Source organism: Schistocerca nitens, chromosome 7 (genome assembly GCF_023898315.1).
Source record: "Schistocerca nitens isolate TAMUIC-IGC-003100 chromosome 7, iqSchNite1.1, whole genome shotgun sequence".
NCBI classification, from domain to species: Eukaryota; Metazoa; Arthropoda; class Insecta; order Orthoptera; family Acrididae; genus Schistocerca; species Schistocerca nitens.
The window spans coordinates 449,909,923-450,054,101 of NC_064620.1; the positions used below are offsets into that span (position 1 = coordinate 449,909,923).

The following is a 144,179-nucleotide window of genomic DNA, read 5'->3' on the forward strand; positions in this document are numbered from 1 at the left end:
CTCTTTACCTTGAATTCCATAAGCAGTGAGGTGGAAGTTGAACTGATCGGCCCACTCAGTCCAGCTTTCGGTTGTGGCCTCAAAGGGCCTAAATGGCGGTGCGACAGCGTTGTGTGGCTGCGGTAGCGATGAAGCGGCGGGTGCCGCATCGGTTTGCAGCGCACGTTGACCCTGGACGAGCTGTCCAAGGGCTTCCAATAACGCCTGCGTCTGCTGATTCTGCAAGCGAAAAAATTCGGACAGTACATCTGGAGAATGCGGCGAAGCCATGACACAAGCAAATTAGAGCAAGTATAACACAAAGACTGCAACGTGGGCGCGGCATCCCATCCTCGTCGCCAAAATATTGTTGTGTCGATTCCCTAAGGTCTCGACACAATGAGTGGCTAGGTGCACGCGAAACTAACGCAGACGGGCGTAAATTCTGAAACAGGAGACTGGATGAAAAACTATAAAGAAAAGAACGTATTGGGTAGATTACTTAACTTTTAATGATGTTCTTCTTGTTGAAATACATCTCTTGCATAGTAGTAAGCAATTAGCAATGATACACATGGCGCCTTGCTAGGTAGTAGCGATGGACTAGCTGAAGGCTATTTAATCTGTCTCTCGGCAAATGAGAGGAATACTAGGTAGGTCTAGTCGCAAGCTATGTCGTCCGTACAACTGGGGCGAGGTCAAGTCCGTGTCTTGTGACCTGCCCTGTGGTGGCGCTACGTTTGCGAATACACAGTGGCGACACGCGGGTCCGACATGTACTACAGGACCGCGGCCGATTTAAGTTACCACCTAGCAAGTGTGGTGTCTAGCGGTGACACCACAGCTTCCCCCTACATTTACCTCCCGAGGAGATCACGAACGTAAAATCAGAGAGACTCGAGTGCGCACGGAGGCTTTCCGGCAGTCGTTCTTCCCGCGAACTATACGCGACTGGATCAGGAAAGGGAGGTAGTGACAGTGACACGTAAAGTGCCCTCCGCCACACACCGTTGGTTGGCTTGCGGAGTATAAATGTAGATGTAGGTGTAGAATTGTTCGGAACACCATTGATTTTAGGGATTCAGTTCCTCTGCTTTTCACGCATATCACTGTAGGCTAATGTGAAGAGGGTCTCTTCAGAAACGCAGATGCTGTTTTCCAGCCCAAACCCTCTCCTCCGTCTCTAATGCTGCCGTCGATAGGATGTAAACCCCAATTTTTCCTCTTCTTCCTTGTGAGCGGCACGCGCCGCGTGCATGTTTAAATGCTGTCCATGAATCCTTGTTTGCTTTTCCTTTATATGCATGAGGCGGTGGCCTGACTTGTTTCTGTGCTTAGCGATTCATCTCCTTGTGTTGGAGACATACTCAAAGGGCTACAAAGGCGTAGTTCACTTTCAGAGTAAAACAACCTCAATACCCCGAAGTGTCTACACCTGGTGGTTATAATTATACTACCGCGCGGGCTGTATACAACGCAGGACGCTGAAACATCGTAGGCTGCGCTCGTAGAGCATGGTGAAAAAATAATGCTTTCACTCTCTGCTAATAGGTAAAAATATGGTGCTGTAGGCAGTCACAGTGTGAAGTGGGTGTAGGAAAAAGGGGAGGAACAATTAAATACATGAGAGCGGGAGTTCTGGAACGTTTATTAGGATATTGTCACAATTTTCAACATGTGTTCAGTATAGTCTACCGACTCAGCAACGTGCTGCATCTGCAACATGGCATGGTCAGTTGTTGCTCGCAGCATATCCTGTGTAATCAGAGCAATATGTCGTCGTATACTATCCACCAGATCAGGAAGATTCCGGGTACATCCCGATAGACATGATCTTTCAATCGTCACAACCAGAAGTCGCACGGATTTAGGTCGGTGGAAGACCATATATCTTGAAATTGTTTAGGTGTGATGCGCTCGGTACCGAAAGGGTGTCGAAGCTAATCTTTCACCTGGCAAGCGACATGTGGTATCACCCTATCTTGGATTAATATAGTGTTGTGGATACCGTTGCGTTCTTGCAAAGTTGGAAATACGTGTTGCTCAAGGAGGTCCTTATAACGTGTAGATGGCCACTGTACACCAAATAGGCGCGCGAGATGTCATCTCCTCGGCGAAAAACGCACCGAGAATGAAGAAGTTTGTGAAATCACACCACACAATCATATAATGTGAATGCAGTGGATATTCGTCCACAACATGTGAGGCAGTGGAACCGCATATGCGACAGTTCTGTGGATTCACGGCACCCGGCAGAGTAAAATGTGCCTCCTCCGTCCAAAGAATATTCCCTGGCCACATGTCATCCATTTCCGAGCACGCCAAAAGGCTAAGGACGAAGGCAGTGCTTGGTAGCCTATCCTGGAGTTCATTTGGTGCATATTCTGAATCTTGTAGGGATACTAGTGTAAAATGCACCGCGATACCTTTTGAACTGCTGACCGGGGGAGAGAATTCGCGTGACACTGGTCGAACACTGGTTACAGAATTTTAGGCATGTGTTGCACAGTCGGCTATAGCTACAGCAACTCCATCAACAACTGCACCACCTAATTAACCAGTTCCATCGAATTTCTTATTCGTATTTTCTAGTCCACTTATTGACATGGGGGCATGTTGCAGCTATTCCTGTTGACGGTATTTCCGCAATGCAGCGCAGCTATTGCTGCCGTTCTGATAAAACAATTTTACCGTCAGTGCACGGTCTTTCTTCTCAATAGCCATTGCGTTTCGTACGGAAAACCTCAACCTTCTTAACCATTTAGACCAACAGTCACTTCGCGAAAGGAATCTACTCACGCCACCGAGCGATAAACAACATAAACGACGTCAAACCAGGAAACATTTCATATTCTGACTTCTTACATGGGAATATTTTTACCTGGTTGTGGAAAGTAGAACTATTACTATTTTAGAACTATTATTATTTCAGCATACTCCGCGAGCACACCGATTAATGAACATACCTACGACGTTTCAGCGTCCTGCAGTGTATACAGCCCGCACTGTAACACTCGGAACAGCGCGTTTCATTACAACAGCCCATACTTAGCCGATCGGGTCGTGACGTCATACGACACCTTCCATAGATCGCAGAGTCGCGCCGACGTGCGTTATGGAGGTTGGAAGTAGGTGGTACTGTTTTGTTTAGCACTGAAGGCCACAACTTTCCTGTTCAAGTAACTTTCGTGTTTTTCAGTATCTAGGCCTATGTCAGTTGCTTGGTTTCATATAAAAAGTTTGGCTTACTGAGACTGTTTATTTCTGTAATTTAACTATATCTGTATAGTCTCTGATAATGTCGAAAACATTAGGAGCCGAAACGTTAAGCGCAGACCGTCAAACAGAAATCGAAAAAATATGTGCATACGGCAGCGAAAGCCTATGTTGTATAACCGTCCATGAATTTGCACAGGGTCATAAACTAAGTACGTTCGCACAGACAGCGTTATCCTTATAGCAGCAACTCGTTGCAGCTGTTCCAAGTACCGATCGTCAGCCTCGCTGCATCCCATTACAGCATAATCCGCTAACAGAACTGACGTCTATATATGGACCCATTGCTAAAGATATTGTTTATGACAACATTGTTTGTAACTGCTGCTGCACCAGAATTCTCCATGCTGCATTCTTCGAAGTGTGCATTTGACGAACGAATTGATGAATCTTCTCCCACACGATCTAACATCATCTCATATTCTGCAAGTAGTTAAAAAAAAAGTTTAGGATTTTGCTTTTTATGTTGTAAGTAAACAGAGTGGTTTAGAAAGGTGACTGACATTTCCAAAAATAAAAAAATAGAAGTGCCAGCGTAGTCGGTGTCTGGCTGAATAGCCCAATGCCATTAAAAAACTAAATAAATGGAAATATACTTCGCCTACTTCTGACAAGATTTATAGTAAACATACAGAGTCTGTTATATTCTTAAAATATCTAGGACTTTTTTCTCTTTTTTTTAATTTGCTGGATTTCGGGACGTGCCCATATAGCCACAAAAGGTAAAGAAATTTTCGGAAAAAGGTAAAAGTGGAAACGAAACTGCCAGCCGAGGTGTCGCTGAATTTTTAACGTATAGTGTCCAAAAATAACTTCGGGTGACTCATAAGGAAGTACAATATGCCCACATACTTTCTCAATATACCTAAGGAATTGTTCAAATTTTATCATATTTTTGCTGAAAATTTCTTGTCTTCGGGAAAGAATCATCGCCGAATGACGGGAAGGAATTTTTGAACGGCTTGAACATTATTTTCATTTGTTGTAAGGAATGGTAGCTCCCTTTGAATAAAAAATGCAAGCTAGTGCTTAAATCAAAATGAAAGAACTCGATAGCTGTCTTCTGACGAGATCTATGATAAACATCCGGAGTCTATCGTATTCTTCAGAGATCTATGATTTTTTATTTCTTTTATTTTTTTACGTTACTGGCTTTGGGGACGTGCCCATATAGTAATCTCAACAGTATAATGTCATTTATGGCGATACGACACAAAAGCCAGTCCCCGAGGGGAAAAGATGTTGCGAATGGAAACGGAAGGCCCTCATTTGGACAATTTTGGGAATGTACAGAGCACTTTTAAAGGAGAACGTACAGCATTCAGAGACGCCGCTGCTGTGACAGTAAAAGCCAGTAAGCTGCTTACTTTCCAATACGGTAACTTAATTCCACAGTCCGCAGTTGCTTCCAGGATAATGCTATGTAAAGGTCGCTAACACGCACAAAATTCTTATTTAAAACGTAGCGGAAGTTAACAACAAGTAATGAAATCTTGCACGATTCACAAAGTCCACTACTTTCACAAAATCTGTTTGAAACGTGAAGTAAAATCTGATTAAACACGATTACCTACGAAACTTTCTCGCATGTGTTAAGCAATAAATTAACTGTTAAGACTGCACTGTTACCCTGAATCTTTCATGGAATGAAGAGAGAAAATTCTCAGCGAAAGGCTATTTTTTCCCCTTATTTTTGGATATACGTTTATTATACTGTAGAGTCCACCATTTACGCTGCGTGCTATCCCAGGCTCACGCTTTGCTTGTTCGTGTGACCCATCGTAATGCAATATATGATCCGAATCACCCAAGTTCTCTGAGGTATCTGCAAATATTGTGTCTGCACCACTGAAGATCGTCCTGTCCGACTTTCGCCCTCTTCCCTGGCGTTTCCGTGTGCCAGTGCCTTTCATCCTTTAACAAGCACTTGCTATTGCTGCATTTTACAGGTATCTGGAAGCAGTTGCAGGAGTAATGTGGCGGATCCCCTTTAACATGACAAGGCAGACTGGCGTGTAGGCGGACAGCTGCCTATCTTGTAGCGTTCCACATTAAAGTAAGGGTATTGGGGGCGGCAACCTGTGATGTTATCGGGGTCCAACATCGTTTGCAACCCCCCCCCCCCTCCCTTTCCCCCCCGACAGCCGGCACAACCGCTATAGAAATAATTAGACAGGGGGAAATCCTGACCTATTGTACGTACGTATAAGAGAATCCCTATTCCGGGGACGAACCACTACTCTAGCCAGTCGGTTCTGATGCTCTAGTGGTAAAATGCGCACCGGGAAACAGAAAAGTCGCAGAGCTGAACCTCGGTTGGAACACGAAATACGTAAGTCCGTTTAGCTTAACCTTCACCGCTCAAAGATATAAAGATTCTGCTGTCATAGGTCATTGAGTCTTGAATGAACTGTGACAGGAGTTCGAACAACAGGAGAGTGACGTACTAGGACACACTGTGTTGCTGAGTAAGTCTTTGCACATAATTTGAGTAACCTGAATCTCACAGTATGCAAAAGATTTTAAAAGCGTAAAATGCTATTGATTAAAATTAAATTTTATCACAAATGAAATGTTCGTACTACAGTTTTGGCAGTTCGACTCCCTAGGAAAGTCTTTTTATTTGACGCCACACGCGCATCGATAATGATGAAATGATGATGAGGACACACACACCGGAGAAAATTCCCGACCCGGTCGAGAATCGAACCTGGGGCTCCATAATCGAGAGTTAGCAACGCTAAGCACAAGACCACGAGCAATTAAATAAAGAGTGAGTTTATTAGCACCTTTAGCTATTTATGGAACCAATCATTTATCGCTTAAAATTTCCCTGTTGACTGAAATATACTAAGGTTAAGCGCCTATATAAGAATAGGAATAAAGAAATACTATCAAACTTCTGACGACATTCTCGTAAATTTTCAAAAACGCTGCCTAGCACAGCCATTTATTATAGGTCTAACATACCGGCTCCGTAAATGTTAATTTCATCGAGTAGTGCGCATTTCGCGAAATCTACATTGCCTAACTCTGACACCAAGTCTTTTGTAAATATGTATGTATTTTTTTTTAATTTTTGGCTGGCCGCTGTGGCCGAGCGTTCTAGGCGCTTCAGTCTGGAAGCTACGGTCGCAGTTTCGAATCCTGCCTCGGGCATGGATGTGTGTGATGTCCTTAGGTTAGTTAGGTTTAAGTAGTTCTAAGTTCTAGGGGACTGCTGACCTCAGATGTTAAGTCCCATAGTGCTCAGAGCCGTTGGAACCTTTTTTTTTAAATTTTTACGCGCTACAGGAAATAAGACGCTGAGGGCCAATACTGTTCTTTCCCTCCATTAAAATTGATACCAGCTCTATAGAAATATTAAGGAGCTAAAGGCAGAAAATGGCACACAATAGTGACAGAAGAACGGCTGAAAGCAAGGGGAAACTACAGCCGTAATTTTTCCCGAGGGCATGCAGCTTTACTGAATGATTAAATGATGATGGCGTCCTCTTGGGTAAAATATTCCGGAGGTAAAATAGTCCCCCATTCGGATCTCCGGGCGGGGACTACTCAAGAGGACGTCCTTATCAGGAGAAAGAAAACTGGCATTCTACGGATCGGAGCGTGGAATGTCAGATCCCTTAATCGGGCAGGAAGGTTAGAAAATTTAAAAAGGGAAATGGATAGGTTAAAGTTAGATATAGTGGGAATTAGTGAAGTTCGGTGGCAGGAGGAACAAGACTTTTGGTCAGGTGATTACAGGGTTATAAATACAAAATCAAATAGGGGTAATGCAGGAGTAGGTTTAATAATGAATAAAAAAATAGGAGTGCGGGTTAGCTACTACAAACAGCATAGTGAACGCATTATTGTGGCCAAGATAGACACAAAGCCCATGCCTACTACAGTAGTACAAGTTTATATGCCAACTAGCTCTGCAGATGATGAAGAAATTGATGAAATGTATGACGAGATAAAAGAAATTATTCAGGTAGTGAAGGGTGACTGGAATTCGTCAGTAGGAAAAGGGAGAGAAGGAAACATAGTAGGTGAATATGGATTGGGGGGAAGAAATGAAAGAGGAAGCCGCCTCGTAGAATTTTGCACAGAGCATAACTTAATCATAGCTAACACTTGGTTCAAGAATCATAAAAGAAGGTTGTATACATGGAAGAACCCTGGAGATACTAGAAGGTTTCAGATAGATTATATAATGGTAAGACAGAGATTTAGGAACCAGGTTTTAAATTGTAAGACATTTCCAGGGGCAGATGTGGACTCTGACCACAATCTATTGGTTATGAACTGCAGATTGAAACTGAAGAAACTGCAAAAAGGTGGGAATTTAAGGAGATGGGACCTGGATAAACTGAAAGAACCAGAGGTTGTAGAGAGTTTCAGGGAGAGCATAAGGGAACAATTGACAGGAATGGGAGAAAGAAATACAGTAGAAGAACCATGGGTAGCTCTGAGGGATGAAGTAGTGAAGGCAGCAGAGGATCAAGTAGGTAAAAAGACGAGGGCTAATAGAAATCCTTGGGTAACAGAAGAAATATTGAATGTAATTGATGAAAGGAGAAAATATAAAAATGCAGTAAATGAAGCAGGCAAAAGGGAATACAAACGTCTTAAAAATGAGATCGACAGAAAGTGCAAAATGGCTAAGCAGGGATGGCTAGAGGACAAATGTAAGGATGTAGAGGCTTGTCTCACTAGGGGTAAGATAGATACTGCCTACAGGAAAATTAAAGAGACCTTTGGAGAGAAGAGAACCACTTGTATGAATATCAAGAGCGCAGATGGCAACCCAGTTCTAAGCAAAGAAGGGAAGGCAGAAAGGTGGATGGAGTATATAGAGGGTTTATACAAGGGCGATGTACTTGAGGACAATATTATGGAAATGGAAGAGGATGTAGATGAAGATGAAATGAGAGATAAGATACTGCGTGAAGAGTTTGACAGAGCACTGAAAGACCTGAGTCGAAACAAGGCCCCGGGAGTAGACAACATTCCATTAGAACTACTGATGGCCTTGGGAGAGCCAGTCATGACAAAACTCTACCATCTGGTGAGCAAGATGTATGAGACAGGCGAAATACCCACAGACTTCAAGAAGAATATAATAATTCCAATACCAAAGAAAGCAGGTGTTGACAGATGTGAAAATTACCGAACTATCAGTTTAATAAGTCACAGCTGCAAAATACTAACGCGAATTCTTTACAGACGAATGGAAAAACTGGTAGAAGCGGACCTCGGGGAAGATCAGTTTGGATTCCGTAGAAATGTTGGAACACGTGAGGCAATACTAACCTTACGACTTATCTTAGAAGAAAGATTAAGAAAAGGCAAACCTACGTTTCTAGCATTTGTAGACTTAGAGAAAGCTTTTGACAACGTTAACTGGAATACTCTCTTTCAAATTCTGAAGGTGGCAGGGGTAAAATACAGGGAGCGAAAGGCTATTTACAATTTGTACAGAAACCAGATGGCAGTTATAAGAGTCGAGGGGCATGAAAGGGAAGCAGTGGTTGGGAAAGGAGTGAGACAGGGTTGTAGCCTCTCCCCGATGTTATTCAATCTGTATATTGAGCAAGCAGTAAAGGAAACAAAAGAAAAATTCGGAGTAGGTATTAAAATTCATGGAGAAGAAGTAAAAACTTTGAGGTTCGCCGATGACACTGTAATTCTGTCAGAGACAGCAAAGGACTTGGAAGAGCAGTTGAACGGAATGGACAGTGTCTTGAAAGGGGGATATAAGATGAACATCAACAAAAGCAAAACGAGGATAATGGAATGTAGTCAAATTAAATCGGGTGATGCTGAGGGGATTAAACTAGGAAATGAGACACTTAAAGTAGTAAAGGAGTTTTGCTATTTAGGGAGTAAAATAACTAATGATGGTCGAAGTAGAGAGGATATAAAATGTAGACTGGCAATGGCAAGGAAAGCGTTTCTCAAGAAGAGAAATTTGTTAACATCAAGTATAGATTTAAGTGTCAGGAAGTCATTTCTGAAAGTATTTGTATGGAGTGTAGCCATGTATGGAAGTGAAACATGGACGATAACTAGTTTGGACAAGAAGAGAATAGAAGCTTTCGAAATGTGGTGCTACAGAAGAATGCTGAAGATAAGGTGGGTAGATCACGTAACTAATGAGGCGGTATTGAATAGGATTGGGGAGAAGAGAAGTTTGTGGCACAACTTGACTAGAAGAAGGGATCGGTTGGTAGGACATGTTTTGAGGCATCAAGGGATCACAAATTTAGCATTGGAGGGCAGCGTGGAGGGTAAAAATCGTAGAGGGAGACCAAGAGATGAATACACTAAGCAGATTCAGAAGGATGTTGGTTGCAGTAGGTACTGGGAGATGAAGAAGCTTGCACAGGATAGAGTAGCATGGAGAGCTGCATCAAACCAGTCTCAGGACTGAAGACCACAACAACAACAACAGTGACAGAAGCGTATAAAAAAACCATGATGCGTCACCTGAAAGTCATCAACAAATAGCAGGGAAAGAAGCAAGTGAACCTAAAAAAAACGACAACGGATGAAAGAATTTCAGCTGTATATCCCACATACTGTCTAAGATAATTATATGTACTAAATGCGTCTTGTCATTTGAGAATCAAGTGTCATTGTGTGAAGATAACTGAAGGCTTTCGTTTGCCTGTCATTGTGTGAAGGTATCTGAAGGCTTCCGTTTGCCGACTGTTTCAGATTGTAGCCCAAGATGAAAATGATGTGTGCTTCTCATATTCGAAAAAAGGCGAGAATCTAACTTAGGTATTAATGCAAATAACATAGAACACTAGATGGAGGCAGTGGGAATGGCTTTTGAATAGGTCAGGGGATAATAACCGTTCTAAAGTTTTCAAATAACTAGGAGTGTTAATAACACCTGAAGGAGTCAGTAAATCTGAAATTGTGGTCTCGAATGGGACGATCACGTAAAATCAGTGATATGAGTCAAAGACGTAGATTTGTTGGAAGGTTTCTAGTAAAATGGAATGCATAGTAGACGCTGCTGTAACAACTTCTACATTATTGTATTAAGTATATGCCGTATGCTGAATGTATTAATGGAGAATTAACACGACAAGTGCACCGAGAATATTTAATACATTAACTACAATTGTCTCCTGCCGTCACATATCGTTTGAAGTCAGACTATATTTGATAACACATTTTCTTTTTAGTTTTTAATACACTAGCATGTTTGGGAAATTTTCCATTTATTTATACGCTGCAAGCATGGGAAATCATAGTTGTCAAAGTCGAAACACTGAGATAAATTATTTGTGTAGATAAAGTTCCACGATTTATTTCGTGTTGCAATCAATCAACAGGTAACATAATTTAAAATATTTTTTGGAAATACGTCCAGTAACGTTATCGTCAGTGGGTGTTTCTACTGTGTGGGGTTTGAAGATGTCTCCTACGTGCTAGTACAAAGTTTCCTGTAAATCTATAATATGCGACGAGGGTGGCCTTAGTTTCGAGTCGCTGTTTTCCATTACAAGAAGTTTCTTCTCGTACTGTGCTACTGTTTTATGCAGAAGCGATTCGTGCGGCCGCGCCAAGATGCAGTTGCAGTACTTTCTTTGCGAAACTCTTTGCTGTCGAATGCCATTCAAGAGCTGAATATTGCACTGAAGTTTTTCCTCCGTTTCAGCTTATTGTAGGTGAAGTTTGAGAGAAACTTTGACAAGAAGCAGAAACTGCTTCTTATGCCGGTCGCTGCTAGCTCGTTGTGTGACTAACGCACGCGATGACGACTAAATAATGAGATATTAATTGCGAGAAATTCCCACCAAGTAGACTTGGGAAAGGAAGTTGTGAGGACGTTATGGTGGGTTAACCGCGGAAAACACAGGGAGTGACTAACAGAAGATGCTAGGAAGTCGTCTACCGTCAGATTTTCTGTAGACCAACAGCCAGCGAAATTCAGTCCTGAATCTGCAAAACACCTGCTTAGTAATCCATTTTTTTCTTTCTTGTTGGAATCATTGTCGAATACATGGTGTCGACATTTATGTAGGAGAGGTCGTCCTTTTGATACGATACCCTGTTTCATTTAAGAAAATCCGGAAAAGAAAATTATTTATGAATCGTGGAAACAGTCACAGGTTCGAATCATGCCTCGGGCATGGATGTGTGTCAGGTCCTTAGGTTAGTTAGGTTTAACTAATTCAAAGTCTAGGGGACTGAATACCTCAGATGTTAAGTCCCATAGAGCTTAGAGTCATTTGAACCATTTGAAAACAGTAGGTCAGCTGCGGTTGTACTCATGGAACAGCAAAAGCCTGATACTTTTACAAGGAATACACGCCATTTGAGTTTAATTGTGGAGTGTGTAGGGGTAGTGGCAGATATTTGCAAAGATTAACCGAATCGAAATGGCCTCCGCATAGCTTTTACAGACAATTATTTTACAATTGCGCAAACATTGATTCATCGTAAAATATGAGAAATAATATCGCGAAGAGGCAATGAGGACGTCAGTAATTCATTGATGATGACTATTAATGTGCAAAAATGTTTGAGAACAAAGCTTCTGTCCACAAACTGGCACTGATTTAGAAACCATCGCTCGTGCGAAACTCAGCTTTCATTTCTCGTGCACGATGTACAGAGCAACAGGCAGAGTTCATATTGCTAGATTTCCGGAAATAGTTTGACCCCATGCCACACTGCATACTATTAACGAAGGTACGAGCACACGAAATAAGTTCACAGATGTACAAGTGGTCAGAGTTAAGTAACAGAGCCTGGAACGTTGTCCTGCAAAGCGAATAGTACCAAGAGTGACCCAGGAAAGTGCTGTAGGATCGCCATAGTTCTCTGTATACATAAACTATCTGACGATAGGATACGGTTAGCAGCAGCCTCTTACTATTTATGACGCCCAGTTAAATGAAAACGAGACAGATAGAAAAAAGTAAGGAAACTGTTTTTTATATAAAAAGTTCAAATAGTTGAAATGGCTCTGAGCACTATGGGACTTAACATCTGAGGCCATCAGTCCCCTAGAACTTAGAACTACTTAAACCTAACTAACCGAAGGACATCACACACAACCATGCCCGAGGCAGGATTCGAACCTGCGACCGTAGCGGTCGCGCGGTTCCAGACTGGAGCGCCTACAACCGCTCGGCCACAGCGGCCGGTATATCAAAAGTAATAACCATAACTGCTAATACATTTGTCTTATCATGGGACATGACGGTCATTGCCGCCATGGCGGAATGTTTGCGATTGCCTCAAAACCATTATTGTTGCCAGGTGCGCACCTCTTAGTCCGAAGCAAATCACTTGGGGTGAGACTGGTACTATATGGAGGATGCGTTAAGGGCGAAACTTTGGCAACGTTGTCGAAACAAACTTGGCAGCATATGGGTGGGCATCATTCTGTTGCAGAATAATGGTTGTCCGTGAACATTTAGGGCGTTTGGACTTGGTGGCGCGAACAGTGGTACGTGGACACTTTGCAAAAATTGAAGCACACCTTCAAGTCCATCGCCCGGTTTGCTGACAGATGGCATCTTTCTGTTGCAGGATAATACACTCCTACGTGTTGCCAAAGTTGTTTCGATTTCGCTGCAGAAGTTTCGCTGGGAAGCCATTACACATCCTTCGTATAGTACCGATCTCTCCCCGTGCTATTTCCATATTTTTGGAGCCCTGAAGAAAGACATTCGCAGCCGTCGATTTGCTACGGAGGAGGAGGTGCATGTCTGAGTAGAATCATGTTTCCGTATGCAGCCGCAAACATCTTTCCATGACGGGATTTACTGTCTTGTCTGACAGTGGGATAAATGTACTGTATTAACAGCTATGGCGATTAGTTTTGAAATAACAAATACTTTCTTACTGTTTTCATCTACAGACTTACACTTACGACGCTGTGATGTATTGGAAACTTATGTCGCTAAGTGACTATAGAATAATACAGTATTACTTGGATGAAATGCTGTTTAATGTGATGAATGGCTGCGTGACCGAAATGTGGAATAAAGCAACTTAATGCAGATGAGTGGGAGAAACAGTCGTGCAATGTTCGAACACAACATTAGGGTTGTGCTGTTTGACACAGTCATATCGATTAAATATCGAGGGGTAACGTAGCAAAGCGTCATGAAATTGATTTAAAATGTAAGGTCCGTTAATGGGACAATTCTAGAAAAGTGGAGTTCGTCTATAAATGAAAGCTCTTCTACAACCTATTCTCGAGTGTTTAGGATCCCCATCAGGTCGGATTAAAGGAAGAACATCGAAACAATTCGTTTATTACCAGTAGGTTTGATCAACACGCTAGTATTACGGAAATACTCGGTTAATTCAAACGGAAATCCCTGCAGGGAACAAGTATTTTCGCGGAACATTATTAGAGAACCGATATTTTGGACAGATTGTAGAACTGTTCTGCTTTTGGATCTCTGTTACCGTATGGTGTCTTTTTTTTTTGCCCTTTTTTCCACTGGCTGTTTTTAGCTGTCTTCTATTATGTCAACTGGGACTGACGTATAGTCGTTTTTTAACTCCTCTCTATCTTCGTGTTCTATAGTTTTGGCTTGGACTTGGACTCCAGTTGTTTTTTGCGCCCTAAAGCAAAACAAAACCAAACCAAACTACGAGTACGTATATATTGTGCATAAGCACCGCGAAGACGAGAGAAATCAAAACTCGTACGGAAGTATATAGATAGTCGTTTTTCCCTCGTTCCATTTACTTGTGGAAATGGAAAGGGAATGACTTATCAGTGGCGCAAAGCATCCTCCACCCTGCGCCTAATTGTGGCTTGTGAAGTCTGTATTTATGTTTGCCTGTATGTGGATGTAGGGTTGGCGCTTGCTGAACCATATATGATCCTTTTTCCTAAGCCTACTCACTTTCGTCAATTCAATAGCAGGAAGATGAGATGCAAAGAAAATGGACACAAATGGTAATTGGGATTTAGGCATTTTACTTTTTCCGAATTTACATACATAGAAGTACAGAAATATGTCGACAAATCTGTTTTTTATTGGACACTTGCAGCAAAATCGGTCGTGTGAAGAAAATATTTTGGAACTACATTCACTATTTTCATGAAAAAGGCAAGGACGGCCAGGGTTGATGAATAAGCATCTGGAAACCCTCTAGAGACATCGACGTCAAGTCAACGGACAGGACCCTGCAATGTGTAACCTGAACTGCTATTCTCTCTCTCTCTCAGGCCTGGAAACTCGCTTCAGAATGTTTGGAACGCCAGCGAACAACTCGGGTGCGAGAGGCCGCTGTCCAGCGCTGTACCGGCCGGAAACTCCGTGGAATTCGCAGTCACGTTTCCGCTTGCCAATGAGTAGGTCCAACTCGCAACACCATTGCAACACTGTGTCGGCTCCACTAGGCATTCCGCACGTAAATAGCTTTTCTCACTGCCGTACGATCTGAAAGTAGCTCTCTTTAGAGTTCAGTCTTTTGAGCTGTTTCTCACGGCTGCCTTTCCTAGAAATACGTCTTTATTACCAGATTAAACCATGTTTTCTAACTCTGCTCCGGCTTTTTCTGTTTGTTGTTCCTTACTGGAACAAGTTATTTCGTAGTTAACGTGGTAATTTAATAATTTGCTACATAAATGATAAAACATTTCCTTACTTCTACATCTATGCTCCACGATTCACCTGACGGTGTGTGGAGGAGGGTACTTTTTGTACCGGTTTCCCTTCCCCGTTTTCCTATTACAACTGCGCATGGTTCGCGGGAAGAGCGATTGCTGGTAAGCATCCGAATGGGCTCGACTCTCTCTGATTTAATCTTTATGGTCATTTCGTGAGACATATTCTCCGGAGAAATTTCACGCTCGTTGGTTGTCATTATTACAATACTAAGTATTGCCCTTTACACAGCTATATTGCTGTCAAACGGCCTTTTACTAGGTCAGCCAGGTTCATTGTAGCTAACACACAGAAAAATACGACCGTCTTGAACTAACACAAAGAAGTGAAATAAGGCACTCTTGATATGACAGCGTGAGAATATCATATTTTCTTTATTTTATTGAAGTAAATGGCAGTACGATGTCTGGAAGATTGATGGCATCAGAGATCTATGATTTTCTAGTGATAAAAGAAGACAAATAACGAAGTGTTACTCATACCCTTACTGGTCTTGATATCAGAAATATACCATCAGAGAAACACTAGTCGTCATTCATTGGGCGTGTATGCTTCATAATACAAAAGAAGATCCAACGTTCTAGTCACACTGATACCGAATGACAATCAGCTCATTTGCAGTATCGGTTGTACAGTCCATTAAAAAATTACAGTCTTCAGTCTCCAAGCATTTTCAAATCCTTTGTCATCACAGCATGGTTTGTTGCAATAGGAACCTGGTCTGGTTAATCAAACATTGTCATGCTCGTACAGTTCCAGCTTACATAGATCAAGAGTCACAGAAATAATACGCATTTTAGTTTATTTGGATATGTTACCCCTTCACTCGTCTGGCACGCCGCTTAGGTGTGCTAAGGGTATCTTACGTCAGCGGTATATTTTTCCAAATGGTAAGACATATATGTACGAAGTTTGGCTCAAATTGCTGTAGGTGCTCCCAGGTTGTGATGAAGTTCACACACATTCATCTATTCTTATCTTCATCTTGACCACCTCCAATAACTTATTGTCCAGAAGGAAAATTAAAAAATGTATGAAGCAAAAGCTGTGAAGCTACCATGCTTGAGTTTCATCATTCAGTCAATCGTTTGTTTGAGTACAATGAACATCAGTGAAGAGAAATGCTTCTCATCTGTGGACAATGGAAGGTTTATTTTAGTACAGTGTACACCAATGAAGATTTGTTTTAGTACAGTGTACACCAATGAAGAGAAGTAGAAATGCTGCTCGTCTATGGAGAATGTAAGTTAGCAGAACAGTAATGACCGGTGTGCATTTTCCGTGTATTTCCATGTTTTTACTGTCAACTCCAGCCTGTGGACGATTTGCGTTACGCAGGGTACTTGCAGTGTGTGTTAATACAAGGGAGTCAGAGTTAAGTTTGTGTTCCGTTTTAAATTTCGGGTTGGTGCGTAAGTTCGTAGCGTTTTCTCATGCGTTCAATACACCAACAGATACACACAACAGAGACTTTAGTCATCAATAATACAGGGTGATTCAAAAAGAATACCACAACTTTAAAAATGTGTATTTAATGAAAGAAACATAATATAACCTTCTGTTATACATCATTACAAAGAGTATTTAAAAAGGGTTTTTTTTTCACTCAAAAACAAGTTCAGAGATGTTCAATATGGCCCCCTCCAGACACACGAGCAATATCAACCCGATACTCCAACTCGTTCCACACTCTCTGTAGCATATCAGGCGTAACAGTTTGGATAGCTGCTGTTATTTCTCGTTTCAAATCATCAATGGTGGCTGGGAGAGGTGGCCGAAACACAATATCCTTAACATACCCCCATAAGAAAAAATCGCAGGGGGTAAGATCACGGCTTGTTGGAGGCCAGTGCTCTGTCACGGGCTGCCTGGCGGCCGATCCATCGCCTCGGGTAGTTGACGTTCAGGTAGTTACGGACAGATAAGTGCCAATGTGGTGGCGCTCCATCCTGCTGAAATATGAATTGTTGTGCTTCTTGTTCGAGCTGAGGGAACAGCCAATTCTCTAACATCTCCAGATACTGTAGTCCAGTTACAGTAGCACCTTCGAAGAAAAAGGGACCAAAAACTTTATTGGCTGAAATGGCACAGAAAACGTTCACCTTAGGCGAGTCACGTTCATACTGAGTTGTTTCCCGCGGATTCTCAGTGCCCCATATACAGACATTGTGACGGTTGACTTTCCCGTTAGTGTGGAAAGTTGCTTCATCACTAAACACAATCTTTGAAACGAAAGATTCATCTGTTTCCATTTGAGCAAGGATAAAATCACAGAAATCGATTCTTTTAATCTTATCAGCTGCAGACAGTGCTTGAACCAATTTCAGACGATAAGGTTTCATAACTAACCTTTTTCGTAGGACTCTCCATACAGTTGATTGTGGAATTTGCAGCTCTCTGCTAGCTCTGCGAGTCGATTTTCCTGGGCTGCGAACAAATGCTTGCTGGATGCGTGCTACATTTTCATCACTCGTTCTCGGCCGTCCAGAACTTTTCCCTTTGCACAAACACCCATTATCTGTAAACTGTTTATACCAACGTTTAATACACCACCTATCAGGAGGCTTAACACCATACTTCGTTCGAAATGCACGCTGAACAACTGTCGTCGATTCACTTCTGCCGTACTCAATAACACAAAAAGCTTTCTGTTAGCATCAACTGACGCTGACGCCTAGTCAACAGCGCCTCAAGCGAACAAATGTACAACTAAATGAAACTTTATAGCCCCCTTAATTCGCCGACAGATAGTGCTTAGCTCTGCCTTTTGTCGTTGCAGAGTTTTAAATTCCTAAAGTTGTGGTATTCTTTTTGAATCACCCTGTATATTCTCCGTCACTACTTATAACAGTCTGCCAACGCTAGGGTAACTTTTCGATACCGCGACAGTAGAAATTAGGTTGTTTTGCGGCTAAAAACTTGTGGAACCATGTTCGGAGCGCAAGGGAGTTCCCTGCAGGTTATTGGATAGATAGCGGAAAAGGTGAAAATCAGAGGGCACAAGATCAGGTGAATGAGGTGAGTGCGGATTTACTTCCCGGCCAAACTCCTGTTTAATGTTTTTGTCAGTCTAGCAGAATGCAGGCGGGCGTTACCGTCAAGTAGCATCACTTCCGCAGCATTCCTGGTCGTTATTCTTGGTATTGTGTCTGCAAGACTTCTCAGTTGTTGACAAGAAATGTCAGCACTGATGGTTACACCTCGGAGAAGCAATTACTATAGGTCAATTCTTTTATCTTGGCGGCTCGCGCATGCCCGCCCAGACGCGGGAGATTGCTGCGTTGCCAGTTGCACACGACGCACGCGTCAAGAGAAGCAGCGCCATAGTATAGCATAGTTCGCAAGCTTACGTTTAGGGGGGAGCGCGCAGTTCATGAAGTAGAGCCATCACGGCCGCATTAACCCTTTCGCTGCTACAAAGACGTGCTCCCTGCATTCCGCTTTAAAATAAAGCCAAAAGCGCCTGGTGTAAATAAAACTTTTATTACAGTCGCGAAAGACGGAATATTTCTCAATATTACATACGACACCTATGTGGTACTTAAATGAGATATTGTTATACAGTAAATTTTATATGAAATTTAGGTATCTTGTCCACATTTCATTCTCAACATTGTGGCAACTAAAATCGACCGTACGGAAAGTATACGCTATGGACTTTTACCTCTGCAAACTCTTCAAAATTTCGTGCAATGGTTTACTACATTTAATGCTGCACAATAACTGCGTTGAACATCGAAACAAAATTTAGTCATTTATGGGGGGAAGGCATCAGTCACGACGATGTGTAAAAATCAAATTTTTGGGCCAAATAGTTTTTGTGAAATCGAATGATAAGTGTGTCAAAGCAGCGGGAACACCATGTGTCTGCACGGGCGAGCAGTGCAGTGATGACAAAATCGCGCACAGCGTGGAATGTGGGGAACACGTGTCTGCAGCAGTGAAAGGATTAAAGAAGAGACAAAGCACTAGAAATTTCAAAAAACTCCATTCAAACGAATAAAATTCGTGAAGTAAGACACTTTGATATTGTTTTTAAATAAAGAAAATTTTATGCACTACACAAGGTTTGAACTTATAACCTTTTGCTTAGAAGCTCAACACTTTAACCGTTACAGTAACGCAGCTCATCTGGCAATAAAACTCCGTAAGGACTGTAATATGTCAAGCAAAATACTGACAAACACTATTGGTATGACTATGAATTACTCATGCTTCGTCGAAGTACAATAGGAAATAAACAATTACCGCTGTTCTTTATTGCGAAAAAGCGGTCCGTGAGATTGATACAAACACCTTCCCTTGCTATCGCCTGAATTAGGAGTCTTATTGCTTGTTTGGTTTAATTAATTAATGTAATATGAAGCAATTGGTATAAAGAACACTTTTTCCAAACTTTCTATAAAAGAAAGTCTGCTAGCAAGACATTGCTTTTGTTCTATTACTTTATTTATGACTGAACGTTTCTAAAACTGGAGACACTCGTCTGTGCTCTGCACTGCAGTCGAGATCTGGCAACGTCGTTCTCTGTTCATTGGCTGACTGTGTTTTGTGACGTCAGATGCGCAGAACGAACCTAAACTCGGCCGCCAACATAAATGACGCGCACTTTAGTGCACCATATCGTCGCTGTTCCGCCAGGTGCGTAACATTATCTTTTGTGGAAGCGCGCATGAGTTGTTACTTTGTTTGGACTCAACCATTCCTTTCTTTTCCTTATGTTATGACGTCATTTCTCGTCACCGGTAACGATACACGGTATGAAAGGTCGGTGTTGTTCACGAACCAATTGACGACGAGCAAGCAGAGATGCACAAATGGCCACCCCTGATTTTTTGATTGTAGCTTAGTGCATGTGGTACTCATACACCTGATTTCTGAACCGTCCATATCACATGAAAATGTCGCACTATAGTGGAACGATCATAATTCATCACATCTGGCAGTTCTCCAATATACTGACATGTATCGTTGTGGATTAATGCTTATAAACGATCTTGAGAAAACACCGAAAGTCTTCCTGAACGTGGAGAACCACTAACGTCAAAAAGATCCTCCTTAAAATAAGAAAGCCATTTCTTTGCCGCGCTCTGTGCAATAGCACCATCCCCATATACGACGCAACGACCCAAATACACTCCTGGAAATTGAAATAAGAACACCGTGAATTCATTGTCCCAGGAAGGGGAAACTTTATTGACACATTCCTGGGGTCAGATACATCGCATGATCACACTGACAGAACCACAGCCACATAGAAACAGGCAACAGAGCATGCACAATGTCGGCACTAGTACAGTGTATATCCACCTTTCGCAGCAATGCAGGCTGCTATTCTCCCATGGAGACGGTCGTAGAGATGCTGGATGTAGTCCTGTGGAACGGCTTGCCATGCCATTTCCACCTGGCGCCTCAGTTGGACCAGCGTTCGTGCTGGACGTGCAGACCGCGTGAGACGACGCTTCATCCAGTCCCAAACATGCTCAATGGGGGACAGATCCGGAGATCTTGCTGGCCAGGGTAGTTGACTTACACCTTCTAGAGCACGTTGGGTGGCACGAGATACATGCGGACGTGCATTGTCCTGTTGGAACAGCAAGTTCCCTTGCCGGTCTAGGAATGGTAGAACGATGGGTTCGATGACGGTTTGGATGTACCGTGCACTATTCAGTGTCCCCTCGACGATCACCAGTGGTGTACGGCCAGTGTAGGAGATCGCTCCCCACACCATGATGCCGGGTGTTGGCCCTGTGTGCCTCGGTCGTATGCAGTCCTGATTGTGGCGCTCACCTGCACGGCGCCAAACACGCATACGACCATCATTGGCACCAAGGCAGAAGCGACTCTCATCGCTGAAGACGACACGTCTCCATTCGTCCCTCCATTCACGCCTGTCGCGACACCACTGGAGGCGGGCTGCACGATGTTGGGGCGTGAGCGGAAGACGGCCTAACGGTGTGCCGGACCGTAGCCCAGCTTCATGGAGACGGTTGCGAATGGTCCTCGCCGATACCCCAGGAGCAACAGTGTTCCTAATTTGCTGGGAAGTGGCGGTGCGGTCCCCTACGGCACTGCGTAGGATCCTACGGTCTTGGCGTGCATCCGTGCGTCGCTGCGGTCCGGTCCCAGGTCGACGGGCACGTGCACCTTCCGCCGACCACTGGCGACAACATCGATGTACTGTGGAGACCTCACGCCCTACGTGTTGACCAATTCGGCGGTACGTCCACCCGGCCTCCCGCATGCCCACTATACGCCCTCGCTCAAAGTCCGTCAACTGCACATACGGTTCACGTCCACGCTGTCGCGGCATGCTACCAGTGTTAAAGACTGCGATGGAGCTCCGTATGCCACGGCAAACTGGCTGACACTGACGGCGGCGGTGCACAAATGCTGCGCAGCTAGCGCCATTCGACGGCCAACACCGCGGTTCCTGGTGTGTCCGCTGTGCCGTGCGTGTGATCATTGCTTGTACAGCCCTCTCGCAGTGTCCGGAGCAAGTATGGTGGGTCTGACACACCGGTATCAATGTGTTCTTTTTTCCATTTCCAGGAGTGTATTTGTGGCCGCCTCCGTTGCTGTCAGCCCTCTACTGAACTCAAACAGAAGGATATGTCGGAAATGTTCCGATTTCTCCACTTGGCACTCCGTGTTGTAGCATCCCACAGCACCTCTCATTATCTCCAATTGACAATATGTAAACTCAAATAACAGTGAATTACAAATAAAAAAAGACAATCGATAAATAAACCTATAGCATACGGAATACCAACGCGCAAAACAAAAACTTTACAAACATACGCATCAACCTAATAACATGACGTTTACGTGAATAGTCCGCGGTGGCAGGTTTTTGAACACGAGGGGAGAAAGTGGATTCTTTTCTTTTTCCTAGTGTGCATCAAATCTAGCACAGGGTCCTCTTTGTCAGGATTTGGCAAATTTTATTGTATGTTTTACATCCGTGTCCGGATGGTCTTCATGACACCACAGTGGTCAAAGTAACTAGAGGAAGGGAAGCCGCGAACGCCGTCTGTCTGTGAAGCGCGTAAACTTCGTTCTTTGACTTAGCGTATTTCAACCGTTTTGTGTATCGTATCCTCCGACGAGGAATTTGTCTAAACGAGCCCGGAAAATTTGACCCGGGTCTGGATCACCTCTCTGTATCGCAAGGTAGGATTACCTAATAAACCGAGTGGCATTTAAATAAGACGTATTGGTGTTCTTATCGTTATAATGAACAAAGTTACCAAAAAGTCCCGCAGATAGCTGATTTACATTTACTTAATTTATTTTATATTTCGATTTTCGAAAAATAGACAGCGCAGTAACATTTTTGTCACTGCGTAATTCCCACCCATTGCGACGCTTAACTTTGAAATTTAAATCAAAGGTGCGTACAAGCAGTGGTGCAAAAGCGTGGTGCCGTGCGGTATCACCCTCGGTCTGGACGACAGCAAGGTGTCAACTCGGGCGAAAAAAAATGTCACAGCTCAACTCAAGTGATGTGTAAGGTGGTTAATGATGTCACATCGGCACGAGGTTTCACCGCAGTTCTGCCCTGAACAACAGTGGTGTCTCAACATTTCACATCTTCTTTTGATGTCTCCGCGATGGAGGACACAACCACGACCCCCAGCGCTGAAATTACGCTGTTTTCTTATGACTGGCGGAGGGAAACGTTCCAGACGCAACGACGCTCAGAATCGGTACGGAAAGGCCGCAGGGAGATGCAAGCGCCCAGGACTTCGTCATTTGGATTAGTCCAAATATCGTCGAATGGGTCTGAACTATTCCTAGCAGTTCCAACCTGTCCACGACAGCAACAGTTCAGGTAACGCGGCGCTCAAACCGGATGCGATAATGTTCGATGGCGATACATCGCCACAGTTTACTTAGAGATGGGTTGAAACGCCCGAGGGTGTCAGCGGCCGTCAGCGTCTTCCTGATATTCTTCACGGGGTTGCAGCCGGATCATGTCGTCGTCCAGACACAATATTTCGGCGGGGGCAGTGGATGAGCATTAACTCACCTGAAGATGGCGGCCAGCTGGTCCGCCGAAATATTGTGTCTGGTCGACGACATGATCCGGCTGCAAACCCGTGAAGAATATCAGCAGTTATTACGCCGGGGAAGTCTACGAAATCACAACGTCCTCCTGTTCGTCATCGCACTGCGAACGGTCGTTTTCGACGGCGTAATGTATGTGAATCAACGCTCCAGGCGAAGGGGTGGTTTCACTGACGGCCTTTATGTCATTCCCTGCGGACTCTTCATGCCGATTCGGAGCGGCAGTGCGTCTAGAGTGTCTTCCTCAGCCTCTGATTAGAAAACCGAGTGATTACAACGCTGGGCTTCGCGGTTCTCACCTCCATCACCGAGGAGGGAAAATAAAGGGTTAAATGTTGGTAAGAGGGGGGTGTGACGAACTTCCTATCGTGTGACACGTCCACAGTCGCATTGGGCTGAATTGTGCTGAAAGTTGGTGCCAATATGACATCATTAGCCCACCTCATACATCTCATGAACTTCTGAGCTATGGCCTTCGCAAGTTTCGACTTCTTGCTGTCCGAAGCGTCGTAGAGCCCGAGGGTGACGTCGCTTGACACCACGCGTGCGCGCCATTACAGGGGAAGGTTGTACGCACCTTTGAGCCAAATTTCAAACTTACGCTTTGCAGTGGGTGGGAATTATTGGGTTTCTGTTGCGCAGTGTGTTTATTCGGAGTGCACCCTTTCGTTTTGGGTCGTCTAGTGGCGTGCGACGGTACTGTACCGCAGATTTTGACAGGTTCTTCGACTGCAAGCATGCACCTCCAAACAAGCATAAACGTAATTACGTAACTTTATTTTTCCGAGCTGATGATTAAAACTTTGTGATTGTTCCCCGTGTTCAGTACTGCCCAGAGCGCTGACGGGTGTGCTTTGCGCGTGTGCTCGCAGGGCCGGCGTGGGCGGCGCAGGAGGAGTCGCGCGACACGCGCGAGGGCCAGAACGTGACGCTGGAGTGCCGGTACGGCGCGTCGACGGAGCGCGCAGAGCGCACGTACTACTGGACGCGCACGAACCGGCGCGGCCAGGACAACGTGGCCGTGCAGCGCACGCCGCTCGACACCCGCTACGCGCTCGACCACCGGCCCGAGGAGGGCGTCTACGACCTGCTCATCACCAACTCCAGCTACGAACTCGACCACGGCCGCTTCGAGTGCCACATCAAGGAGCCGGGCACGGGCAAGAGCCTGCACCTGCAGGCCTACGAGCTGACCGTGCTGTCGCCGCCGGGGCCGCCGCAGGTAGCTCCCGGGCCTGCGCCCACGCTCACCGAGGGCAAGCCCGCCGAGCTGGCCTGCTCCTCCGTCGGGGGATCGCCCTCTCCCACCATCAGGTAAATGCTACCAGTTTTGTCACTCGCCTAAAATCTCCCATACACAGGCGGACTACTCGTCCGCCAAATAGGGTGGTCCCGACCCGTTCGCCTGTGCGTCGGCGATGGTCTCGCGTTCGGGTCTCAGTTTCCGGTCCGTCGGTTCGTCCGGCGAACCTCTAACTGCTAGCCCCAACAATTACTTGCCATCGCACATTCCGTCAGGGCAGGCAGGTGGATTCAGCCGCCAGTGTCTACACACACATTGTGACGGGTCGGCGATAGGGTAGGTGGATCAGTCGGGTTGTGAGTGGGCGCCTTTAAGGTGCCCTTTCATAGGCCGACGAGACGGCCAACGCTCGCTTCCCCCCCCCCCCCCCCCCCCTCCCCGTCACTTAGTGTCTGACTGTGTGTGGTCACACTGTGACTGCATGGCGGACTCTACTAGCGCCCAGATGCGTGGCAGTTTTCACCAGGCCAAAACTGAAGGGAAAACTGCCAATTATGGGGTGGCAGGTAGAGCTAGGGGCCAGCAGGTAGCGGTGGGCAGGTGGAGCTGTCCGACCCGGACCCTGGACGCGACCGCTACAAAATCGTGCAACACAAAGGCGAACGCGTCAAGGCAGACCTGCTTGGCACGAGGGGTTGGTCGACTAGTCTGGCCTCTGAATGGGCAGCTTTAGGCTTCTGAGTAATAGTAATGTGATGCCTTGGGCGTACAACAGTGGCTACGCGGACTTTCACGATGGAGTCCTTGGATGAAAAGTTCTTGGCCGACTTGCCACCTCAAATTCAGATAGAATACAAAGCTTTCGATGTCTGTCTCTATCATCATCAGCAAGAGCAACGGTTTTGAAGGTTCCGCATCTCATCGTTAAAAACTAAACCTTTACAGGATCACTTTGACTGTGCCTCCACAGCAGGCGGTTCATACAACCAAACTGTCTACTGTGCATCGGCGACGGAGGCTGGAATTTGCACGCCAATAGCGCAGATGAACGTCCAGTGAGTGGCGACAGGTGGCATTTTAAGATGAAAGATGGCCATTGGCGTGTGCGATGTGAAACGTCCAAGTAAACGCCCTGCAACTATTGTAGGAAGTGTTCAGCCCTGAAGAGAGGGCTTTTTGGTCTGGAGAAAGTCTTCGTGGCTGGCCACGGCGCTGGAGTTTGCCTGAATCCAGAACCTCACAGACTCTCTTCCTGCACGTCTCGCAGCGGTCCACGTTGCAATAGGGTGGTTGTTCAGGCTTTTGACGGGTGGTCACATTAATGTGACTGGACAGCGTAAATCTTGGATACTCTCAATCCGTCTGTAACAGGTCACACCACTTCTCTAATTTTCCGGGCTGGCCGGAAGACCGATCTGATTACTTGCCTGTTTAGGACACTATCCATCTTGCTCGTTGTTGCATCGCAGAATAGATGCCGCGCTACGTTTTGTTGCTCTTGGCTTAGTTGGAAAATGGGAACATCGCCAGTCACAAGACAGTCAGACATAGCCCCTGACGACGATGATGAAGGCAGTCATCGAAAGCTTAGGATTGTATCCGAATTTGACGAGGCAAGTTTACCAATGTTACCAAATGTCTTCAGTGCTCGCACAGAATTTTTTTTTTTTAGGCGATTGTGGATAAAAGAAGCAGAACACTAAATCTTTGACAAGAATTGATGTCTTCATTGCTCACACAAATTTTTTTTTGAGACGAGTGTGGATAAATGTAGCAGAATACTGAAACTTCGACAAGAATGAAAATATTAAAAAAGTGCTGAAACATCCTCTACCCTCTCTCTCGTCTCCATCTCTCCCTCACCCACTCTTTCTCTCTCTCTCTCTCTCTCTCTCTCTCTCACACACACACACACACACACACAGAGAGAGAGAGAGAGAGAGAGAGAGAGAGAGAAATACGAATGTCTCACTTTTAACTTCTTGTATTCAGTAAAAGTAGAAATTTAGTGCAGAAAATTAAAGCAATAGAGCAGGTAGCTGTATCTGGCAGATCGCTAGTATAAAAAGAATAAGTCGCACTGTCAGCAGCACACTAAAACTCCAGCATAAAAGCTTCATACTGGTGTCTAGACTTTACACAAAATTTTAAAGGCTTTACCATATTCGTCTCGTTATTTGCTAAAATAGAGGACAGATATTCATTTAAATTTGTTTCTGCCCTCTCATCACAATAGCGCTGCTTCGTCCTGCAGAGGTGACCGGTATGAGGGAGGCCACGCTCGGACACTTGGCGTTACTAACGGCAGTTAATTGCCCTTTACTGCCAGCCATTCCTCCCGCAGTTGCATGGCTCTCTGACTCAACAGTGAAATGACAGCATACAGGTGAATGGCACATTCTGTCACATCGTGCACCCTGCAGGCATCCTTTCCTGAACAAAGATATTCTCATGCGAAAGTTGAAATATTTATGGAACAGTAGAAATTACAGAGTCATTTTCTGAAATATTACGGGCATAACAGAGAACAGTTTGTATCAGTCCCATATTAACTAAATAACAGTAGAGAATCACACATGGTGTACCACAGGGTTCCACTCTGGGTCCTCTGTTGTTTCTGATACACATATGATCTTCCACCTTTTTATAGCTGAATCTGCCCGCACCCGCGACAGCGATGTTACCTCGAGGGATGAAGAATGACTTACCGAACCTCCTCTTGTAATTGATGAAACACACCTATGCACCCTGAATGATACCACGGCGCTGTTATACTAGTTGGGTTCTTCAACTGGGCTGACAATTTGAGGCACAGGTGGTAGTGAAACATTACCGTATGTACACAACAGAACATTAGTTTATAGGGTCCTGCTAACTTTTTGTGTTGTGGTCAGATGGTACCGGGATGGCAACACGTATCCTCTGGAGGCGGAAATCCGACCGTCCAAGTGGAGGGACTCCCCGACGACGGCCGTTCTGTCGCTGACTCCTGCGCGCACTGATGACGGAGCCGTCTACCGCTGCGTCGTCTGGAATCGCGCCCTCCCAGATGGGGCGCGTCTCGACACCAACGTCACTCTTAGCGTCAACTGTAAGTATTCCCATCACTTCGCTCTTTTCACGCGCCAGACGATAAACGTCACTGGCCTGTCTTGTTGCGTCAGTTGGAATCTGCACACTGGCCGACACTCATTAGTATAAAAGTAGTAATTTCAATATTTCCGCGCGACTGTATGTCAGTCTACCTTATTGTTTAATTCGTGTACACTCGATTAAGACTACACTGCTCAAACGTGGAACATGAATTTGGGCTTCTGCCATATTCCATCGAGCAATAATTAAGGACTGGGTAAGTTACCAAATTATACAGTTATCTTTAAAAAATTAATTACATAACAAAACATCATAACTTACTAGAACTTTTGGTGTCGAAAACAAAGTGGGAACAATCATTCATACCGTCATCCTGGGTGATTTTCATTGGACTTTGAGAGCTTCAATAACGTGTATTCCCTCCGTGAACGTTTGTCACTACCTGGCACCTACGTGACATGCTCTGTTTAAGTATGTTCTGTGGTTTCTTAAAATTCTCGACTCAGAAACATGCAAATTTACAGTAGCCATACACATCAATAAATATGTACATATATACAGGGTGAGTCACCTAACGTTACCGCTGGATATATTTCGTAAACCACATCAAATACTGACGAATAGATTCCACAGACCGAACGTGAGGAGAGGGACTAGTGTAATTGGCTAATACAAACCATACAAAAATGCACGGAAGTATGTTTTTAACACAAACCTACGTTTTTTTTAAATGGAACCCCGTTTGTTTTGTTAGCACATCTGAACATATAAACAAATACGTAATTAGTGCAGTTTGTTCCATTGTAAAATGTTAATTACGTCCGGAGATATTGTAACCTAAAGTTGACGCTTGAAACCTCCCACGTTCAGTTGCGTGTTGTAACAAACACGGGCCACGGTCGGTGAGCAGCATCTGCAGGGACATGTTTACGATGACGACCGTTTTTACGAGTGTGGCTGTAGTGCACTGTTGTGGTTTGGTCTAGCTGTCGCAGTGTCCGCATGTAGCGCTTGCTGGTTCAAATGGCTCTGAGCACTATGGGACTCAACTGCTATGGTCATAAGTCCCCTAGAACTTAGAACTACTTAAACCTAACTAACCTAAGGACAGCACACAACACCCAGCCATCACGAGGCAGAGAAAATCCCTGACCCCGCCGGGAATCGAACCCGGGCGTGGGAAGCGAGAACGCTACCGCACGACCACGAGATGCGGGCTAGCGCTTGCTGCTATTGTTATTCTGCATTCGTCTCCTCACGCAGACCAACTGTAGTACACCGTGTTACCAGACGTCTGTGATAGTGTAGTGTTGTAGGAACTGTGACCATGGTGTATTCGAACTCTGAAAAGGCGGAGATGATACTCATCTATGGCGAGTGTCGACGAAATGCAGCTGAAGCCTGCAGGGTGTATGCAGAACGGTACCCGGACAGAGAGCATCCAACGTGCCGCACATTGCAAAACATCTAACGCCAACTGTATGCAACAGGTATGGTCCGTAACAGGCCCGTCACAGGAGAAGCGGGTGCAGTTGGTGTGTTAGCTCCTGTGACGGGCCTGTTACGGACCCGTTTGCGTGCTACGACCATACCTGTTGCATACAGTTGGCGGTAGATGTTTTGCAATGTGCGGCACGTTGGATGCTCTCTGTCCGGGTACCGTTTTGCATACACCCTGCGGGCTTCAGCTGCATTTCGTCGACACTCGCCATAGATGAGTATCATCTCCGTCCTTTTCAGAGTTCGAATACACCATGGTCACAGTTCCTACAACACTACACTATCACAGACGTCTAGTAACACGGTGTACTATAGTTGGTCTGCGTGAAGGGACGAATGCAGAATAACAATAGCAGCAAGCGCTACATGCGGACACTGCGACAGCTAGACCAAACCACAACAGTGCACTACAGCCACACTCGTAAAAACGGTCGTCATCGTAAACATGTCCCTGCAGATGCTGCTCACCGACCGTGGCCCGTGTTTGTTACAACACGCAACTGAACGTCGGAGGTTTCAAGCGTCAACTTTAGGGTACAATATCTCCGGATGTAATTAACATTTTACAATGGAACAAACTGCACTGATTACGTATTTGTTTATATGTTCAGATGTGCTAACAAAACTAACGGGGTTCCATTTAAAAAAAACGTAGGTTTGTGTTAAAAAACATACTTCCGTGCATTTTTGTATGGTTTGTATTAACCAATTACACTAGCCCCTCTCCTCACGTTAGGTGTGTGGAATCTATTCGTCAGTATTTGATGTGGTTTACGAAATATATCCAGCGGTAATGTTAGGTGACTCACCCTTTATATACACAAATTATATTTATATTACATGTGCCCAGTACTTTGCAACCTCCAAGGCGCTTGGAGTGGCTTGCAGGATGTAGGACACAAAAGGCACTGGAGCATGTGGCTTGCGGTTTGTTCTTGTCCACAATCACAGGACGTATCTTCTGTTGTGAAGCCGCATCTCTTCAGGTTGTCTCTGGATCGTCCAACTCCTCATCGTAATCTCCTTAAAGATTTCCACACCAGCCAGTCTCGTTGTGTCCAGGTAGTAGTTCTTCAGCTTCTGGCGTCTGCAGGTGAGGCGTCGACTTCTTCCATAACTCCAGCCTTGCCTTCTCTGGTGAAATGGTGAGCTTCTCGGATGTTCTCAGGAACCTCTTTCGCGATCTCAGCCGTTGCTGTGGTGTGTCCTGTGGTGTACGTTCTGCTCTTCAGCCCGTAAGAGTTCTCGGAGAGTCCGTCGGTGATCAGGATGTCCACGAACACGTCTGTCATGCGTGTTCCACAAATGCACGATGGTCTGATTGGCATTAGTGTTGATAACAGTGTGAAGAGCGGGTGGGGAGTGCTAGCAGGGGTAATGGCCTTAGAAAGGTTGGGATCCACTGGGGTAGCATCTTAGTGTACCACACGTACCTAAAAAATGGAATACCGTAAGTGCCACGAGTGTTTGCCCAGCACAGGAAGAGACATAAGTAAACTGGCCAAAGTATCGGGTTCAAACACTCAGCTAGACGCTGGACGACGTCTGCTACACACGTGTCTCATTAGATGTATAGTTCTCTCGTTGCGTCATCTTCTCTTGTGCACTACCAAGAATCACACCATATTTACCGGACATGTCAGCTGCACAAGGTGCGTCGATCTCATTATTTAGAATTAAGTTTTATAGTTAGCCATTCATGCTAAAACTAGTAATAAGCTCTTAACATTCCCGATGGAAAATAAAGCAGCCTCAACTGTCGAAGTAGTTTGTTAGGCGTGATTTGAATGAAGATAATATGTCATTACCTTCTGTTAACTAGCGTACAACTCACTTACTGGGCAATCTACAATTTAATCAGATTCCTCTACATCTACATGATTACTCTGCAATTCACGCTTGATTGCCTGACGGAGGGTACATAGGACTAGATTCAAACTATTTCTCTACCACTCTACTCTAGAATTTCTCTACCGCTCTACTCTAGAATAGCGAGTGGGAAAAATGAACACCAAAATGTTTCCATGCAGGCTCTGGTTTATTTTACTTTATTACCAAGGCCATTTCTCGCTATGGGCGTCAACAAAATATTTTTGCACTCTTAGTGCGACTCGCCACTTTCACACACATTAAGTTTCATCTGAAGGAGATCTCCTTAATTGTAGCACCCATTACGAATGAAAGTGGGACACGCTAATTAGCGCCCTCGCATCGTAACAATTTTTAGCCTTTTGTCGTTTCATATTCTTTCTAATGAAAATCTTCTTTTAACTTTGAGGATTTTCCTTCTTAAACCGACTTGTTAAGAGTAAAGATGTGTCACCAAATGAACTTCTGTGGGACACAGTGAGCATATTGCTGGTGTCAGTGTTAATGGTTTTTTTTAATACCGTTCATGCAAACATGTTTTAGTTTCAGTGCACTACACAAGGTGACTCAGCTGCCCCTACCGCTATCGTTTCATGCAGCGTGCATTGTTATATCTAGCCTTCAAAACCACGGGCGAGATTTTCATATTCTCTCGCCCGCTACGAGAAAACTGTTGGTCTTACAGAAAAAAATGAAGAGAAGCTTTTTTTTGTAGGATATTCAATAAAGTTAAATTTTTGCTGGAGATCCTGTTTCCCAGTTATTCCAGAAAAACCTACAAAAGTGACCTTCAAACGCACCTCCACCGCCACACTCCCCCATCACAAGTCAGGGTTTTTAGTACCTTCATCGTGCCACACTCGCCTTGCACTAAGCGAACTATTCCCTACATTCGAACTTCTTTTGTTCTCTATTGACTGGGCTATTATGCCACCAGCAGAATCGGCTGATAGGTTAACATCATTAATTTAAAGTGCCTATGAGGGTAATGAATGAAAAACGACTTTTGTAAACGTTACGCTAAAACTAATTACGTTGGCAATTAAATGTAAACTTGAGCTTTGCAAGTATTGCAGTTTCTAACTCAGAACGCCTGACGAATACAGCGATGTAATTATTTAACGCTGTTAAAATTTACGAAATGTTTTTGTAAAATTTACGTAAACCTTAATTTTACAAAAATGTTCAAATGTGTGTGAATTCTTAAGGGATCGAACTGCTGAGGTCATCAGTCCCTAGACTTACACACTACTTAAACCAACTTAAACTAACTCATGCTAAGAACGACATACACACCAATGACCGAGGGACTCGAACCTCTGGCGGGAGGGGCCGCGTAGTCCGTGACATGGCACCTCTAACCGAGCGGGCACTCCGCGCGGCTTTAATTTTACAATTTGTATGTGGTCGACTAAGCCGGTGGCCTAATAAGACGTCTCAGTGAAAAGGTCATATGTGGGAAATAATTCGTGTGTCGCAATTTTTGTTCAGTGGTAGGAGGGAGTTCCATGAACAACATACTAGAAATCCTGACAGGTGGGTACTGAGCGTGGGAGTAGAGGTGCGTTTGAAGGTCACTTTTGTACGTTTTTGTCGAATAACTCGAAAACTACGCGTTCTATCGGAAACGTATCCCGGTACCAAATTCAACTAGATTAAATTTCCTACAAAAACGATCCTCTTCATTTTTTCTGTCGGACTGTCAGTTTGCGCTAACCGAGCGAGAGAATATGAAAACCTCGCACGTGGATTTTGAAGGCCAGATATAACACTGCAAGTTGCATAAAACGACAGCGGTAGGGGCAGCTGAATCATCTTGTATAAGATACTAAGTAGTGCTTCAGTAATTTGTAGTGGGAACCTTATGGCTCAGCCTATCGGAATTTCATCTTGAATATGGTGAAGTTTACTTCCGTAAGTCCGTTATACACGAGTGACTTTCTGGTCACAATCGATCGCTCGTATGTGGGTGAACGTCACGTACTTGCGGTCAATCAGTCCCCAGCCACCTCACGAGTGGGTCAGTGACGGCAGTGATCAATTGACTGCCATGAGCGTGCAGTTCTAAGACGATGAGTATGTTGTAAACTGCACATGGTTAGAACCAGTGATTGTGACGTTCGCTGCTGACAGCAGAACTTTCCCTATTCTCGCCGAACTCGCTGATGTTATAGTAATTAATTTAGTTTTTTTGTGTCTTCTTAATCTTTATCTTATTATTTGCCTTGTTTTCATGAGACACTGCAAAGATTGCACTAGGCCCTGGTATTTTTCTAATTAGTGTCGTCCCAAAAGAGAGATAAGATACCTGAAAGAAAGGTTTTGACGTTTTATGGCACCTGGACAAAGATAAGTCTGCATGAGGCATAAATAGACAAACGTTTTTAAAGGAAACTGTTCCAACAATGAAAAATTCAGACCTATGTAACGAGAAAAATAATTTTTGGTGTTATTTGTCACTTATAAAACAAGATACAAAATAAAATAACTCTTGTTTGCTGCCTCCTAAACATTGTTTGATGTGCTTATAAGTAAATGTTCTCTCGATTCAAAAATGGTTCAAATGGCTCTGAGCACTATGGGACTCAACTGCTGTGGTCATAAGTCCCCTAGAACTTAGAACTACTTAAACCTAACTAACCTAAGGACAGCACACAACACCCAGCCATCACGAGGCAGAGAAAATCCCTGACCCCGCCGGGAATCGAACCCGGGAACCCGGGCGTGGGAAGCGAGAACGCTACCGCACGACCACGAGATGCGGGCCAAATGTTCTCTCGACCAAATAAAATGTTTACACGTAGTTTTTAATATTCTCTCAGGTTATAAGAATGTGAAGGGTGATATAAGACCTTGGTCAAGGACACCCACTGTGAATTTTGCTTTGGTCATTAACGGATTCTGTTACCATTACTTCTTTCTAGATTCTGTCACTATATTTCGATTTTTTCGTAAAAAGAATAGTTCTTCATAACCTCACTTACGCAGTTAAGGTGCCAAACTGCACAATAGGCAGCTCTGGAGTGTAAACGAGAACACTCATTATAGGCAAGCCGCAGTACAGGAATAAAACGCCTGGGGCACTGTAGTAAATCCACTTGCCACGAGGAGACTATGAAGATGATTTGATAAGCCTGGTAAAAATGCAAGAAAAAATGTTAGTTTCGTAAACAACTCACCTTACTTCTCGACATGGTCTCCTTTGAGGAATAGACAGTTGGTCAAGGGATCCACCAACTTTTTCATTCCATCAAAAAAATAGGTTCTGTCAAATTCTGCAACTATTACTTATTTTGATGAAAATTTCTTCCTAGCAAGCCAAAGTTTAAAGTTAGGGAACAGGTAGAAGTCACCTAAGGCTAAGTCTGGTGAACAGGGTGGATGAGGAACGAATAAAAACCCAATTCGGCACTGTTACCTGATGTGTTGTGTGGTGCATTATCTCAGTTCTCAGACGATCCAGCAACGTAGCATAAGAAGGTCCAGTTATGGTTCTGCTTTTTCTTCAAGTACTCTATGAGAACTATTCCTTGGGAATGCCAGAAAACAGTGGCGAGCGCCTTACCAAATGACAAAATGGAGAAACAATTTGGGTGACAAAATGGTCTTTACCTTCTTCCGTGCACTTTCACCAGCCTTCGTCCACGGTTTTGATTGCAGTGTTGACTCTGGTGTGTAATGATGTGTACAGCTTTATTCAACAGTCACAAATCGGCGCAAGAAATCTTGCGGCCTGCGATTGAGCAGCGCCAGACATTGTATTGAATTCTTGTGCGGGATGTGCTTTTGGTCGACTGTGAGTTATCCCGACACCCACCTCGCACGCAGCTTGCTCATAACCAGTTCTTCTTGCAGGATACTATGCACTCGTACAATTGAGAAGCCTCCACTCAGCAATGTCACGAATTTTTGTTCAGCGGTCTTTCATTATCGTGTCATAGATTATGTGGTGATCTCAACTGGACGGCGTGCTTCGTCTTCGGAACTTGTCCGACCACGTTTAAATTCATTAACCCAAAAATAAATGGTCTTCAGTGGTGTAGAGTCCGTGTGAACTTCATCAGACCCTGTTTTTATTTGTGCGCCAGTCCAATCCTTCAAATGAAAACCTTTAATAACAGCACGACACTAGGTTTTTCTCCATTTTCAATCGCGGACGACACACAGACGCATTCAGACGGCTGTCAGCAATGAACTGAACACTGTACATTGCTGAAATTTTTTATATGATCCCTGGAATAATCAGGATTACCCACCATGAAGGCGAAAAAAAAAGTTCCATTATTTCGTGGAAATGTACCAGACGCATCAAACCACCCTCGCATTTATACTCGAAAGACGCTCGTGGAAAAGGGGTCTTAGAATGATGCCTGCCGAAAACCAACCGCTCAAGGCTTCGATATTGCTGGTCGACCGAGGAAAACTTTGGTGACAGGTGCTGGAGGCAAAGAAAAAAGTAGCTCTTCATTGGAGAAAGCTTTTTCGGAAACACCCATCGCAGTTGTTGGAGCGAGAGCAAACCACTTCGGCATTGATGGTCTCCACGAAGCGCTAGCCTTAGACGCGTTGCCACAGTTCCACAATATTCCTTGCTTCCGCTCGGCGCTCAGGAGCGGCGCAACAAAGAGATTAGCGTCCATCCTGGTAATGCCCTCTCTAGATAACACGCTCTCAACACCACTCACCGGTGCTCTCTCGCTGTTGTTCGTGGCGCATTTCCCATTCAAGCCTTAAACTTTCATCGGCAGGAGCCCTTCTGAAATGTTTCGCACATTACGTGGGCTGCTGTATCAGGTGCCCGTTAATACATAGTCAGCTAAGAGCTTAAAGCGCGTGGACCACCTCCTCGTTCAAATCCTCACTCACATCGATTTATCCATCAGGTTCGTATATTCCATTACTGACAATATTTCACTCCGATGCTGGTGATAAAGTCAATATACCAACAAATCCAGGTAAGTGCGAACAGGACTCGCGGACTGAGGGTTCTGTACCAACTCAATTATGCACGTAGCTAATTCATCCATCACGGGAATTGAGTATCTCGACGATTTTTGCTTGTTATCGATATTGACACCCGCAAGATAACTGTCTCAGGAATTCAAAGACTTCCGAGAATGACTGAAAAGCAGTTTTTTCGTGTGAAATAATTATAAATTAACAATTTTCGGTTTTTTTCCTTTGCTTGTGCTGTGAAATCTTGCTTCATGACAAATTTAATGATTCTAGGGCAACGGAAGTACCCTAAATGTTTTATTGAGCGAGTCCTCGAGTATGAAAATATGTGACATAAAGGACCGTATCTTTTCATTGCATTGACTTAGAAGCTTACAGTTACTACACCTCCAAGGAACGATCGACCTTAGTATGTGACATAAATTTCAATTTGATAGTCTACCCATTCCAAAGAAAAAGGGGTCGTAACAGACGGACAGGCAAATATCAGTTGGATACAAATGAACAAAAAAAATTATTTTCCTGTGATATAATTTCAAATAAAAAATTTTTTGATTTTTTTTCTTTAGTTGTACTAGGCCACCTTCCTTCTTACCGCCCTATTTCAGGATTGTAGGCAATGGGCAGTACTCTGTGGTTTTTGATGAGTGATTTTGCATCAAAATTTGTGAAATAACTTGCTGTAACTTCTGATTGCGTTGACGTAGAAGCTTCAGTTTTTTATACTGCGAAGAGACAGTAGTCCTTAATATCTGACATAAATTGCAACTCGATACGTGTACCATTAGCTGAGAAAATGGGTTTTTTACAGTCAGGGAGACAGACGAACGGGTGGGCTAGAAAGTGATATCATAAGGGTTCCATTTCTAACAATTTACGTACGGAACCACAAAAATTTGTCTAGGAGGGGCTGCCTAAAACAACAAATAGAATTCAGTTTCTCTTTCAACTTGCTAGCGCCCTGCACACCATTATTCCATAATCCGTCAGTCCACGATGTAAAAAAAGAAATTGAGACGATATCTTTCGTGAAGCGGTGTATGAATATGTCTTGTTACCTATAGTACGCAAGTACGCTAGACGTAGGTCAAAGACAGTTACTCTTTCTATAGACTCAGTAGCGCCTGAAACTCCTTTTATCTTCTTCTTTCTTTATCTAGCAGGTTGTACAGCCTGTTTCGACGTCATTGTCTTAACGGCTCTATTTGTCCATCCTTATTTTCCTTGCTAGTCGCAATCCGTTTGCTGATCTTTTTTTGGAATACTAGCGCGGTCAATTGCATTGAAATGTTTCTCGGTTTTGTTCTGTAGTCCAGATTTTTACTTCGTACATGTAATTCTGCTCTTATTTCTACATTTATTTTCTTGCATCACATTACGATCTCATCAAACCTCATTTCGGATAGTCTTTATTTCTCTTTCGTTAGAATTCAAATGCCGTTTAAATACCGGAGAGTACGAATAGCCATGGTTTTGTAACAATTCATTTTGGTCTCTTTACCTTACTTTTTAGGGTTCCATACTTCAATCGGTAAAAACGGAACTCTTATAGGATCACAATTTGTTGGCTATCTGTCTGTCTGTCTGTTCGACTTTTAAAACCCTTTTCCTCAAGAAAGGTAGACGTATCAATCTGAAATCTGTCTCACACACTAACATCAACGGTCCCTTGGCGCTGTAAAAGACTGAAGTTTCTAATTCAGTGCAATCAAAAGATATGACCATTAATGTTGCATATTTTCATAGTCGAGAACTCACTCATCCAAATCTGTATGGTACTGCCCATTGACGTAGACTCATGAAATTCGGTAACAAGCAAAGTATTACAGTACAAGCAAAGAAAAAGTCCGAAAATTGTTAATTTGTAATTATATCAACCGAAAAAATTTTTCCTGTCATTTTCGAAAGTCCTGAAGTTCCCTGGACCGATATCTTGGCCGTATCGGTATCGATAACAGGCAAATATCGTTGGGATTCTCGATTTCCGGGATGGATGAACTAGCTATACACTTAATTAAGTTTGTACGGAACCCTCAGTGCGTTAGTCGTACTCATACTTACCCAGATATTTTTCAGTTTTTGTGAGTGTGCTGTTAACGCGATTGAATGTTCTGTTTTACTTCAAAAGTCCACTTCTTCTTGGTATGATATCATACATGCTGAAAATTTTAATAAAGTTTTCGTTTTGGCCCCTGCAAAAGTACTGATCCATGCTGCCTCTATAGCCGGATATAATTGCGAAAATGTTGCCGAAGCACGTTTCCTGCACGAGCTGACCTCTTCATTATGTCCCATAAATCCTCGATGGGATTCACGTCAGGCGGTCTGGGTCGTCAAATCGTTGGCTGGCGTTGCCCAGATGCTCTTCAAACCAGTCGCCAGCAATTGTGCCCGATAGCATGGCGCATTCTCATTCATAAACATTCCATCGTTGTTTGGGAACATGAAGTCCATGAATGGCTGCAAATGCTGTACAAGTAGCCGGACGCAACTATTTCTAGTTAATGATCGGTTCAGTTGGACAACAGGATACAGTCCATTTCTTGCAAACACAGCCCATTCCATTATGGAGCCACCACCAGCATACACAGTGGCTTGTTGATAATTGAGTCCATGACTTTGTGGAGTCGACGCCACACTCGAACCAGCCCTTACCAACCAAAATCGGGGCTCATCTGACCAAGCCACGGTTATCCAGTCGTTGGATCCAACCGATACGGTTACGAGCCCAGGAGAGACACCGCAGGCGATGTCGTACTGTTAGCAAAAGCTCTCGGGTCGATTCTCTCGCAAATTTCGCCGCACCGTCCTGACAAATAAGTTAGTCGTACATTCTACATTGATTTCTGCTATTATTTCACGCAGTGTTGCTTGTCTGTTAGCACTGACAACTCTACGCAAACGCCGCTGCTCTCGGTCGTTAAGTGAAGGCCACTGCGTTGTCCGTGGTGAAGGTAATGGTATTCTCGGCACACGCTTGACACTATGGATCTCGGAATATTGAATTCCCTAACAATTATCGAAATTAAATCTTCATACGTCTAGCTCCAACTACCAATCCATGTTCAAAGTTTGTTAGTTCTCGCCGTGCGACCCTAATCGCATCGGAAACCTTTTCATATGAATCACCTCAGTAAATATGACAGCCTCACCAATGCAGTGCACTTTTTTACATCGTATGTACACGATACTACCACCGTCGGTATATATAGGCAAATCGCTATCCCATGACTTTTGTCACCACACCTTAAGTACAATAAACAGTTCGGTACAGAATTAAGACCCGTCCGACTTCCGCCTTTTTTCCATATTTAGAAGAAACATTAATGTTCATTCTTATCTCTGGTTATGCTAACATGAGAACGCCATAAAGAATACTAAATGCTGATCGTATAAATGACATAGAGTGTGTTTTCTAAATTATCGAGGTAATGTGAAACACGTAGCTATCCTCATTCCCTAAACGTTATGCGGAGTACCAAAGAAAGGCTGAAAAGCGTTCATTCATTTTGCTGTACTTGGCTTCAGTTGTATTTTCTGTACGGAATACGCAACAATAGCATTAGCAAAGCCTTTCCTCTCAGTTAGTTGGGAGCGAGAGCGCAAATCGCATTGTGCACCTGAGCCTCCAACAAAAGGCCTCTCTTTCGCTTCTCATTACCTGTGAAGGAACATCCCTTGTAAGGCATGAGTGTGCTCCCTAATTATATCCCGCGTCCGTCGGCATGAGTATCAGAAGAGAACATGCCAGTAGGAACAGCCCGCTCCCACTCGAAAGATTCCGACGAAACTGCGCGCTTTTCATTAAATTCGCTTCTCCTTTCTTAACGAGTCCTAAAAACGCTCATTTTCGTCTTACATCCCAGCGTCCTTGGCGGGAGCTCTTTCTGTAAGGTAAACTAATGCCAGCAAATTTGCATTGAATATTTCCCGGAAAGAGGCGGAGCACCACGCATCGATTTTCTGGTACACAAAAAAGTGGAAAGGTAGGCGGGGACTGCCAATTTGCCGAGAGGTTTCTGCAGAAGAAGGCGCATTCACAAAATAATCACGGGAGCCATTGGCGTTAACGTCGGACAATTCTGAATCAGTCCTCGGCAGCACTAACGAATTTGTTTACACTCATTCAAAATCGAGTCTCTCACTGAACATGCGAATCTCTACTTGTGTAACTCTTATAACACAATAATTGAAAAATCAGTGGTTCGAAAAGTATTATCAGCACTACAATGACATATTCATAAAAATAAAATTCATTCATAAGGCCATTTACATCAGGCAACTCCCAATATTAAATAAAGAAGTCCTCATCGCAACTGTTAATCACTTTTATGAAACATCGTACGTTTCAACATCCATCGACTTCAGATTAATCGTTAAGAATAATTACGGGAAGTCCAGCAGCTCAGAAGACATTTCAATACCGACTGACAATGCAGCAAGCCCGCTTGCTGTGTACACCACTAGTTAAATTTCCTTTTTATTTATATGTACACCTTAATTATAAAACCTATGAAACATTTTAAAAGATCAGTATAGGCAAGTGGCTAAATATTACGTAACAAATGATACAGTACGGGAAACAGAAACCCTCAATTTCTTTATTTGGTGCTAGGAAGTTAGTTTCGAAAACAGCCGACAGGGGCGACACCTACCGTAGCTGTTGGAAATGGCGGCGAAAGTATTTTGTGTTCTAGGACCTGCCTGCTGCCAGTCAATAATGAAATAGCAAAGGGCTGTCCATAGCAAGTTTCAAAGAACATCGCCAGTTTACAACAGTATGGTCAAGTGATGCAAGAAATTCGAGGGGGATGGATGTTTGTGCGACCAAAACGGGACGTGTCAGAACAGACAATGTACTGTGTGAGGGACGTTACGTTGCGAAATCCCACGAAGTTTACCTACCAGGCTCGAGCAGAATCGAGCATCCCTCAGCCAACATTGTGGGAAATCCTTCGTAAGCGTTTAAGAGTGGAGCTGTACAAATTGCAGTCGTAAACCACGACGTCGCACTCTGCACTTCTGCATTGATATTTACTGTGTGGTTACTTCATTTTAGCGTTTGTGTTTCACCTCTACCGCAGACACTCGAATATCTGCGAGAACGCATTGCGGCAGTTGATATTATCGTCAGTCCTGGTATGCTGGTTTGATATGGACGGAATTGGCGTACCGATGAGGTGTGTACACCGTGTGACGAAAGGTGGGCACACACAACATTTAAAAACATCGTATAAAGGACTTCGAGAGTTCGTCTTTCACATACTGTATCAATTTTTACATTATTCTTCGTCACTTATCTCTACCGATTTTTTCGAACGTTTCGTAGACTTTACAATTATCCTGTATAGTATAACCATACGCTCACGTTCCATGTCATTAAGCGTCTGACTCAATTTCTACTCACTTTTAACGACCACTGATATCTCATTAGTGAAGCATGCTGGTTTTCTGTCCGTGACACATCAGAACAGTTCTTTACTTACCTCATTGCATATTCAATACACAAGTATCACTGACGCTTATGAGCAAACCAGCATTCTGTCAGTACTCATTACTCCAGACTGTTTTGCATGGAGAGAACGGGTTTTCCTATAGTTGATACGCCTGTAGTTGATTCGATGGAAAACATTTTATCCCCTTCCACTTTGCCAAAGACCTTCCGTAAAATACACGAATAAAGTGTATGAAAATATGGTTCCTCGTTTTCCCTAAATCTCCTTTCTATTTTCAGACATAGTGCGAAAAATGCTTTTCGAGTGGCCCTACATCTTCTAAACCCAATCCACTTTCAATTTTCCCTTTAATTTTTTGACAAAGTACTCTTGTGAGTATTTTTGACAGCTGTGATACTAAATTGTGTTTTAATTCTCACTTTTATAATTAGTTTCTTTTGAAAAATAATGAAACTTCCTCAGTGTCACAAATTTAGTTTTGGAACTTTTGTAGTGTTGGTCCAATATTTGGCATGATGCCCATAAGAGTTCTGATGGTATTTCGTCTCCCTCAAGAGTTCATACAAACCTTTCGAGATGCACACGTAAGAACTGAATCTCTCCTCTCACCTTTTCGCATTGTATCCTCATTTTCATTTAGCATTTCCTCTCAGCAAGTATACATCAAATATTATTTCCACGCTCTCATTTAATGCTTCAGTTATCCAGTTATCGTTTTAGTTTCTAATGTCTTTGCTTCTTGCTCTGCACTCCCTAAAATGGTTATTTATTATTCATAACTGAAGTTTAAAAAAATATATATATGATCCTCAGCATGTAATCTCAAAGTCTGTCAGGGAGGACACTCCCTGAATTATACAGCTGGCCGGCCGAAGTGGCCGAGCGGTTAAAGGCGCTGCAGTCTGGAACCGCGAGGCCGCTACGGTCGCAGGTTCGAATCCTGCCTCGGGCATGGATGTTTGTGATGTCCTTAGGTTAGTTAGGTTTAACTAGTTCTAAGTTCTAGGGGACTAATGACCTCAGCAGTTGAGTCCCATAGTGCTCAGAGCCATTTGAACCATTTTTTGAATTATACAGCTCTTTAGTCAAAGCAAGTAACTACATAAATAACATGCATAAAATAGTGATTTTATTGTTGGTTCTTACTGTAATCACATTTGCTGTATTTTATGCCGATTGTCAAGCTACTGTAATTGTTTGTCTATAACCTTAATTATTTCTTCCAGATGTATTATGTACCAGGCAGTTATAATTCGCAGCTCCTCTAGGAGGTCCAGTGTGGGCCGTAATTATCATACGGCCATGAAACTTGATAGATATGCTAATGCATTACTGTAGAACCAATTTACATTGAAAAAAATTGGTTCCAGTTTTGGCCACTAGGTGCAAAACTTGCGCTGTACCGCATCTCGTCGACATCTCCGATGCTTACATTGAACAAATTGTGTAAGCGGTGGTTAATAATGAAATCAACAATATGCCTTTCTCACTTGTTCGATCTTTTCTGCCCACATTCCGTTCCTAATACATTACACTGGAAACATTTCTACACGTCTTTTTTGCATTCATAGCACCAGATTTGCACCTGATAGCCAAGATTGGAGTAAGTTTTTTCCCAGTGTTAAATCGGTTCTGCATTAACGCTTCAGAGTATCTACACGTTACACTGCCATGCTGTAATTACAACCCCTACTGGACCCCGGTGAGCAGTTGCACTTTGACTACAGTCACACGGTATGTAGGTGGCTGATGATTGGTGTCACACGAAAGCCAATAGAAAACAATAAAAAAATTTTGGTCGGTCGTTGAGAGGGTGTGTTTCTGTTCCCATAGCCTGCAATCTAACAATTTACACGTCAAAGCTTGTTTTCAACATTCACCATATTTCATTTCATGCTTCCTCCATAGTGTTACTGTTTTCACAAAAACAATGTAGCGCCAGTGGTCTCTTGGAGCAAGTTGATTATGACGCAACTGTCTCTCGGGGCGAGTACACTGCAGAGTCCGAGGTCACAGTGTGTGTAATTGTGAATACAAGAATTGCAGCGGCGATGTGGTGCCCTGGAGACAAAAGAACGCCTAACTTTGTGCTGTGCGTGTTACTGTTGTCCGCTGGGCGGCCCCACCTTAAGGCACTACTGCACGCGGAGTGCGGGCGGAACTTGACGGTGTTGCAGTGTACAACTTAGCAGCGCTCGCCGCCACATGGACGGCGAGAAGCGCGCGCTCAGGCCAGAACGAATTTGCATATAATTACGGGCGAGGTTATACCTGCAGAGAGCGGTCGCTGGCCAGCCTCCCTGAGTGGGTGGTAACGTTACATCCACAGGGACAACTTTCTTGCCCAGTGGCGGCTGGTGCTTAAAGGCCAAAGGCAGAATCGCCCGAAACGATACACATAGTACGAGGGTGGTTTGAAAAGTTCTCGGAATCACCGCGAGAGGTCAGCGCTAGCGCAACGAGTTGCTCATGTGATATTCATTCGACTGTTGCCCAGTGGCGGATACATGATTTTGTTTTGGGAGGGGCTTGATCCAGCTGAGCCTAGGCTTTCTGAAGGTATTAATATTCTAAAAAGCACACAGAATTTTATGTTGCTCATTTAACTCATAGCGAGTCTCCTCGGATTACGCTTTGCTAATTCTTCAATTAATACTAACGCGAATTCTTTACAGACGAATGAAAAAACTAATAGAAGCCGACCTCGGGGAAGATCAGTTTGGATTCCGTAGAAATGTTGGAACACGGGAGGCAATACTGACCCTACGACTTATCTTAGAAGAAAGATTAAGAAAAGGCAAACCTACGTTTCTAGCATTTGTAGACTTAGAGAAAGCTTTTGACAATGTTGATTGGAATACTCTCTTTCAAATTCTGAAGGTGGCAGGGGTAAAATATAGGGAGCGAAAGGCTATTTACAATTTGTACAGAAAGCAGATGGCAGTTATAAGAGTCGAGGGGTATGAAAGGGAAGCAGTGGTTGGGAAGGGAGTGAGACAGGGTTGTAGCCTGTCCCCGTTGTTCTTCAATCTGTATATTGAGCAAGCAGTAAAGGAAACAAAAGAAAAGTTCGGAGTAGGTATTAAAATCCATGGAGAAGAAATAAAAACTTGGAGGTTCGCCGATGACATTGTAATTCTGTCAGAGACAGCAAAGGACTTGGAAGAGCAGTTGAACGGAATGGACAGTGTCTTGAAAGGAGGGTATAAGATGAACGTCAACAAAAGCAAAACGAGGATAATGGAATGTAGTCGAATTAAGTCGGGTGATGCTGAGGGAATTAGATTAGGAAATGAGACACTTAAAGTAGTAAAGGAGTTTTGCTATTTGGGGAGCAAAATAACTGATGACGGTCGGAGTAGAGAGCATATAAAATGTAGACTGGCAATGGCAAGGAAAGCGTTTCTGAAGAAGAAAAATTTGCTAACGTCGAGTATAGATTTAAATGTCAGGAAGTCGTTTCTGAAAGTATTTGTATGGAGTGTAGCCATGTATGGAAGTGAAACGTAGACGATAGATAGTTTGGACAAGAAGAGAATAGAAGCTTTCGAAATGTGGTGCTACAGATGAATGCTGAAGATTAGATGGGTAGATCACATAACTAATGAGGAGGTATTGAATAGAATTGGGGAGAAGAGGAGCCTGTGGCACAACTTGACTAAAAGAAGGGATCGGTTGGTAGGACATGTTCGGAGACATCGAGGGATCACCAATTTAGTATTGGAGGGCAGCGTGGAGGTTAAAAATCGAAGAGGGAGACCAAGATTCAGAAGGATGTAGGCTGCAGTAGGTACTGGGAGATGAAGAAGCTTGCACAGGATAGAGTAGAATGGAGAGCTGCATCAAACCAGTCTCAGGACTGAAGACCACAACAACAACAACAATTCTTCAATGACTTCGACAGGTTGTAGGCAGGCTTGACGTAACTGCTAGATATCCACAAAATACCGCCTTATTATATGTTTTATAGCTGCACTACATTTTGTTCTAAGTATTTTAAGTTTTCTGGTAATATTACTGCCTGTAAATTAACTCATGCACAAATCATTTGAGTGATGTCATTACATGATCGGACAATGGTGGAAACAAATAATGCAATGGAACCCTCAGCCAGATTCACTTCTGAATACTCTTTCACGGTTTTGTAAGGTATTTTTGTTTATTGACAATGGTGCTGCCGCTGCCCTGTGTTTTTTTTTTTCTTCACTTTGGCTTACTATTGCACAGAACACGCTAACAAAATATTACGGCAAAATTTACAGTATGTTCTTGTGTCATCGCCTTGAATGCTTTCTAGCCAGCCTGCAAATTAATTTATTTATGCACGAAATTTCATGGTATACTGTCTCCTTTTACTTTACATATGTTTAGCACTAAGACAACAGCAACTGATTAAAGAAGCACCACATTACTGTCGGCACTACAGAGATGCACTGTGCATACAATTGCAGATTTATTAATACTAGAGCGCATAACAAAACGGGTGTATAACAATACGGCCACAAAACAACACGGAAACGAAGACAAAATAGCTGTTCTGTCGATTGACGTGATATGAGCGAAGTGCTTTTGCACCAGGCATCAAGCACTTTCTGTAGAAATTACAGCAGTATTTCTAATAGCAAATAATTTAGACCATTTTTTCTAGGAAGGCCCCTGTAGCAACCCATTCCACATAAGAACACACAATATCATCAGAAAATGTTGCCTCTGCTGGTAGTATGTTTTACTTCGGCTTGAACTTTATTATTATTTACCATCTTTAATGTCGTTTGTATCATAGATGCGATTCTATTTTTTGCAATAATTTCCTCCCATATTTCCGCGAATCAGTAGTCGCACTCAGATTGCATCCAGACCGAAAACATTCGAACTCTGTTAACGACAATGATGAATAATGCAGACTTCCTGGGTGCCAAACTTGTTTCGTACAGCCGGTTGTATGTTTTCTGGCACTCCCTTCAGTTCTGTCGGCTTCCTTGAGGCAGAAGAAATGCTGTTGGTGTCGAACCCTCTTAAAAGTGCCCAGAGAGGACGCCTGGGCGAGAAACCCATTAACGCCACTCCCGGGATAGCCCTTGTGCCGCCGTCTGCTTTACAGGGCCGGTGAATTTTTAAAAAGCCCTTCCTTGAGAACGAGCCCAATATAGTCGGCTCTGGCTATACAGAAATGTGGTCCCCTGCAAATTACTAATAGCTTGCCACCTGTGGGGGAACACGACACTCCACGAGACAATTTAGCGCTACGACACCAAAGGACATCAGAGCAACGGCCCATAAATAACTAATGTGCCAAGCATTAGCCTTAATGCGGAAGCGCTATGAAATGCCCCCTTCCCGCCAGCGCGGTAGACACGTCAGGCTACGGATATCGGTTCATCTGCTCTTCGCCAAGCGCTGGTGAACACGGGCGCATATCGAATGAGCTATGGTTGTGATGAGCTAGTGCGCACATGCCTCAGGCTTCTGGTCTTTCAGGCCGAACCTTGCGTGTGCTTTCTGGCTTAACGATGGGTGGTTTCTTTTGCCTAGCAAGTGACATATTGGTCTGTAGACCTTAATAACTTCTGAATTAATAAGTGAAGGAATTCTGTTTCGTACTAAAGATTTTCATGACGGTGTGAGTAACGAGAAGGTACCATTTTCAGAAGAAATTAATGTCCGGAAGCGTAACTTTTCAACGCTACGTGAACAAACTTACAAAATAATGTATTCCATTCTTCTGCATTTGCTGTTTCTAGGTAACCAGGTAAAGTGATAACAACGCTCAATACCAAAGAAGGAATAGAACGTACACTATTCATATACGGTATTTTTCTTCGTCTGATGCTCCGCATCCCGTTCCACAAACACAAATGATAGCTTTGGGCATTGTTACTGTATTAATTTTCAGTTACAAAGGTAATAATTACCAATTGCAGGGAATTGCCTTCACTCTTTTTCCCGTTCAACGCAGGAAAGTGAAAGATTTCTACAGTATAAGCAGTTTCTTAAATAACAACTAAAGCTAATTGCCAGCCTTGCGCGCCATCTGTTTGCGAAAGCGCGTACTACGTGCTCGCGGTGTCCAACTATACAGTATTCGTGCTTCGATGAAAATAACGTGTTCCTGTGAAAACAACTGCAGTAGCCTACTGTTTTTCGTTATAATGCCTCAGTGGGAATATCTTCTCTTGACATGGAGGTAACAATATGAAATAAGAATTCGCCTCTAAACCCCAAATGGCAAAACATCATTTGGCAGTTGATATGTAACTGTATGGAAATAACCGAAGTTTGAACAGTCCTCATATCAGTTTTCCAAAAAGTTATTGACGACATGAAAAACTATTGGGAGAGCCGGACGTATTTCACGGTCTTCGATAATGAGTTCTTCAAATGTTATTTGTGCGAGGAAAAGTTGTCATTTAATTTTATAATTGTCGATGGTTTGGTACCTTTATGATTTTTGTGTTAAATGTTGAAACATGACGCCTCTCTCCTAGATCGCTTAATTACTCTCATAGTTGTGTTGCTATTTAGGATTGTTTACAAATATCTTCTTCAGAGCCACTACTCCTGAAGAAGATTTTTTACAAACATCGAAACCTAGCCAAGGGCTAATAAATCTTTGTTTGCCTCTGGTTGGCTGATTTTTCAACCTCTTCACACAGTTGAATAATACTGGAGGCAAACTGCCTCCTTATCTGACTCCAGATGCAATTTGGAAGGGACCAGCGATTGTTTCAAGAAGTTTAGATATTGTGTTTTGCAGGAGTTCGTTTAGTTATTTCCAGATTGGTGGCTGATCGAGCGCCTGCAGGGTGACAGTGATTTGAATACCTAAGTGCAGGACTGAGCGAGTGTCGTTACGGGTGTGCAGACTTCCCGCGCGTGGAGGTGGGCCCGGAGAACCCGTACCGCGTGGAGCGCGACGGCACGGCCACGCTGCGGTGCTCCGTGGACGCGCGGCCGCGCGCCACCTCCATCGAGTGGTCGCGCGAGGGCCGCGTCATGGCGAGCACCGAGCAGCTGACGGTGTCGCGCGTCACGCTGCAGGACGCGGGCCGCTACACCTGTTCCGCCAGCAACGGGCTCGACCGCCCAGGCCAGGCCGACGTGCTGCTCGAGGTGCTGTACGCGCCCATGGTTTCCATCGACAGCGGCGCCGGAGGTACCGTCAGCCACCGCGAGGTCGAGGAGGGCGAGACCGTCAAGATCAGGTGAGACCCCCCCCCCCAGATCCTGCACGCTTCTCCGAGGGCTCGGCCATCGAGGGGCAAGGGAGGGCACCACCACACCTCGCCCGTCCTGTCCCCTCCCCTGTCTTGCTCCCTCCACCCACCCAGACAAATGATCATCCCAAACCAAACTCTCAATACCCCCTGCAAACAGACCGACAGACTAATTTGGGACTCGCATTCGGAAGGACGACGGTTCAATCCCGCGTCCGGCCATCCTGATTTAGGTTTTCCTTGATTTCCCTAAACTGCTCCAGGCAAATGCCGGGATGGTTCCTTTGAAAGGGCACAGCAGACTTCCTTCCCTAATCCTATGAGACCGATAACCTCGCTGTTTGGTCTCTTCCCCCAAACAACCAACCAACTAATTTGGACAAAGTCAAACAGACCACATCTGATCGAAAGAGTCCAGGCACCTATTAGTGGACATTAATAAGGTATGTGCCCATCCTTTGCCAGTACACTAGGTGAAAAAAGTCGTGGAATACCTTATAATATCATGACAGACCTCCTCCTGCCCATCACATTGCAGCAACTGGACGCGGCACTGACTCGACAAGTCGTCGGGAAGTCCCTGGCAGAAATACTGAACATGGCTTTCTCCATAGTGGTCTGTAATTCAGAAAGTGTTGCCAGAGCCCAATACGGTGCACGAACTGGCCCGTCAATTACGTCCGGTAAATCTCCGACAAGATTTGAGTCGGGCGATCTGGGTGACCAAATCGTTCTCTCGAATTGTCCGAGATACTCTTCAAACCGATTGTGGCTTGGTGATATGGCACATTGTCCTCCATAAAAATTCCACCTTTGTTTGGCTGCAGTGGTCTCCCAGTAGCTGAACATAACCACTTCCAATCAATAATCAGTTCAAACTTCCTGGTAGATTAAAACTGTGTGCCGGACCAAAACTCTACTGCAGAGTGAAAATCTCATTCTGGAAACATCCCCCAGGCTGTGGCTAAGCCATGTTTCCGCAATATCCTTTCTTTCAGGAGTGCTAGTTCTCCAAGGTTCGCAGGAGAGCTTCTGTAAAGTTTGGAAGGTAGGAGACGAGGTACTGGCAGAAGTAAAGCTCTGAGATCGGGACGTGAGTCGTGCTCGGGTAGCTCAGATGGTAGAGCACTTACCCGCGAAAGGCAAAGGTCCCGAATTCGAGTCTCGGTCTGACACGCAGTTTTAATCTGCCAGGAAGTTTCATATCAGCGCACACTCTGCTGCAGAGTGAAAATCTCATTCTGGAATAATCAGTTCAGTTGGACTAGAGGACCCAGTCCATTTCGTGTAAGTGCAACCCACACTGTTATGGAGCCACCAACAGCTTGCATAGTGCCTTGTAAACAATTTGAGTCCACAGCTTCTTGGGGTCTGCACCACTCTCAAACCCTACCACCCACTCGTACCAACTGAAACTACGAGCCCAGGACAGGCACTGCAGACGATTTTGTGCTGTTACCGTAGGCACTTGCATCAGTCATCTTCTACCGTAGCTCAATAACGCCATATTTTGCTGCACTGTCCTAATGAATATGTTCGTCATTCATCCCACATTAATTTCTGTGACTATTTCATGCAGTGTTGCTTTTGTTGTTTCTGAAACGGAATCTCCTACGCATCTAGCTCCAACTACCATTCCACATTCAGAGTCTGTAAATTCCTGCCATGCAGCCGTAATCAGTTGAAAACTTTTCATATGAGTCACCTGAGTACAAATGACAGCTGCAGCAACTCTCTGTCCTTTTACACCTTGTGTATGTGATACTTCCACCACCTCTATACGTGCATGTCGCTATTCCATGTCTCTTGTCACCTCAGTGTAAGATGGATTGTACTCTGTGATGCTTTCAGTTAGGTGTCTGGATGCCTGTGGAGGAATGACAGCTTGTTCTTCCTCAAGAATTGAAACCAGAGAACATTATGATATTGGACATTGGGATCTGAGGAGTGAAGCTGACATTCCGACTCACCCAAAAGGTGTCCCGTTGGGTTCAGGTCTGGATTCTGGGTGGACCAGACCATTTTAGGAATGCAGTTGTTAACAGACAATTGTGTTCATATCCTTCCAAAATTAGTATTTTCTTAAGTGCAATAAGGGAGCACACACTGATCACAAAAGCACACCTATTCTATAATACCCCCTTTTCCGTACTTGACTGTTGACACTACACATGGTGACTGGTAGTATTATCCAGGCATTCGCCAAACACATACCCTTACACAAGATTGCCACACGGTATAGCACGATTCACCACTCCGAATCACCCATTTCTCATCATCCAGTGTCCAGTGGCATTGCTCTTTACATCATCTCAAGTGTTGCTCACCATTGACTTCAGAAATGTGTGGCTTATGAGGAATTCCTCAACCGTTGTACCAAATCCTTTTTAACTCTCTACGCACAGTCATTGTGCTATCAAGAGTGCTGGTAGCACTTTGGGAATAACAATCGATTCCTTTCACAGATTGCATGTGATATTTTTTACAAGCACCATCCACAATGTTCAATGGTCTGTCTGTAATACATGAGGTATGCATGTGCATTGGTTTAGTTTTGGTTGTTCCTTAGTGTTTTCACTTCACAGTCAAATCACTAACAATTGACTGGGGCAGCTTTAGAATGATTGAAATGTCCCTTACTTAGTTGTTATTCAGGTGACATCCAATGACTAGTATGTTTTTGAAATCACTTAAGTCTCCTGTTCGACATGTTCTGCTGTTACTGATTCTCTACTGACAACACAGAACTTCCCACTTCTTCTTATACATCAAGTTCACCTCCTGAGAGATATAGAGGTCAATTCCACATTATATAGGGGTGTCCAGATACTTTTCATCAAGTAGTGTGTAGTGGTGTGCACAGTACCAGAGGGGCAGTTCGAGAAAATTTTTCCCCACAAGGCACATATCATTTGGTGCCCACCCCCCCTCCCCCCTCAGCACACTATCACACACAAATTGCCTTTCCTTCAACTCTCGATAAGCCCCTTGAAATAAATCTAAGTCTAGTTATTGTGGGTTGTTTTTTTTCTTTTAAAATAAGTACTACATAGACATCCCTCTATAATAGAAATAAATGATCCAGGAATGAAACAGTTTGTTTCCATTTAAGATAATTCCTGATGTCTTTCAAGGTTTTCTGTGAAAATTTTAATGAAATGTACAGGGTGGATTAGAATTAACAGCAAAAACTGATGCTACATAAGTATATGATAACAGCTGCAAAACATTCCCTTAAACATGAGGCTGCAAATGAGCCATTTGCAAGATAACAACGAGTGTCTGATTAGGAGCCATCACTGACTTTTGTATGAAATGTTGTCCTTCTTAGTACAAATTTATTTGAAATGTAGATGTTTTAGTTAATTCCGCAACTAACTGTGCTCAGATTTCACTCGTGGCCTACCTTACGCAACACTGGTGAATGTGGTGCATGCGCAATGGGCTAGAGCAACATTTTTCTGCTGATGTAAGGTTACATCTGATAAACCAGTGTGGTTCGAGATGGATAGGTCAAGCACCTGACCTCAATCCTTTTCATTTTCCTGTCTGAGGGTATCTCAAAATTGATGTGTACAGAGAGGGAGGGGGGGGGGGAGGAATTGAAAATTTTCTAGCCTAACAAGTAAAGAATGACAGAAATTTCATAATACCAATTTATTTTTCAGTATAATACACATGTACACTAATACTCTTGTGGGTATCCTCAGATAATTTATGCAAACCATTCAAATAAAATGTCTTTGATTTTGACTCCAACCAAGTGCTCACAGCATCAATCACTCCATCATCATTGTCAAATTGTCATCCTCTGAGGGTTTTTTTCAGGTTTTGGAAAAGAAAAAATGTCTGATGGAGCCAAATCTGGAGAATATGGCAGATGATGTAACAATTCAAACCCGCAGTCATGCAGAGTTTCCAGTGTTGCAGCTGCTTTGTGCGCCAGTGCATTGTCCTGATGCAAAAGAACTCTGTGCGCCAATTTGTGCACCTTTCTTTCTTTATCTCTTCTCTCAAACAGTGCAGGAGGGTGCAGTAGTATGATGCATTGATAGTTACACCCTTTTCCACCAAAATTATCCCTTCTGCATCCCAGAAAACTGATGCCATCACCATACTGGCTGATTTTTGCACCCGGAATTTTTTTGGATTGGGGATGAAGGATCTTTCCATTGCTGTGACCATTGTTTTGTCTCAGGATCAAACTGATGAACCCATGTTTCATCCATTGTCACATACCTTGCAGAAAGCCATCTTCATCCACTTCAAATTGGCGGATGATTTCTTCACAACACTGCTCCCATTTCTGATCTGCATTCAAGTCTTTTGGGACCCACTGAGATGAAACTTCCTGCATTCCCAAAATACCCACAACAATGGCATGAGCACACCTATGGGAGATTCCAAATGTGGTTTCAATGTGCTGCAACCTTGTTCGACAATCCTGCAAAATTGTATTATGAATTGCTGTCATTGTTGCAACAGTGGCAACAGTGACATGCCTTCTGCTCCTTGGCGCATCTTCCACACTTTTCTTCCACATTTGAAGTTGGCGATCTAGTTTTTCAGTGTTGCATAAGACGGAGTGCTGCCCTGTATTCCGCATGTTCTCTGCAATTTCCTTGGTCATCATTCCCTTCAAATGAAGATATACAGTCACAGCACAGTTCTTGATTCTCTTGATATTTGCCATTTCACATACACTATAGTATACAATGCAACCTAGCGGCAAAACTAATGAAGCTGGAGTCTCAAAATTTGACTTGCATGTCCACAAAGAGTCAACATAAAAATAGGTGGTGTTATTTGTGTGAGACATTACAGTAACTATCTCGGGCTGCAAACTTTGCGACCACCCCTTATACAACGCTCCCATTAAAAAAATTAGAATGTCATATGGCACTGCTGGCTGGGATATCCCGTGGGGTGGTTTCAGCTGCCTGTCAGAAAGAATGTTCTTCCTCTGCACACACTGGCCCCTTTCCTTGTGGACACATGAGGGTTGTGTCATATGCATATTTTTGCAGGTGAGTATAATGGATGCATCTGTAATGTACGAAGTGTGGCTGTAAAACAACGGGACTACTGCTGTAAAGCATTTTACTATAAAAACATACATATTTTGTTATTGTAACCCTCAGTATACACCTCTCCCCCTGGAATGCTCCATGTGAGTTTTCCATTGATGAAAACAGCACTGGAAGTATTTCTCTGTGAGCTCCTTAATTGCACATGCTGATTTTTCTCTTACTGCTTCAACAGACTGAAATCTTGTTCCTTTAATGCAGATTTGAGCTCGGGGAATAGAAAAGTCATATGGGGGTAGATCAGGTGAATAATGTGGGTGGTCTAACACTGAGATGCTGTACTTCATTAGTAACCTCCTAACAGACAATGTGGCATGAGCTGACGCATTGTCTTGGTACAGAACTCATGATTGTTCTTCCAATTTAGGTCGCTTTTTCTTATTTTCTCATGGAGTTGAGCAAGAATCTCAATTTAATAATGCTGATTAATAGTTTTATCTTCAGGAACCCATAGAAAATACACAATTCCATGAATATTAGAAAAAAACAATCATTTTTGTTGTTCTGAAGTATCTGCAGTAGTATAGTTCTAAGATTGAGAATTTTACTTCTGTGCATGTGTTAAAATGTTGAGCTGTACTTGACAGTGGATAAATTGTAAGCCAGAATAACATAAAACATATGTGCCAGCCATTTTGATTTTCCTGAGTTTGAAAAGTTGTGGAAAAAGTACTCTACGAATTCATTTTGTACTTGACAGAGATGATGAGAAATTAAACTTGTTCATTTCATATAGGTGACTTGTGGACTGCATTTTGTACGTTTTCCACTGAATTGTTTAGTCTGATTCTGGAAATAAGTAACTAGAAATTTATATTTGTACCTTTCAGATGCAATGTCTCAAGCAATCCAGCCCCTGTCACAGTTGAGTGGGTACGAGAGGGACACCCTGAATTTCGTCAGAATGGTCATACTCTCTTGCTGAGTCGAATAACAGCTGAGGCTGCTGGTACATACACCTGCAGAGCTGTGAATTACCTCAATCCATCAGGACCCCGCAGAGGACGACTTGAGAAGGTATGTTGGATTAATAATATTCTTATATTGAATACACAATAGATGTGTCACTCTCAACCTGAGGTCTAAGTGACCTCCACCCAAACCTCCCTCCCTTTCTAAGAAGTCATTCTTTTCTCCTTGAAGAAAGGATGCATAGTTCCATTCTAAAAGCTACAATTAATGTCATTAGCTACAAGTGTTTCTGTTGCCAATGCTAGGAAGTGTAGCTACTGACAGGAAGTACTGACCAGTTTCTGCCTATTAATAATTTCCTATTGAAATGAATGAGAGTTAGTTAAAAGAAAAACATTCTATCTGATCTTTCAAATTGCAGGTGGGAAATGCGAGCATATCACTCCTGGTGCGGCACCGACCAGGCCAAGCTTCCATCTCTCCAGATCGTCCTGTTGCACAGGAGGGATCAGGTGTGACCCTGACTTGCTCAACAAATCCTCCTGGCTGGCCAGTGCCTCAGTACAGGTGGTGGCGTGACGGTGGCGGTAGTGGCATAGGTGATAGCGGTGGAAATGCAGTTACAGTGCTGGCAACAGGCTCGAAGTACAGCATACCATCAGCACAACTGTTCTCTGAGGGTCGCTATATGTGCCAGGCCACCAACGAAATGGGACCTGGGGAACCAGCATCGGTTACACTTGAGGTTTACCAACCACCAAGATTTCTTGCCAAACTGCAGCCACACATAACAAAAAGGTAAGTGTTCTTAGTTGCTCTTTTTTGCAGAATTCTGGTGTGTGTGTGTGCGTGTGTGTGTGTGGGGGGGGGGGGGGGATAATTTTGTTCCACTTATATTATGTGTTACTGAAGCAATGAAAACTCACTGTAACAATTATTCTGTCTCCTTCATATAACTTCTGAAACTGTTGATAGGCTTTAATCTTCTGATCTCTGAATTTATTGTCAGATCAATGTGAAATAAAATAAAATAAAACAAAATAAAAATTAGCAAATGTGACAGATATACAGTCCTGAATCATTTCTACTACTGCATCAAAATTGCATACAAAGGAACAAATACAGTAGATTGTATTGCAAATAATTTTGTTAAAACAGCTCAAAGAACATCCGCCCAAAATTCTACAAGAAGAATCTCCCTTCAACACTTACATTTTATTTGATGTAAAGTCTGTCGACATTCTTCAAATAATGTGGTAGTACATTACTAAATTATAATTTTGGCGTCCTCCCAGTTTATGCAAATAAGCTTCTTTCAAGTAAAGTTTTAAATAAGACTTTTAACTAATGCTTTTTGTTGTCTTTTATATAACTGTTATTGCTGAATTTAGTCACTGCTGCATGTTGTGTATTTACTGCCATTTCTCAGACCTTAATTTTCAGTTTATTTAGATTTTCTTTTGCTGCAGTCTCTTCATTTATCTGAAAGTAGATCAGTTTCTTTGTGGGTCTGACTACTGTAACTCTAGTTAAGACTAGCTCAGACAGTGGAAACCCCAGGTTGTAGTTTCAACAATAGATTGCTTCTCACTGTAAAGATGACACACTGAGTTGCAAACAGACATAGTGGAAAGATTGTCATATATAAGCTTTCGTTCAAAGCCTTCTTCAGAAAAGAAAAATGCACCCACGTTCTCACAAGCAGGCACACTTCACACACACATGATCATTGTCTCCATCCACTCCAGCCAGACTGGCTGTTCTTGGCAGTCTGGCTAGAGTGGACAGAGATAGCGGTCATGAGTCTGTGAGGTGTGTTTGCTTGTGTGAATGTGTGTGTGTGTGTGTGTTTTTCTTCTCTGTATAAGGCTATGACTGAAAGCTTATATGTAACAGTATTATAATTGTTCCTGCCTGCAACTCAACATGTGATCTTTATGGTGAGTAGCAATCTGTCTTTTTCATAATATTTTTCTAGTTAAGACTACTTACATGTATTTTGTCTGTACTGTACATTGCAGTATGTTGAAAATTTGTCTGTGCAGGGCTGGCGATGCAGAATTTAGTGCAGTCTGTAATGCACAAGGCAAGCCAAGACCTGTAGTTCGATGGCTGAAAGATGGGAGAGAGCTGACTCCTGACTCTAGCCTCCTAGAAGTCTCCACCGATGAAAATGTTGGTCCACGGGGTGTTGTAACTGTGCAAAGTTCATTAAGATTTGTTGGTAGCAAACGACCTGGTGGAAATACTTTGATCCCTTCTGATCGTGGTGTCTACTCCTGTGTGTTTGAAAATGAAGTAAAGCGTGCTGAATCCAGCATGCATCTTCTCATCGAACGTAAGTTAATAAACTGCATGAAGTAGTGGTATAATTGCTTATTAAGTTAAAATCTGTATTGGCTCAATGTAAATTTTAAGGCAAGATTCAAAATTTGTAACGGACATGTGAATGATCACCATGATTTTTATAATGTTATTGAAAAAAGTAAACTTTCATGCATACATTTTTCTAATTATTGTCACTAAAGTCACAATGATGAGTATAGTCTTATCAACATAAAAGGTTACTTTTTGCCTCTTTTTTAAAATTTTGATTCAATTTAGTGATTGCAGTATTGTCATAACTATCTTGAAGAAAAACCATAGTAAACATGCATTTTCTGAATACTACTAACTAGTCTAAAATATGCCCTTGTTGCTAAAGCAATACATTTTTCATGACTTAGGAGCTGGGAGGGCAGTGTTTATCTACATTGTGGTAATATATTCTAGGGTGTATATAAATGAACACTAGATTGACTGTATAAATAAACACTAGATTAACGTTTCTATTTGCATTCTACTTGTGATTTTACTGTATGTCATGACACTGAGGTACTCACAGAGTTCTTTCCACATCATTGACTTCAATATTCATATCATTCCATAGATGCACCAGTTGTGTTGCACCAGTATGATAAGGTTGCATATGATCCTCAAGAGACTGCAGAAGTGGTATGTCGTGTACAAGCATATCCAAGGCCAGAAATCCAGTGGAGCTATGGCACTAACACTGCAACTCTCCTACCAAGCAGTCACTATGAGATCAACAATACAGCTGAAGGCCGTGACACTTACACCAGTATACTTCGTGTGTCAAAAATACGTAGCTCTGATTATGGAGATTACTACTGCAGAGTGACGAACAGCCTTGGATCCATAAAACCTGCCATTAGATTACAGCCAAAAGGATTACCTGAACACCCAAGGTAAGTTAAACTGAGGGTAATTCTTTGGGTAGGAGGTGTGTAAAATGAATTAAAATTTTGATTTTATTCTCCAAAATCCATTTTATCATTTTCATTTACGGCTTCCATTTTCTCTCTTTACAAGAAAAAGTAGACTATCCCCAGAATAATTAAGAAAAATAATACCGAGAAGGTGTAAGTTCAGCTTTTATAAATGACTGAATAAAATGTGCATTACTGCCACATTTCATTAAAATACTGATCTCCTGTAAAATATACAGGAGTTGGTGGACTTAAGATGCAATGACAATACAAGGGAAGGGCAGCATAATTTATCTAAAGCTGGACAACCTTCTTGAGTTTCTTAGTGTGAACTGAGTTGCTGCTTGTAGTCACAATTTAATTTTTGTATTCTCTGTTTCTGTCTTCTGAGTTTTTTTAATGTGTGTGCAACTTGAAGTAGATACTGTGTCTAATGATGCATTTTGGTACATTTAATAGATCAGTGGAAGCCACAGAAATTGGACCAAATTATGTAGTAATAGGATGGGAGCCAGGCTTTGATGGAGGTCTTCAACACACAAAGTTCTACGTGTCATACCAAAGATTATCTGGCAATGATGCAGTTTCTAGCAATTGCCATACAACTGGTGTCCCTGTGAGAGCAAGTAACAGTGATGGATGGCAAGAGATGGACTGCCACAAAAATAATCCTTGCAATGTGACTGAACTAGAACAGCACCAGACATATGTTTTCAAAGTAAGTTTTACATTTAATCCTATTTAATCACTTTATTGTTGCCTCTGAACTCAGAAGAAATTAAACTTATAACTGAGGAAAAATTAAAATATGCTGTAATGCAACATTTTCCTTAAGTGATGTAAGACACTAACATATAATATGGTATAACAGAAATAATGTACTGCATATTATCACTTTGGGTCCAGTACTAGTATTAACATTATGTGGTCCAAATCTGATTTCCCCATGTACTGGAAAATATGAATGTATAACTCCTCTAGTATCCTTCATAATGGCTTGCAGAATGAAGATGTAAGTATTTTCATGTTATTCATATTGTGTAATGCAGGTTATTTGTAAAGCATTATTGTCTGTAACATTTAACCTGAACACTAAGTTGATATCTACTGTCACATGCTAGGAACAACAAGCATCACAGCATTTATAATTAATTCTTTTGTGTAACATGGAAGAAATTAACTTAAATTCTCTTTCAAAGGTGCGTGCTGTCAATAGTAAAGGCCACAGCAATTACTCATCAGAAGTGCGTGCAACTACAAAAGTGGATAAACTTGCTCCACCACAGCAAGTGGGATTTGACCCAGAAAGTAGAACTCTGTCAGTCCTGACAGCACCATCATGCTTACGACTGTTGGGTGTGGTTGAAGCCACAACAGGGGGTGTCGACTGGCGACCAGTAGAGCGACTGCCATTAGCTGGTGGGCAGCTGAGTGAAGTTCGACTTGCATCCCTTGTTTTACCACCTGCTGCAGCAATCACAACACCTGGAGAAGGCCGACAGTACAACCGGGGAGGAGCAGAGACTTCTTCCACTCCCCGGCCTCGACTGCGTGTCAAGCTCTGCCTTGCTGCAGAACAAGAACACTGTAGTGACTACACTGAAGCTGAGAGTAAGTGAAACCATTACAAAAGTGGAGGCCAATTGTGGCACAAAACTAATATTATCTAAGGATTAGTTAGTTGCATGATACTCCTCGTCTCTTTTGTCTTTGTCTCCCTCATTTTCCTGTATTGACAGCCATATTAATAAGAATATAGTGAATCTGTGAAGTACATATTATTACTACATTCTTTGGCGAATGAGGGAAAAAAAAAACTACCGCTCTTTCCATCATTCAGCATCTCAGATGTAATTTTTGTTGTCATATTTTTATTTTCCACTATTTCTTTTGAAACCTGTTGCTTGCATAATTGAAGATTTAGATCAGATGGCTCTTAAAAGTATCGAAGCTGTGCTCGATTAATACTGTCCTGTTTTTTAGTATCTGGCTATTATTAGCTTTATTTTCTCCACAGACACTTAAACTATTCTGATTTTGTGAGAAGCAGCCTAGGAAATGTCTTAATCTTTTTATAAACTATAGTGCTGAAGTTTTGAACCAAATGAGTGCAGCTTTCAGATAAGCTTCCATTTTGAATGTATAAATTATGGAAGAGGTGCTGTGATAGGATTCGAGAAGCTGTGCTTCTCACATAGATGTGGAAGCAGGGAGGACGGCGTAGAGAACAAAGTTTATTGTAGTAATTTGTATACTGAGCCACACAGTGAAATGATATATCAAGAAGATCAGTATAATACTGTTGCAGAAGCTGTATACACATCTCTCTCTCTCTCTCTATGTAGTAAGTGCTCATTCATTTAGCAGAGAGAATTTCACAGCTTGAACGTGTGACAGACCCCTTCTTCTGAGACACAGTAACATGAAGAATCCAGGCTCTAGTTTTTCTATAGTTCCTTGATCAGGAAAGTTTCAGTCTTGCACCCTTAGCAAAGAATCATGACTGCTACCTTTTTGACCGTGTAGGAGTTCTGTATGATGAGTATTGGCAACAAAACAACTACTAATAACAAATTTTAGTGGCAGACACTGAGGAATTCTAAGAAAGCTACAGAATCATGATAAATTAGATATTAAAGCTTAAATTAAAACCAGTGTAGCTACTACATACCACAGGCATCATACATTCATGATACTGCTTTTGATTCCTTTGATAAGGGGTTTAGAAGCATTTCACATGCAGCCTAGATCTTTTTCATTTTGATTATTATTTGGTTAGGAAGCTGAAGGTACAAATTTGTAGACAATGCTGTGTTCAAGTAGGTGAAAAAAGAACTCAAGTAGGTGAAAAAAGAACTCTTCATCTAGTGATGTCGCAATGAAGGACAAGCATTTGGGAAATAAATGAAATATTCAGACTTGCTCTTCATTTATTCTTGAATAAATTGAAAAATAGTTTGAACAACGGACAATCCAGGATGAAATAATGACAATATTATGAAAAGTATTGATTGCTGCTCACAATATAGCGGAGGTGCTGAGTCACAGTCAGGCCCAACAAAAAGACTACTAAACACATAAGCTTTCAGCCAGAAGGCCTTCTTCTGAAATAGGCAATATACACACTCACACATTCATGCAAACACAGCTAACACAAACATGACCACTATCTCTGGCTGCTGAGGCCTGTGTGGCTGAGGCAGCCAGGGACAGTGGTCTTTTGTGTGTGTGTGTGTGTATATGTGTGTGTGTGTGTGTGTGTGTTGCCTATTTCAGAAGAAGACCTTCTGGCTGAAAGCTTATGTGTTTAATAGCCTTTTTTTGTGCCTGTCTGTGACTCAACATGTCCGTTACATGATGAGTAGCTATCCTTTTAATAATATAAAAAAATAAGTTGGTATATATGTCACATTTAGTGAATTTTCCTCCTGCTAATATTATTATTTAGTTCGATCTTTATGAATTTATGTGTTACTTTCCTCTTTCATGATTGTATTATAGCTGTGTCTTCTTTCAATGTCCATTATGAATTGCATAACTTATTTATTTTCATTTCTTCTATGCAGTTGGGCCATCATACATAAACAAGGCAGGAGCAATTGCAACACCTACTCTTATTGCAATCATTGTGTCATGCATTGTATTTGTGCTTTTTGTTGGCCTTGTGTTCATCTTCTGCCGTTGCAAAAAGAATCAGAATAAGAAAACAAAATCAAAAGATTACGAGATGGAGTCATCAACGTAAGTATAATCAGTCTGTCAATTTAATAACAAACAGTAATACTTATTCTTTTATGGACCTCAAAGCTACATTTCAGTCATAATGTATGGTCTTTCAACTGATAATATGTTTTCATGTCAGCATAAAAAACTGAAAAAGGGAAATTCTTACTGTGCTTTGAAGATGAGAACACTGACAGTAGCATTCATCAGTTCATATCTATTAGTAGTGACAAAGAATTCATGTAATGTGCTTTGATTAGATTATCATAAATCTATGCTGGGGCTGTTCTGAATGGCTTGATTATTGGCATCTTAATTTCATATCAGATGTTGGAGGATCAGAACAATTACAGGTGGTGGTGCAAAGACCACTCTACAGAAGTAACTAGAGATTAAAAATTACTTTACACTGTACAGCACTAGAAAATTTATCATTCATTATTTATTATGGCATCTTGGCTACATACTTTAATACAAATACATTAAATAATGAAGTGGAGTGATTTCAAGAGCTCCAATTTTTTAATTGCAGGAAATCAGTGGCCGAGAATGATGTTTCAGTGAATCACTATTTTGGTTAGCAACAATATTTGCATTGAACAGTTTTAACTTTTCCAGTATTAAGATATCTGATAGTGTTCTCTGAAGTCAGTAAAGTTATGAGTATGAGAATGAAACTGCAGATGATAACAGAAGTTAGGTGGTATAAGGAAAAAAACTGTGGTGTCTATATGAATTAAAATTAATCAGTTTCTGTAGTGAACAATGTGAGTAAATTAGCATTAATTGTAACTGGTTGTTAGTGCACTTTACATAAGTAGGCTTCCTTGGCTGGTGATGTGTGCCCACACACACACATACACACACACACACACACACACACACACACACACACACACACACACACACACACACATTTTAAAGGCAATGTCATTGTTAGTTGCATGTAAAAGAAAATTATATCAGTTTTGTTTATAGGAATCTGTATGTAATTTTGACACCCTGCCTCTTCTTTCCTTCAACTATATGACATTGTCATTTTATTGCAGTTATATTTTTGTGTAATTATATTATGTTCATTGGTCCAGTCAAAGATATCAGTAAAATACAATGTCAAGCAAGAATACAGTTCAGTCACAAACAGTGTAATTCTGATTATCAACTAAGTAGAAAGTTAGAAGCATTTAAATGTTATTATGTACTTAGTAGTATAATAGAGACAGCATCTGAAACACAGAATAATTTTTTCCAGTGTTCGGCCTAGCCTTGTAGCCCAGCAGCCGCCTCCTCCATACTACCCTCCTTCTGGTATGGAGAATAAGGCTCTGGAACATTCTCTTGATCTGGCTCTGGATGACCCCACAAAGAATCCTGTTTATGCATCACAAAATGGCTATGGTTACCATGGAGGGCAGCCAACACAGCAGGCCCACAACATAAATGGTGCTGAATGTGAGTAAACTTGTCAGTAAATGTTATGAAGTAACCATTATCAGAGCATCTGTTTATGTCACCCAAACCATTAACTGCACATGCATGTTTGTGTCAGTAAATTATATATGCTTTTTTCTTGTTGTAATAAAACACATTGCTGTCTGAAATAGTGGTTGCTGAAGTAGTCATCCTCTTTGAATTGAAAAATGGACTACGAGTAGTATGGATGAGAAGAAAACGGAATCTTTTGAGGTGTGCTGCTTTAGAGAATGCTGTAGATTAAATGGGTAGATCAGTTCACTAACATAGGGATTCTGAATTGAACTAGGGATAAAAAAGCAGTATGGCATAGCTCGACTTAAAGAAGGGGTTGGTTGATAGGACACATCCTGAGGCATCAAAAAATAGATAATTTGGTTATGAAGGGGGTAGAAATTGTGGAGATAGACCAAGAAAGAATAGGAATTCAGCAGTCAGTCACAATCCCATTGGTTTTTTTATAATTCTTGCATAGTCAGATTTCAGCGATATCCATTTTCAGTGCATTTGAGTGAGATATAATGCAACAAACTTCCAGAATACATGTCACTATACGAGTTTACCAACAAAAGTTGTATAGTGACATGTACTGCTGGGAGTTTGTTGATTATAACTCATTCAAATGCACTGAAGATGGTCATTTATAGTAAAATCTGGATGTGCAAGAATAATAAAAAACCAATGGGATTGTGACTGATTGCTGTGTTCCTTTCCTTCCTGTTAATAATACTAGCTCAGCCTGCTACTTCACTCATATATACTGTATGGTCTGTAGAGATTTTTTTTTCTTTTTCTTTAATTGAATTGTTTTGCTGTTCACAAACTGCAACACTTTCTAAACTTTTCTTGCTAATTACGGCCATAGAATAGTGGTTTTTCCAAATGAACTTCTTATTAAAATGTGATTCTGCTAGCTGAAGTCTGAGATTATGTTAATCATGCCTTTTCTGTTCTTGTGGAGATGTTTCTGTAGAACCTTCACTACCTAATACATTTTTCTTTATACCTAACTGAGAAGAGAAATACCAGTTATCATATATTTAGGTTTAAAAAGCTGGTAATGAAATATTATCATAAAAATGTTCATCCCCTATTTCATCCCCTTAGGGGTTGCATTTCCAAAAACAATGAAACACTTTTTTTCTTCTCCTAACTGAGAAGCCACAAACCAAGTTTCAGAGATTTAACTTGAAAAATGCTTTCACAGTGATATATTTTCACAAAATATTTCACCCTCTTAGAGGTTGAATTTCCAAAAACAATGAAATGCAAATGTTTGTATTTCTAACAGAGAAACCTGACACAAATTTTTATGCATTTAGGTTCAAAAATGCTTGTGTAATGAAATATTTCCATAAAAACTTTCATCCCCTATTTCACTGTAATAGGGGCTGAATTTCCAAAGATTGAAACACATGGTTTTTGTTTCTAACCCAGAAGCCAAATTCAAATTTTTGTAGATTTAGCTTTTAAAACTATTTTCATAAAGAAATATTTTCATAAAATATTTTATCCCCTATTTCACCCTCTCAGGGGTTGAATTTCTGAAAACACTGTAACACATAGTTTTTTTTATTAATAACTGAGAAGTCAGATAATGATTTTCATAGATGTAGCTTTAAAAGTATTTTAGTAGTCCTTTAATAATGATTTATTTAAAAAAATACTTTCACCCCAGTTTTGCAAAAGTGCTCAAACACATATTTCTTTATTTCAGACCGAGAAACGAAATACCATTTTTCATACATCTAGCTTCAAAACTGCTGTTTTTCTAAAATCTTTTCAACTCCCATTGAATGTCTTAGGAGTGGAATTTTGAAAAATTACTTCTTGAACAGTGCCTACAGTATAAGATCGACACCATCTCCAAAATTCAAATTTCTGTCCTTCGTGGTTTGGGCTGGGTAATGACGAGCCAGTGAATGAGGTAGTCAGTCAGGACATTATCTTTTATATATAGAGATGACGCAGTCACCATGCACAACGGTACCATATGGAGTCAAAGTTTGTGCACAGTAATCATTTTCAAATGAATGTAGATTGCAATAGTTCTGCAGAGGTGAAGAGGTTTTCACAGGATAGACTAGCAAGGAGACTGCATCAATTAGTCCTGCAGAAAGACTATAACAACAGGATCTCCCCTTCAGTGCTGGGAGAAATAATATATCATCACTATAAAATCAACATTCATGGGAAACCTAAATTTGGACTCTTTTCTCAAGGGGAAAAAACAACATGAGTGTATATGTTAACTTCTTTGTCTTCTTCTTCTTCACTTCATAGAATAGGCTTAGAGCCTGTTTCATGTCGCTGAAACAATTTGTTCCTCAGTTATCCTCTTTCCTATTGGTATATAATTGATTACTTGTTTAACCAAGTTTCCCTCAGTCTGTTGATACACTGATTTCATTTTATGCATCTTTTTTCATTTCTGCAATGTATGTTAAGGTTTTTGCTTATAATATTTTTTCTATTTGGTCTCTGAGGACATGTCCTTTATTTAACTTTCTTACAATTTGTCTGAATGCAGCAGATTTTGAATCTGTCTTCAAAGGAAAAGGGGAAATGATGAAACTCTCAATTGTCTTGTAATTAAGTGAAGTGCTGGCATGAAAGAACCCTTACTTTTGTGGACAGTACTGATAGCAACGTCAGAGCTTTCACTGATGATGCAGTTATCCATAATGATGAACTATCTGAAAGAAGCTGCACAAATATTCAGACAGATCTTGACGGGATTTCAAAGTGGTGCAGAGGTTGGCAACATGATTTAAATGTGCAGAAATGTACAAGCGGTATACTATGCAAACCTCTTGTGACTATAATATCAATGAAACAATGGAAAATCTGGGATGGAATAATGACAGTGAGTAGGGTAGAGTGCTACTCACCAGACAGTGGAGATGTTGAGATGCAGACAGACACAGAAAAAAAGACTGTTAAACAAGTAAACTTTTGGTCAAATTTCCTTCTTCTGAAGTAGACAACACACATTTTCACACAAATGCAACTCACACACAAGACACTGTCTCTGGTTGCCAAGGCCTGTTCGCCCTTAGCAGCCAGAGATAGTAGTCAGGGGTGTGAGTTGTGTTTGTGAGAATATGTGTGTTGTCTGCTTCAGAAAAAGGCCATGTGGCCGAAAGTTTACGTGTTTAACAGTCTTTTTTCTGTGCCTGTCTGTGTCTCAACAGTTCACCGTTTGTTTGGGCACTGAAGCTGTAACAAATGAGAAATTTCTTTATTAAGTAGTACATGTAGGACTGCTGTAGAGTGGGCATAATAAACAAAGATCATTGCTTATTTTTTGCTTCCATCCTCAGTCCCACCTTCCCACCTTCATTATGTGCTTAAGACCATGTTACATAGGATTATGATTTATTTGTTCTGCATTTAACAAAATTTGATAGTTATTGCAATAAAGGAAGATAGGACATCCAAATGCAGATTTCATTATGAATATACAGGAAACCCAAGGGAGAGATGGAAGGACTGAGGCATGCTGTTTTTTCTATTTAATTCATTATTTATCTGCAATAACATCTTTTTGATACAGAGTAGTAGATGGGATATGGTGTTTATTCAAATGATACAGGCATTTTAATGTTAAAAGAATTATCTTTTTGAATTAATTTCATTTTCAATTTAAAGTCTCAGTAACATAGATGGATGATTCAAACCACATATTTCTTTCACAGCAAAAATGACTTGCATTACTAATGAAAAGTGTATTCAACTTAACTGTGTTGAGGTCTTTACAGTTGGCATGAATAAATCATTTGTTTATCACTGTAAATAATTTTAATTTCATAAAGTTTTCCAACAATTTGAATTTCAATCTTGTCTTGCTACAATTAAGATTATGAACAAATGGTACATATGTAATAAATGGACAGCCCATGGGATTTTGGTGCTTAGTGCACATATCTTTTCTTAAATCATTATATAGGCAACATATGTATTAACTTTCATAACTGTCCTAATAACAGCAAATATGTGTGTGTTCTACGTTTATTATTTGCATGAATAGTTTATTCATTTCATAATCCTGTAAGTTATGATGTTATGCTTTGCATGTATATCACTGACTGTGCATATGCATGTGAGTTTTATTTATTTGTAAATTTAGATTTTATTTTAGATTTAGTTTTCCCTTTATGTAACTTGGCTATCAACATCTTCATAATGCTAGAGAAGGTATTTTGTGTGAAAAGGAATTGTAATAAACCAAAAAATTAATCAAAAAGTCCCTGGTAAAAGAAAAGTAAATAAGTCAGATAGCAGGTGAAAGAAAGACAGTATCGACAGGAATTGTATTTATTTGTGAATATCAATACAAAATTTCTTTCCATCTGTGCAGATGTTCATTCCTTTTGTATGCACACTGAATCTGGGAAAATAAATTAGTCATCATTTTAGTTGGGGCAGCTCCTCTGTTTGGACATGAAGTGCTTTGTGTTCAGGGTAAAATGAGGGAGAACAGTGGTGATAATATGACCTGAGACAATATATACAAGAACAAAGATCTTATGATCTAATTACCATCTGTCCTTGTGCTTCTCTTTTTAGAATTTTTCTCTTTTGATTGAGACAGTCATCTGAAGATATAATGTGTTATCAGCATAGAGTAATCTGCATCCTGTCATAATTTATCTTTTCAACAGAGACTTACTCCAAATTGCGTCAGAGTTTAGAGGCAAACTTCAGATGGAATGCACATTTAGAATGATTTCTTGTGGATAATGTTTCCTCTCTGTGGCATTTAGTTCTTTTAACTAAAACTGTGTGGGTAGACTGTATTTAATGTAGGACATATGAAATCTTCAGTTGTTCAAGAACTGCTATATGTTGTAAGCTGATAATGAGCTACTAGCTTTATTTTCTATACACAGGGGTTAATATGGGCTATATGGACAACAGCTACTCCAATTCTAACAATGGAGGTTCAGTCAACTCACAGGATTCTTTGTGGCAAATGAAGATGGCAGCCCAGGCTAATAACAACAGTGGAGCTGCTAATGGTGGCAATGCTGAACTGCATCAACGCATGGGAGACAGGGGGAATACCTATGGTTATGATCCCCTTACACATGGAGGTTATGGGGGTGTTGATGATTATGCACCTTACCCACACGCTTCAGCAACTGAACACGAATATCATGGACCAAGCAACCCTCCAAGGCCACAGGATTTCAACAATGATCCTTATGCAGCTGTCCACAAATCCAAGAAGAGGATGGATCAGCACCTCGGTGAGAATTCAATAATCTGGATAATCCTAAAGCAAAGTATGTGCAGTTATCTAAACATGATGCAAATGTGTTAAGGTGGTAAAAGAAATGACTGGTAACAACAGGTGGCTCCAGGATAAGCCAAGGAATTAGAAAGAGAATACATAAACAAATAAATGTCCATTGAAGAAACATGAATATTCAAATCTTTCTAGAAAAGATTGAAACTTCTTCCTATTCTTTTTTCCTGCCCTTTTTTTCCCAAACTCCTCCCATTTCCCTTCCTTTGAAAAAATGTGGTTTCTCTTCTTGTACTACAACAACATTATCATTTACTTTAGTATGACAGCAATATGATACCCAACTTATTTTCTTTTAGTGTTGCAAAATGACATGATTAAATTACTAGTCAACTACTAGAATATTCACGTGCATGATTTTACGAAATCTGTTTGTTCAAGTAATATTTTTACATTACACTTGTGAAAATTAAGCATACTTCACGTAGTAGTAAAAATGCACTTGTTACCTATAATTCGTACTGCATGCCGCCTAACTTGTGCAAATGAATGTTCACATTTACTATCATTAGTATAACAAACAATGGAAAATCCAGGATGGAATTTAATAATATTATGAAAAGGAAAGTTGCTACTCTCCATATAGCGGAGATGCTGACTTGCAATAGGCACAGCAAAAAGAATCTCACAAATAAATAAAGCTTTTGGCCATTAAGGCCTTTGTCAACAACAGATGTAGACACACACACACACACACACACACACACGTGAAAATGCAACTCATACACATGACTGCAGTCTCAGGCAACTGAAACCACCATTTGAGACAGTCCTTTTGTTGTGCCTATCTGCGAGTCAGCATCTCCACTATATTGTCATTAGTACAAGATGCATTTAAAGCATACACATTCAAAATCCAGACATGAAAAGAGAAAATGGAATTTGTTCCTTCATGATACTGTTTTTAATATCATTCAGTACAGATCTGAATTCCACATATTTGGTAAAAAACGGAAATAGCCTGAAGATGTCTTGAAGAATAACTCATGGCTCTTCCATCACATTTCCTGGTTTACACCCTTATAGCCTTTCAGTGAGATTTTAATCTACACAAAAAGCAATAAATTGTTGTTGAATAGTTGAGCGTGTCACATTTTATATTACTATTTTTTTTTAAAATTAGCTTTGTATAATTGCTTTGAATGTTTGCATGTTGATAAGTCTTTGTAAGGCATGGACCACATAAATGGTTTAATGGACAGACATTACACTTAGGCCTTTAGTAGATCTATTTATGAATATTGATTCCCATATGTAGTAGCAGTTCATCATAGCTCATGACTGAATGAGTAACTTTCTGAATTTCCATTGCTTAAGCTTACAAATGTTGGTGATGAAAATATAATAGTTATCGGTCCAGAAGAACAATGATATTTAAAAGCAATAAAGAGTCTCATATTCACAGACACTTTGAAAAACAATGTCACATTTGACCAAACTAGATGCAAACAGTAGAGGTTCGTGGATTCCTCTCCAGGGAAGAGCTGGCAGTAGCTTCTGGGAGTGGTGACCTCAATCATAATAATAGCTAAATTGGAGAAGTGCCAACCAGCCCCAATCCAGCATTAGCTGGATAAAGAGCACCAGGAAGGAAATAAGGAAACAGCCTCGTACAGACATTAAACTTGGAGATGACAGGTAAAAAAATGTAATGGCAGTTATTCTGTAGTACAGGTATGAAATACTTCTTTCTGTTTCCCATCTTTGGGAAGAATGAGTGTCTATCAGAATATTCTGTTCAAAATTTGAATGACATGTTAAAGAACCACTTCCAGGATTCATGGAGGCGAACCAACTTTGGATCAAATCTGTATTGTGGATTAACGATGAGGGCTGGTGATTCGACAAGCCTGGGTGGGGTTTTTGGATAGGTAACCACATCCAACTGGGCAAATACTGCGCTGGTGGCCAAATCCCATCTCAGTTACATGCTATGCAAACATTCAGAAAATGTTCTCATGTTTGAACATGAGATTTACTGTAGCTGCAGACAGATGGGGTACACAGATTTTGTCCTGCTGGGAGTGATGATGTCAAGAAGGGCATTCAGCCACCCACTGTCAGCAAGATTGCTGCAACCCGTATTACAATGATGACCTAGTAGAAAAAGGGGAAAAGTTACGTGATTCTAAGGCCACTATTAAATTATCTTCCATGTTGATCTTTAATCTAAACATACAGTGCACAGTTTGTTCACCATTTGTGCATAATTTTTCACTTTCAGCTCCTCGTATCTGAACCTGTTTACACTGTACTTTGACTTTCGTGTACTGTTCATAATTCATGAAAACGAACTCTGGTGAGACAATGACCTCTCTGTGTGCCGTCACACACACACACACACACACACACACACACACACACACACACACACACACACACACACACTATTACTACATCTTCTTAGCACTGCAGCTCAACTTTATGAAATAAAATGGTACAATTTCATTAATATGTCGTGTAATTTTTCAACCAGTCAGTATCTTCACCAAGTGCACAAGGCTTGTGGTGCAAGCTGTGACTAATTTATGGTCAGAAAACAATATATCTCTTACACAAACGAGGCACAAAGTACAGTTGACACTGGGAGAATATGACTTTCTGGAAAGACCAGCTGTTCAGAAATTGAGAACAAGTAGTAAGCTTTGCTTGGAGAACATGCTGAAACAAGGAGAACGTGCTGAAACAATTTGTTATCTCATCACAAAACTTTTCACTATCACCTCTCAGTTAGAAATTCATGATTACTGTGTTAAATTTAAAATATGTAATGCTTCTTGCTTCTCACATTGTATTGTCTCCTTTTACAGATTCTCCATACCATGATGTCAGTGGTCTGCCTGATCCATATATGGATCAAATGGATTGTGATGACAGCAAACCACAGCATATATCTCTGTCTTTTGATGAAAGCCTTGAAAGTGGCTATTCCACACCAAATTCCCGCAACAGGAGGGTAATACGTGAAATAATCGTGTGATATAATGTTCAAGAAGTCCATCCGTGGCCTTCAAACCGTACACTAACAAGAGTCATAGAAGAGCAAGAGACTTCAAGTCCATGATGGGACACAAATGTGACCTTCCCTTTATAAGTGAGAGTGCAAAAATGCAGGTACCCGTAGAGTGCAAAGAGGGAACTAGAGAGAGTACGAATGGGAGAGTAAGTGAATATATGTATGTATGACAGAGACGGAGGTAGAGGACGGGGAGGGGGTAAGAGACATGCAACTTGTCAATATGAAAAATTACTGGAAGTGTGGGTCAGAAGAGATCAAGCATTACTAAAATATTTGCCAGAAAAAATTATTAAAGTCCACATGGGGTGCTATGTTACAAGCTAGCACACCCTGAAGTTCCATCATGTAACTGCATGTGGTACAAATTATCAAATAATCTTTGTTTCAAATGTTACCACCAAAGTTAACGAATTTTAGAATACTGTTACAATATTTCTTTCATTCCACTTTTATGTCATAGTGCGTATGAATGAAATGTGTGCTGTTGTGATGTCCTTTAATGTACATACCTGTATAAATTTTTGAAACAGGAAAATGAGCAAATGCTTGTGCACGTATGACACAGCTATGATTGTTTTCTTGAAATCTGAGCTCTTAGGCCCTGGTAGCTGGTTAAGTGTCAGACAAAACTTATAATCTGAGACTGAACTGAATTTTTAAGTCTGTGTGGGTGCTTATGAGACTTTATTGTGAAATTTCTCAGTCATAAATAGCCTCAATTTGTCTGAAAGACATATCATGTAACTCCAGGGAATGTGATAACCTCATTGATGAAATTAAACAATTGATGGCTCCATATCATTTCCTGGCATTCAGAATGCAACTAAATAAACTGTTACTGCCTTAGCATGTTACAGAAAAAATGATGGTTTGATCAGGATCATCGAGGAAAATAACTGATTTGTCTTGTGTTTTAACAAGAAGTGCAGAAAGAAGATATCTATTGAATTGTTGAAGAAGCTTTTTCGTACCATGAACTGAAAAGTCAGTAAAACAATTGTAATTTATGTGATGTATAAACAGCACAATATTGAAAGAAGTGTCATTTTTACTTCCAGTATTCAAAGTAATACAACATATGCACCTTCTGCGTATATCAATGTTGACACAAAATACTTAGAAAAGCCAGCTGCTTTAGCAAATTATTTAATATAAAAGTGCCATGTAAAATGTCCAGATGTAAATCCTTTGTCACATCTGTTACCATTAATAATTTGAATCACAATTTGTCTTGGGACCATTATAACAAATAGATATTGCACTGTTGTTTTTCACTTAGGCCTATCACACATCTAATAATGTATGAAATTTGCCACTATTGTGTGAATGTTGGACTGATCTGATGCTTACTGCAGTGTCCCTCTGATGACTAAAAACATATATTGCAATTTGTTGCTCATTGTTATTGGAAAACTGTAGTCCAGTAACTACACATGTGTAGTGAGAGAATATACATTTACATCTGTTAATTTCATTTGAAACTGACCAATCTTCTACTCACTTTTCATTATAACAAATGAATTATAAGAACTCTTATTCATATGCAAAGATTTAAAAAAAATTCAAATGAACTAGTTGCAAAAATGTCCATGAAAATCTCATTTTTGAAAAAAATACAGTGATTTTTTTCTTGCATCAATGGTTCAAAAATGTATAATTGTTTCATAATATCAGAACTCACAGTTGGTTATGGAATCAACTTTTTTCATTTCCCAAAATATGAAGATGACACTTTTTATTAAAAATTTCAGTAAACTTTAGTATTCTGAGCAACACAAAAATCTGTAGTTTCTCGAGAAATGCATGCATCAAATACTGATGGTGACAAAAAGGAAATTAATTGTGATGCTTTTATAATTGGAAGTTGGCTTAATGCACAGAATTTGTCTTGACTAATCCTGCCTGCTAAAAGGTTAAGTTGTGGGAATATAATTTCAGTGGAGTTATAAGTCAATGAACTAGAATCTTAACCTTGCCCCTTATTGTATGTAAATAGATGTAAAAAAGGAATGTATTAGGTTGAAAATTCTAGAGGTATGGAGAGGGAACTGTTGTACTTAAGAAAATAATATCACACATAAAATATTTTGGGAACTTTATATCTATTTAGTAATGGATCAGTGACACATTGCAGTAACAAATGACTGAAGTTCTTTTCTGTTTCCACAATATCAAATTTTCCATTGTGAATAGGATTTGGAGAGCAGAAAGATTCTCCTCTGGATACAATTTGCCCTGTTCCCAAACAATTACTGACAACGAAAAATTTGATTCAAATGGAAATAAAAGATAACTTCAATTCATGTTTAATATTGAAACACTATTTTTGCAACTCATTGGGTTTAGCAGAAGCTTATTTTGATGTGGCATAAAATTTGATACACAGATTTCTCTTGTGTACATTTTCGCACCTGTAAACAAAGAAATGATGAATGTGAAGAAAATTAAGTGTTCATTTCACTGATCTCTTACTTCCAAAAAATATGTTTTTTGTCATGTGAGTTTCCTCATAATGTTCATATGATCCAATATGGATATGAGAATGAATATATGAGGAAGATCTTGGACACTATTCTTTGCATATGCATCACAGTAAGAACTGTATGTAATCATATGCATGAAAAAAAGAAAAATGAAAACATCTGTTTCTTCGGTCACATGATATCTGGGAAGCATAAATGTGCCTAATGTCAATCATCTTCTTATGTTTTCTTCATTGCCAGTATTGTGAATCATAATTTAGAACATAGCAAGAGTTAATGGTCCTTTGCTAATACCTGAAGCACAAGAAGGAAAATACTGCAGTATAACTGCAGACTTGGCTGACAACTTATGATGAATTACATAGTTCAAGCAAAGGGATTTGCATGGTATTTTGTGAATTGGTTTAGAAATACACACAATGCTAGTGAGTTTCAGATTTTAATTACATGTATGGAAAATGGAGGATATGAAATATTCTTCAAAATATTTGCAGGTGTCTCTCCACCTCTTCATCTTGCAACAGTTTCATAATACCTCTAACATTTAATCAGATTTGGGTACAATGAAAGGTCCATTGCTATTTTTATGCACTGCTTGCAATGGCTGCTATTCCTCATACTGGCAAGCAACTATCACTTTTATATGAATTGTGCATTAAATAATAAATTATATTTTCATGGCCTGCAGGATGACCAAATTTTTTTTTTTTTTTTTTTTTTTTATCAGCCAGGCAAAACTGTTAACAGGATGAAATGATGAGCAAGAGTGGCTTACATAACAAGTTAATAAACAGTTGTTAATTATTTACTAAATCTTCTTTAGGAAACTGTCACAACCTCAAATGGAACCCAAGACAAAATCGCAATGCTAAAGTTTTTTCTTATGTTAGCTTGCAGTTCTTATGTATGCAATCACTACTCTTACCTTTCATAAGTTGTGGATGTTAATGTATGTTTGAGAGAAACAGGTTTATTCAGCTTTCAGCATAAGAAATAAATGTGAATTTTGATTGCTACATTCACTTGCATTTAAAAGTCTAGTATAACTGAAAATGAGGAATGGAAGCGGAAAAATACCCACCGTCCAACTTTGTTTGTATTATTTTGCCCCTTTCAGTCTGCGTTTTAGTTAATGCTCAATGAAATTAAATAATTTGTATGATCTCACCATTTTCAAATGGAATTGTAAGCCTATAAAATGTATATATTGGAAACGTGTTTTTGCTAACAGCTCAGAATATTTGTTAAATGAGTGTGCATTGCATTTATCTTTTGTGTATCCATACTGTACATTTTAATTGGAGGCTCCTTACTTATTTCATTTATCATAAAATAAATTTCAATGAACTAACATTTATATAATTCATCTGTTTGAGCTTGAATGTGTTCAATATTTGAACAAATGTGTAAATAAACATAAGATTTATTTTGTACAGAAATGTTGCAATAAATACATTATATGTGTAATATTGCATTTTCATTCCTCTATTTTATTGTACAAAAGATATTAACTTCATGGGTGTGAACTATTTAAGTCGTTTATGGCATTCTTTTTACCAACAACAGATTGTGGCAGGTGGCCATTAGCCTACGTGACAGTTTTAGCTAGTTCAGAGCAGGTTTGCTGCATTTAGAGTTCTAGCCATACCTTTTATGGATTTCTGTTTCTTCACTTGTTTTCTTGAAGATGTAAGACCACAGAGTGATTTTGATTCTTATCAGCAGTCAAACCATTAACACAATATACTAGGTTTATATGGTGGGTAGACATAGTAATGATAATTTACAAATGGAACTATGATTGAAATTAAAATCCAACAAATCTGTAGTTTGCTTCTGGTGATTTTTGAAGAATATTTCAAACATTAAAGAAATTGTGGTACAAGGTTACACACTAGATACTTAACTTTTGATTCTAATATTGACAGTGGGGTGCTGATAATTACTTCACTGCAGGTAGAAAAACTGTAAGCTCTTGCATCTAGTATCTCTTCCATGCACTCTACTAAAGAAAAGACATTTTTTTATGAAATTTGGTGCATGCATTGAATAAAATTATATTTCCGGAAGCACGAATTGTTACAGGCTGGACATCATCTTCAAGAAGTGTGAGTAAATACACATCATCTTCAACTCAACTGTGACTAAATACAGACTTAAATAGACTAAATTTGTGGGTGTTACTATATCTTATAAGTCGAATCACAACCAACACAATTTTACATACTGTTGTTGAAATGTCTACAGAATTAAAATAAAAATAAAAATTGTAAATATAGAAAAGTTTTGAGTACAACACTGTTTTGCAAAAAGATGAAAAATATTTGACACAAGCAAAATTTGGAGAAAGTTAGTTTTCTATACAAATTTATGGCAAATACAGTGTTTAAACAAATACAGGTAGCTCCAACCAACATTAATTTTCACACTAATTACAAAATTGTTTCAACTGCTATTATTTTCACAAGATATCATGTAGGGATTATGCATTTTAGTTTGGCTAGTTTCTTATCACTTTATGAAAATACTGTTGTAGTGGTCTTCAGTCTGAACACTGGTTTGATGCAGCTTCCCGTGCTACTCTATCCTGTGCAAGCACCTTCATCTCTGAATAACTACTGCAGCTTCCATCCTTCTGAATCTGCTTACTGTATTCATCTCTTGACCTCCCTATACAATTTTACCTGCCCCCCCCCCCCTCCCACCCGAATTCCCTCTAACACTAAACTGGTGAGCCCTCGATGTCTCAGAATGTCTCCTGTCAATCGACCCCTTCTTCTAGTTACTTTGTGCCACAAATCTTTTTGCTCCCCAGTACTGTTTGGTACCTTCTCATTAGTTATGTGATTGACCAACCTATCTTCAGCCTTCTTCTGTAGCACCACATTTCAAAAGCTTCTGTTCTCTTCTTGTCTAAACTATTGATCGTCCATGTTTCACTTCCATTCATGGCTACACTCCATACAAATACTTTCAGAAAATACTTCTTAACGCTTAAATCTGTATATGATGTTAACAAATCTTTTTTATTCAAAAACACTCCTTGCCATTACCAGTCTACATTTTACATCCCCTCTACACTATGACCATCATCAGTTCTTTTGCTGCCCAACTATGAAACTCCACTAATACTTTAAATGTCTCATTTCTTAATCTAATTCCCTCAGCATCATCTGATTTAATTTGACTACATTCCATTATCCTTGTTTTGATTTTGTTGATGTTCATCTTACAGCCTCCTTTCAAGACATTGTGCATTTCATTCAACTGCACTTCTAAGTCTTTTGCTGTCTATGACAGAATTACAGTATCATTGGCAAACATCAGTGGTTTTAGACGAGTTACTGGCAGAAGTAAAGCTCTGAGGACGGGGCGTGAGTTGTGCTTGGGTAGCTCAGTTGGTAGAGCACTTTCCCGTGAAAGGCAAAGGTCCCGAGTTCGAGTCTCGGTCCGGCACACAGTTTTAATCTGCCAGGAAGTTTCAAGTGTCAGTGTTTTTATTTCTACTCTCTGAATTTTAATTCATACTCCAAAATTTACTTTGGTTTCCTTTACTGCTTGCTCAATATACAGATTGAATAACATTGGTGATAGGCTACAATGATATCTCCTTCCTTTCTCATCCACTGCTTCCTTTTGATGACTGTCGATTCTTATAATTGCCATCTGATTTCTGTACAAGTTATAAATAGCCTTTCGATTCCTGTATTTTACCCTGCTACCCTCAGAATTTCAGAGAAAGCATTGCTATCAACATTGTCAAATACTTTCTCTAAGTCCCCAAATGCTATAAATGTAGGTTTGCCTTTCTTAACCTATATTATGTTATCAATAATACAATTGTAGTGCACACAGTTGCCAGGGGTATTAGACATCCTTCATCTTGCACACGAGGTGAAAGCTTTCTGTCATGGCTAGCTCTCCCAAGGCTGTCAGTAGTTCTGATGAACTGTTGTCTACTACCAGGAGCTAGTTTCATCTTAGATCTTTTAGTGCCCTATCAAATTCTTCTCACACTAACATGTCCCCCACCTCATCTTCATCTACATGTGGTTCCACTTCTGTAATATTCCCTTCAAGTTCATCTCCCTTCTATAGACACCCTATATACTCCTTCCACCTTCTGGCTTTCTTTTTTTTGCTTAGGACTGGTTTTTATACAGCTTTTCTCTCTTCTCCAAAGACCTCTATAATTTTCCTGTAGGTGGTATCTAACTTTCCCCTACAGAAATATGCTTCTAAATCCTTACAGCTGACCTCTAGCCACCACTGCTCAGCCATTTTGCACTTCCTGTCAATATTATGTAAAATGGCAGCCAATGTGAAAGTTCGAGATGTTTCTCTGTGGAAAAGAGTTAATATTACCATTAAAAAGAAGGAATGGCAAATTGTAAAGATGAAATCAAGAAGTTAAAGAAACGTGTGTCCTGCTTACAATTTATAAGCAGTGCTCTGAAACTGAATATCTCGAATTTTCAGCTTGGAGAAAGTGTGCCGAATACTCGACAAGTTCCACAAAGCATAGCACCTGCTAGCAAAAAGTGGACTAAAGTCACTTTCAAAAACAGCATTCAATAGCTGCAAAATCGTGTAAATGGTAAAAGTATCACGACACAATCTTTATGCACAAAAACCCTTTTGAAGTGCTTTCAACTGTAGACTGTGATATCTCAACAAGCTGCAGCAAACCACATGGAAAGAAAGACTTCAGAAACAAAGAGCAACAGAGTTGCTTTCGACAACAAGAAGAAGCAATTCAACCGTGAGTGTAGTCGTCGACAGTGAATCAAATGGATTATCGACTAATAGGACAAAAAAGACAAAACAAACTGTGACACCGTGCAACATCCAAGTACTGGCAGGCCTAAAATCAGTTATCTTCAACCAGCATAAACGTGTAAAATAAACCTGTCAGCACATAGTCCATAATGGAACATAGCAGCTGAATTTCAGTCTAGAAGCAGTCACAAAATAACTAGCATAGTGAAATCAGGCGAAAAATTTCAGGCAGTAACTTCCATGAACCATGACATCAAAACAGCAACAACAAATGATAACTTTTTTGTGCTCTTAGCGAGAACAAATGATGCATCAAAAAGCGAAATGAAAGACCTAGTGATCTTGCTCAGAAGAAGGCTATATGAGCTGAGAAGCTCGAATGTGATCGTCTTCTTCATTCCACATCGACATGACTTGCCAGTCTGGTCATGTGTCTATAAAGAATTGTGGAGAACGAATAAACAGATCCTAAATATACACACAAGGTTCAAAAATGTTACATTTGTGGGCATATGGCTTCCATCTCAACAGACTACAAAGAAGTAGTGAACAGCAAATTGAATGTGCAGTGTTGTGCTACAGAGGCCATCCATCTCAAAAACAATAATAACAAACACTTGGGAGAATCAACCATGAAATGCCAGGTCAGTAAAACAATTCACCGGCAGGACAAGAGTGATGTTTTTGTAGGACAATAAAATGTTCCATCACTGCAACACCAGATACAAATGTATGTGTTTCGTATGTGCCTCAAACAAACTTCAGTCCCCATGGGAATAATTTATCACTTTTGCATTGCAATGTACAGGGTTTAGGAAAAAAAATAGGCGCTTTTGAATCATTTCTCACAGGACTATCGCCATATGTAGTAATAGTTACAGAACACCAGAAAACAGTGGACAAGATTCAATATTGCAAATTAGAAGGCTACAACTTAGCTATGTTCTACTACAGAACATGCAATTAAGGTGGTGGTGTTGCCATCTACCCAAGAAAATTTAAGTTCGTAACCACCACAGAAAAAGTGCAATGGGGGGAAAAATATCTGTGTTGACAAAGATTTCAAAACTGCTATTCTTAAAATCACATTTTGCACTGTTCCTTTCTATATCATAAGTGTATGCAGATGCCCATGTGAAAATTTTGACGCTTTTCTGAAATCACTTGATGGGGTTTTAAGTAAATTAATGTCAGGTTGTAGAAGTGTAAATCTTGTCATACTGGGAGATCTGAATATCAACACTTTAAATGATGGTCAGGAAAGCAAATGTTTTACAGATTGTATACTGTCAAATGGGGCTAAAGATCTTCTTGGACTGACCGAGTGAGGTGGCGCAGTGATTAGACACTGGACTCACATTCGGGAGGACGACGGTTCAATCCCGCATCCGGCCATCCTGATTTAGGTTTTCCGTGATTTCCCTAAATTGCTCCAGGCAAATGCCGGGATGGTTCCTTTGAAAGGGCATGGCTGACTTCCTTCCCCGTCCTTCCCTAATCTGATGAGACTGATGACCTCGCTGTCTGGTCTCCTTCCCCAAAGAACCCAACCCCATCTTCTTGGACTAGTACGTACCAGAATACCTAATATACATAGTAGATAAATTGATCATGTTATCACAAATGTAATACCAAATTCAAACCAAGAAAATTGTGCGAACAAAGGCAAATATTATGTGCAAACAACACTGCTACGCTAAGACATAGTTTAAGCCAGTAATCATGGGAATCAGTTAGGATTATCATTGGGTTCAACAATAAATAGAACATGTTCACAGAAATTACAACTGAGCACTTACATAGACCCATGCCATTAAAAAAAGTGAGTATCCAGAAAAATCAGCCTTCAAAATCAAAACCTATGGCACTAGATTTTAAAACAGAAGATCTGAAAGAAAAAATGGGAAACATGTATAGCTTACACAGACTGACTAACTCAGAGTTACATAAAGCACTCTACAAGCAGAACAAATATAAGTACTGCAAAGAAGTCAGGAGATCAAAATCAAAGAATCAGCCAACAGATACGAGTTTCAGATAATGTTTCAAAGACTTCTGGCCAATTGTAAATAAAATCAGAAACAGTGAAACAGAAATTAAAACTAATAGTGTACACTTAAGTGTGAATAACAAAGATATATCTGATCCTCTTCTAGTCATCAAAATTTTTAATAATTAATTCATAAATACTGTCAAAAATGATGTCTCTATGAAACACAATATACGACACTCATTAGAGTCCAGTAACAAATAGAACTGCCCACTACCTGCAGTAAGCACATATTACATTCTGCAGCTTATTGATAACCTCAGAAACAAAAAGTCAGCAGGATTAAATGAAACATCTCCATATCTATATATTAAGGTAGTATCTGTTCCCGAAAGAATAGATAACATTGATGACCATGCAGCTTCTCTATAATGAAATGATAATTAAACTGAGACCCTAGCTGCAAATAGGCATGGATATATATCATTGGGGACGTGTTGAAAATGTGTGCCCCAACTGGGACCTGAACCTGGGATCTCCTGTTTACATGGCAGACACTCTATCCATCTGAGCCACCGAGGGCACAGAGGATAGTACGCCTGCAGGGACTTATCCCTTGCATGCTCCCTGCAAGACCCACATTCCCAACATGTCCACTACTACATTCGTAGTGTGCCTAATAGATGTTTGCCCATCACACTCATTACTCGTGGCAGATTAATCTACCAGGTCTCGTACAAGTTGGGGCATAGCGTGTGCATTCGCACGAGGAGGTCAATGGCCGGGTAGCCATATTTTAACTATGTATGAAGCTAGTATATGTTTCTGAAAGAACAGATACCATTGATGACTATGCAGCTTCTCTAGAATGAAATGATAATTAAATTGACATCATAGCTGTAAACAGGCATGGATATAGGGTGTCAATTTAATTATCATTTCATTCTAGAATAGCTGCATGGTCATCAATAGTATCTGTTCTTTAAGGAACAGATACTACTTTCATATAAAGTTAAAATACGGCTACCTGGCCATTGACCTTCTTGTGTGAACGCACACACTATGCCCCATCTTGTACCAGACTTGGTAGATTAATCAGCCACGAGCAAACACCTATTAGGCGCACTATGAATGTAGTAGTGTGGGCATGTTGGGAATGTGGGTCTCACGGGGAGCATGCAAGGGATAAGTCCCTGCAAACGTACTATCCTCTGTGCCCTCGGTGGCTCAGATGGATAGAGCGTCTGCCATGTAAGCAGGAGATACCAGGTTCGAGTCCCGGTTGGGGCACACATTTTCAACATGTCCCCAATGATGTATATCCACGCCTATTTGTAGCTAGGGTGTCAATTTAATTATCATTTCATCTCCATATCTATTGAAGAAATGTAAACATGAACTAATGAAACCACTACTTCATCTAACAAACTGTGTTCTTAAAGATGGTGAGATCCCTGACAAGTTGAAACTGTATGTAGTGAAACCAGTACACAAAAAGGGAGAAATAAAGCATGTACAGAACTACAGACCCAGTGCCCTAACTTCCACTTTCAGCAGATTGATAGAGAAAATAATATTAAAAAAAATCCTGAAACATTACAACAATGCGGACATACTAAGTGATTCTCAGCATGGTTTCAGAAGAGGTCGAAGTACCACATCAGCAGCAGTACAGTTTTTCCATAATGTACTTGAAAAAAATAAATGAAAAATCCCAAACAGCAGTAGTATCCCTGGACCTCTCAAGGGCTTTTGATAGAGTACATCATGATGTCCTCTTATCAAAAATTGCAAAAAGTGGTGTCACCAGAAAACTCATGCAATTGATAGAAAAACATTTAAAGGGTAGACAATAGAGCACAGAGATTATGTAATCTAATGGAGAAATACTGGAGAGGAGAAGGTTAAGTATCAGAAATACACTATGTGATCAAAAGTATCCAGACACCTGGTTGAAAATGACCTACAAGTTCGTGCCGCCCTCCATCTGTAATGCTGGAATTCAATATGGTGTTGGCCCTCCTATACCCTTGATGACAGCTTCCACTCTCGCAAGCATACATTCAAACAGGTGCTGGAAGGTTTTATATTTTTATATTTTCTCCTTTCATCAGTTAAATTCAATATCTCTTGTATTCTGTAAGGACTTCTACCAGGCCTTGTCCTTTTACGTATTTTATCCTCAGCTGCCTTCACTATCTCTTGTCATTAAATTACCCATTTGCTTTCAATTGTATCCAAATGATAATTAAATCAATACCCTAAGCTGTCGACAGGTGTTGATGTACATCAACAGGGACAGTTGAAAATGTGTGCTCCGACCGGGACTCGAACCCGGGATCTCCTGCTTACATGACAGACGCTCTATCCATCTGAGCCACCGAGGGCACAGAGGATAGTGCAACTGTAGGGATTTATCCCTTGCACACTCCCCGCGAGACCCATATTCCCAACTTAATGTTCACACACTACATTCCATATCAATTGTATTCGTTTTCCCAGTTCTAGTCAATTGTTGCCTAATTCTCCCTATGAAACTCTCAACAAGCTCTGGTTCTTGCAACCTATACTGGCCCCATCTCCTTAATTTTCTACTTTTTTTGCAATTTATTTAGTTTCATCTTCAGTTCATGGCCAATAAATTGTGGTCAGAGTCCATATCTGCCCCTAGAAATGTCTTACAATTTAAAATCTGGTTCTGAATTCTCTGTCTTACCATCATATAATCAGTCAGAAGCCTTCTGGTGTCTCCATTTCTGTTCCATATATACAACCTTCTTTCACGATTCTTAAACCAAGTGTTACCAGTGATTTAAGTTATGCTGTGTACAAAATTTCACCAAGCGGCTTCCTCTTGCATTACTTTCCTCCAGTCCATACTCACTTACAGTTTTTCCTTCTCTTCCTTTTCCTAATATTGAATTCTAGTTCCACAACTCAATTCAGTTTTCATCTCCCTTAACTATGTAAATAATTTTTTTTATATCATCACACATTTTTTTTTCAATCTCTTCATTACTTGTGGAGCTAGTTGCCACATAAAGTTCTACTACTGTGGCGGGTGTTTGCTTTGTGTCTATCTTGGTTGAGATGATGCATTTACTATGCTGTTCATAGCAGCTTACTTGCGTTCCTATTTTCTTATTCATTATTAAACCTACTCCTGCATTACACTTATTTGATTTTGTGCTTTTAACCCTGTACTCACCTGAGCAGAAGTCCTGTTTCTCCTGCCACCTAACGTCACTAATTTTCACTGTATCTAGCTTCTTCCTATTCATTTCCACTTTTTAAATTTTCTAACATACCTGCACTATTGAGGGCTCTAACATTTGACCTTACACTCTGTAGAATGACAATTTTGTTTCTCTTGATGATGACATCCTTCTGAGTAGTCCTTGCCCAGACATCCAAATGGGGGACTACTTTACCTCTGGAATATTGTACCCAAGAGAATCCCATCATCAGTTAACCATACAGAGAGCTGCATTCCTTCTGGAAAAATTACAGCCGTAGTTTCCCCTTGCTTTCAGCCATTTGCATTATGAGAACAGGAATGCCATTTTGGTTGATGCTATGAAGACAGATCAATCATCTACATTTATTTCTACATCTATATCCATACTCCGCAAGCCACCTGATGGTGTGTGGCGGAGGGTACCTTGAGTACCTCTTATCAGTTCTCCCTTCAATTCCAGTCTCATATTTTTCGTGGAAAGAAGGATTGTCGGTATGCTTCTGTGTGGGCTCTAATCTCTCTGATTTTATCCTCATGGTCTCTTCGCAAGATGTACGTAGGAGGGAGCAATGTACTGCTTGACTCTTTGGTGAAGGTATGTTCTCGAAACTTCAACAAAACCCCGTACCAAGCTACTGAGCGTCTCTCCTACAGAGTCTTCCACTGGAGTTTATCTATCGTCTCCGTAACGCTTTCATGATTACTAAATGACCCTGTAACAAAGCGCGCTGCTCTCCGTTGGATCTTCTCTATCTCTTCTATCAACCCTATCTGGTACGGATCCCACACTGCTGAGCAGTATTCAAGCAGTGGGCGAACAAGTGTACTGTAACCTACTTCCTTTGTTTTCGGATTGCGTTTTCTTAGGATTCTTCCAATGAATCTCAGTCTGGCATCTGCTTTACCAACGATCAACTTTATATGATCATTCCATTTTAAATCACTCCTAATGCGTACTCCCAGATAATTTATTGAATTAACTGTTTCCAGTTGCTGACCTGCTATATTGTAGCTAAATGATATGGGATCTATCTTTCTATGTATTCACAGCACATTACACTTGTCTACATTGAGATTCAATTGCCATTCCCTGCACCAGGCTATTGCCACTGCAACTACTGAAAAGTCTGCTGCCCCTGTTCAGAAAGCACACATTCATCTGTCTGGCCTCTCAACAGAAACCTTTCCATTCTGGGTGCACTTGTGGCATGGCTATCTGTATTGCTGAGCCACATAAACCACCCCACCAATGGCAAGATCCATGGTTCATGTAGGGTGGGAAATATATTATACACCATTTTCTTTCTTCACAATCTCATCACTGTCTGGCAGCTTGTTCTGTTAACATGGAAATGAGATAATGGTAATACTGTTTTATAGTATATCTTTTTATAGAAATATGCTATAAAATGGAATTAGCAGTGAATAACACTGAAATGTACTTACACATATGTAACATCAAATAATGAATAAAAAATGTTAATTGCAGTTGTAAAACATTTTCATGCTTGTGATCTGGTATTGTGTTCCCATACCAAATTGAATAAAACATTTGTGATTTAAGAAATGAATATTATTTTAAATCTAAAATTCCTTTGACATTATTATTATGACTATTGGAATTATGAGATACTAGAACAATTTGCTTCCTCCACAACTCCATAATTGTCCTGCATGTTGTTCTGTGTACATGGAAATCTGAGGGGTTCAGTAGTGACTATTAAATCGAGCAGAGAAAGTTTTCTTCTTTTTGGTTTCATTATTTTTTTTCAAGAACTGAAAACTGTCGATTGTGAACATGCAGTCACGTACACCAGTTTTATGTGTTAAATGCTATGGGAACCACAGTAATAAGTAATCATATTATGTTTCCACAAAATGACAGCTGAGCTTATTAGAAGAAGCATAATCTGCTAAACCTCTAATAATATGCTTGCCTTCATGGGGAGAAAGACAACTGGTCGATAAAAAAAAAAGTGTGACTAGGACCTCTCGTCAGGTAGACTGTTCGCTGGGTGCAAGTCTTTCGATTTGACGCCACTTCGACAACTTGCACGTTGATGGGGATGAAATGATGATGATTAGGACAACACAACACCCAGTCCCTGAGCGGAGAAAATTTCCAACCCAGCCAGGAATCGAACCCAGGCCCTTAAGATTGACATTCTGTCACGCTGACCACTCAGCTACTGGGAGTGTACAACTGGTCAATCATAGAGTAAGAGGAATGTACATCACTGTGTTGCTAAGAATTGCAGAGGATAGTGTATTAAAATATATTGCAAAAAAATACTTTTCCTTAATTGCATTCTTTAAAATAAACACAGGATATTATGGAGTGCCTCACTGTTGGAGAATATGAAGTGCTAAACTAAAGCAATCTTGGTCTAGTACATTACAACCTTCATTTAATAAGATGGAATATTTTCACCATCCTTAAACTGGTTCCTCAAATTACCAATAGTATTATTGAAATAGCTTGTTTAATCCGTTCCTTGTTGGTCAAGAGTATTTTGTTAACTATCAGTTCAACAACTTTTAACAGGAATTATTTTTAATCCATATAAAACAACACATTTCTCTACAGATGAAAGCAAAGATCTAAGTCATCTTACCACAGTAATTATATTACTTACTTGTAACTGATTTAAAGAATCATATTTTTTGCAAAGATGAAAGAATCTTTCCTGTAATGCAAATAAAGGCTCGCTATTAACACATATACTTGGTCTCGACAACACAAAAATGATGTTATCAAGAAGTCAGTTAAATAAACTGGTGTACAGAACTGAAGGATAAAAGTAACTTTCCCATGATATGTCACTGCCTAGTAACATAGCTCCATGAAACTTGGAAAACACATAGAAAGAATTGCTACAATATGTTATAGAAGGGAAATGAAATACATACGCAATGAAACAAATACTAATGACATTTTTATTTGAAGACAGTAATTATACTGAAGTCGATTTGATTCTTGATAGTACCATTTATAAAACATGGGACATGGTTCTTAACAGCAAGTGTGTTCACAACAGACAATAATGCACACTTTGCAATGTGCTCCCATGCTGGCAGCAAGGTTGTTAAGAAAATCTTGTGGTAGGGCATTCCATTCCTCTACCAACGTGTTTGATAACTTCTGGGTGGTGACAGGTGCTTGTGAACATGCTACAATACATCTCTCCAATATATCCCACATGTGTCTAATGGGATTTAAGTCAGGAGAATTGGCAGGCTACTCCATTTGCTGATACATCTTGTTTCAAGAGCTCCTTTACCCGCACATAGCCATCCATAAAAATGAAATAATGGCTGAATGTATGTCTGAGAAGATGCACTTGGGAGAGGCGTACAGTGTCACAATAATGTTGACCAGTAAGTGTGCTGCATTCAAAGGTTTGGAGGTCAGTACACCCATGCAATATGACTGCTTCCCACCTCATAACATGTCAACCACCAAAATGTTCGACAGTGTTCCTAGGTGCATTACGTGTTCTCATCTCTCACCATATCAGGTTATGTCAAGAACCCAGAAAAACTGTCAGAAATGATTGTTTTGGTGGTCCAGATGTTATGGCATGGAGAAGCAAATGATGCATATGTGTACTGATCTCCAAATCTTCGAATGCAATACGCTTGTCAGTCAACATTATTGTGACACTGTACTCTTTCCCCATGTGCATCTTTTCAGGGGTACATTCAGCCCTGACTTCACTGTCATTTTGACAGTGTTGTACCACATCAGACTATGCAGGTTGAGAAACTCTTGGAGTGACAAGATATTCGGGAATTTACTGGTCTGTCCATACCCCTGACTTACATCCCATCAACTGCATGTGTGATGTTTTGGAGGCATGTAATACAGTACATCCACATGAACTAATCACCATGCAGCAGTTGTCAACTGTGATAGTGGAGGAATGGGATGCCCTACCACAAGAACCTTGGGGCCTATATGAGAACAAGTAGTAGAGCGTGCTTTGCCGTCCATTGTGATCATACATTCTACAAGGGTGATTCAAATTAAAACCTTAGAAGTGCTATAATATTTTTAATTGTAACAAAGAGCTTACATATCATTTTTCAACAGAGTCTCCCCGATATTGAATAAATGTATTCCACTGCTTCAGAAGTGTGTAGATATCATGATGAAAGAATTATTTTGGTCTTGTGTGTAGCCAAACAGATAAAAGTCACTAGGAGTGAGTTCTGGTGAATATGGAGGACATACCAGCCATTTAAATTTAATTTTCTGTATAGTCTCAACTGTCTTATAGGCTGCATGCAGTCAGGCATTGTTGTGCTGTAGCAATACTCGTGAAGTCAGAAGTCCACGTCATTTACTCTTGATTGCAGGGTGAAGTTGATTTTTCAGCATCTTTGAATAATTAGTACTGATTAACAATGCTCCACTATCCATGTAATGCTCCAAAATTTATTCATTTGCAACCCAGATGAGAATTAGCATGACTTTTCAGCAAACAGTACAGTGTAGAATTTGTTTGGTGTGGCTCATTTCTTGCTTGACCTCTTCATTTGTGGTTCCTGATAGTGGACCCAAGTCTCATCACCTGTAACAGTCCCAGAAATGCATCACCTCCGATGTGGAAATGATGCAAAAATTCTTCACAGGCATCAACACGATTGTCTTTCAATTCGGCAGTCAACTGATGTGACACCCACCTTGCAGACACATTACTGGAGTGCAGTACATTATGAAATATATTCTGCATTGAACCAATGCTAATTTTCAAACTTGTAGCTACTTCATTCAGAGTTATTTGTCAGTTCTCCTTTACAAGCTCCTCCCCTAATGCAGTGTCCTCATCTGTTACTAAGTGGTGAGCCTGCCCTGGTCTTGGGGCATCCTCCAAGGAAGTAACATCACTTTTAAACTTCATACACCACTTGTATACATGTTTCAACCACAAATACAAATCACCATACTGTACGGTCATTCTGTGATGAATTTTGGTTGGTTTGACACCTTCACTACATAAAAAACGCATCACAGATTGCTGGTCAAAGAACAATGCATGTTGACAATGGAGTAGCCATTTTGTTGTGGACACTGCTGCCTTCTCCTGCATTGTGGCATCACTCTGCCACCTGTGAATGACTTTCTGAACCTCAAGGAATACTTCTACCACCTACCAACTCTATACATAAATTTTCAAAATTTTATGGAACTTTTAAGGTTTTTGTTGGAAGCAGCCTCTTATTAAAAACAATGTCCCATCTTTAGTAATGTCCAAGGGATGATTATGAATTGCAGTTAGTTATTTAGTTACTTAGTTTCATGTTCTTTGGATCATTTATATGACTAATTACAATTATGTGGAATGAGACATTTTACATTCACCTTACATATTCATATGTAAATATAGCTACATGTCTATCATCTACTTTTTTTGGTACTGTTGTAAGTTAATTATTCCTGCCCATCACTTTTTACACATTATAAATTTACAACTTTTTCTACAGAACTGGATGAGTTGTGAAGTAGAAACTTTTTCAGTTTGTTTTCAAATTTAACTTGGCTGCCTCTCAGTCATTTTATATAACTGAGTGAGTGATCAAAAATTTTGGTAGCAACATTCTGCACCCCTTTTTGTGTTAAAGACATCCTTTCTGTGGCATAACTAATGTAATTTTTTTCTTCTGGTGTTGTAAGTATGTACATCATTGTTTCTCTTGAACAGTACTGGATTATTTACAACTAACTTTATGAAGGAATAAATATACTGTGAAGCAGTAGTAAAAATGTCTGACTCCTTAAACAGATGTCTACAAGATGATCATGGATGAGCACCACTTATTATTCTTACAGCAAATTTCTGAGCAGTGGATACTTCCTTTCTTACAGTTGCATCATCCCAGAACATTATTCCATATGACATTGAATGAAAATATGCAAAGTATGTAAACTTACTGATTTGTCTCTCCCCAAGATTTGTGATTCAGAGTGCAAATGTGGCTGAACTAAGTTGTTTTAAGAGTTAAAAAATGTGTTTTTCCCCATTTAAATTCTCATCAATATGGACAACTAAAAATTTGGACATTTTCATCCCAATTATTATCTCCTTGTCATGAGTTACACTTATCATTGTTGTAGCAACTCTAGATGTGTAGAACTAAATACATTGTGTCTTTCTGAAATTCAGACTGAGACCATTCAAAGAAAACCACTTAACCCTAGAATGGTTGGCCTGGGTCTGTGAGACTCACTATTTTTCCTTTCACTGAATTTTTATTCTTATAGTTGCTGATTTGACTCAAGCACTCTGCTAGCCTCCTGAGACATCCAAGAGAAAGCATTCATGTTGTGAATGAGGTTTTGCAGTATTTAGTCATTGTTCAACAGTTTTCCAAAGTGTGTGCAGATCTGTCAGACCCAACTCAACCATTTATATTACTAATTTTTACCAGTGAGATCCTATTTTTATTTTGATGTAGTCCTTTCATTGAGTTACTTTGTGAACTATTTGTGATGTCCTAAACCACATTCACGTTGTCAATAGTTTACAGTATAAAATGGCAAGAGAAAATCTTTCATACAGTGAAATTTAGAGAATTTTATTTGATGATGGGAGTGAAGTAGACTATTCTGAAGCAGACCCAGACTTCAAAATAAAGAGTGATCTGGACAGTAATAATGAAATAAGTCGTGGTGAAGAGGAAAATGTTGAGCCTTCTGCCAGAACTGACGCACCTACTGTTGTTAATTCAAGTACAGCTCCTGTAACTGAATCAGGTGTGTACATATGCACTTTTAAAATGGAAGAAATAAAGCAAATAATTGGAGAGAAACTTGTTTTCCTCAAAGCATGCGAACAAGACATCACAACAAAGTTACCAAGCATTTGCCTAGAAGTACTTGAGCTGCGATGGATGTACATTCACCTTTAGAATCGTGGCAGTTATTCTTTAGCAATCCATTGATTGATTTAGTTCTTGAATCAACCAGTATTTACACTGACTCAGATTGAAACAAATATACAGGTGATCCAAATATGACCAAACCTACAAGTTTTGATGAACTGAAGGCTTTTTTGGACTACTTTTCTTAGCTGAAACATTGCATGATGGTAAAATGAATACTGAAGATTTTTGTAATACACATGGCACCAGAATAGAAACCTTTTGAGCAAGTATGTCATATAAAAGGTACAGATTTTTGGCTTGTGTTATCAGGTTTGACAACATCCATACAGCAGAAGAAAGAAAAGCACACGATAATCTTGCTGTCATAACAACCATTCTTGATATGTTTGTGTCCAACTGCAATGCATATTTTTCTCCATCAGAAAACGTTACTGTGGACAAAATGCTTGTTCCACACAGAGGCAGGTTCAGGATGTATATGCCAAATAAATCTACCAAGTATGGGATCAAGGTTTTCATCTTGTCTTGCTCTAAAATGTACTATGTAAAACATTTGCAAGTTCATGAAGGTGCACAACCACAAGGACCATACAAAGTCAGTAACAAGGCAGACAATGTTGTTCTCCATCTTGTAGACCCAGAAAAGGGTCTGGAAGAAAACTGACAATAGACAATTGGTTTACTTCCTACCCAATCATCAAAAAAGTACTACAAGGAAAGAATCTTACTGTTGGTATGTTAAAAAAATAAGCCTGAAAGTTCAGCTGAGTTTTTACCCAAAAAATCTAAAACAGAGCATTCAAGTATTTGTAGATTTCAGGAAGGTGTCACATTGCTTTCACATATATCAAAACGAAACAAATCAGGACTGCTTACTTTGGTAATGCATCATGATCATGAAATTGACAGTGACAGTGTTGAAAAGAAAAGAAAAAAAACAGTATAATACTGTACAACAACAAAACAGCGGGTGGCATAGAAGTCATTTAAGCTGTATGTGGTGAATATACTGTTGCTAGAGGAACAAGATGGTGGCCTCTCATTCTCTTTTTTTCAGTTGTCAAACGTAGCAGTCAGTTGTCAACATCTACCTTGTATTGGGTTGAGTTGTTTGGGGAAAGAGACCAAACAGCGAGGTCATTGGTCTCATCAGATTAGGGAAGGACGGGGAAGGAAGTCGGTCATGCCCTTTCAAAGGAACCATCCTGGCATTTGTCGGGAGCGATTTAGGGAAATCACGGAAAACCTAAATCAGGATGGCCGGATGCGAGATTGAACCGTCGTCCTCCCGAATGTGAGTCCAGTGTGCTAACCACTGCGCCACCTCGCTCGGTTACATTGTATTCAAACCAAACAAAAACTTTTCAGTTTGAAGAGAATACCTAGGAAAATCTATTGTAACACCTTATGTCACAATATGCGCAATCCAGCCAAACATCCTGCACAAAATTTACAGGCTTGCTTCTGGCACCAAGAAATAAAGAATAGCTGAATATTCACAACAAGAGAAAAGAGGAATATGGACAAGGTACAAGGACAGCAAAACTAAATGCTTTTGTGAAGTGTGCAAGGTGTAGCTTGCTTGGCACATGTTGAAATGGTTTGCGGTAATTGTTTTGAAAAATGATGATTTTAGAGGATGATATCTCACAAACTATTTATTATATTCACAATTTCTATTTATATAATGAAAATTCAACATTTTTGCTTCTTATTTCTACAACTCATTCTCGTATATATTCATGTTTCAAGCAAATTTACTTGTATTTCCAGTTTACTTATGTTTAGTACAGCAAAGAAGTATGTTTTCATCATTATTTTTACAATTGTTGTATAAATCAAAAAGTTAAAATAATGTCACTATAGCATTTAGTACCACCTGAACAAAACAAGAACTTGTCATTTGAAGTAAATGTACTGTTGCCTGCCCGGTTAGCAATGTGGTCTAACGCACGGCTTTCCGGATTGGGAAGGGGTACCTGGTCACCGGCACGAATCCGCCCGGCAGACTTGTGTCGAGGTCCGGTGAGCCAGCCAGTCTGTTGATGGTTTTTAGGTGGATTTCCATCTGCCTTGGCGAATGCGGGCTGGTTCCTCTTATTCTGCCTCAGCTACACTATGTCAGCAATTGCTGCGCAAACAAGTTCTCCACCATTACTCTACCGTGCAAACGTAGGGGTTACACCTGTCTGGAGTGAGACATTCCCTGGAGAGGGTCCACCAGTATTTCTGCTGGGGACTTCCAGCATCTTATTGTGTCCATTCCAAATTGAGTAGCTGCACTATGCTGGGCTAAAGGAGGTCCAACAAAGTATTAGGAAGTATCCCATTCCTTTTGTCACCACAGTGTACTTTTCTGTGCATTATTAAGCATTTTGTGGGGATCCTCACAACTTGTTTCAATACAGTGAGCCCAATTCCTGACTCTAACCTATAACAGGTACCTCTCTGTCATAATTAACAACAAGGATCCTATTTTGTGTGGTGGTGGCCCCCCATACATTTTCAGCAAGAAGCTCGGCCAATGTATCTCTCCACCTCCTATTCAGGTGTAGGCCATACCTAGTGTACCCCCATCTCCCAATTGCAGCAACAGAACTGCATTCATATCAGATTTCATTTCAGGCACCAGCAACCTGCTCTACTATGTGTTCCACAGCTCACAATTGTGTTAACCCAGGGTTTGTCATGACTTTGTTGTACCTCCACAAAAGACACAATTGTTTGAGAAGCTTCTACTCCTATTCCATCCAGATCACTCATAATACTGTAATTACTGTCTTTCGCTAGGCTGTTTCCTGCTGTACCTACTACCATCAATTGGTCCTCTTCATCAAAATCCTTACACAAACTCCCTATGTCCTCTCCCACCTGGCTAAGGCTGACGCTTGGCTTCACAATACTTGTGACCTGGTACCCTTTTCCTAATTTGTCCTGTACCATCTGGCCTACACCTCTGCCATGGCTACTACCTAATCTCTTTTGTTACCAACCTACACTTAGTTTCTTTGTTGGGAGTCTGCCTCATGCTACTGTGATTTACAGCTGGGTGAGGTCTCCCCTTCTGCTTCAGGTAACAAGTCAAACTTATTAGATACTGTAAGCTCATACATAGTCAAAGAAGTTGAAGAGCTATTTCCCTGTTGCCCATTATTTGTTACCTTTACACAGTTCCCATGGTCTTTTTCCCCTTTCAACCTACCTAGTTCAAATTTTGTGTCATCTAATTCAGCCTGAAGGGCACAAATCTGTACTTTCTGCTCAGCAATTCTCGTCTTTTTTACAGAGCCTACTGTTCCATGGAAGATGGTTGTAGTGGGGTATTGAATGGGGAACTCAGTGAGACTCCCCCATGAAAGAGTCTCACTGAGTTCCTGATTTAATACCCCACTACAACCACCTGTAAAGGTACAGGTATATTTAATAAACTATGGAGGTATGAGGACAACAACTGTACCCTTGACACTAGTTATAATTGAGTAATCATGAGTAGTTTCAAATATAGCTTGTTCAGATAGGTTTGGGTATTATTAGTTATGGTATTAGTATGAATCTGGATTTGTTCAGTTGTTAGTTTATGTTTGAGGTACCCCTGGAGCATTGTGTAGTGATGAAAGACCATTTGACATGCTCACATCATTGCTGGTAATTCCTTGGACTCTGCAGTGTAATGCACCACACCTTAGAACCCCTCCATGGTGACGTTCCATGGGTTGGGCTTCACAACAATTCAAGAAGTTCTTTGTGAATGTATTAGACAGAAAGGAGACTGTTGATGTCAAACTGTCAGAACATGCAGTTTATGTCAGGTGTCTGAGATGTTAAACATATACATTGTAAACTGAATAATAAATCCAAACTCTGTTCTGCATCATGACATTTTACTTCAAACTGGAAACTGCATTACATGAAGAACATCTGGCAGTAGGCAGTCCCAGTGAATATCGGAAGCTCAGGCTTTTAGGGGGTCCATGGAAAAGAAATTGATCTCTATATGTATTTTTGTTCATTATTCAGTTGTGATTTACTTGAAGACTGAAATTTTTGCCAAACTGTCTGTGCTGGCCAATCATACAAGCACTTATGGTCAATGTTGTAAATTTAAAATAACAGAAAGTAAATTGATGTAACACAAAGATTTTATAGCTCATGCAACTTTTCTTGTGGCAATGCCCCCTAATGTTGCATGACACTTGTGGACAGAATTTGTAAGTTTTCATGACAGTTGCCTCTTCAGTAATAAAATAGTGCCAGTCGGTATGCTCTGTGACCTCTCTAAGGCATTTGACTGTGTAAATCACAGTATTCTCCTAGATAAATTAATGTTTTATGGGACTGATGGTATAGCCAACCAATGGATAATGTCATATCTAACCAATGGATAATGTTATAGCTAACCAAAAGAATGCAGACATTTGTATTTAATAAATCATGCAGGGTAGTCCAAGGACATAATTCTACTTGGGAAGAAATCACATATGGGATTCTGCAAGGTTCAATCATAGGTCCACTACTGTTCCCCATGTATGTAAATGATCTTCCATCTAGTACACAACAAGTAAAAGTAGTTCCTTTTACAGATGACAGCAGTGTTGTAATCTATCCAAGCATATGTACAGAAACAAGAAATGGTAAACAAGGTTCTTAAAACATCATTACCTGGTTTTCTGCAAATGGTCTCACCCTCAGCTTTAAAAAGACACAATATATTCAGTTCTATATATGTGCAGGTTCTACACCAACACTAAGTGTAACACATGGTGAAGAAAGAATAAATAGGGTAGAAACTTCAAAATTATTATGGTTGGTCCACACTAATGAAGAGTTTAAACTGGAAAAAGCTCCTAAAACAGCTTAGTTCACCAAAATTTTCACTTAGAAACATTGCAAATCTAGGGGAGAGACAAATCAATAAGTTGACATGTTTTCATTCAATAATGTCATATGGAATAATGTCCTGAGGTAACTCATCTTTAAGAAACAATATTATGAAAAGGATAGTTCCTACTCACCATATAATGGAGGTGCTGATTTGCAGACAGGCACAACAAAAAGACTGTCAGAAAGTTAGCTTTAAAAATAATATGTGGTGCTCCCCCATGACCATCTTGTTGATATCTGTTTAAGGAGTTGGGCATTATGATTACTGCTTCACAGTGTATTTATTCCCTCATGAAGTTTGTTGTAAATAATCCACTACTGTTTAAAAAGAGCAATTAGGTACATAATTACAATACCAGAAGGAAAAATAACATCCATTGCTCCACATTAAAGTTGTGTTTATCTCAAAAAGTGGTGCACAATGCTGCAATAATAATTTTTGATCACTTACACAGTGATATAAAATGTCTGACAGACAACAAAGTAAAATTTGATAACAAACAGAAAGTTCCTCCTTGACAACTCTTTCTATTCCGTAGAAAATTTCTATTTTTGTAATGTGTACGAGGTGTTGGGTAGGAGAAACTAACTCACATCTGTATATCTTTTTTCTTTTTGTGAAAAAAACTTGGAAGTGGTGTTCTGAATGGTATAAATTAATTAGCACTGTGAATGTAAAATGACTCAGTCCACATCATTAGGTTCTGTCATACAAAATGATGCATGGAACATCTAACTAACTAACAAAGCAGTCTAAATTTACAACATGTGTAGGAAGGTACCTTAGGATGTGTTCAACAGACAAGAAAATTCTGATAGGAACACATTTGTCACTATATTTATCAGCTCTCTTCAAATTTGACCATTCTTCTTTTAGATGTACTATATATTTTAACAATTTATCAGATCATTATGCAGTTTTAACTTGTTACTCATTCCTTTTATTAATTACTTCTGTATTAATTTTTAAGAAATATATTTTGATATTTTTTTCCATTAACAGCAAAACATGAAAAATTGGCATGGACAGTTCAAGGTAGGAAGTAGTAGAATACATGAGATAAGAAATGCCTATGCCACATACAAACAACCAATCATAATTATTGCATACTCTGCTAGAGATATTATGAATGTAATTAACTCACTAAAAATCATACAGTCCAAGGATTTGGTAAAATTAAAATGTTAACAGTAAGTCCTGGATGGAATATAATATATATAATGGAAAGAGAAAAGTTGACATAGGCATATAGCTTTGGTGTGCTCACTTTGATACAGGTAGAGGGAATGTACATATTGCACCCAGTGATGTGGAGAACTGAGCTGGGAGGGAGAAGATAGAACAGAGAAAAAGGAAGAATAAAGAGAGGGTGTTGCGAGTGTAGAATGAGTGAAGTGAGGGGTATGGGGAAAGAGGTGGACGAGGTTGTGGGACAGGAACTAGCAAAGATTGAAGCCACGAGGATTGTGGAAATGAAGCACATGTTGTATGGACAATTTCCATATGCACAGTTCAGAGAAGCTGTTGGATCCAGATGGTATGAGTTTTGAAGCAGCAGCTGAAGTAGATCATGTTGCACTTTGCATTTTGTTCTGCCACTGGGCACTCAACTCTATTTTTGGTCACAATTTCATGGTGGCTATTCATTCATGTAGACAGATGATCAGTGGTCATGACCACATAAAAGGCTGTGCAGAATGTATAGCAGAGTTGGGGGTCCAACTACAGATAGAGCCGTGGATAGGCCTGTGGTAGGATTGGAATAGGATGTACAGGGTGGTTGCAGAAGACAAGTTTTGCACAAGTGTCTTCCACAAGGCTATGATCTAGTCAGATATTTTTTAAGGTTTCGACATGTGCTGAAGCACAATACTCCAATTGATAATGGCTGTATAACTGAAATTGCATTAGTGGATTTTTTAAACAAACAGCTTTACTATCAAAGGTGACTGTAATGTCATTTAAAAAGTTTTATGCGAACTTGTAATGTCTGTTTATTCTGTAAATAGCAATATATGTTAACTTTCATTGTAATACAATGGACTTGTACCTTACCACCTGCAATATTATTTACGTAACTGATACATGGTACAAACAAAGAATGAACCAATAAATCAACTAACATGTATTACCACTTTTCCTACTTGAGATCATCGCCCAGTCTAATGAAAAAGCCTGCAAGATGAAGAATAGTTGTCAGTACAAATTGCTTCCTCTTTGCTGCATAACAGTCTATCATAACACTATTATTTATTTTCCATGGCAGATTTTCCATTCAATCATTTATGGCTGTTCCCTGTCAACAGTCCTTGTTATTTCATGCAAAAATCATGTACTTAACCACTTTTTTAAAGAGATAAACAGATTTGATGAACATTGAGAAATAGTCCTTCTTTGCCTGTCTGTACCATGATATTACACTGATCAGCCAGAACATTATGACCACTCACCTACTATTGATATAAACCCATACAGGCAACAGTAGCATCATCTGGTGAGGAATGACTGCTAGTCAGACATACACACAGTGCATGTAGTAACACTGAGCATGCTGTCCATGTTGACTGCTAGTCAGACACATACACACTGCATGTAGTAACATTGAGTGTGTTGAGTGCAATCTATCTTGAGTTTGAATGATGCCAGATTGTGATTGCTAGGAAGCTCAGCATGAGCATTTTGGAAACTGCATAACTTGTCGGGTGTTGCAGGAGTGCCGCGGTGAGTGTCTTCAACATGTGGCAAAACCAAGATGAAACTTTGTCCATGCATCATGAGGTTGGGCTGCCACCCCTCATTACATTACAGGTGTTGGACATTGTAGTCCAGGCAGACTCGTAAAACAGGATAGGTGGCAACTGTGGTGGAAATAACATCAGACTTTAATGGTCGGCAGCGTACAATGTGTATGAACACACGGTACACCAAACACTCCTAATGATGGATCTCTGCAGTATTCCAATATTAACAGCATGACATCGGCAACTCTGACTGAAATGGGCACATGATCATCAGCACTGAACATTAGTACAATGGCAGAGCATTTCATGGTCTGATGAATCCTGATACCTTCTTCATCATACTGATGGGAGAGTGTGAATCCATCGTCCTCTAGGGGAACGACTCCTTGGCACCATTTCTGCGGGACACAGACAACCTGTTCGCAGCTCCATTATGCACTGGGGAGCATTCACATGGGCATCCATGGGTCCAGTGGAGCTCATGCAAAGCATCATGATAGCCAAGGAGTATCGTACACTGGTTGCAGACTATGTACACCCCTTCATGACGATTATGTTTACCGATGGCAGTGGCATTTTCAATAAAATAATTCATTATCTTACAAGGCCAGGAGTGTGATGGAGTGGTTCAAGGAACACTGTGGTGAGTTACAGTTGATGTGCTGGTCCCCTAATCTCAGCAGATCTGAACCTGATTGAACACAACTGGGATCTGACAGAACGTGGCATGATACGTCATCACACTCCTCCCCAGAATTTATGGGAATTAGGTGACTAGTATGTGCAGGTGTGGTGACAACTCTCTCCAACAACCTACCAAGGCATAAGTCTTTCCACGCCATGATGCACTGCTGCTGTTATCCATGCCAAAGCTGGGCATACTGGCTATTAGGTAAGGGGTCATAATGTTCTGGCTGATCAGTGTATGTTCACAACTAAAACAATAAAATTCAAAGAAAATGCCAACTCAACCTGTCACATTTCTACCTCAAAATTATGTCAGGTTTGCACTCTCCTTTGAAGCTTGGCACTTCACAACTATTATCCAGCTCAGATTAGGGACAGAGGAAAAGGATGATGAATTATTTGGTCTATCTGACCAACAGCCTCTGGAGTATGCCGTCCTTGAGGTTTGTCATTATTATAGTATTCCAGTCCTTAAATTAAATATACAAATAATGTCAGGGATAACATTGATGAGTCATTGAGCAAAGAGTTTTGAGAAAATTTTGGAAGCTCGAATTCAGGCAAAATTAGAAGGAAGAATGAGAGAAGAGCAACATGGCGTCAGAACACGAAGGTCCACAGTGGATCTAATTTTTGCTGTAATACAACTGTAGGAACAGCAGTATGAATATGGAATAGATCTACTAATGACTTTCCTGGACATTGAAAAAGCATATGATAGTGTACGTAGAAGCAAAGTGTGGAAAGTCCTGGAGAACAGAGGAGTAGCAAAAGAAGATTATTTGGAGGATAAGTGTGAGCTGTGTGAAAGTGGGAGGAGAGAAATCAGCTTGGATTGAACACAAGAATGGCTTGAGGCAGGAAAGTGCACTCGCACCATTACTCTTCACTGTAGTGATGGATAGTGAGTACAGTAGCACAAGTAATTGGTGAAAGGAAGATGAAAGCTATGGTGTTTGCAGAAGACCTGATGATTTGGGGAATAAGGAGGAAGAAGTACAAGAGCAGTTGGACATATGGGCATGAGCAGTACAAGAATGTGGAATGAAATTTAGTATAAGTAAGAGTGAGATGATTATCACAACAAGAAAGAAGGAGAGAGGAACAACTGGAATAACAATTGGTGGGAAACAATTGAGGAGAGTGGAGAGGTACAAGTACCTAGGAAGCCTGATACAGGAAGATAGAACAAATGAGTGGGGCAGAAAAGCAGAAGCATTTCAGAAGAGTGTCAGAAGCCTGATATGGAGCAAGGATGTACCCCAAATCAGTAAAAAGGTTATATACCGGTAATACTATGTCCCAATCCTGACATATGCATCAGAAACCTGGGTTATGAAAGGAAGAGAGAGAAAAGCAAAGTACATGCTAGTGATATGAAATTCTTGAGAAACAGTATTGGGGCGACAAAGATAGACAGGTTAAGAAATGAGAGGATCAGAGAGTTAATGAAGCTGAAACCATTACAGCATGAGATAGAGAAATCAAGGCTGAGATGGTATGGGCATGTTAAGAGAAGGAAGGAGAAGAGGACACCCAGGAGGATACATGAGATGAAACTGGAAGGAAAGAGACCAACAGGACGACTGAGAGACAGATGGCTGAAAGGGGTAGAGGAATGCATCCAGAAGAAAGGAGAAGACTGGAGCAAGGTGAAGATGGAGATGTTGTGGCAAGGCAGAAGACAATGGAGAGGCCTATGTTCCATACAGACCCAGCCAGAGGCTGAAAACTGCCCAAGATGATGATGACGATAGCTGATATGAGTACTTTCATGAATGTACTATACTGCACCCTACTTTCTCCATTATAGTAAAGTTTACAAAAAGTTGTTGTTGTAAGTACTGTAAAAACACTGACTCCTTCCATATCCTCGCCACTCAAATATGAGACATGTCCAGAAAGTAAGTACTGTTTTGAAACAGAAAAACCCATAAAATCTTTTTTTTCAAAACAAATTTTAGTGAAGACAGCCATTACTGATCACTGTTTTATCTATTGTCATCATTGCTAAAGTGCCTTCTTCCAAATATCATGCTTCACATCCAAAAATCAGTGGTAGTTAGAAGGTGCGAGATTGGGGCTGTATGGTGGGTGATCAAACTACTCCCAACAAAATTGTTGAGTGACACCACCAGAATGGGGATGTGCATTGTCATGAAGAAATACAATGCCTTGACTGACTATACCATACCTTTAGTTCTGAATTGCATGCCAAAGCTTTCTCAATTTTTTGCAGTATCATATTGCAGTGACAGTATCACCTCCGGGAAGGAACTTAGCAAGAAGAAAGTCCTATCCATCCCAGAACATAGTTCAAATGATTTTTTTGTGCAGACACTGTTGTTTTGAATTTTTGTTTTTGGCAAACCATTAGTGTCTCCTCTCCATTGACTGTTATTTTGATTCTGTAGTGACATGACAAACCCAAATTTCATCACTGGTCATAATTCTGTTTAGGAATTCATCTCCCTCATCAGTCTATCGGGTAAGAAATGCCAAAGCACTGCCTAGTTGTTTCATTTTGTGGACATCCATAAGCATTTTTGGAACCCAATGGGAAAACAATTTGCTAAAATTTAAATGATTTGTGACACTTTCATGCAAAAAAGGTTTTGAAATCTGTGGAAACTCATCACAAAGTATTCTTATTGTGAATTGTCTGTTTTCATGAATTTTCTCATACACTTTCTCAACCAAACCATCATTGACAACATGCCCATTTAGGATCAAAGAAACATAACTACAAAAACAGTGTTTTGAGATAATTCGATTTAAAACTTTTGTCCAAAAAACTGAGTACTTTCTTATAGTTTTTCACAAACCTTTCTATAGTAAATAAAAAGTATACTTCATTGACTGTTGTTTTTATACTAGGTGTTATATATTTTAGTAACTCAATGGATACCAATGAAATATTTAATGAGATTATGCACGCAGTTACGTTTGTCCGATCCTTAACTTAATGGCTGCTGCTGTATAACATATGAACATCAAACAAATAATATGCAGCTTTAAGCAATATTATCATATTAAAGATTACTGCAGTTGTGTTAATAATGTCATTATAAATACAGATTACACGGAACAAGCTATGGGAATGTGTGTCAGTGCTTTCAATGAGTACTATAAGCAAGAGAACTGTTTTCCAGGAAGTTTATTATCATTCTATGGTGGAGAGTACATAAAAACCATTATTATTTTCGCTTTGCACTATTTGTGTACAGTATCATTGAACTTACAATAAATAATTTACAAGTAACAGAAATAATATTCTTGTTTTCTAATCTTCACATAAGAAAAATCATTTTAACGAAACACAGTGCTCCCACACACCTTTTTTTTTTGTTCGCGGATTAGTGTTTCAAAAATAATACCACATGGACATTTAAATGAGCCAAAATTAGTAGTTTACATGAAATAGCTAAGGTTATGAACTAGCAACAATAATAAAGGAGACAAAACCAAAAAATAAACATGAAGTCTATTCCTGTCATTCTTCCACGTGTTTTTCATTTTCTAAATCATTAGCAGCATTGAGTCCTTGATATAATGTGTGATACCTAGGATGTATAAAACCCTTATTACATAAATCTATAAGATCTTTTTTCTTTTCTTTACTTATGGAGAGAGAACTCTCATATGTTGGGCACAGGGTATAGTCTTCAGGTCCTGAATTCGAAGAATTTCATAGGCCAGGTCTTTTCTTGGTGTGCAAAACTTGAAAGTCACAATCATCATAGGAATACTTGAATAACATCATGTCAGGCTGATCTTTCCTATATTGCATCCAAACAATCTTAAGCCATTTCACAGCTTCTCCATTCTCAGCAGTTTTCCTATTCTGAACTATTTTCTTCTGAAGCTGGTTGAAATCTTGTTGGAAGTCATTTTTACAAATGTATGCCAGACAATGGAATCAAAAACATCCACATGTTTACTTTTTCTTTTGATGCTCGCATACACTGAGTCTACTTCCATTTGTGAATGTCCAGGCTCAAAAAAGCATTGGTCGATAGTTGGAATGTCCAGTGCATTCACTGCATGCAAACACATAGTACTCATGTTGGCATTCCTGTTCTGGCCCCCACATGTATCAGAAAAAAAGGCTATCAGTTTTCCTTGTGCATCACTCTTCAAAAAATCCCTCAGACACGAAGCCCCCTCTATGGGTCCCCTTTTTGCTGTTGTCTCATCCCACATGTAACAATCACTTTTGTTCTCTCCTACACAAAGAACTGTGAGACTGTATATGGAGAGCTTTCTTTTATAGAATACTGCCTTTGCATTAACTTTAGGGCAGTAAAGCACAGCTTGGAAGTCAAATTCAGTTAGCAAAGATTTCCCCCTTTTTGCACTTTCTTTCTTAATGTTCTTAAATTCCCTTGCCATTTCTTTCCTTTTCAGATGCTCTTTCTGTTCCTTTTAAAATCTTTGGTGTGAAAACTTTAAACATTTATCACACATATCTTTTCGTGGCCTGTGGAATTTCAGATTAAATTCCTTTGTGAATATCTCCCTATACAGCCATAATTTCTCGACTACCTTTCCTTCCTCATAGCGTTGTTCCCAATATAACTCATACCTTATCTTAATACTCATATCAGCAGGTAAATAATCTGCTGTATACTCTTTCCTCTTGTAATGAGAAGGAATAGTAGGAAAACTCTCAATGTGCTTCCTTATAGCCTCTTTACTTTTTTCAGATCTATTTATACCTGGCTCATGACATCCTCTTCGCTCATTCTCAATTACATGACGTTCATCTCTTTTTTTAATAGTATTTCTAACAAAGGCTTTAGAAATGTCAAATGTCTTGAGAAAAAATTGCATACACACTTGAATCTTATCTGATCCCTTTATTATATAGAATTTCTTGGTTATCTTCCTTCATGAGTTATCCGATTTTGTCCTTACACTTCGTTTCTCTTCTTCTTCTGCTAACTTATTTAGGTACTGCCTTTGTAGTTCAACTGACCCAAGATCCCAGTAGGCTCTATGGATATTTTGTCTGTCTTGCTCAGTAAATTTACTGGTGCTTTGTCATGGACATTTAGAGCAATCTTTTGGCTTCACATTTCTTGTAGGAACTTTGGAATTCTTAGTAGAAATATACACCCTATCATACTGTCAATCAATTTTTCTTTGATTTCTTTTCCATTCCTCTTTAACCGCTACCCTTTTTCATTTTCTTCTTTTGTTACTATTCTCAATACCAGCATCAAGAAAGTAGTTACAAAGGAAAACAGTATGGGGGTAAGGAAACTACACACTGCGAGCAGCAGCACCAGTGCATGATGAGAGTGGCGACTGGGTGGGGGTAAGGAGGAGGGTGGGGCAGGGAGGGGGAGGGATAGTATGGTGGGAGTGGCGGACAGTGAAGTTTTGCAGTTTAGAAGGAGGGTAGGAGAGAAGGTGCGGAGGGGGTAACTACTTTCTTTTGCGTCGCTATACTCAATGTCCATCCTTCTTTCTTTTCTTTCCTGTGTTTCTCTTGCTGCCTTATGAACCACACTGCACACACTACTTATGAGCCACACTGTATCAACAGACTCGGCCACGCACAACAGACGGCATCAAGAACACACTGATTGTTGGTGCAGCATCTTATGTCCCACACTACTCCCGCCAATATACCTTCAAACTGATCACCCTCCCAGTGTCAGTTCCCGTATTTTTGCGTGTTATCTCCCACATTTTTCCGGTGCCACACAATCTTACATCTCTAACTACGAACCCCTCCCCACCCCCCACACTTTCTCCATTTTATCCCTGTTCGCACCCACTAAATCCACCTCATCCAGACACATCTGCCGTCCCTCTTCTCTATGCTTATCAACCCTCAAACCTGCTACCCACAGTAATATATTTATTAATGATTAGTTACTCTATACTTTGACTTTTGTGACTTCTCGCAAATTTTAGTGCGTTTCACTTTCCACTATCGTCATCTTCCTCAGATTTCATCTCTTTTTCCCCCCTGTGCATCCATTTCATACTTTTCACAAGTATTTGGGTGTACTTTTGCGTAATTTTTCGTATGTAATTCTACTGTCTTACATATTTTTTCGCATTTTTGCACCACCATGGATCCTTGCTCCTTCCATATGCATCAATACCAAAAAGTTTCCTTATCCCTAGCCAGATCCAGATCCCAGTCCCACATACTGTTCCTGTGTTGTTGCTTGGCTCATGAAATCCCCCCTAATGGCCTTACCATCAAATTACCCATCTCTGGTTGCCACCCCTCCTTCCACAATGACCTCCACCTGTTCAGATTCCACCAATCCTTAGCCCTAATCAACATAGTCCTGCAAAACCATATCAACCAAGCCCAATCCTCCTTGCAGTACCTTCTCTCCATCCGCAAAATTCTCCTGCTATATAATCCCAGATTCCTGGAACCGATAACAGACACTGAAATTCTTGCCCTGCAGGAACTTGAGCAACATGCACAATGCCACCTCAAAAAGCTCTCCATCCTGCTCACTTCCTACTCCTGCTTCGGAGCATCACTGTCCACCACTTCTACAACAACCTCCAAACCTCCCCCACGCCACCTCATAACTGACAAACCTTGTCTTGCAGACCTACTACACTTACCCCACCCTCTGAAATTCCCTCCCACCACCACACAGAACTCAAATCCTAAACAGACCCACAACACAGTCATTAACCTTTCCTCCAGAAGCCTTAGTCCCACAGAAATATCAGTCCTTTCCAAAGGCCTCACCTTTTGCCCAACCTCCAAATTCAACCATGCAGGACTAGTTAAAGACCTTCTCTCCTTCTCACAGTCCCTACAGTGGAAACACTTTTTTGCCACCAACCTGACCAATCAGACTCAACCAAAGACCAACATTGAACCTTGCCTAACTCAGTTCACTCCTCCATCCAACCGTGATCTACCCCCACTGCCTCCAAACCACCCCCTGTTAACTTTCCATAATTTCTTATCCTCGAACCTTGCCTCTCCATCATTCCCCAAATCCCACAACATGCATACTCACCTTACATCTGCAGAAAGAACCGCAGTCCACCATCTAAAAACTGATCTTGATCTTATAATCCTACCTGCAGACAAAGGCTCCACCACCGTAGGATTATGTGGCAGAAGGACTCCGTCAGCTGTCAGATACTTCCACTTACAAACCATGCCACAGTGATCCAATTCCAGCAATCCAGCAGGATCTCCAGTCACTACTCAAATCCTTAGGCCCGTCCCAGAACCTCTCCCCAGAGTCCATCTCTGTACTTACTCCTACCATTCCCCACACTCCCACCTTCTACATGCTTCCTAAAGTCCATAAACCCAACCACCCAGCTTGCCCCATTGTGGCCAGTTACTGTGCCCCCAACAGAGAATCTCTGCTCTCATAGATCAACACCTTCAACCTATTACCCAGAACCTATCCTCCTATATAAAAGATACCAACCATTTCCTCGACCGACTCTCCACAGTTCCCCTCCCTTTACAACACGTTGCCCTGATCGTCACTATTGATGCCACCCCCCTGTACACCAACATTCCTAATGCCCATGGCCTTACTGCTATCAAACACTATCTTTCCAGATGCCCTATGGATTCCAAACCAACAACCTCCTTCCTAGTCTCCATGACCAACTACATCCTCACCCACAATTACTTCCCTTTGAAGGCATTACCTACAAACAAATCCACGGTCCGGCTATGGGCACCCGCATGGCATCATCCTATGCTAACTTATTCGTGGGCTATCTAGAGGAATTGTTCCTCAAAACCCACAATCCTAAACCCCTCACCTGGTTCAGATTCATTGATGACATCTTTCCAATCTGGATTGAAGGTGAGGACACCTTATTCACATTCCTCCAGAACCTCAACAACTTCTCCCCCATGTGCTTCACCTGGTCCTATTCAACCCAACAAGCCACATTCCTAGGTGTTGACCTCTGCCGCAGAGACGGCTACATCAGTACCTCCATCCATATCAAACCTGCTAACCACCAGCAATACCTCCACTTCGACATCTGCCACCCATTTCATACCAAGAAGTCCCTTCCGTACAGCCTAGCCACCCATGGCTGTCGCATCTGCAGTGACAAGTAGTCCCTCTATTAAATGTACCAAGGGTCTCACTGAAGCCTTCACTGACCGTAATTATCCTCCCATCCTTGTACAAAAACAAATCTACCATGCCTTATCTTTCCAGTCTCCCACCGCCTCCCAAAGTCCCACAGTCTGGCCACAAAGGAGCATTCCCCTCATAACTCAGTACCATCCGGGACTGGAGCAACTGAATTACATTCTCTGCCAGGGTTTCGATTATCTCTCGTTGTACCCTGAAATGAGAAATGTCCTACCCACTGTGCTTCCCACCCCTCCTACCATGGTATTCCGCCGTCCACCGAACCTACACAATATACTCGTCCCTCCTTACACAACCCCTGCTCCCAATCCCTTACCTCATAGCTCATACCCCTGTAATAGACCTAGATGCAAGACCTGTCCCATACATCCTCCAGTCCGGTCACTAACATTACCAATCACATCAAAGGCAGGGCTACCTGTGAAACCAGTCGTGTGATCTACAAGCTAAGCTGCAACCACTGTGCTGCTTTCTATGTAGGCATGACAGTCAACAAACTGTCTGTCTGCATGAACGGCCACCGACAAACTGCAGCCAAAAAACAAGTGGACCACCCTGTAGCTGAACACGCTGCCAAACATGATACCCCTCATCTCAATGACTGCTTCATATGGATCCTTCCCACCAACAGCGGCTTTTCTGAATTGCGCAGGTGGGAACTTTCCCTGCAATACATCCTACATTCCCGTAACCCTCCTGGCCTGAACCTTCATTAGTCACTGTCCTCACCCATCCAGCCCCCTCCCTGTTCCCATTCCAACACTACACAGCCATCATTTCACCGCCGCACCCAGTCTTTTAATTTCTTTTATTTTTATTTTTATTTCTCTCCTTTCCTCTACTTACCCCGTCCCCCATCCGCGCCTTCTCTCCTACCCTCCGTCTAATCTGCAACACTTCACTGTCCGCCACTCCCACCCCTCCCCCTCCCCCTCCCTGCCCCAGCCTCCTCCTTAGCCCCACCCAGTCGCCACTCCCATCATGCACTGGTGCTGCTGCTCACAGTTTAGTTTCAGCTCTCTGAGACTGCAGATGTGTGTGCAAGTTGCACTTGTGTGTGTGTGTGTGTGTGTGTGTGTGTTTGTCTACTGCTGCCAAAGGCCTTAATGGGCGAAAGCTATGATTGTGTGAATCTTTTTATTGTGCCTATCGCGGCTCAGCATCTCTGCTGTATAGTGAGTAGCAACTTTCCTTCTCTCTATTCTTACATTCCATCCTGGATTTTCCATTGTTTAAAGTAATTTTGTTATGTACTTGTGTTATTTCTTCCTGCTTCTACAATGAAATATTTGCCAGCGGACCTGCCAACTCTTTTAGGCAACACTCGGACGAATGTGGTTAAAGTTTTAAAGTTCTGTGCCATGTCAAATGTTTTTACAAAGATTTTAGGGAGGGGATTTTAATTTGCTCACTGTGTGACAAGCTCGCCCATATTTTACATCAGTAGCCAGCCAATGACAATTTCAGTGGCATTCTTGTTGCTATGTTTTCCCTTTCCTTCGGTTTTACTTTCTTATATAGCATTTTCTTTCTTTTCCTGCTTTCTTTGCGTGTGTGCTTCAGTTTTCTTCGGTCTGTCCACATTCGTTCCTTTTAATGTGTGTCAGGGCGCTGATGACCTCGATGTTGAGCGCCCATAAACCCCAACACACACACACATACAATGAAATATTAAATATCTTTCTAATTTTGACCAAGCATAACTCAAAATATTTTTAAATATAGATAAAATTCCATTTTGCATATCCCATTTCCTTGCCATTGTGAAGTTTTCATGAAGACAAATCAGTTTTCTTTTATACTGAGCGCACACTTTACATTGTCAGTGAATTTTTCAAATTTCATTGCAAGTGTGAAACATTTACTTCACACTGACAGTATTGCTGCTGAATGGATAGTGTGAGCAAAGAGCTAACCAGTGGTCCTGCAGCACTATTTATTACCAAGTCTTTGTTGTTCACCAGCAATGGCTAGACAGACTGCATCAAAAGTTACAAAATTGATATATTACAGTACAAATAATACAACAATGAAAACAATTGATTATTGATAAAATGACTTCCTAAAATCATGCCCTGAAATGAGATCCATTCTATATATTTACTAAGATGGTATCTGTTCTTTCGGACATGTCCGAAAGAACAGATACCATCGGTGACCAAGCAGCTCGTTAGAATGAAATTACAATGAAATGAACACCCTTAGCTGCTTACTGGTGTTGACATATGTCAACGGGGACAGATGAAAATGTGTGCCCCGACTGGGACTCGAACCCGGGATCTCCTGCTTACATGGCAGACGCTCTATCCATCTGAGCCACCGAGGACACAGGATAGCGCGACTGCAGGGATTTATCTCTGGCACGCATCCCGCGAAACCCACATTCTCAACATATTGTCCCACACTACATTCGTAGTGCCCCCACTCACCGGCCACTTGGCCATCTTCTTCTTCAGTGCGAATGCACAAACAGTGCCCGAAGTCTTACGGGAATCGGCAACGCGCCACGAGTAATGAGTATAATGGGCGGGGGCACTACGAATGTAGTGTGGGACAGTACGTTGAGAATGTGGGTTTCGCGGGAGGCGTGCCAGAGATAAATCCCTGCAGTCGAACTATCCTCTGTGTCCTCGGTGGCTCAGATGGATAGAGCATCTGCCATGTAAGCAGGAGACCCCGGGTTCGAATGCCGGTCAGGGCACACATTTTCATCTGTACACGTTAACGTATGTCAACGCCTGTAAGCAGCTAAGGGTGTTCATTTCATTGCGAGATCCATTCTGTCTGAAATTTTGCCCACCACACCTAGAATAGCTATCCGTTGCTCTCCCAATCTCCACAGTATTCTTGCCAGATGCTGTGTTCCTTCTGCAGCTATCTCCCTACCCTACGGCTTCTAGCCCTGTGACCCTGCCCTATGCACCCTCCTGTCACCACCTATAATATCCCTGTAACTGGCAAAACATATACCATCGAAGGGAGAGCCACCTGTGACACAACACATCTCATATACCAGCTATTATGTAAATACTGTTCAGCCTTCTACATCAGCATGACTACCACCAAAGTATCAATTAGGATGAATGGGCATAGGCAGAGGTGTATACTGGCAACTCACAGTATCTTGTTGCAGAGCATGCTCTACAAGATGACATTCGTGACCTTGGTGACTGTTTCTCCACATGTGCCATCTGTATTCTCCTCGCAGACACCAGTTTCACAGAACTCTGCAGGCGGGAATTAGCACTACAACATGTCCTTGGTTCTCGCCACCCACCTGGCTTAATTGATGTTAATTTCTTCTCTCTCAGTTTTTCTTCACTGTAACTACTCTTTGCTTTACTCCATTTTAATTTTCTACAACTTTCATTGTCTTTCCCATCCATTTTTCACCACCCCCCCTCCCACCTTTGTTACGTACAGTGCACTTAACTTTTCACTCTTATTAACTCTTGCACGATGTTTTAGTAGTTATCTATGTCTTGCATACCGGGTGATCAAAAAGTCAGTATAAATTTGAAAACTGAATAAATCACAGATTTATGTAGATAGAGAGGTACAAATTGACACACATGCTTGAAATGACATGGGGTTTTATTTGAACCAAAAAAATACAAAGTTAAAAAAAAATGTCTGACAGATGACGCTTCATCTGAATAGAATAGCAATAATTAGCATTACAAAGGAAGACAAAGCAAAGATGATGTTCTTTACAGTAAATGCTCAATATTTCTACCATCATTCCTCAACAACAGCTGTAATCAAGGAATAATGTTGTGAACAGCACTGTAAAGCAGGTCCGGAGCTATGGTGAGGCATTGGCATCGGATGTTGTCTTTCAGCATTCCTAGAGATGTCGGTCGATCATGATACACTTGTGACTTCAGGTAACCCCAAAGACAATAATCGCACATACTGAGGTCTGAGGACCGGGGAGGCCAAGCATGACAAAAGTGGCAGCTGAGCACACAATCATCACCAAACGACGCACGCAAGAGATCTTTCACGCATCTAGCAATACTTTGTTTCTTTTTTTCTTGGTTCTAAGAAAACCCCATCTCATTCCAAGCATGTGTGTCAATTTTTACCTCTCTATCTACATTATTCCATGGTTTATTAAGTTTTCAAATTTATACTGACTTCTTGGTCGCCCGGTATTACCCTGTCTTCCACCTTTAACTCTCAGGTTTCCAGATCTCATCTGATGCAGACCCCAACAACCAGTCTTTCCTTCTCATCCTGTACCCGTAGTTCTGGGTGAATTTCCTGAAATCTACCCCTTTTCCTAGACCTCTCCAGTCCTTTTCCTTCATCCTTCTTCCTTCCCCTTCAACCCTTCTGCCTGAAGAAGGAGCCACTGGCTCTGAAACGTTGCAAACCACAACAATCTTTTATGTGTGTGTTTTACTGCCACTGGGTGAGTAGCATGAACCATGGACCTTGCCGTTGGTGGGGAGGCTTGCGGGCCTCAGCGATACAGATAGCCGTACCGTAGGTACAACCACAACGGAGGGGTATCTGTTGAGAGGCCAGACAAACGTGTGGTTCCTGAAGAGGGGCAGCAGCCTTTTCAGTAGTTGCAAGGGCAACAGTCTGGATGATTGACTGATCTGGCCTTGTAACAATAACCAAAACAGCCTTGCTGTGCTGGTACTGCGAACGGCTGAAAGCAAGGGGAAACTACAGCCGTAATTTTTCCCGAGAGCATGCAGCTTTACTGTATGATTAAATGATGATGGCGTCCTCTTGGGTAAAATATTCTGGAAGTAAAATAGTCCCCCATTCGGATCTCCGGGCGGGGACTACTCAAGAGGATGTCGTTATCAGGAGAAAGAAAACTGGCGTTCTACGGATCGGAGCATGGAATGTCAGGTCCCTTAATTGGGCAGGTAGGTTAGAAAATTTGAAAAGGGAAATGGATAGGTTAAAGTTAGATATAGTGGGAATTAGTGAAGTTCGGTGGCAGGACGAACAAGACTTCTGGTCAGGTGACTACAGGGCTATAAACACAAAGTCAAATAGGGGTAATGCAGGAGTAGGTTTAATAATGAATAGGAAAATAGGAATGCGGGTAAGCTACTACAAACAGCATAGTGAATGCATTATTGTGGCCAAGATAGATACGAAGCCCACACCTACTACAGTAGTACAAGTTTATATGCCAATTAGCCCTGCAGATGATGAAGAAATTGAAGAAATGTATGAGGAAATAAAAGAAATTATTCAGATAGTGAAGGGAGACGAAAATTTAATAGTCATGGGTGACTGGAATTCGAGTGTAGGAAAAGGGAGAGAAGGAAACGTAGTAGGTGAATATGGATTGGGGCTAACAAATGAAAGAGGAAGCCGCCTGGTAGAATTTTGCACAGAGCACAACTTAATCATAGCTAGCACTTGGTTTAAGAATCATGATAGAAGGTTGTATACATGGAAGAACCCTGGAGATACTAAAAGGTATCAGATAGATTATATAATGGTAAGACAGAGATTTAGGAACCAGGTTTTAAATTGTAAGACATTTCCAGGGGCAGATGTGGACTCTGACCACAATCTATTGGTTATGACCTGTAGATTAAAACTGAAGAAACTGCAAAAAGGTGGGAATTTAAGGAGATGGGACCTGGATAAACTGAAAGAACCAGAGGTTGTACAGAGTTTCAGGGAGAGCATAAGGGAACAATTGACAGGAACAGGGGAAAGAAATACAGTAGAAGAAGAATGGGTAGCTTTGAGGGATGAAGTAGTGAAGGCAGCACAGGATCAAGTAGGTAAAATGATGAGGGCTAGTAGAAATCCTTGGGTAACAGAAGAAATATTGAATTTAATTGATGAAAGGAGAAAATATAAATATGCAGTAAATGAAGCAGGCAAAAAGGAATACAAATGTCTCAAAAATGAGATCGACAGGAAGTGCAAAATGGCTAAGCAGGGATGACTAGAGGACAAATGTAAGGATGTAGAGGCTTATCTCTCTAGGGGTAAGATAGATACTGCCTACAGGAAAATTAAAGAGACCTTTGGAGATAAGAGAACCACTTGTATGAACATCAAGAGTTCAGATGGAAATCCAGTTCTAAGCAAAGAAGAGAAAGCAGAAAGGTGGAAGGAGTATCTAGAGGGTCTATACAAGGGTGATGTACTTAAGGACAATATTATGGAAATGGAAGAGGATGTAGATGAAGATGAAATGGGAGGTACAATACTGCGTGAAGAGTTTGACAGAGCACTGAAAGACCTGAGTCGAAACAAGGCCTCCGGAGTAGACAACATTCCATTGGAACTACTGACGGCCTTGGGAGAGCCAGTCCTGGTTCCTACCATCTGGTGAGCAAGACGTATGAAACAGGCGAAATACCCTCAGACTTCAAGAAGAATATAATAATTCCAATCCCAAAGAAAGCAGGTGTTGACAGATGTGAGAATTACCGAACAATCAGTTTAATAAGCCACAGCTGCAAAATACTAACACGAATTCTTTACAGACGAATGGAAAAACTAGTAGAAGCCGACCTCGGGGAAGATCAGTTTGGATTCCGTAGAAATACTGGAACACGTGAGGCAATACTGACCTTACGACTTATCTTAGAAGAAAGATTAAGGAAAGGCAAACCTATGTTTCTAGCATTTGTGGACTTAGAGAAAGCTTTTGACAATGTTGACTGGAATACTCTCTTTCAAATTCTAAAGGTGGCAGGGGTAAAATACAGGGAGCGAAAGGCTATTTACAATTTGTACAGAAACCAGATGGCAGTTATAAGAATCGAGGGACATGAAAGGGAAGCAGTGGTTGGGAAGGGAGTAAGACAGGGTTGTAGCCTCTCCCCAATGTTATTCAATCTGTATATTGAGCAAGCAGTAAAGGAAACAAAAGAAAAATTCGGAGTAGGTATTAAAATCCATGGAGAAGAAATAAAAACTTTGAGGTTCACCGATGACATTGTAATTCTGTCAGAGACAGCAAAGGACTTGGAAGAGCAGTTGAACGGAATGGATGGTGTCTTGAAGGGAGGATATAAGATGAACATCAACAAAAGCAAAATGAGGATAATGGAATGTAGTCGAATTAAGTCGGGTGATGTTGAGGGTATTAGATCAGGAAATGAGACACTTAAAGTAGTAAAGGAGTTTTGCTATTTGGGGAGCAAAATAACTGATGATGGTCGAAGTAGAGAGGATATAAAATGTAGACTGGCAATGGCAAGGAAAGCGTTTCTGAAGAAGAGAAATTTGTTAACATCGAGTATAGATTTAAGTGTCAGGAAGTCATTTCTGAAAGTATTTGTATGGAGTGTAGCCATGTATAGAAGTGAAACATGGACGGTAAATAGTTTGGACAAGAAGAGAATAGAAGCTTTCGAAATGTGGTGCTACAGAAGAATGCTGAAGATTAGATGGGTAGATCACATAACTAATGAGGAGGTACTGAATAGGATTGGGGAGAAGAGGAGTTTGTGGCACAACTTGAAGGGATCGGTTGGTAGGACATGTGCTGAGGCATCAAGGGATCACCAATTTAGTATTGGAGGGCAGCGTGGAGGGTAAAAATCGTAGGGGGAGACCAAGAGATGAATACACTAAGCAGATTCAGAAGGATGTAGGTTGCATTAGGTACTGGGAGATGAAGAAGCTTGCACAGGATAGAGTAGCATGGAGAGCTGCATCAAACCAGTCTCAGGACTGAAGACCACAACAACAACAACAACAGGTGAGTAGATTTTTATCTGCCCAATTAAATTAATACAAGTAATATATGATATCACAAAAAATTTGAACATATTCAGCATTTCATTATAGATACTACCATTGTCATTCTAGTCCTCTGAAAGATTTGCTAGTTTTGGAGAAAGTTGAGGAAACCTTTTCAGTTTCCTCAGTCACAAAATTCATGCATAAAATATATCGGACATAGTTTGCTTCATTTGAAATTTATTTCTTGGAAGTCTCTAGAGGCAGGACATGGACAGCAATTAAAACATTCTCAGGGCAATCACCGGAAAACTGTCTCTTGGTTTGGTACTTCTCCATTGTACAGTGATGTGGTAACAGAAAATTTGACTAGTAAAAATACAGGCGACAGGACCAATAAACATTGTCGAAAATGCCAGAAAACTGTGAGAAGTGGTGTCGAGTGCATGGAATGTGGAAACATATTTCATTTTTGATGTGGAAATGTAGATCGCTCACTAAAGGGACAGGAGATAATCATAAAAAACTGGAACTGTGACAAATGTGGGTTGAAAATTATTAGGCCTAAAGTATGTAACATACCCTATTATAATGGACTTGATGATAATGAAGTTCACACAATCACATCTGAAGCCAAACACATGAAGCAGAACAACATGTATTGTGGCACAAAAATCGCAGATGTATTTAAATCATCTAATAAAAACCACAGAAAAAAATCTTGCAGCAACCCAGATTCGATACTGCCTCTTTTGAAATTGAATAAACCAATGTATCAAATGCAGCAGATAAAGAACAAGATGAAACACAGAGTCAAGAAATACGAAGAGAAAAAACAACACACATCAGAATCTACTCTGATGGTTTTGGAAGAGGGATGGCTACCAAAATGGAGATCCTGACAACTAAAAAAAAATTACATTTGAAGGCATAGTGAAACCTGGAGCAAGATTCAACCAAATCCTCACCAACACTGAAGACTGCAGTAAGGAGTAACTTTGCAGTTCTTATAGATGTTTCCAGTGATGTATACCATAATGAAACAGCTGCAGCAACAATAGCTCTGAAGACAACACTGGGCAGGTTAACAAAAACAAATGTTATATTTTTTAAAATACCTCATCATTACAATTTAATTGGAACATCATATGTAAACAGAGAAATAACCAAAGCTAACAAGTATTTTGAAATAATTTGCAAACAGTTTAAAATGTAATGGTTTTAGATATTAAGGAATGTATCAGATGTACCCATGAACCCACTGACAATTGTAACTGCTCGAGAACTTGTCATACAAGACATGGTCAAGGCCTAAGTGGAATAGGGAAGACACTGCTGGCCCAAAAAATACTTAGTATGGTAAATAACAAATTATCTTGTACCAGCAATTTGGAAGATATGTCTCAAAACTCAGAACCAGATCAGGGAAATGTATAAGGCTGACCAAGCCTGAAATGTGCCAGACTTTGTCAAAACCTGAAGGGGTCACTAAGGTGAGCTGTGCACCAAATCTAGGTGGCTTTACTTTGCTGTATCAGAACATGCAAGGACTAGGTAACAAAATGTGTGAGCTGGGAGTAATTTTAAACTGTAATCTTAAGGAGGTTTCTGTGCTGTGTATCAATGAACACTGGCTTTGGGACACTCAGATTTGTGCAAAAAATATACCAGACTTTGACTTTTGCAGGGAAACATAAATGTGGAGGTGTATGCATCTATGAGGTGGAATACAAAATTTTTGAGACTGGTGCTGCCACCTGGAAAGTAGGAGTAGTAGATCTTTGCACTGCTAGGTGGCAAGAGCTTTATATCTGATGAGTCAGTGTGTGGAATGGCATTCAGCTGGGAGGACGTGCTGCGTGTACACAGTGATTTCTGTAATACTTTGTGTTTTGTGTGTGGCGATTTTGAAGTGTGCACGGACCTTCATCAGACCACATCTGATGATCCAACCCTCTTGTCACAGGTTATCACTGGTGACAAGAGCTGGATTTATGGTTATGACCCAGAAACAAAGCTACAATCATCCCACTGGAAGAGCCTGTGCTCTCCAAGACCCAAAAAAGCGAGACAGGTGAAGTGAAGAGCATGATCATCGTTTTCTTTGTTACCAAGGGAATTGTGCACAAAGAATTCATCCCATCGAACCAAACAGTGAATTCCGCGTACTACTGTGATGTTTTGTGATGGCTCTATGAAAACGTGCGACAACAATGGCCTGAACTTTGGTATCAAGGGAACTGGCAGATGCATCATGACAATGTGCCCTGTCACACGTCCTTGCTCATCAGGATCTTTCTAGCAAAAAACAACATGGCGGTTTTGGCCCATCCACCATACTCACCATCTTGCAACTTTGCGCTATTCCAAAACTGAAACTCAAGTTGAAAGGCCATCGGTTTGACACTCTAGAGATGATTCGAGAAGCATAGCTGCCCGTGATAAACACCCTCAAAGAGCACAATTCCAGAAAACGTTTGAACAGTGGCAGAAGTGCTGGGACCAGCATGTACATGCAGATGGGAACTATTTCGAGGGTGATGGTGACCATTAGTCCAAAGGTAAGGTTTTCAACAGATGGCAGCACCCGTCCCAAACATTTTGGGTAGTACCTCGTATGTTAGAAGTAATGTTAAATCTAAAGAGCTAAAACTTAGCAAGGTGAAGTGTGCAGAAAAAGATTTTGAATGTTGTATTTGTGAACTTACAGACTGTCAGACTCATTGCTTGCATCTATAGGTCCCCATGAGGTGGCTTTACCTAATTCTTATATTACGTAGATGATCTTTTAAATGAACTGGGAGGCAAGTCAAAGTGCACAATAGTTCTTGGTGACTTTAACATTAATTTTAACAAAAGTAATAAGAAACAACAGTTGATCAGATATTTACCAACAAACAGAGCTGAGAGTACAATATTGAAGCAACAGACACAGGCTTTTTTGACCATATGGCTTTAAAAATGATAAGGAATGAGAACAATAAGAAATGCACAGTCACTGAAAAATATCTACAAAGAAGACTTATTAATGCAAACAACGTAAGGGTATTTAATAGTATACTAAAAAGCGTGCAGTGGGGCATAGAACAAACAGATGATGTAGACAAAAAGTATGACAGTTTTCTCACTGATTATAAATATTGCTATGATGTAGGATTCCTGTTAAAAAGAATTAAAGTCAGTGAAAAGACAAACACATGGGTAACACAAGGTATTAAAAAATCAGCAATCAATCTTAGAAACCTAAGCAAACATGCTAAAATAAATACTACAATAAAACTATACTGCAGGAAATATAGAAGGGTCTATAGGAAAGTTTAAAAGGCAGCAAAAAGGCTAAGCAGTGATTCATACATTAACAAGGGAACCAATAAATCAAAATCAGTTTGGAAGGTTGTAAACAATAGCATAGGAAAATGTAAAACCAAGACCCATAATTTCAAAATTATTAGTGAGGGTAAAGTGATAGAAGATGCTCAACAGATAGCCAATATATCCAATGAACATTATGTGAACATAGCACCGAACCTTATTAAAAGTCTGTGCAATTCAAACAACAAAAACATGAAAGTACCAACTTGTGAAAAAATAATGTTTCTGTACCCGGTAACAGAATCCGAAGTTAGAAATGCTATTAATGAACTAAAAAATAAAATGTCTTGTGGTATTGACAGAATTCCAGACAAGATAATCAAACATAGTTCTACTAGTGTAGATACTCACCTAACTGACATTATTAATACTTCTTTCAGGACAGGGGTGTTTCCATCAAAACTTAAACTCTCCATTATAAAGCCACTCCACAAAAAGGATAGTACAGCTGACATAAATAATTATAGGCCAATGTCATTATTGTCAGGTTTCTCTAAAGTAATTGAAAGAGTAATGTATGAAAGGCTAGCTGACTTCCTGGATAAAAATAAAATACTGGTGAATGCTCAAAATGGGTTTAGAAAGAACAGATTTACAGAAATGGCAGTCTTCCAATTCATGAAAATGGTCCTAAATGCCTTGGACAAGAACTAATTAAGCTGTGGGATATTCTTAAATTTGCCTAAAGCATTTGATCTAATCAGCCATGATCTATTGCTTATGAAACTAGAATTTTATGGGGTCCAGGGACTTGCCTTCAAATGGTTCAAGTCTTATCTCTCTGATAGACAACAGAAAGTAGAAATATGTCATGAAGGCAAAGAGTATCTTTAAGATAAAAAAACCTCTGTTCTCTGTTGTTCTTGGTGTATATAAATGATCTGACAGTTGGCGAAACAATAGTGATGTTCACTGATGACACTAGCATTTTTATAAAAGGATACACTGAGGATAATCTACAGCAGAATGTCTCTAGGACTATAAATAAGTAGGAAAATGGTTTAGTGATAATGCTTTGATCATAAATAAGGATAAAATGGTATTGATGAATTTCACTATTATTATAGAAGAAGAGTAAAAGCTGAATTAGGAAACTATGTTATTGCACAACCTCCATACACAAAATTCCTCAGTAAAGGGGTGGATGAGCACTTGATACGGGAAAAGCATCTAGAAGTTTTGAGTAAAGAACTAAGTAAATGCTGCTATCTGTTAAGAATGCTTCGAGGTTGTTGCACCACTGAATCATTGCTGTGTGCCTATTATGCTTATATGAACAGTCTGGTTAGATATGGTGTGATCTTCTGGGGAAATACAGGTATGGCAAAACAAGCTTTCAAACTTCAAGAAAGGGCTATTAGAATAATGCAGGGAAATGTTTAAAAAATTTAAAACAGTGACTCTTCCTAGCTTATACATCTATGAATGTGTCTGCTTTCTGAAAACTCACCAGGAATTTTCAACATTAAATAATCAGGTTCATAAGAATGAAACAAGGAACAGAGATGATTTTCACAGAGACACCCACAAAGGAGTGCTCTACCAAAAATGTGTTAACTACCAGCCCAAAATACTTTTTGTGCATTGCCTTCTACAATAAAGAAAATTAAAGAATTTCATAATTTCAAGGCAGATCTTATATAATTTTTACTAACACATAGTTTTTATAACATTGAAGAATATCTGAATTTGGAAAAGAAATGTTATTATATATACTGATATGAAATATTTATATTTATTATCCAAGTTTTTGTAACAAATGAAATATAAGAAATTATATTGTAATTGACTACATCCATACAATGTTTATTGTTAACGGATGAATAAAGAGATTGAATTGAATTGAACTAAATTATGTTCTCTTTACTGCAGCTGTTGTGGATGTGTATCTCAGCTCTCTTACTGAAAGAATATAAATTACCCTTAACATGAAGAGGCACAAAAATATTAATTTTTCACAGTTTTGTTAACAGTAACCTGCAGCTCTCCTGTCTCATACTTGATGTAATAGTTCTTTCTGCCTCCTTTTGCAGTAACAGTATTCCTTGCAACCTGATGAATGATGCTAGAGCTGTAGTCCATGGGTAAATGGCTATGGAAGAGACCATGCTATACAATTAGAAGTACTGCTCTGTAATTATGCTCTTTAGTCTCTTCTGGAGATATACTACATGTGACAGTTTTCTGCATACCTGCTAAGTGTGTCCATTCCATGTGAGTTTGTGGTCTACTACAGAACCCAGTAGTTTCACATTTTCCAGTTGTGTTTCTGCTGCGGTTGCATACCACATGCTGAGATTTGTCTGCATTTATTTTCATCTTACTTAAGTTGAACCATTCCTTGGCCTTTTCAACTAGCACATTTAATTGTAAGACAGCTTGGATTTTTCTCCTTTGCAGTAAGAGTAGTATCATAGACACATCGTGGTGTGTTACCATCTTGGCTTATATCATTTACAAAAATGAGGAAGAGGTGAGGAGCTATAATAGAACCTTGTGATATGCTATGTTCTAACTTTGCTCTAGAGTTGTTGCTCCTTGGACTGAAATATGTCATCTATTTCCTAAATAGCACTGGAGGGTAGTATGAACAGCACCTCCCACACCACAGCATTTTGATATTTTGTGTAAGATCCTGTTGGGAATGCAGACAAATGATGTTCAAACCATTTGTGAAAGACAGAGAATAATGATGTTGTCAACCTTTTATGTGGTTTTAGCCTGTTAGAGGAGCCATTCCCATTGTAAACTACCCTCTCATTCCAAATTGCAGCTATTGTCCACAATGGGTAAAGACTTTTCTGAAGATTTGAGAGGAACAAGATTACAATAAACTTTTTGGTTTACTTAGCCTTTCACAAAGAGTTGGCTCCAGTTCCTCTTGTCTAGGTATCTGATTCTTGATGCTGAAATTCTCACATTTTAGGTCCTCAGGGTTGATTCAATCTAAATAATTTTGAAGATTGTTGTTGCAGAAGTTTTGTTTTTATGTTAATTTATTTTGTCAAATTTTAGTACATCACACAGTCTTTTGACTTTTCATGTTAACTAAGCCAAAAGCACACTGGTCACCCAAAATCCAAAAATACGTCTGATCACATCAGAGATGTGCTTACTACTCCTTCACTTTGCAGTAATAACAAAATTCCAAAGGGTTTACAATTTTTCTTGGCAAATGAATTTCTATTAGTTTTGATTATTATTTCATAAATGAATCCAGAAATAAACATAATAAACAGCACTAGATTGCATAATTAATAATAGAAATTTTAAGTGTGCCAAATAATTCATAATTTCAAATGCTTCTAAAAAATTTAATGTTAACTGTATGTACATTCATAACAAGTATTTATCAATTATAACATCCAAAATAATATTTCCTATTCATAAATTTTATCTTGAAACATAACATATTGCATATAAAATTATGTCACATTTTTCAGAGAAACAACTGATATAATACTGACCTGTCCAAAATTCGAAAAATATTACTGGTATCGACTACTACTGTTGGAAACTATTACTGTATGGAAACAATGTGTTTACAATATTTTGTGACCTTCTATAAGGTTTGCCAAATGGTGTACAAAATGATACGAAAGATAGAATACAGATGTATACAAGTATTTCCTACATAACATATTATGGAAAACGTAAGAAAAATATCTACTATACAAGTCATAATCTATACACAGATGAGGACATGGCATTCAGATCTTCAGATCTGTGAAACATTCTGTCTCAAGACAAATGATACAATATCATAACTACAACATCACAACAATAAACTATAGAAATAAGTGCAGAGGCAATGTAAATCGCTAGAATTACAAATTGCAAGTTTACATATGTAAAGTCACACCTTCAAAATCATCAAGAAAGAGGAAAAAAGAAATTCAGAGCCTAAGTGTACAATGAGTTAGCTGACTCAAAAAAACTCACAATGGGTACAGACCACAAGAATACACTCAACCACAAGTAGGAGTGCAGCACAAAATCAATCATCCACATAAACCAGAGTATGTAAGAATATGTTGACTCATGAAAGGAGAAAATAATGAAAAAATATTAGGTCCTATGCTTACGATATGGGGACTCACCCATGAATCCAAACCACATCAGGTACACACGAGCAGAAATGTTTCAACACAAAAAAATGTATAAGGTAAATAATCATATATCAATAAGTTCAATCGTATGTAAAGAATAATTATAGGAAGTATCTAGCCTCAATCAATGGTTGCACACTCTCCTAGAGTACACAGAGGTAGTCACAATGAGCAGCGGTACCCAAAACAGAGTTAAGCATGAATTTTCAAATAACTCAAGTTCCAATGAGATACAATAATGCAGGATAAATACAGGTAATCAGAGTCATAAATAGCCTTGAATGATTACATAATCAAGTAGCTTGAGGACCAAAATCAGGGTGCGAAATCAGAAATGTATACATCTTGTTATACAGTGTGTACTCTATTTATGATCACATTCATAAATTTCTTCCACACTATTTGCTAATTGTTCATACAAACTAACCTACATACATAGAAGCCTAGAAGATTCACTTACAATTGATAAAAAAATACATACTGAGTGTTGAGATAAGAAAATTCTTTGAGATGTATGACTACTAACCTAAAAATGCCTTATTTTATCAGATTCTGATAATTATTTACAACATTTACTCTTGAACTTTTTAAGCATTCACATTTCTTTGTTGAACATAACAAATTATCAGTCATATAACATCAACTTTCAACAGAATTATTTAAAGTTACATAATATATTGGGAAGTTAATTCCCTTACTGGAAAAAACATACATTTGTGTGGAATAACATTTTCCATAGCAGTGATCACTTTTCTAAAGAAATGGTTCCACATATTCTTCATATAGGACAATTTCTTGGCTAACAATTTACAAATTTAAGTTACAAGACTGATGTAGTTGACAGATGTTTGAGTACATTTCCCAGCACCTATGATCTCTTGTAAGTCGACTGGAGTAGCAAGGGTGCAGCCATACAGAAATGTGGGAATAGATCCACCCACATCTTTCAGTTTCCTCCCTCAATTTCTCATCGCATGCTGCAATGGATAGGTAACTTCCTGTCTGACTTTCACACGAATCTTGAAACATTGTTTTGTGCACTAAGTGTGCTGTTCAATACCTGCCTCACATCACACGGCATATGTTTTGCCTCTCTATATTCAAAAAATAAGTATACAGGGTTCACATCAGAATGGGTTAAAAGTGTTCACATATGATACATTAAGAAACTATCCCTAATATTTACAGTGCATATGAATAAACGAGACTTCTCTCAATTTATCACAACACCCATGACTTTACCCAAAAGAGTTCATGCGAATTAAATTTAATTATTTTCTACAGAATACACAGGAATAATAATAATATAGCATTCTAAGATAAGAACTTTATTACTAGATATTTAATGGCATTGTCACATTTCAAAACTGTAAAAGGATCTACTTATTTAATCACATGTAATATACATATATCAAGCTCTAAAGCACAAATCTATTACAAAACAGATTTGTATAGTTGTATGAACCTGTACCTAGTGTGGCATAGATTTAAACTCAGTCAATACATGAGGCAGAACTTTAGAAATCACATCATCTTACGTACTACATTCCTAAAAATTTCTTTATATCAGATGTCAACACTTTAGATTTCTCTTAGGTTTTCACCAACACAACATCTCCTACCTCAAACTTACAAAATCTGCCTTTACCACCATGTCTCTGCTTTCTCCTATCCCCCTATTTTGTCATCATCTCCCTGACACACTTTTCTCTCTCTTGCGGTGACAGGATTTTACATGGAGGAAACTCAACATTCTCAGAAATAAAGTTAGCTGGTCTGGGATTAAACAAGATTTCAAACGGTGAAAAAAATGTTGTAAGCTATTCATAATATCCTCAAAATCACTGACAATCTATCCACCTGGTATGTTTTTTACTGCAACGTGTTTTCAACAGTCTTCCAGTTCCTCTCATATATCTTTCTGCAGTACATAGAGCTTTACAATATACCTTACTTTTGTGTGGTCAACAATATCTTTCTAAGCTTCTGAAGTAAACTGGGAACTATTGGCACATAAAATTGTTTTAGAAATACCCACCTGATGAAAATGTGTGTTTTCGAAGTTGGAAATGATTGTTACTGGTAGCTTTCTTAAGAGGTAACAGCTTTATGAACTTCAAAAGTACATCAACCATCACAAAAACATAACAAAATCTATTCTTAAACTTAGGCAAAGGGCCATAAACGTCCACAGACACGAGTTGTAGGTTTCTGTTAGGCAGTATGTTTCACATTTGGCCTCTACTTGTCTGGTTGCTTACCTTCAAAAAATGGCTCTGAGCACTATGGGACTTAACATCGATGGTCATCAGTCCTCTAGAACTTAGAACTACTTAAACCTAAATAACCTAAGGACATCACACAACACCCAGTCATCACGACTTACCTTCACTCTTTGACATCTGTCACAGCTGGCAGGCTTTTTCTTCACTCTCCTTCCTATGTTATAAAAATAGATGTTTTCCTGAATCTTTTGTGTGCATTTTGTTGATCCACAATGACCAAAACTCTCACATGTATAAGTATTTAAGGTGTCAGTTACACTGTTCTGGCCATCATAATTTCCAATCATCTGAGTGTCTTAAGTCTACTGAATAAAATAGTGTTGTGTAGAATATAATATTGTTCTGTCTTTTCTCCTCCTTTCTTACCCAACATGTGCTTAACCAGTTTCCAATTTTGATCATTATTTTGATACCTACAGATGTCTTTGCAAATTTTCAAGATCTATTTTTCCTCTTTCACACCTCTCAAGTGCATAATTTTAAACTCTTTCTCTCTTTCTCCAAAGTTTTTATGTTGTTCACTCGCTAAAGGTAGCCTAGACAAATCTTCAGCAACTACGTTGTCTGTGCCTTAATGTATCTGATTTCTTAATTGAACTGCTATAAAAACAAGGCCCAATGAGTAATTCTGCTGTGGTACAACTTAAATACCTGGAGATAACATAATGCTTTGTGATCAGTATAGATGATGACTTTGTGACCTAGTAAATAATCTTTAAACTTGTTGAACACCCAATGTACAGCCAAAACTTCTTTCTCAGTTACAGTGTAAGTTTTCTCATGCTTCTGCAATACTCTAATAGTAAATGCAAGTGAATTTTGTTCAACAATACCTTCAACTTCAACCTCCTGAAATAAATGAGCACCCAAACCAACAACACTACTGTCTGTCATAATACCAAAAGAAAGAGACAAATCTGGTCTGAACAATATTTGACTTTGACACAAGTGTCCTTTGAGCTCATTGAAAGCATTCTGACATTCCTGATTCCAAACTCAAACAGTATTCTTCTTCAAAAGTTCACACATGCATGAAACATTCAATGTTTGGCTGCTACAAAATTTTCTATAGAGTCCAGTTAACCCAAAAAACGATTTAAGCTGTTTTTTGTTGCAAGGGGCAGGAAAATTAACAATAGCATCAAGTAGTAAGATTATAAGTGAGTTAGCTCCAAAGAAAAGTAGAATTTTGATGAGTGTAAAGTGCTTAAAGTGTAGTAAAACTGTGAAAAACGGAATTCTGTGTGACGAGTGTGATGGTTGCTTACATTTTCAATGTGCAGAGTTAGAAGAAGACAATCTTCCAGACAAAAACAGTGAATGGCAATTCAATGTCTGTCTGAAGAGTAAGGACAATATGGCGGTGATGGAGGAAGATAAGCATGAGGTAAATACTGACTATAATACTTTACAAGCTATCTTATTGGTGGTAATTGAAGAGAACCTAGCTCTGGCTAAAGAAAACGAACAACTGAAGAAGGAATACACAGCAATTAATCAGGAACTCATTAAACAAATTTCCCAATAAGAGAATAGCGTCCTGTACACAGAACCAAGCAATCAATGTAGGCCAGTAGACTGCATACCAAGACAATGGCAGGCTGTTCTTGTTACAAAACATGGTAGAGATTGTGTAAACTTTCCATCCTTGGAAAACAGATTTAGTGTCCTTGAGCATGTTGATGCTACAGGAAAAAGCATTACAGTAGACTCACAAGTCAAGGTGCTTAACACAAGTAAGGCTAATAAAAGTGAAGTGAGTAATAGGTGTAGCAACAATATTACATCAACTGTCAATAGAAGTGAAGTGAATAATGGGTGCAGTAAAAATATTGTGTCAACTGTCGATAGAAGTAATGAAACTGAAAACCCCAAGAAAGCAAGCCGCCTGTGAAAATACATTTATATGCAGACTGTCAAGGAATGAAATTAAGGGATATAGTTGAGAACAATTCAAGCCACCATATCTCAGCCACAATAAAACCTAGTGCAAAATTTAAAGATGTTGTAGCAGGTTCTTCACCAGCAGAAGCTATGGAACTGGCAGTTTTTCTGGCTGGATCAAATGACATAGCGAGAAGTGAAGGAAAAGACTTCTTGTTATCATTAAAGAAGAAACTTCAGGAACTACAAAATACAAAAATCCTCATATTTTCAATACCATTTCAGCATGATCTTCCATCCTGGTCTTGTGTGAATGTTGAAGTGAGAAGAGTAAATGAAGAAATGAAGAAAATTTGTAAATACTTTAAAAATGTCTGTTTCGTAAACATAACTATCTTAGGTACAAGATTCCACACTGCTTATGGTCTCCATCTGAATCAACTCGGAAAGAAGTATGTGAGTAATGAAATCATAAAAGTAGCCAACGAGTTAGGCATAGCAAAAATCAATAGCTCTGAGTCAATACCACTTAGATTTAGAGAAAACTCTTTTTTTAGAGGTAGCAAAAATGGGCCGAGACTAACAGCTTTGCCCAGATTCACGCTGGATGATCAGATTAAGATAAGAATAATATAATAAATGTCAGTAACTAGAGAGAAATATAGCAGTAAAGACGATTGCCCCCATAAAAAAAAAATTACTCACCAACTTTGTCTTTCAAGATAGGTTATCTCAATATTGAAAGTATAAGTGGAAAACACACAATTTTAAATGAATTTACAAATGAGAACTTATTTGATGCATTATCCTTAAGTGAGCACTGGTGTAAAGGAAATGAAATATCTTTTCATGTACTAGATGATTTCCACTTAGCAAACAGCTTTAGCAGATAGCAGCATATTCATGGGGGTGTATCAATTTACATTAAGAAAGGATTAATAAATTGTAGTAATGAACTAGATCTAGGATTTCTGTGCAGTGAGATAAATTTTGAAGCCACAGGTGTATATCTGGATCATTTAAAAATTGCTATTGTATCTCTTTATAGATCACCAGAAGGAAGTCCACTAATATTTATAGAGAAACTTGAGACCTTACTAAATTTCTTTCTTAGTCCTCAGTGGAAGAAATATAGTATAGTGATTGGTGGTGACATTAATGCCGCATTTGATGTAAACAAAGACATGCACATGGTAAATGAATTTAAAAACCTGTTACAACTATTCAACTTCATTTTTACGAACTACAAGCCCACAAGACAGTCCGCTTGTCTTGACAACATACTTACAAATGTCAATAGAGAGTTGCTGTCTTCAGATGTAACTGTCTTCGATTTCTCAGACCATGACTCAGTTTGGGTAAAAATAGGTACAAATAGGCCTAATATGGACTATAAGGAGCTTAAAGAGCCTAAAATAGTCATCACAAGACCAATAACACAAGAAAAATTGTCTAATTTCATGGTCTCACTCAGTAATTATGACTGACCACATATGTTTAACAATAATGCTCAGGGCTCTGCCAATACATTGTTCGATAGATTTTTTCATTCTTTCTTAAATATATTCGAGACAAACTGCTCTCGATACAAATGTAAAATTAACCCTAAAAGTAACAGTAATAGACATAGGGAAAAGAATCCATGGTATACCACTCAACTAGCCAATATGAAAAGGAGGTTGTTGTTGTTGTATAGATTCTTACAGACTTCAGAAAACTAATATGGGTAAACAAAGGTACTCAAGAGCACAACAGGAATATAAGTATGCTTTAAATGAGGCCAAAAAACAACATAACCTAGTCAGCTTTGAGTCATCACAAAATAAATGCAAAGAAAGCATAAATTCAGTGGCTGTCCAAAAGCAAGCAGAAAGCTAAGGTAGAAAGTTCAGCAGATGAATTTAATAACTAATGTATAAACTCTGTTAACCAAATTAGGGAAAGCATTGGGAGGCCATAAGAAACTGTAGCTAATCTCATTAAATATCATAATGTATACTACACCCTGAAAGATAAATTCCTTTTAACAGATGTCACACCAGATGTTGTTTTAACTATTGTAAATAATTTTACACCCTATGAAAGTGAAGGTATATTTGGTATTTCTTGTAATATCTTAAAAAAGATAATTGGGCACATAGTATATCCTCTTACTAAATGTATAAACAGATGTCTAATTGAAGGAGATTTATTAAAATTATCCAGGGTAGTGCCCATTTACAAGAAAGGAGACAAAAATTGCCCATCTAGCTATCGCCCAATATCTCTGACGCCTATTTTATCTAAAGTTTTGGAATCCATCATCAACTCCCAGTTGCGTGATTATCTGAGATGTAATAACATTATTACTGCAGTACAATTTGGCTTTAGGAAGGGCAAATCCATAGTCCATGCCATTGACTCCCTGATTAAAAAAGTGCTTAATGCTTATGAAGGAAAAAAATTTGCTCAGGCTACCATTTGTGATCTTAGCAAAGCCTTTGATTGTGTGGAGCATATTTCACTCCTCAACAAACTAGTTTATTACGGAATCACAAACAGTGAAGTTGACAACATTTTCAAATCTTTCCTCAGCAACCGTAAACAAATTGATTGTATTGGTAAACAGAGATCACAGCTAGCTGAAGTTAAGTGCGGTGTGCCACAAGGCTCAGTATTAGGACCTCTGCTATTTATCCTAATGACAAACGATCTACCATCTTACATAAATACTCACTCCATTCTCTATGCAGATGATACCACTTTTTTCAGTATCAGCTCAGACATGGATCTGCTCCAAACTGTGGCAAATGACACAATATCACAGGCAGTCTGGTTTTGAGCTAATCGGTTCCTGCTTAATGAGAGTAAAACTCAAAAGATTGTATTTAGTTTAAATATCTGCCGGTAGAAGACTTCATGGATAGTGTTAAGTTCTTAGGTATTGTTATAGATAGTAAATTGACTTGGGAGTCACATATTAAATACATTAGTGTAAGGCTATCTAGAGTGGTGTATTTGTTAAGGAATTAAAAAAACCATGTACCTGCGGCCTATGTAAGAGCGGCCTACTTTGCTTTTTTTTCAGAGCATTATATCTTATGGGCTTTTAATATGGGGCAATAGCTCACACCTTCAGGACATTTTGATACTTCAGAAGAAAGTAATTTGAATTATCACAAACAGTGATAAACTGGCCCACTACAAACCACTGTTTATCAACTTAAAAATATTAACTGTTATAAACATATATATTTACACTACCCTACTGCATATAAAGAGCAGCTTACAGAATACCGGTGTAAAAGAGATGTACACTCTCATGGAACCAGAAATAGCAGCCATCTTGGCATACCTTACTACAGATTATCCAAGTCACTGAACAGCTACAAAGTGGTCGGTACGAAGATGTTTAACAAACTGCCACTAGAATGGGTAGAAGCTCCATCTGATTTATTTAAAGACAAATTATTCAGTTGGTTAGCTGCAAATCCTTGCTACTCACTTCAGGAATTTTATGACTGTAAAATATCATAGTGGTACTGGTTTGGAGAGTGCAGCGTAATTTCTTTAACTGAGTAATTTTTGATGCAATGTTTTCATATTATTTCATTTTAAATATTGTATTTTATGGAAAACCAATAGTGGAATATTGATCTTCAACCCCTGTATATATGCTGTATAGCTTGTATATATGTAACATGTCCTAAAAATTTTACTTCTTCCACACCAAATTTACACTTACCTATTTTCAAAGTCATCTCTCCTGATTCCAATTTTGAAAACGCATCTCTTAACAGATCCAAATGTTGTCCCCAGTTCTTTTCAGTGACCAAAATGTCATCAACATACACAATTAATTTTGAGCTCTCTTGACTTCCCGAGACAGAATTCAGAGCTCTTAGCAATTCAGCTACAGGTACCTTTAGCCCAGTGGCACCACACAGTATTCAAAACACTTACCTCCACACAAAAATGCTGTATGCTTTCTAGAATTAATTTCAAGTGGGATCGGGTGAAATCCAGAGGTCAAGTCCAAACTACTCATGAATTTTGCATAATCAAATTTGTATAACAGTTTGTCCATGTTCTCAGGATGGTCACTCTTTATTATAAGAAATTTATTAAGAGTCCCAAACAATTCACACTCCACCATTTCTCTTACTTACCATAACCAAAGGCTTATTGTAAGCACTCCTACTTCTCTCAATTATTCTCCATATTTCCATTTTCTGAATTTCTTTTTCAACATCTTTCCTTTTTGAAACTAGTTATACTGCATGGCTTGAGAAAGAAAGGTTGATGACCTCTAAGGTAAAGCAAACACTGATAGACTTTCACTTTTCCTGGTATTTCACTGAACACACTTCTAAACTTCAATAACAAATTCTTAAGTTGTTCCTTTTGTTGGTCATTAAGAGTTTTAGCTTCCCTCACTTTTGAATCTACTACACTTTCAAAATCCTGATCCTCAGTATCATCTAAATTTGTATCATCATCAGACATCTGGTGCTTAAATTGGTTCAAAATGCTTTGCAGATAATTATAACTTTTCCCACAGTTTAAAATACGGGAATTTGTTTTCACATAAATATTACATTTAGGTTCCAAAATAAATTATTCTTTAGCACTCCATCCAAAGCAAGCCTCAACTTTTACTATCCAATCCACACAGAGAATTATATGTTCCTCCAGATCTTGTCTTCTATTCTAAAAGTTAAAAGTATATGAGATTATACCAATTTGCTTTGCTTACCTAACTCCTCTTATCTTTACACCTACAATGGGCATTTCCACAAAATTCTTACTATGCCTATTGATGTCTCTAAATTGTTTGGATATACCACAAATTGGGCTTCCTGCATCAATCAAACAGTTGCCTTCCCACTGGCCAATCTTAATTTTAATGTAAGGACAGCCAAAATCTGAATCATCCACTCTGTTGTCGACACTTCATGAAAAAGATCACTTTCAATTTCATAAAATGCTCCATCCACACTGTCTTCACAAGGTTTTTTTGACTTAACATAACATTATTTGAATGCTCATGTTGTTCAGATAAAGATTGAACACAGTGAATAGATTCTATGGCACAACTAACATCACTTGTTACAGGAGGAACACAATACACATTACTGTCAAAATTACACTTCTTGCTTGGATCCTCTTTCATTCATTCCACCAATTGGGATACAAATTCTGACTAATCACAGCTGCCTTATTCCAGAATGCACTTTTATCTAAGTTATCATTCTGGTCCCAAAACAAACTTCAAAAAGTTTTCATCTTTATTCTCCAGGCTCACAGATACCTCGCCTTTACTGTTTAGATCATTACTGTGCATGACGTTAATGAAGGACTGTTTTGACTGGACTGGTATTCCATGACCCTCACTTACAACATCACATACATCACTCACCTTACCTGTATTGTCAACATCACATGCAAATAACTCTGAAACTCCATTATTCTTAAACTCCACAGATACCTGATAATAATCATCATCATATTCCTCCAAAATTACTTCAACAACATCACTAACAATAAAAGTCTCATCTCCATCAAAGTCACTTACCTCATCTACATTTATTTACAATAAGCTACCAGTCTCAGACTTTTCTAGAAACTCTGATATGTTTCCCACTGACCCACAACAGAGCTTTGCCTTCAAGAATTATTTTAACAAATTTAATTTTTTGATTGTCATTCATGGTTGACACAAAGCTTCCTGCAGTAGTGCAGAAAATCCACTGGGTGTAAATTATCTGAAAGAAAAGTTTTGATAGGAGTGTTGGACCATGCAATACCATCGTTTGCACACAGGTTTTTGTTAATACAACTTTCCTAAACCGCTGAAATTCTTTGATCTAAAATAGCTACATTAGTTTGCATACATTTAACATTTTTTGGTTTAAATTTGCGACATTTTGTTGGGTTGTAACTCCCAACTCACACAGTTTTTCCGCTATGGCCTTCTGGTCAACTCTGACGTCATCAACATTGTTTTGCTGCTCAGTGACAAAGTCATTTTCTAAAACAATAAATTTATTTATTTTCCATTGACACTTTTTAACCTCTCTCTGACAATTGTTCCCTGTTCATTTTACTATCGTTTTCAATTTTCGAGTCAATTAATTGTCCTTTTAGTGAAGTAAATTTACAATTGTTATCTGTTCTTATTTCAGTTAACTGATCACTATCTGCCCTAAATTTGCTATTGTTATCTGTCTTCATTTCCTCCAGTTTTTCCAAAATTACTGCAAAACATCAATCTTTACTATTTCTTTACTGTTTACAATTTCACTCAGCTCAAACATGTTCTGACTGGATCCTGCAACTTCCATTTCTACCTTACTTTTGCTTTCATCCCTATTCGGTTTGTTAGCGGTCCAAGTAATTACTAAGCGAAGTCTTTTGTAAAGATTTTAGAGAGGCAAAGATTATAAAAACTTTCAAGTCTACTTAACTTGTCAAATGGCTCCAGTTCTTCTTGGTTAGGGGTCTGATTCATGAAGCTGAAAACCTAACATCAGGTCTTCAAAATTGGTTTGAAATAAATAAAATGGAAGATAGTCATTGCAGATTTTTTTTACATCAATATATTTTCCATTGATTTTCTCACATTTTAGTATATCATACAGTATTTTGATTTTTGCATTAAGAAAGTCGAAATTACATTGTTTGCACCTGTTATACAAAACTACATCCAATCACATTAGAGGAAAGCTTATGACTCTCACACTCTGTGGAAATAGCAATATTCTAAAGGGTTTACAATTTTTCTTTTCAAATGAATTCCTACCGGTTTTTGTTACATTATTAATTTCGATTAATAAACATAGTAAACATAGTAAACAGTACAGGAGCGCATAATTAATAATAAAAATTTTAAGTATGCAAATAATTTGTAATTTCAAATGTTTCTAAGAAAAACTAATGTTAACTGTACACTGAGAACTACTATTTATCAATTACAGCATTGAAATTAAATATTTATGAAGCAATTCCTTTTAATAAATTTTAGCTTAAAACATAACATACTGTGTATAAAATTATATGATAGTTTTCAGAAAAGCAGCTGAGATACCATTGAACAATCCAAAATTCGAAAAATAATATTGGTATTGACAACTACTGTTAAGGAAGAGTGATGCTAGAGGAGGATGTCCCATTACAAGCAGCACTTTCTTGTATCCCAATTTTGGTCATTCATCAACATCTAGTATCTGAAACGGTGCAAAAATCAAGCATAAAGAAGTCGGTGAAGGGAAGATTAATACATATTTGTTTTGTAAATAAAAACTGCATTTTCTTGCTGCACTGTATTTTGTTTCTGCCAGATGCATTTCAGCTTTTTACTTTAAGGCATCTGCATTGGCATCTAGAATGATAACTCATACGGTTATAGTTGGTGGGGACTTCAACCTTCCCTCGATATGTTGGCAAAAATAGAGAGCATCATGACTGATACAGGGATTAGTGATCACAAGGTCGTTTTAGCTAGGCTCAATACCATTTCTTCCAAATCCACCAGAAACAAATGCAAAATAATGCTTTGGTGCAGAGCCGGGTGGAGGGTCTGAATCAGAGGCTCAGACGGTTTTGCGATCGTGTTGGCTGCATATTCCTTGACTTGCGCCATAGGGTGGTGGGGTTTCGGGTTCCACTGAATAGGTCAGGAGTTCACTACACTCAGCTGGCCGCTACACGGGTTGCGGAGGCTGTGTGGCGTGGACTGGGCGGTTTTTTAGGTTAGAAGGCCTCGGGAAAGTACGGGGTGGGCTGCAATCTCAAAGGGTGCATGGCAAATACAGGATGTGCTTGGATCAAGGAACAGTCGGAATTGTAGTTGTAAATTGTTGTAGTTGTGCTGGGAAAGTCCCTGAGCTTCAAGCACTAACAGATAGCACAGAAGCTGAAATCGTTATAGGTACAGAAAGCTGGCTAAAGCCTGAAATAAGTTCTACAGAAATTTTTACGAAGTCTCAGACGGTGTTCAGGAAAGATAGATTAGGCAGAATTGGTGGTGGAGTGTTTGTGTCTGTCAGTAGTGGTTTATCTTGTAGTGAAGTCTAAGTAGATACTCCGTGCGAATTGGTATGGGTGGAGGTTATACTTAACAGCCGAACTAAATTAATAATTGGCTCCTTCTACCGACTCCCAGACTCCGATGATATAGTTGCTGAACAGTTCAGAGAAAATTTGAGTCTCGTAACAAATAAATACCCCACTCATACGGTTATAGTTGGTGGGGACTTCAACCTTCCCTCGATATGTTGGCAAAAATACTTGTTCAAAACCGGTGGTAGGCAGAAAACATCTTCCGAGATTGTCCTAAATGCTTTCTCCGAAAATTATTTCGAGCAGTTAGTCCACGAACCCACGCGAATTGTAAATGGTTGCGAAAACACATTTGACCTCTTAGCCACAAACAATCCAGAGCTGATAGAGAGCATCATGACTGATACAGGGATTAGTGATCACAAGGTCATTGTAGCTAGGCTCAATACCGTTTCTTCCAAATCCACCAGAAACAAACACAAAATAATTTTATTTAAAAAAGCGGATAAAGTGTCACTAGAAGCCTTCCTAAGAGACAATCACCATTCCTTCCGAACTGACTATGCAAATGTAGATGAGATGTGGCTCAAATCAAAGATACAGTAGCAACAGCAATTGAGAGATTCATACCTCATAAATTGGTAAGAGATGGAACTGATCCCCCGTGGTACACAAAACAGGTCCGAACTCTGTTGCAGAGGCAACGGAAAAAGCATGCGAAGTTCAGAAGAACATGAAATCCCAAAGATTGGCTAAAATTTACAGACGTGGGAAATTTGGCACGGACTTCAATGCGAGATGCCTTTAATAGGTTCCACAATGAAACATTGTCTCGAAATTTGGTAGAAAATCCGAAGAAATTCTGGTCGTATGTAAAGTACACAAGTGGCAAGACGCAGTCAATACCTTCGCTGCGCAGAGCCGATGGTACTGTTACCGACGATTGTGCTGCTAAAGCGGAGTTATTGAACGCAGTTTTCCGAAATTTCTTCACCAGGGAAGATGAATGGAATATTCCAGAATTTGAAACACGAACAGCTGCTAGCATGAGTTTCTTAGAAGCAGATACCTTAGGGGTTGTGAAGTAACTCAAATCGCTTGATACGGGCAAGTCTTCAGGTCCAGATTGTATACCGATTCGGTTCCTGTCAGATTACGCTGATACAATAGCTCCCTACTTAGCACTCATATACAACTGCTCACTCACCGATAGATCTGTACCTACAGATTGGAAAATTGCGCAGGTCGCACCAGTGTTTAAGAATGGTAGCAGGAGTAATCCATTTAACTACAGACCTATATCATTGAAGTCGGTTTGCAGTAGGGTTTTGGAACATATACTGTATTCAAACATTATGAATCACCTCGAAGGGAACGATCTATTGATACGTAATCAGCATGGTTTCAGAAAACATCGTTCTTGTGCAACGCAGCTAGCTCTTTATTCACACGAAGTAATGGCCGCTATTGACAAGGGATTTCAAATTGATTCCGTATTTCTAGGTTTCCGGAAAGCTTTTCACACCGTTCCTCACAAGCGACTTCTAATCAAGCTGTGGGCCTATGGCGTATCGTCTCAGTTGTGTGACTGGATTTGTGATTTCCTGTCAGGAAGGTCACAGTTCGTAGTAATAGACGGCAAATCATCGAGTAAAACTGAAGTGCTATCAGGTGTTCCCCAGGGAAGCATCCTGGGACCTCTGCTGTTCCTGATCTATATAAATGACCTGGGTGACAATCTAAGCAGTTCTCTTAGGTTGTTCGCAGATGATGCTGTAATTTACTGTCTAGTAAGGTCATCCGAAGACCAGTATCAGTTGCAAAGCGATTTAGAAAAGATTGCTGTATGGTGTGGCAGGTGGCAGTTGACACTAAATAACGAAAAGTGTGAGGTGATCCACATGAGTTCCAAAAGAAATCCGTTGGAGTTCGATTACTCGATAAGTAGTACAATTCTCAAGGCTGTCAATTCAACTAAGTACCTGGGTGTTAAAATTACGAACAACTTCAGTTGGAAAGACCACATAGATAATATTGTGGGGAAGGCGAGCCAAAGGTTGCGTTTCATTGGCAGGACACTTAGAAGATGCAACAAGTCCACTAGAGAGACAGCTTACACTACACTCGTTTGTCCTCTGTTGGAATATTGCTGCGCGGTGTGGGATCCTTACCAGGTGGGATTGACGGAGGACATCGAAAGGGTGCAAAAAAGGGCAGCTCGTTTTGTATTATCACGTAGTAGGGGAGAGAGTGTGGCAGATATGATATGCAAATTGGGATGGAAGTCATTAAAGCAAAGACGTTTTTCGTTGCGGCGAGATCTATTTCAGTCACCAACTTTCTCAACTGAATGCGAAAATATTTTGTTGAGCCCAACCTACATAGGTAGGAATGATCATCAAAATAAAATAAGAGAAATCAGAGCTTGAACAGAAAGGTTTAGGTGTTCGTTTTTCCCGCGCGCTGTTCAGGAGTGGAATGGTAGAGAGATAGTATGATTGTGGTTCGATGAACCCTCTGCCAAGCACTTAAATGTGAATTGCAGAGTAGTCATGTAGATGTAGATGTAGATTATAAAACAATTCACATCTCATTTTTATGTAAATGAGTGATTATGTACAGTTCTTCATGATTTTTGTTGGCATCTGCATTTCCTCTCATCTAGTCACACGCTGGTGGCCTCACTATAACTTCATTTACACAACAAAAGCACATTTTCATGTTCCAAACATTTTTCCTCACAGTTTTCATATTGTTTGGTCTTATTGTTATGATGCACTATTAGTCTTCTGTCACTATGGAAAACAGGCATCAGACCACATAGCATAGCTCACAGTAGATCCATTGCAAAATGGAAAGTCTTACATTTAATGTGTAAAAGATTTCTCACTTTCATAACCATTTTTGGGTTAGTATTTAAGCCTAAAATTTAGGTACTGAGGTCAAAGAATTGTTGTACTGCAAATGGGAAACTGTAATTAGTATCAGCTCATAGATGAAATGGTTAGGAATTTACAGCAAATACAAAATTTAACATTTGATTTGATTTGATTTGATTTATTGAGCACCTGTTTTAACATGTACAATGATATGGGATTTGTCATATGTTACATACAGAAAAAATATGAATAACAACATATATGTAAAAAATATCAGTGAACAGTCTGAATTAAATATATAGGCAAAAACAATTATAGTTTACATGATATAAATTTGTAACAATATAGGACACAAATAAGTTACATATATTCTGCGTATAATGGACAGCAACAAGAAACAATGATTATAACACTCTATATTGACAAATTAATTAATTTTTGTGTGTACATAAAAGAGTCTACCCCACGAAACAAGTTTGTATATGAGTGACTTATAAGATAGGTGAAGGCACGCTATCTTTCTGAAGAATTCATGTATTCACTAACACTGTAAAAACTAATACTAATTAACATTCTTTTGAGTTCACTTTTAAAACTGCTCAGCTTCTGAATCCTTTTAATTTTTAAGGGAAGAGCACTATAGAGAATTTTTGGGTGGTATATTGCACTCTTGCTGTACTGGGCTTTCTTATGCACTTCTCTGTCTTGTTGTATAGTCATGGTACTCACTGTTTAAAGAAGAAAACTGGGGGTGAGACTTCAGAAAGCATATACTTTCATAGATGTAAATGGATGGAAGAGTCATGATTTTATATTCCTTGAAAAATTCCCTACCTAGATCCCTAGGTGCAGCTCCTTTTATGATCCTTATCACTCATTTTGATCCTTATAGCTTCAACTGTCAGAAATATGAAAGAAACAATTATAATGCATTTTATCCCAACAGATTCCAAATTGATGCATATTCCACATCTCTGTTTCCAAAAGAAGTAAAGAAACATGCACTGAGGGTTCCGTAACTGTGGTGAAACATGTCTGAGTGAAACCAAATAACTGTATACTTGCAACAAGGTGGACCCTAATGATCATTATTATTAGGCAGATTTGACCAGTTATGGTATTACCTTTGGCCTATCAAATTTCACTATTATATCCTGTAAATCCCCCCCCCCCCTTTCAACTTTCCAGTACAGAATGTCAGCTATTTGATGCATGTCAATTTAGTTATTTCCATTGCAATAACATGATATTTATCATTGCTTTCCGTACAGTAACTTCTGCTGCCCAGCGCTGAGCGAGATAATGAAGGTTAGGGAGAATGGTGGTTTAAATCACTGTCTGGCCATCCAGAGATTTGCTGTGGTTTCCTATATGTAGGAATGATTTTCAAAAAGAATGTGGCCAAAGTCCTCCTTTGATTTTAGCTTACAGTCTGTCTCTTATGACCTGGTCATCAGTGGGGCATTAAAACCTACCCATCCTTGGTTCCTTTTTCCTTCAGCTACCCAGCCAGTGTTTATTCCATCTTCTTTGACCACCATTTAAAATTATATTTGAATTCATTAATCCATAAGCAAATAGTCATATACAGTAGAGCATTATTGCATCCAGTTCCATTTTCCGGTGCACAGCTGTTGAATTCTCAAAATCAAAATGTTCAGCAACAGCACGTAACTCATTTTTCTACAGTTTTATGTTACATAATGTGATAGGAACTGGTACCAAAAATCCTGCTTCTCATATGTATCTGGATCTTTAAACTGCAGTTCCAGCTGTTTCATGCCAAATTTTGTCATTTATTACTCTGCCATCATGCTGGATGAAAATCGTTTCCCTTGCTGAAGATTTTTTTTCATTGGCTGGTTTTTTCCGTTAGCCATAGCTGAATGGAGACAGGTAGGTCTTTAAAATGTAGTCCTGAATGAGCCATGCATTCTAATATGACAGTTATATTTTCAATTAGTACATAAAACAGTCTATGTGCAAACCTCTTTGGTACTAAAACAAATATTAATGATATCATAAAAATCTAATTGGATCAGCAGAAATCTGAACCATAGAGTTATCACAGATGAGTTTTTTTATGTGAAATACAATAGTGGTGGCAAAACTTATAGTGAATGTGCTGTGTTGAAGAATACTATTACCCCCTCTCCCACTCTTCAGTTGAATCCATGTAGCATATACTGTTACCACAGTACCTTGAAGTACCTTCCACTAAGGAAGGGATTCTATTAGTGTTTATCTGCTCTGCATAGTAACTAACAGTTCTTGATAAAACTTTACGTAGTTTTCGTGTTAGATTTCTTAGTGTTTTCTTGATCGTTTAGAACAGAAAGCGCCCTAAAACCGTCTTTTGTTTGTTTCGCGGCCGTTAGCCACTAGTCACTTGAATCAGCAGTTGTCTTGTGACAGCCAGAGCGAGAGCACCAGCTGCAGCGAGTACTGTTTGTATAAAGCGTTTATTTTGCATTTTGTTTACGACCTTCCACTAAGGAAGGGATTCTATTTGTGTTTATCTGCTCTGCATAGAAACTAACAGTTCTTGATCGTTAGGAGAGAAATTTATTTTGTACTTATTTGCTGCGCTTAGCTTTTAAATAGTTTTTCTGGGAAAACCTAGCGTAGTTTTCGCGTCTCGTATTTCAGTGAGTGTTTCTTGATTATCAGAGTAGCTCATCAGAAGATTATCTTGGGAATTTGTCACCGTATAGAGTAGGGTAAACATAGTCATGTGTAGGGACTGTGGTTGTTGTGAGTGGACGCAAGGAGAATTGGCCACTCTTCGGGGGCAGGTGGAGGCTTTGTCTGTTAGGCTCATCGAGCTCGAGGCGCAGGCGTTGGCTCGTAGTGGCGTTGGGGCAACTGTGGTGAGACCTATGCCTACTTCGGTGGCCTTGGAATCACATGGAACCCCTGATGTCGCTGCGTCTTCCGGCAGTGAGCATCTTACCGGTCAGCCATCACTCCAGGGTGAATGGCGGACAGTGGTGGGCTCGCGTGTGCCTGGCCGAAAGGCGAAGGTGGGATCTGGCCGCGTGGCAGCTGCCTTACCCCTTTACAACAGGTATGGGGTGCTTCCTAGTGGTGATGACATCGTTTCCGAGCCACCACAGGATGCCTCGCCTGTTGGGCCAGTGGCCGATTCTCCGGCAAGGTCCCGACAGTCACAGAGGGCGGGCCTATTAGTTATAGGGAGCTCCAACATTAGGCGGGTTATGGAGCCCCTCAGGAAAATAGCGGGTAGGTCAGGGAAGAATGCCAGTGTGCACTCTGTGTGCTTGCCAGGGGGGTCTCGTCCGTAATGTGGAGGAGGCCCTTCCGGCAGCTATTGAACGCACTGGGTGTGACCGGCTGCAGATAGTAGCACATGTCGGAACGAATGACGCCTGCCGCTTGGGTTCTGAGGCCATCCTTGGTTCCTTCCGGCGGCTGGCTGATTTGGTGAAGACAACCAGCATCGCACGCGGAGTGCAAGCTGAGCTTAATATCTGCAGCATAGTGCCCAGAGTCGATCGCGGTCCTCTGGTTTGGAGCCGTGTGGAGGGTCTAAACCAGAGGCTCAGACGACTCTGCGACTATAATGGTTGCAAATTCATCGACCTCCGTTATTGGGTGGAGAACTGTAGGGCCCCCCTAGACAGGTCAGGCGTGCACTACACACCGGAAGCAGCTACTAGGATAGCAGAGTACGTGTGGCGTGCATACGGGGGTTTTTTAGGTTAGAGGGACCCCCCCCCCCCCCTTGGGCGAAACGATAAAATACCTGACGGCTTACCAGAGAACATCAGCATCGTTGATAAAGAACGTCCGTCCTCAGAGACCAAAAACAGGAAAAGTTAACGTAATATTGGTAAACTGCAGGAGTATCCAGGGCAAGGTTCCTGAATTAGTATCGCTTATTGAAGGAAATAGTGCGCATATAGTATTAGGAACGGAAAGTTGGTTAAAACCGGAAGTGAACAGTAACGAAATCCTAGACACAGAATGGAATATATACCGCAAGGATAGGATAAACGCCAATGGTGGAGGAGTATTTATAGCAGTAAAGAATTCAATAATATCCAGTGAAGTTATTAGCGAATGCGAATGTGAAATAATCTGGGTTAAGTTAAGTATCAAAGGTGGGTCAGATATGATAGTCGGATGCTTCTATAGACCACCTGCATCAGCAACCGTAGTAGTTGAGCGCCTCAGAGAGAACCTGCAGAACGTCATGAAGAAGTTTCGTGATCATACTATTGTAATAGGGGGAGACTTCAATCTACCAGGTATAGAATGGGATAGTCACACAATCAGAACTGGAGCCAGGGACAGAGACTCTTGTGACATTATCCTGACTGCCTTGTCCGAGAATTACTTCGAGCAGATAGTTAGAGAACCAACTCGTGAAGCTAATGTTTTAGACCTCATAGCAACAAATAGACCGGAACTTTTCGACTCTGTGAATGTAGAAGAGGGTATCAGTGATCATAAGTCAGTGGTTGCATCAATGACTACAAGTGTAATAAGAAATGCCAAGAAAGGAAGGAAAATATATTTGCTTAACAAGAGTGATAGGGCACAAATCGCAGAATATCTGAGTGACCACCATCAAACGTTCATTTCTGAGGAAGAGGATGTGGAACAAAAATGGAAAAAATTCAGAAACATCGTCCAGTACGCCTTAGATAAGTTCGTACCGACTAAGGTCCAAAGCGAGGGGAAAGATCCACCGTGGTATAACAATCATGTACGAAAGGTACTACGGAAACAAAGAAAGCTTCATCATAGGTTTAAGAGTAGTCGAATCATAGCTGATAAGGAAAAGCTGAATGAAGCGAAAAAGAGCGTAAAGAGAGCAATGAGAGAAGCATTCAACGAATTCGAACATAAAACATTGGCAAACAATCTAAACAAGAACCCTAAAAAGTTTTGGTCATATGTAAAATCGGTAAGCGGATCTAAATCCCCTATTCAGTCACTCGTTGACCACGATGGCACCGAAACAGAGGACGACCGAAGAAAGGCAGAAAAACTGAATTCAGTGTTCCGAAACTGTTTCACTGCGGAAAATCGTAACACGGTCCCTGACTTCAGCCGTCGCACGGACGCCAAAATGGAAAATATTGAAATAAACGATATCGGAATTGAAAAACAACTGCTATCACTTAGTAGCGGAAAAGCATCCGGACCAGACGAGATACCCGTAAGATTCTACAGTGATTATGCTAAAGAACTTGCCCCCTTTCTATCAGCAATTTATCGTAGATCTCTGGAAGAATGTAAAGTACCTAGCGACTGGAAGATAGCGCAGGTCGTTCCCATTTTCAAGAAGGGTCATAAATCAGATGCGAATAATTATAGGCCTATTTCGCTTACGTCAATCTGTTGTAGAATAATGGAACATGTTTTATGTTCTCGTATTATGACGTTCTTAGATAATACAAATCTCCTTCATCATAACCAACATGGATTCCGCAAACAGAGATCATGTGAAACTCAGCTCGCCCTATTTGTCCAAGAAATTCACAGTGCCGTAGACACTGGCGAGCAGATTGATGCCGTATTCCTGGACTTCAGGAAGGCATTTGATATGGTTCCGCACTTACGTTTAGTGAAAAAAATACGAGCTTATGGAATATCGGACCAGGTTTGTGATTGGATTCAGGATTTCCTAGAAGAAAGAACACAACATGTCATTCTTAACGGTTCAAAATCTGCAGATGTAGAGGTAATTTCGGGAGTACCGCAAGGAAGCGTGATAGGACCTTTATTGTTTACAATATACATAAATGACTTAGTTGACAACATCGGTAGCTCCGTGAGGCTATTTGCAGATGACACGGTTGTCTACAAGAAAGTAGCAACATCAGAAGACTCGTACGTACTCCAGGAAGACCTGCAGAGGATTAATGAATGGTGCGACAGCTGGCAGCTTTCCCTAAACGTAGATAAATGTAATATAATGCGCATACATAGGGGCAGAAATCCATTCCAGTACGATTATGCCATAGGTGGTAAATCATTGGAAGCGGTAACGACCGTAAAATACTTAGGAGTTACTATCCGGAGCGATCTGAAGGGGAATGATCACATAAAACAAATAGTGGGAAAAGCAGGCGCCAGGTTGAGATTCATAGGAAGAATTCTAAGAAAATGTGACTCATCGACGAAAGAAGTAGCTTACAAAACGCTTGTTCGTCCGATTCTTGAGTATTGCTCATCAGTATGGGACCCTTACCAGGTTGGATTAATAGAAGAGATAGACATGATCCAGCGAAAAGCAGCGCGATTCGTCATGGGGACATTTAGTCAGCGCGAGAGCGTTACGGAGATGCTGAACAAGCTCCAGGGGCGGACACTTCAAGAAAGGCGTTACGCAATACAGAGAGGTTTATTATCGAAATTACGAGAGAGCACATTCCGGGAAGAGATGGGCAACATATTACTACCGCCCACATATATCTCGCGTAATGATCACAACGAAAAGATCCGAGAAATTAGAGCAAATACGGAGACTTACAAGCAGTCGTTCTTCCCACGCACAATTCGTGAATGGAACAGGGAAGGGGGGATCAGATAGTGGTACAATAAGTACCCTCCGCCACACACCGTAAGGTGGCTTGCGGAGTATAGATGTAGATGTAGATCTGAGGTGATAGTGAAGCATTACTTTTAAAATAACTGAAATTAGTGTCATCTTAAAGAAACCATATTTTAATGGTATAACCTTGAAATTATCACCTTGATGGAGAAAAAACATTTCCGTAACAGTTTATGGGGTTACATCAGTATTTAATCTATGGAACTTTGTAAGGAAAATAATGTTGTGGGGAAAATGAGGAATAACTGTGCTTTTGTTGTCTGGAGGTTGTGACCTTGCTCACTATCTTGGCTGGTGTTTTGTATGCAACACGTAAGTTTCACTCTATATGCTAAATTACTTAAATAATTACTGCAATATCTGATATTGTGATGTGTGTTACTACAATTCCATCAATGATCTGATCTTTCCTCAGGCAAATAATAT

General features: G+C 40.1%; 1 protein-coding gene across 1 annotated transcript; it reads left to right on the top strand.

The window, feature by feature from the left end:
• The first annotated feature begins 4,494 nt into the window (after positions 1 to 4,494).
• On the top strand, positions 4,495 to 75,013 carry LOC126195678 (hemicentin-2). The gene is made up of 14 exons (XM_049934305.1): positions 4,495 to 4,609; positions 23,843 to 24,284; positions 27,108 to 27,304; positions 47,950 to 48,289; positions 54,219 to 54,405; positions 54,722 to 55,098; positions 56,346 to 56,638; positions 57,230 to 57,548; positions 58,029 to 58,287; positions 58,769 to 59,180; positions 61,136 to 61,310; positions 62,545 to 62,744; positions 67,658 to 68,017; positions 70,887 to 75,013. Exons 1-14 carry the CDS (start codon positions 4,495 to 4,497, stop codon positions 71,054 to 71,056), a joined length of 3,846 nt encoding a protein of 1,281 aa, XP_049790262.1. The 3' UTR covers positions 71,057 to 75,013.
• The last annotated feature ends 69,166 nt before the right edge of the window (positions 75,014 to 144,179 follow it).

What these genes read in the sequence shown, in the direction of transcription:
- LOC126195678 (XM_049934305.1), top strand. Translation starts at nt 4,495, where the DNA reads ATGTTGCGAATGGAAACGGAAGGCCCTCATTTGGACAATTTTGGGAAT. An exon ending in TCGCCCTCTCCCACCATCAG is followed by an intron (nt 24,285 to 27,107) that starts GTAAATGCTACC and finishes TGTTGTGGTCAG; the next exon opens with ATGGTACCGGGATGGCAACA. An exon ending in CAGCCACACATAACAAAAAG is followed by an intron (nt 55,099 to 56,345) that starts GTAAGTGTTCTT and finishes TTGTCTGTGCAG; the next exon opens with GGCTGGCGATGCAGAATTTA.